The sequence below is a fragment of the Lepidochelys kempii genome, chromosome 2, assembly GCF_965140285.1.
Source record: "Lepidochelys kempii isolate rLepKem1 chromosome 2, rLepKem1.hap1, whole genome shotgun sequence".
Classification (NCBI taxonomy): Eukaryota; Metazoa; Chordata; order Testudines; family Cheloniidae; genus Lepidochelys; species Lepidochelys kempii.
Genome location: NC_136381.1, coordinates 53149031 through 53293209, shown reverse-complemented (window position 1 = coordinate 53293209; position 144179 = coordinate 53149031). Strand labels below are relative to the sequence as shown.

The following is a 144179-nucleotide window of genomic DNA, read 5'->3' as shown; positions in this document are numbered from 1 at the left end:
CTGCCCTGAAGTGATTAATAAATGTTTGAGATGATTCTCATTATTAATGCACTCGGGCATCATGGCAAAGTTTTGTCTTGAACAAAGTTACCAAGCAAACACTCGGAGGAAGTAAGCAGGAAAAGAGGTTGTCAAATAATTTAGCTGGATGACATCTTTTTACACTGAGCATAGTCCTGTAAAACATACAACCTGCTCATAACAATATAAATATATTTTAAAACCTCCATTAAAATAGTACCAAGGGATTGATTTAAAGTTAATTAACACAAGCAAAACATTTCCAAGTTAAGTCTTTCATGCCATCCTTTATCGTTGTTCCTGGGTATTGCTACATGGTATGACTGGGAACCTCAAGAATCACTCTGAGACCTCTCTAGTATCTGTGCACAGAGCAGGTGAAGGTTAAGGCTTTAGCCATAACTATGATTTTAATTACTTGCAATAGTATAAGTCAAATCCCAAGCTTCATTTCACTGTAGCTTTTAAAGATTTAATTTCCCTTTTCTTTTTAAAGCTAATACAGCATTTTTAAAAAGGGATTATGACCAGCATTTTCCTTAGGACTTGTCTACACAGTGCCTTACGCTCACCCGAAAGTGCATTTTAATGGCACATGCGGTTTTCACCCCAATGTCATTCTAGCCTAAACCCAATTCAAAATAAGGGCATTCTTAGTGTCTACCATGCCACTGGCCTGGAACACCAGATAGGTGAGTTTACCCACTTCGTTTTTTACTACTACAAAACTGGGTCCCTATCGTTAGGAGTTCATACTGTCAGAGAGACAATCAGGTAGACAGAGGTTAAGGGAACAGGGTGCAGTTAGATCAGCGTACATGGTGCCGCACCCGGTAGGGTGTAAATTCTAATTCACAGTCACTGACCCTGCTGGCATGCACTGAAAGTTCCCTAGTGCATGTTACTGTAGTGCGGTTTGAAACAGGACTACAATAATGTCCACTAGGGAACTTCTAGTGCACAGCAGCAGGGCCCACATGGGCCAGTTATTGCACAACACTCTGGTGTGCATTAGAATTTAAACAAGCCCTTAGTCTATGTTCCACCCACTTCTGTTCAGTCTCTATAATAGTGTTTGGAGCTATGAAGCAATGCAATGAGACAGTCATACTACTGGGCAGATGCCATTGGCATCTATATGGCTGCAGCAGTTCCATTAAGAGGAGAACTTGCCCATTAATGTATCTCCAGATGTATATCCTCAACAACACACACTGGAAGCAAACAATATAATGGACTCTTACATGCATTGGGTCAGTGCCTGGCAGACAGCTCCTGAGGGGCACATTTTCAAAGGAGACTATAACAAATGTTCACACATTGTGCGGGGACAGTTGCCACTGTTATATAAGGGAGCTGGGGTTGGGAAGTTTAGGGAGATCACTCTTCACGTAGCAATGATGGATTCTTGACTGCTGATCAGAACAGAGAGCTGCCTGCTGCAACTAGGAGCTCTGGGTTTTGCGGTTTAAGGCGTTTGCAAAGTTAAAATAAAACAACTTATTTAACATAAGCTCCCCTGGCATTAGCGTAAAGAACACCACACACTGAACCCACATATGCTGGCAAGTGCACAGACTAGGGACAGATTGTGACAAGCATCCCCACATTTAAGGCCTGCAGAAGACCATCCACATTTGCATTCCCCGCACTCAGAAGAGAGAAGGGCCTGTTCCTACAGTGAGCTCCAGAGGAGCAGCGCACCCCAAAAGAGGCAGAAGGGTAGGGAAGAAAGGGGCCAAAGGTCCAGCCCACTCCACCCTTCTCAGAGTGGTCTGGCTGCACTAAAGACAGTGTAGCCTGTGACATCTCCCTATTCACCAGGCTTCGTGGAGAGGGATCATCTCCCCCAGATACCATCGTATCTAAGCACCCTGTGAGTAAGAGCTGCAGAACTGAGCTGATATTATAGACAAGGCCTTGGTTTGAAAGCTAATTCTGTTCTCTGCACATTCCAGTTAACAATCATTATGGTCTCCCATCCAGATTTTAATTTGGGCCTCCTGATTTTCTTTTACATTCTCCCACTTGCTAGCAGGTCTTTTTTTACTGGATATTAGATACAAATGCTGTCTCTAATGTTTCCTACAATCTTTTAAAGCCCTGTTACCCCATTGTGACAAACACCTTGTAACAGAATGAAACAAATGGATGAGCCACTATTATATAGAGTTTGGTCAAAAAGAAAATTACCCACTTTCTTCTAATGTCTTTTCAAACCTCCTGTAATTACTGGGCCATGTGCAAACTTCATCATTTTTGCTTGTGTTAATCTGGGCCTAAAGTGAAACGTTAATTTTCATGGAAATTACACAGGAAATGGAATGCTGTCCCTGGAGCCAACAAGGAATCGTGCAAAAGAAAATAGCTTCTTATTTTGGGATAAAACAAAGAGGGAGCGAGAGGAAGAAGGACGTTGCAGACTGTCAGAACCTTATCTCCTACATAGTGCTGATCTGCATTGCCATTCTCACTTGGCCAGATTCTGATTCCTTTATTCATGTTGTGCAGCCCCTGATTCCAGGAATGGTTCTGCTGATTTCCGTGGGCCCTTAGCTTCAGTAAGTGTACCAGAATCTCAATCATTTTCTTTGCCTTTTGCTGTAGCATTATGACAATATGACCAGTGGGGAAAAAACTGTACTGACTGACACCTTAATATCTAGCTATTGAAGGAAACAAAGAAGAACATGTTTCAGAGTAGCAGCCGTGTTAGTCTGTATTCGCAAAAAGAAAAAGAGTACTTGTGGCACCTTAGAGACTAACCAATTTACTTGAGCATAAGCTTTTGTGAGCTACAGCTCACTTCATCGGATGCATGCAGTGGAAAATACAGTGAGGAGATTTATATACACACAGAACATGAAAAAATGGGTGTTATCATACACACTGTAAAGAGAGGTTTTAGTTGGGGTTCTACTTGCACTATATTGATGACATCTTCATCATCTGGACCCATGGAAAAGAAGCCATTGAGGAATTCCACCATGATTTCAACAATTTCCATCCCACCATCAACCTCAGCCTGGACCAGTCCACACAAGAGATCCACTTCCTGGACACTAAGGTGCTAATAAGCGATGGTCACATAAACACCACCCTATACCAGAAACCTACTGACCGCTATTCCTACCTACATGCCTCCAGCTTTCATCCAGACCACACCACACGATCCATTGTCTACAGCCAAGTTCTACGATACAACCGCATTTGCACCAACCCCTCAGACAGAGACAAACACCAACCAGATCTCTATCAAGCATTCTTACAACTACCGTACCCACCTGCTGAAGTGAAAATACAAATTGACAGAGCCAGAAGAGTACCCAGAAGTCACCTACTACAGGACAGGCCCAACAAAGAAAATAACAGAACGCCACTAGCTATCACCTTCAGCCCCCAAGTAAAACCTCTCCAATGCATCATCAAGGATCTACAACATATCCTGAAGGACGACCCATCACTCTCAGAAATCTTGGGAGACAGGCCAGTCCTTGCCTACAGAAAGACCCCCCAACCTGAAACAAATACTTACCAGCAACCACACACCACACAACAGAACCACTAACCCAGGAACCTATCCTTGCAACAAAGCCCGTTGCCAACTGTGTCCGCATATCTATTCAGGGGACATCATCATAGAGCCTAATCACATCAGCCACACTATCAGAGGTTCGTTCACCTGCACATCTACCAATGTGATATATGCCATCATGTGCCAGCAATGTCCCTCTGCCATGTACATTGGCCAAACTGGACAGTCTCTACGTAAAAGAATAAATGGACACAAATCAGATGTCAAGAATTATAACATTCAAAAACCAGTCGGAGAATCATAGAATCATAGAATATCAGGGTTGGAAGGGACCTCAGGAGGTCATCTAGTCCAACCCCCTGCTCAAAGCAGGACCAATCCCCAATTAAATCATCCCAGCCAGGGCTTTGTCAAGCCTGACCTTAAAAACTTCTAAGGAAGGAGATTCTACCACCTCCCTAGGTAACGCATTCCAGTGTTTCACCACCCTCCTAGTGAAAAAGTTTTTCCTAATATCCAACCTAAACCTCCCCCACTGCAACTTGAGACCATTACTCCTTGTCCTGTCCTCTTCTACCACTGAGAATAGTCTAGAACCATCCTCTCTGGAACCACCTCTCAGGTAGTTGAAAGCAGCTATCAAATCCCCCCTCATTCTTCTCTTCTGCAGACTAAACAATCCCAGTTCCCTCAGCCTCTCCTCATAAGTCATGTGTTCCAGACCCCTAATCATTTTTGTTGCCCTTCCGTTCTGTGGCGACCTAGAATCCTATTTTCAACGTCTCCAACTCAAGGAATATTTCCAACACACCTCTGAACAACATACTATTCCACAGAGACCTTCCTACCAAGACTACAAAAAGAAGGACTCTGGGTGGACTCCTCCTGAAGGTCGAAACAACAGACTGGACTTCTACATAGAGTGCTTCCACCAACGTGCACGGGCTGAAATTGTGGAAAAGCAGCATCACTTGCACCATAACCTCAGCCATGCAGAACACAGTGCCGTCCACAGCCTCAGAAACAACTCTGACATCATAATCAAAAAGGCTGACAAAGGAGGTGCTGTTGTCATCATGAATAGGTCAGAATATGAACAAGAGGCTGCTAGGCAGCTCTCCAACACCACTTGCTACAAGCCATTACGCTCTGATCCCACTGAGGGTTACCAAAAGAAACTACACCATTTGCTCAAGAAACTCCCTGAAAAAGCACAAGGTGGTGGAGTAGCATAAGTAATAAATATAAGTATAAGTAGCATAGAAATAAGAAGCGATAAAATGGATAAGACAGAGTCTGTCTGGGCAAAAATTACATTGGGGAAGAAAACTATTAGAGCCTCCCCTGGGATAGTGCTTGGGATGTGCTATAGACTGCCAGGATCTAATTTGGATATGGATAGAGTCCTTTTTAATGATTTTAATAAAGTAAATACTAATGGAAATTGTGTGATCATGGGAGACTTTAACTTCCCAGATATAGACTGGAGGATGAGTGCTAGTAATAATAATAGGGCTCAGATTTTCCTAGATGCGATAGCTGATGGATTCCTTTATCAAGTAGTTGCTGAACGGACTAGAGAGGATGCCATTTAGATTTGGTTTTGGTGAGTAGTGACGACCTCATAGAAGAAATGGTTGTAGGGGATAATTTTGGCTCAAGTGATCATGAGCTAATTCAGTTCAAACTGAACGGAAGGATTAACAAAAATAAATCTGCAACTAGGGTTTTTGATTTCAAAAGGGCTGATTTTCAAAAATTAAGGAAATTAGTTAGCGAAGTGGATTGGAGTGAAGAATTTATGGATCTAAAGGTAGAGGAGGCCTGGGATTATTTTAAAGCAAAGCTGCAGAAGCTATCGGAAGCCTGCATCCCAAGAAAAGGGAAAAAATTCATAGGCAGGAGTTGTAGACCAAGCTGGATGAGCAAGCATCTCAGAGAGGTGATTAAGAAAAAGCAGAAAGCATACAGGCAGTGGAAGAAGGGAGGGATCAGCAAGGGAAGCTACCTTATTGAGGTGAGAACATGTAGGGATAAGGTGAAAAAGGCTAAAAGTCAAGTAGAGTTGGACCTTGCAAAGGGAATTAAAACCAATAGTAAAAGGTTCTATAGCCATATAAATAAGAAGAAAACAAAGAAAGAAGAAGTGGGACCGCTAAACACTGAGGATGGAGTGGAGGTCAAGGATAATCTAGGCATGGTCCAATATCTAAACAAATACTTTGCCTCAGTCTTTAATAAGACTAAAGAGGATCTTAGGGATAATGGTAGCATGACAAATGGGAATGAGGATATGGAGGTAGATATTACCATATCTGAGGTAGAAGCGAAACTCAAACAGCTTAATGGGATTAAATCAGGGGGCCCAGATAATCTTCATCCAAGAATATTAAAGGAATTGGCACATGAAATTGCAATTTTTAATTTTTAATGAATCTGTAAACTCAGGGGTTGTACCGTATGATTGGAGAATTGCTAACATAGTTCCTATTTTTAAGAAAGGGAAAAAAAGTGATCCGGGTAACTATAGGCCTGTTAGTTTGACATCTGTAGTATGCAAGGTCTTGGAAAAAAATTTGAAGGAGAAGGTAGTTAAGGACATTGAAGTCAATGGTAAATGGGACAAAATACAACATGGTTTTACAAAAGGTAGATCGGGCCAAACCAACCTGATCTCCTTCTTTGAGAAAGTAACAGATTTTTTAGACAAAGGAAATGCAGTGGATCTAATTTACCTAGATTTCAGTAAGGCATTTGATACCGTACCACATGGGGAATTATTAGTTAAATTGGGTAAGATGGGGATCAATAGGAAAATTGAAAGGTGGATAAGGAATTGGTTAAAGGGGAGACTACAATGGCTCCTATTGAAAGCTGAGCTGTCAGGCTGGAGGGAGGTTACCAGTGGAGTTCCTCAAGGATCGGTTTTGGGACCAATCTTATTTAATCTTTTTGTTACTGACCTCAGCACAAAAAGTGTGAGTGTGCTAATAAAGTTTGCGGATGATACAAAGCTGGAAGGTATTGCCAATTTAGAGAAGGACAGAGATATCCTACAGGAGGATCTGGATGACCGTGTAAACTGGAGTAATAGTAATAGGATGAAATTTAATAGTGAGAAGTGTAAGGTCATGCATTTAGGGATTAATAACAAGAATTTTAGTTAGAAGCTGGGGACGCATCAATTAGAAGTAACACAGGAGGAGAAGGACCTTGGAGTATTGGTTGATCATAGGATGACTATGAGCTGCCAATGTGATATGGCCATGAAAAAAGCTAATGCGGTCTTGGGATGCATCAGGAGAGGTATTTCCAGTAGGATAAGGAGGTTTTAGTACCGTTATACAAGGCACTGGTGAGACCTCACCTGAAATACTGTATGCAGTTCTGGTCTCCCATGTTTAGGAAGGATGAATTCAAACTGGAACAGGTACAGAGAAGGGCTACTAGGATGATCCGAGGAATAGAAAACTTGTCTTATGAAAGGAGACTCAGGGAGCTTGGCTTGTTTAGCCTAACTAAAAGAAGGTTGAGGGGAGATATGATTGCTCTCTATAAATATATCAAAGGGATAAATACTGGAGAGGGAGAGGAATTATTTAAGCTCAGTACCAATGTGGACACAAGAACAAATGGATATAAACTGGCCACCAGGAAATTTAGACTAGAAATTAGACAAAGGTTTCTAACCATCAGAGGAGTGAAGTTTTGGAACAGCCTTCCAAGGGAAGCAGTGGGGGCAAAAGATCTATCTGGCTTTAAGATTAAACTCGATAAGTTTATGGAGGAGATGTTATGATGGGATAACATGGTTTTGGTAATTAAATATTCATGGTAAATAGGCCCAATGGCCTGTGATGGGATATTAGATGGGGTGGGATCTGAGTTACCCAGGAAAGCATTTTCTGTAGTATCTGGCTGATGAATCTTGCCCATATGCTCAGGGTTTAGCTGATCGCCATATTTGGGGTCAGGAAAGAATTTTCCTCCAGGGTAGATTGGAAGAGGCCCTGGAGGTTTTTCGCCTTCCTCTGTAGCATGGGGCACGGGTCACTTGCTGGAGGATTCTCTGCTCCTTGAAGTCTTTAAACCACGATTTGAGGACTTCAATAGTACAGACATAGGTGAGAGGTTTTTTGCAGGAGTGGTGGGTGAAATTCTGTGGCCTGCGTTGTGCAGGAGGTCAGACTAGATGATCATAATGGTCCCTTCTGACCTAAATATCTATGAATCTATGACTGCTGAATTGGAATTAATTTGCAAACTGGATACAATTAACTTAGGCTTGAATAGAGACTGGGCGTGGATGGGTCATTACACAAAGTAAAACTATTTCCCCATGTTTATTCCCCCCACCCACCCACCCACCCGCACTGTTCCTCAGACGTTCTTCTTAACTGCTGGAAATGGCCCACCTTGATTATCACTACAAAAAGTTTTCTCCCCCCCCCACCCCCGCTCTCCTGCTGGTATTAGCTCACCTTAAGTGATCACTCTCCTTACAGTGTGTACGATAACACCCATTTTTTCATGTTCTGTGTGTATATAAATCTCCTCACTGTATTTTCCACTGAATGCATCCGATGAAGGGAGCTGTAGTTCACGAAAGGTTATGCTCAAATAAATTGGTTAGTCTCTAAGGTGCCACCAGTACTCCTTTTTTTAAAGAAGAACATGGAGAATCTCAGACGCTGTTATAGGTCATCACAACTGCCTCTGCAAAAAGAAACAAGGCACTCTACAAATGGAGAGGTGAGAGCTGTGCAAGCCAAAAAGAGGGATAGGGACTAAGGGAAGTGAAGAAATAGCAAGCTTTTGCAAAAAAAAAAAACCCTGCTGATTCATGAATGAATAACATTTCTTTAAAACTAGCTGGTTTGTTAGTGAAAGTTGCTGCATGATTTCCAAGCAGCTTTAACTCATGTGACTGCTATTTCTGCAATGACTAACACCTGCACACAATGCTTCTAGCAGCATTACAAAGGTAATTCCCACAGGCACTTAGTAATACAGTTTTAGGTTTAAGGGTGACAACAGCATATGATGGGTCTGTGCTGTAAATTCTGACATGCAAATAGAACTGTGACTACTAAAGCCTAAGAGACGATGCAGTAGATTTTTTAAACAAGGGAATAGTAATTTTCTTACAATATAACATCTAGGTGTTATATTTTTCTTACTTCTCCTTCCTCCTCTCTTTCCTGCCTGTTTCCCCTCACCTCGCCCATTCCAGCTCAGCTCCCTTATGAGAGTAAATCTAGTTTTGTGGAATTTCCCCAGTTTCTTTCTTGTTTCTTTAGCTTCTCAGTCAAATGTGCTCTCCTGCAAACTCAGACATGATTGTTCCTCTTACTTTTTTTCTGTGTAAACCCAGTGACATCCAGTATAAATGATTAATTATTATACTGTTCAAGACGGAGACTTATTGTTCGCTTTGTAAATAGCCTTGCGTATTGGGGCCAGATTTTCTAAAGAGCTCAGAGCCAGATTTTTTTGTACTCTGAACTCACACTCATGATCAGATTTTCCTAAGACTCCAGCACACTGCTCATTTCAGTACCTAAAAGGAAGGTGTGTTCTTTGAAATGCTGAGCATGTTAGAAAATCTGGCCCAGATGGTCTCATATAAAGGCTCAGTGATGATACTCTGGTATTTTTATAACACCTTTCTTCCAAATGGATCCCAAAACACATTACCAACTTTACAGACTGGCTGTACATGTTCAATTATGGAATTGTGGTGACGGCTCTAGAGTTAGGGTGTTGGTCACCTTCCATTACTGTGTAACCACAGTTACACCTAACAGCTTCAAAAACCCTTAGAACTGAGGGACCTTAGAAATTTGGCTCCATCCTCATGACCCCCTGGAAAATCCATGGAGGGAACAGCCACCCTGCACCTCTTGAAGACACAGTTTGTGTGGAGGGTACGGAACCACTGAGGCCCTACAGCACAGAGAGGGTAGGGAATTCTGTCCCTCAGGTTACCTCAGTGGCATCAAAATTAAAAGGTCTGTTGTGGAGAAAGGCCAGCTGAGAACCTCAGCCCATATTTTATTAGGGATGTAATATGCCTCAGGTGGCAACTGAGCCAGTCATGAGTGACAGTCCCTATACGCCACTATCCAGTTGCTAGGGAAACTGCTATAACCAGGTACAATAGTATGTGCAGCATCTTCAGTGTGTACCCAGAGTCTGATCCCCTTTGGGGCATATGATTTCCCTCCTTCAAAAATAAATCACCACAACTCATTGATAATTTGCGCACTAATCACTTTTCCTAGGAGATGGAATCCTGGAAGAAGAGAAGGACAGCTGGCCACATGTCCATAGGATCCATAGTTCTATGTGTGTACAGCCAATCAGGCCATTGAGCTGAGATCTCTTACATATATTTGTTTTTCTTGTCTTTATTTTAAGCCATAAAACAGATGCAAACTAATCTAGTTACAATCACTGGGCAAAATATTGCCACAAGGTGTGCAATGCATAACTCTGCAAAAATGAGTAAGATCTGCGTATATTGACGAATATAAACACAAATGATTGAGAAATCTTGCCATGAAGCACAAAGTGTCTGTGTTAACATATGCAGGACTTTTACTTGTGAGTGCCTGGATATGCAAAAATATGCAGATCTAGGCCAAAAGTGGGCAGAGTTGCCAAAACAAATGAATTTAATCAGCACAGGCTGCCTTCACCAACTGATATACCACATCCATAAAGAAAATGAATAACTCTCTGCTGGCCCTGCCAGGTATATAATATTCACATCTGAACAATGCCTTGGGACTTGGCGTGACTGTATATACTAGTCCAGTGGTTCCCAAACTTGTTCCTCCACTTGTGCAGGGAAAGCCCCTGGCAGGCTGGGACGGCTTGTTTACCTGCCACGTCCGCAGGTTCGGCCGATCGCGGCTCCCAGTGGCCGCGGTTCGCCGCTCCAGGCCAATGGGAGCTGCTGGAAGCAGCGGCCAGTACGTCCCCAGGCCTGCACCTCTTCCAGCAGCTCCCATTGGCCTGGAGCAGTGAACCGCAGCCACTGGGAGCTGCGTTCGGCCGAACCTGCAGACGCGGCAGGTAAACAAACCGGCCCGGCTCACCAGAGGCTTTCCCTGCACAAGCGGCAGAACAAGTTTGGGAACCACTGTACTAGTCTATAAATATTTTTAGTAAAGAACTCTATACACACCTCCCTTATGCACTCCAACAACATGGTATGTTGGTAAAGACTACTACAAGAAGAAAATTCACCCTCGCATGTAACCAATATTGTATTATACAATCAAAACTTAAAGGGATTGCTCTAGCAATTCATCTTTTCACTAGGATGCTGATGTCCTCCTTAGAGTCAGTGCAACAGGCTAGATATCCCACATACACAGTGCATCAGAGTTCAATAAGGGACACTGTCCTTCTGTGAGATGTGTGGACGTGTGTGTATCTGAACTGGCACCTTGTAAATGCTAAATGCAGCCCTTTATATATTAGAATTTCTTGTATTATATTTTCTTTCATCACCGGGGTTGTATTTGGGTGGCTATACAGCATTCACCAGCTCAGACACAAACTAAGTTGAACCTGTCAAAAAAAGAAGCACATCTAGTAACTATGCTGAACTGTATGAAATAAATTCCTCAGAAATCATCTTCCTGCCAACCCTGCAGCGAATAAGTTACATATTATCCTGTTTTTGTGTTTCACAGAATGCACACTCCAAATGCGTAGCCTATTCTCACATCTGTTAGGGCAACTTTCCCTGGTTGCCTAGCGTAAAGCGGTCCTATTGCCAGCTCAGTCATCTAGTGGAGGATTCCCCATACCATGCAGAGCCACCATAGCAACTTCTATGGCCCCACTTCCAAATCTCTGGTGAGGGGATATGCTCAAGTCATCCCTATGTCCCAGCAATCCCCAGCTGCCAGATCCACTTCCAGGGGCTGTTAGAGCAAACATAAGCTGGAGTAGCCCTGAAGTTGCTCTAAGCTTTGCCAGAAACTGAACCAGTGCAGCATTAGCCCCAGGGTTTTTTAAACAGCCTAAGTCAACAATAGTGTTTCTGCCACATAGGCTACGTCAGAGTACATACACTGCACACACCCCAAGCCTGGGTATAACGAGCAGTGTAGACGGTGAGGCGCTATTCAGGCAAGTAGAGTAAAAACACTCCAGAACCTGTATGTATCTACCCTGCATGACTCTAGACCTGCCTGTAGTGGGGTGGCTGCCCCACTCCTGCAGAAAAGGGGTTAAAAGCAGCCCTGGAGAGGACAGCTTTACCAAGGCTTGCAGCCTGGTAAACCCCCAGGCTGCAGGCCTTGGTAAAGGCCCAGAAAGGTACTGGGGCTGCAGACGGGCAGCTTGGGAATAGGCAGAGAGAGCTCATCCTACCCCTTGCCAATGATGAGTGGCCATTATAGACTGCAGTCTGCCCCAGAGAGGGTGGTTAGATGATGACTGTCAGTAGCCACTGAGGCAAGGTGGGTTTAGAGGGTTGGGGGTTCCCGTGGGAGGGGAAACCCAGAGCGAGGGGGTACTGCTGAGGCAGAACCCCGAGGTAAAGGGCACCGGGGTCCGAGAGGGACATGGGGCCAGCAGCAGGCGAGACACCAGCCTGCGGATGGCTCTCCTTAAGCTGGAGAGCTAATTCCCAGGATGATTAGCAGGGGGTGCTGCCATGGTGAGTCATCTCCTCGCTACAATGCCCAAGCAGCGCCTTCCACTTCTACACGGATATTTGTAGCAGTGTAGTCTCCTGCAGGAGGTAGGCATCAGGGAAAGGTGCCCACCGGGGGACTTTTCACTGCCACTTGTAGCTATGCACAACAGTATGGACACAGCTGCTTTTCACTGGAGCATGTAGCGACAAGTACCCTACATGCAACCACCAGTGTGGACATGGGTAGATCTGCTCTAGGAGTATTTGGGGGATGTTCTGTGGCCTGTCTTATGCAGGAGGTCAGACTAAATTATCACAATGGTCCTTTCTGGCCTTGGAATCTATGAAACCCAAGAATAAATGCTAAAAGAATAGAGACTAGAGCCCAGAATATTAAAGTTTGTGAAAACGATAAAAAAATAACCATTTTATTTCTCTTTTCTCTGATGGCAACTGTATGCATATCACATCACTTTTTGGTTCCACAGATATGCAATATCAGCCAGTCAGTCTGAAGACATCACATGAATCTAAAATCAGATAGGTGATTTTTAGTTGCTAATTGAGTACAGGAAAAGTCAAGCTCTTAAATGTCTTTGTCAAAGGACAAATGGGAGGTGTGTGTAAAAGCAACAAGTTCAACAAATTGCAACCCTGGAGGGGTTGTGGTGATCGGCTGAAGAGTCATACAAATCTGGAGCTAGGACCGTATCACTTTACAAAGTTTCCTTTAAATTCCCCCTGGTTTTTCCAATCCTATCTGTGTATATTATACTTCGGCCACATCACCGCATCCTGGCTACTTGTTGCCATTAGGTTTTGCTGGTTTGTTTTTTCTAATGGAGATCTGCCAGTTCACTGTTGTGGCCTGAACACTGTGGGAGAGCGAAATAGCAGAGATCAGAATTCTCACAGAGTTATTTATATGTGTTGCATGTTCCAAAAACCACACTGCCTGCTATGATTTGACCTAGACTCTTTCTGTATACCTTGTACTTAGAGTACAGCATAGCTTCATGCACTGCGTTACTACTCAACCTAGAACCCTGTTAAAGTTACACTGTCAAAATGAAACTCCTCAATCCTGATTCTGTAATTGACTGTGCTTATGCATACCCTTGCACCTATACGTAGTCAACTGCAGGATCAGAGCTATATATTGGACTGTTAAAAATAACGACGTTCCTCTTTTTCATGTTCATAGTACTTCTGAAAAACTCATTCCATTGGTTGTTTTTTCCTGGTTCATTAAGAAAATCTATTTCCATTAAGTTTTTATCTCCCATATTAGGGTTTTTTAAAATAATTTTTAAATTTCTTTTACAAGATCTATGAAATTTTGAGCTTGCAACAATTTGACACTGTCCGTAATTTCCTTCTGGAGAGATTTTATGCCTCCAAAAACTAATGAAAAAGGAAAAATAATCAAGATGAATTATTTATACTCAAAGCAGAGATATTAAGAAAGCCTTCTTTTAAAAGGAAGCAAGAATAGTCGTGTGGGTTAAGGCAACAGTGTGGACATGAGAAGTCCTGGGTTCTCTTCCTGGCTTTACCACATACTTTGTGTACAATCTTAGACAAATCACAATCTCCCTGTTCCTCGTTTCTAAAATAGGAATAACAATACTTGCATACCCGTTGGTGCATAGGTGCCAAAACAGCTCAGTCTCTCTGTGTTCTCATTCCTTTTACTCACAATTTGCATTGTATTATGTGTTGCATTATCTGATGTGATACATTGTTTCTGTCTGATTTCACCAGCATCCGTGGCTCTAGAAATTCAGAAACAATAGTTACTCCTGGGGGAATTCTACCCCATTGCACATGCACAGAATTCATGTCCCCTGCAGATTTCTTTGCTCCCACACAGAAAAATTACTTTCTGGTGAGGAAGCAAAGTCTCTGAGTCTCACCCTCCCACACACACCCATACCCTCTCCTGCCGAGCACACTCCACCTGTACCTGGATCCCCTGTCCCACTTCTCCACCATCTGGACCCCCCCCACAGAAAGACCCCCCCCCTGCCAAGCACTATTCCCCCACACCCAGATTCCCCACTCTTGCTGAGTTCCAACCACCTTCTCTTGGACCCCCTACAGAGTCCCATTACCCTTGCACCCAGAACCTGTCACAACAAATTCCTGTCCATCCAGATTCCTCCCTCCGTCACTGCACCCAGATCCCCCACTGAGCTGCCTGCACTCAGATTGCCCCACACTGAGTCCTCTTAACCCCACACCTGGATCCCCCAACACTAAGCCCCACCACACTTGATCCTGATGGGCTGAGCCTGCCTGCCCACACCTGGTGCACCTGACATGGAAGGGAAGGGCCCTGGGGTGTTTCTGTAGCAAGACTGGTCCTTGTACTGTGTCAGGGTTGGGTGCAGCCTGACCACTGAATCCGTGTTCCGGTGGTGGGGGCAGGGGGAGCTGAAGAGTGATCTCTGTCTGTGCAGACAGTGGCTTGTGCTCCCCAGTGCCATGCTGGAGCCTCCACATTTATCTGACAATTTGAATTTGCAGAATTTTGCAGTATTTTAAAATATTGTGCTCAGAATTTTTTTGTGTGTGTGTGTGTAGAATGCCCTCAGGAGTAAAATAGTTATCAGCCAATAATATATACAGATATCCAAAGAGGCCATTTAAAGATCTTTAGGTTCTTCAGTTTTAAAAAATGTAGCAGGAGAAATTAAAGTTCTCTATTAACCTTGTTCTGTGCCTTATTCACAAGAATAGTGTTTCCCCTTTTGGCCTGAGTGGCTAGCCAATATTCGGGGCTTTGCCAAATTGTTTCCAGGAGGAGAAGAAATTGACTGTATGAGTCATGTATTTCTTTGGTGCAATCCTGTTTACTTACAAAGGATGAACACAAAAATCCTGTTTCCCCAAACAAACCACAGAGACCATTTCCTTGCTCAGAAATCCATTTCTGCATTTCCAGCAAGTACCCAAAAGAAGCTTCCACCCAGGACTAATATCACCACTGCTCCTCTTGCTTTCTCCTGGCTTTCTGCCTCACACACAACCACAGCCGATCAATCCCCTATCCCCTCCTTTCCAATCAACCCTGAGAAACCTCTCAGCAAACACAGTTTAGCTTCTAATCAGCTTTGCCATGCACCCAGTGCCTTCGCACCCAGTAATTTCTTGTTGTTTCTAGCTATCACTACATAAAAGGGAATTTAATCGCACCTTCCATCTATCCTGAAAGAAGCATGGTTAGCACATCCGTCAGCTTTAACAAGGTCTGTGATTGTTTACAGATCAAAATACTGCTTGTATTTTACTGATAATATTCATTAACACCTTCCAGCATAATATTATCTTCTTAAATCTGCTCTTTTGAATGCCATAATTTGCAGAAGTAACACCCTCAGGAGTCACACCAGTGTTTCAGATGGATGAGGTGTCTCAGCATTCCTCCATTGTTCACTCACTCAGCCAACATGCTTAAGAAAATAGTGATCCTATAGAAAAATAACCCTTTGCATTATATTGTTGACATGAATCAGACGAAAGACACTTTAAGCTATGATCACAAATTCTCACTCTCTACCCTGACCTGGCAATGATGTTGGCTCATAGACAATGAAACCTACAACTAGATAAAAAGCTGAAAGGCTCTATTGGTGTTGGAGGGAGTCAGGAGATAGCTGTCTTCACATACACTCCCAGCCAGTGTATAACAGATGCAGCTCACAGTTGGAGACTGAGTCATTTCAAGAAAAAATCCAGACAGTTCCAAGCAAAATGAAAATATGAGATGGACTACCCTGCGTTGTTCACAAAAGATTCATATCAGGACAATTTTTAAGTTCAAATACTAAAGAGGACAGTTAGGGAGCTAATAACAGCTAAAATAAACAGCATCCATCAGTTTAATGTTATGTTTAAAAAATCAAAAAATCATGTTTGGACAACATCAGCCAGTCACTAATTGATCCAGAGAGAAATTTACCCTAAAACAAGTATAATCAACATGTGACATCCCACCAGATGCAGAAGGACATTGTGATGCAAAGTAGCGCACCCACCCAAATCAGTAATTACAATTTGCTGGAAATGTGCTCCTGGGTGAATCACCACCAGCTGACATTCACAGGATTATATTATCAGTGCAGCTCTAATGAGAAGAATGATTTCGCAACTGGAAACCCAAAGTAAGACATAGACTCTTGCTGAGGGAATTGTTTAGCTTTGGGATATTTTCCAGTCTAATATTCCACTTACAAGTTGCTGTCACTGTTGATTCACAGCTTCATAGAGTCCAAGAACAGAAAGGATCATTGTGATCCCCTAGTCTGACCTCCTGTATAACACAAGCCATAAAACTTCCCCAAAATCATTTCTGTTTGAACTAGTGCATATCTTTTTAAAAAATCTATGCGCAGCTCTATTTCTGGGAATGACTTCATAGCACCATATGTTGGAGAGTTTCCCATTTCTGGTTCTATAATTTAATGCTCCTAAGTCCTATCTTTTTCCAGAAACTGCACTTCTGAGAAAGATGATAACAAATACGTTCTTTCCCTCTTAGATTCATAAAGATACCAATATCCACATCCCTTCCATATTCAGATATCAGTGGGTAACACCTGTTTGTAAGTGGCCTCTGCAAAATGTTTAGCAATAGTATGATATCACACGGGATCACCAAAAATCACCCATTCGCTTAGCAGGATGCACACTACCTATTTCTAACCAAAGCCAGCCATCCTTTCAACATAACAGTATTGCTTTATGGTTTGTCAAAAAAAATTCTGACCTAAACAACCATCTGGGAAAGTTCACTAGTTCCACTGAAATCACTGTATTCAGTCAGGGTCCTGGACAAAATTAACCAAATAAATATTTATTCAAATGTTATGTTAACTAAGTAAGGACAGTGCAGACCGCTGAAAAGTAGCAGAGTCTCACAGGCTAGAGGAGTGAGATTATGTGTGATCTTGTATTTGATATCTGAGTTATGGCATTAATAAATGTATAGGATATTCTTTGTATTATTATATATTTGTTTTGTCATTGTTCCGGGTGCCCCAGTCATGGACCATGACCTTATTGTGCTACAAACACCTAACAAAAAAATAGAGTATACGATTCTTGAGACAGGAGGAACTAAGTATAAGGCTAAGTAACTATGTAAATTGCTTTCTGGAATCACTGGGGCAATTTGTGAAAATGAGGCTGCATTCATTTTTATGCTGTGGCTCCACTTTGGCTCCATTTCAGCAAAACACTTAAGCATATCCTTAAACGTCCTGCGTAAAGTTAAGTACATGTTAAACGCTTTGCTGGATCAAGGCCTTTAGGGCTCCAAAGGAACCATACTGCTAGAGGCCATAGGACCTCATGATAGATCCCCATGTGACTCTTACACATTTTGGAAGGAGGAGTAGGATGTTTGGGGGAATCCCATCCTTCCAATGGAAGAGTTCAGAGAAAACTCCACAAAGGGAAATTCATGGAGTTTTCCTCTTTTTCCTGGTCTGTTCCCGTGGGTTTCTCCAGGGCTTAGTAGTGGTAATTTGTCCTGGGAATTGTGAGATAATATAATCAATTGTTTTAAATTAAAAACTAATTTCACATTATGTCAATTTTCCTTCCTCTCACCATGTTATCATGACTACTCACGAAGCTCAGGCAGGCTACCAACTCAGCAAGTCTTCGCTTCCACAAACACTTCTCCGCTGACAAGTATTCTAAGGCTTGGTCTACACTAGAAAATTAGGTCAGCTTAACTATTTCACTCAAGGGTCTGAAAAATCCACATCCCTGAACAGTGTAGTTAAGCTGACCTCAGTCCCATGTAGACAGTACGAGTTCAACAGAAGAATTCTCCGTCGACCTAGCTACTGCCTCTCGGGGAGGTGGATTACCTACGCTGATGTACGGACCCTTCCTGTTGGAGTAGGTCGTGTCTACACCGAAGCACCACAGCTGTGCAAATGCAGTGATGCAGTTGTGGAACTATAGCATTTCAAGTGCAGACAAGCCCCGTTACGTTACACCTGCGTGCTATCCAAAAAAAAAATAATAATAATCACAAAGCACTTGAAACGGACCTCGAAAGATCAGGTTGGTGGTGAATGTCAGTAGAAGGGGTCAAGGACCTGCCAGTGCCGCAATGGGAGCACTGCATACATTTTCATCCTGTTAAGTGAAGATGAGTAATGGAATGTGTAGACCTTATGTTTTCATTGGGGCTTTGTAATCTTTTCTGATTTATTAGTCTTTCTGGTGTTTTTTCTTTCTTGTCCACAGTTGTACGTCCTTCATTATTTAGTCCAGAATTATCAGCTCTTCTCCAGATTTGGGAGTTTATTTGGTTTTTTTCTTTCTTGATGCAAGATATTAATGTGATTAAAATCACTCATATGTAAAGCAATCACCGGAATTTCTTTGGAGGGATACTAACGGCATTTCTGATTCTCACCACTGTCAGGAACTTCAGCTTCTTTTTCATTTTCCTTTCAAGAGTCTTGCATAATAAAAAAACTTCGCAAATCATAAGTGCATAGAGAAACAGAGGTTATTTGGTCAAAGCTTTGTAAATTTTTGCCTGCTTGGAGAATTATGGTAGTTATTATTTTAGTATTTGCTTATATTTCAGAGAGATAAATCTCAGTGGAGCCCAATCCTGGAATCCTGAGTAGTAAGAACAGCCCTATGAAGCCTGATTCAGCATAATTGAAGCCAATTTGAGTTTTACAAATTACTCTGGTGGATGCAAGACCAGGATCTTGGACTGGAGGTTAAGTTCATTCCAAATGAACCTACAGGAATTAAGATACTTATCTAATTCTTATCCAAATTGCTGTGACCTATTTTTCCAGACAATTAGGCTATAGATCTCAGAAAACTGCCTTTCTCATGCATTTGCCATATTGCCTGCTTTCAGATGAGCTAGAAATAATGTCAGAAGTGCCTTTTTTATGTCATTTTGGTCATTTTATTTCTGGTTCTGACTGAAAGCAGAAAATGCATGTGTATGCAATTTTAAAGAGAGAGATTTGGGAACTTATTGGAAATCAGAAAAGGCTGGAGGTCAGTTTGGTTCAAGTTTTGAATGAAGGCTCAGACAATTCTGATTTTATTAGAACCAGTTCATTCCTATCTGTGCTTACATTCCAGTTTTTATTAGCTTGGTCCCCTTTCTAATCATCAGCACTGAACGTCATCCTGCACGCGGATCACCCAACAGGGTTCTTCCATTGCCCCATATCACCGCCAGTACTGAAGATGTTGCCAGCCACCTTCTGCCCTTCATTACATGGTGCAACTCCATAGTCTTCAGGTTCTCCTCTGATACCTGTGTAACCCAGTTAGCCTTCACTCTATGGTAGGTACTTATTGGGCTCTATGATTTGAGTGTTTCACAGTCTTTAATTTGTTTATCCTCCCAATACCACATGAGCTAGAGAAGTACTATTATCCCCATTTTACAGACTGGGGAACTGAGGCATGGAGAGGCTAAGTGATTGCCCAAGGCCATAAAGGAAGTCTGCAGTGGAGCAGGGAATTGAACTTGGGTATCCTAAATCCCAGGCTAGCACCCTAATCACCAACTTTCTTCTTTAAAAATGGTTACAAAATTAACCAAGGGCAGAATTTGGCCTGTAGCATCTGTATTAGCAAAATGATGTGGGAGAAGGCAAGAATCCAGTTGACCCTCAGGGTATGTCTAGACAGTAATTAAACACCCATGACTGGCTCAGGTCAGCTGACTCCGGCTCATGGGGCTCAAACTGCAGGGCTGTAAAACTGCTATGTAGACTTTCAAGCTCGGGCTGGGGCCCGAGCTTTGGGATCCTACAAAGGGGGAGGGTCCCTGACCCCAAACCTCTACACAGCAATTTTTAGCCCTGCAGCTTAGCCCCATGAGCCAAAGTCAGTTGACCTGGGCCAGCCACAGCCATGTAGTGGGTCTTTCATTTCTATGTAGATGTACCCGCAAAATCCAGGGTAATTTTACAGAATGGACTTATGGGAAAACCATCCCTTTCTTTGTAAAGTGAGCACATCTGCTGAGAGACATAAGAAACAGGGATTTAGCTGAATCACATTTTAATTTCTCCAATCTACGCCTCTATGTCCCCATCTGTGAACTGAGAATAAGAATACTTACCTGCTACACAGGTCTGTGGTGAGGCTCAATGAACGGATCTTTGTAAAGCTTTGAGATCCTCAGATTGAATCAAACTGATCCGCAGGTTTTGTGTTTCACCCTGAACTAGTTAACAGTAAGCTTATTGTGAGGTTCTTCAAAGATTCTTCAAATACTAATTTAGCTTCTAATTATCTTACGTAATCTTTCTATCACTTAATATACTCCAAATACATTAAGGTACTAATTCAGTAAACTGATGATTCAGTAAGCTGTGCATGCTTAATATAGCTTATATCTTTCTACTGAATTTTTAGTCTATTATTCAGACAATATTGGGCTAAAGTTTAATCCTCTTCCCACTGTTAATTAGCTGCTTCAATAGGGAAAAGTCATGTGACCTAGAAACGTGTGAATTTGACCCACTCTTTCAGCCCATGTCTCTAAGCCCCTAATTTTTAGTTCCACATCATCTCTTTTGAGAGATTCTATCCCATCAGTAGCTTTCTCAGCAAACTCAGTCTTGCTTTGCAGAGCCCCTTAAAGATGTACACTATCCACCCAACCCCCAAAACTTGAGCGCTCAAGCTGCAATATCCACATTGCTATTTTTAGCATGCAAGCTGGAGCCCCACTAGAGCGAGTCTGTCTACCCAGGCTAGGAGGCTCATTCCCAGCTGCACTGTGGACACATCCTTAATATACAGCAGAGTAACAGGAGTCCAATTCTCTGTTGCTCTGCACCGGTTGTAGTCATTAACACCAGTATAAAGTGTAAAGGGGGTGCAAAAACACTACTAGATCAGAACAGTGGTGTTTTCTGCTGCTTTGCACTACCGTAAATGACTATACAAGCAGGGCATTTGAGAATAAGACCTTGTCTGCACTGCAGAATTTTGCCGAAGCAAGTTAGGCTGACGATCAAAACCCGGTATAATTACATCACTTGTGCATGTTCACACAATGCTCCTTCTGTAGGCAGAGCGCGTCCACGGTTTGGTACTCTAGCATCAACAGAGAAAGCAGTGCACTGTGGGTAGCTATCCCACTGTGCTACTCGCTACCTTCTGCAGCTAGTAGTTTGGGGAAGGAAGAGTGGATCGCAGTGCATCATGGGTGCATGCTCAACATCCCATGATGCAGTTTTTTCCATCCCATCATTCCAGGGGTTTCTGACTGCATTTTCCTGCATTTTTCAATGGCCTCTGTTTACTGTGCGCCTGCCCTCTCTGTCTGAAAGGGCCAGATCCTGCACTGCTCTCTACTGTTGTGGTCACTGTTATGAACACATCATGGCTGGTCATGCATTATATCATGAGCACTCAATCTGAACAGGAATCAGAGGTGTCTGACCTGTTGTGTCATGGAAAGAAACAACACCAGATTATTTTTAGCATTCACAGAGCAGCTGCACATGGTGGACTTTTGCTTCTAGGCTCAGGAAACAAGCACTGAGTGGTGGGATCACATAGTTATGCAGGTCTGGGATAAAGAGTAGTGGCTGCAGAAATCTACCTTCCTGGAATTGTGTGCAGAGCTTGGCCCCAGCACTGCAGCACAAGGACACCAAAATGAGAGCTGCACTTTTGGTGGAGAAGTGTGTGGTGATCGCTGTGTGGAAGCTGGCAACTCCAGACTGCTACTGGTCAGTCATGAATCAGTTTGGAGTTGGGAAGTCCACTGCTGGGACTGCATTAATGCAAGGGTGCAGGGCCATTAATCGCATCCTGCTACAAAGGACTGTGACTCTTGGAAATGTGAGTGATATAGTGGATGGCTTTGCAGCAATGGGATTCCTTAACTGTGGTGGCGTGATAGATGGCATGCATATCCCAATTTTGGCCCCAGACCACCTTGTGACAGAGTACATCAATAGAAAGGGGTATGGTATTGCAAGTGCTTGTGAATCACTGTGGGCATTTCACTGACATCAACACAGGGTGGTCCGGGAAGGTGTATGATGCACGCATCTTCAGGAACACTGGCCTGTGCAGAAAGCTTCAAGCAGGGACTGTCTTTCCAGACCAGAAGATTCCAGTGGGGGATGTTGAAATGCCCATAGTGATCCTGGGAAACCCAGCGTACCCCTCACTCCCATGGCTCATGAAGACTTACACAGGAAAGCAGCAAGGAGCTCTTCAATGATAGGCTAAGCAGGTGCAGAATGATCGTAAAATATGTCTTTGGCAGATTAAAAGCATGCTGGTGCTGTCTTTATGGCAGGTTAGATCTAAATGAGGAAAATATTCCTGTGGTCATAGCATCCTGCTGTGCACTCCATAATATTTGTGAGGCTAAGGTGAAAAGTTTCCTCTGGGGTCGAGCACAGAGGCGGATCGCCTGGTGGCTGATTTTGAGCAGCCAGATACCAGGGCCATTCGAAGGGCACAACTGGGGACTATTCGAAAAAGGGATGCTTTGAGGCACCATTTTGACAATGAGCTCCAATAATGTATCTTTCTATATAGCATTCTGCCATGCTTTGTTAATTTGCCGCCTTGTCTGAATATTTTGATGATCCTGATCTGTACTCAGCAAATGATCAAATTGCCACTGTGTATTAATTCTAGCAGCAACTACCACGTGTAGGAGACAAATAAAGATTGGTTATTTTTCAGAGAGTATATTTTTATTAAATACCAAGTAACAACACACCCAAAAGGCTTGGTTGGAAAGGAGATAACAATGAAGGGCTGTGTGATAGCTCTATGTAAGTCCAGCTATCATTTTTGAAGCTGTCTGAAGGGGTGGAGTGAACAGGGTACTGAGATGGGCCAGGAAGTTGCAAGGAATGTGTGGGAGGGCATGGAAAACAGTTCCATATTGGCTGCAGGGGGGGAGCAACCACACATGAATTCAGCTGGCAGTGTAATTAGAAACTTCAACATCTCCGTTTGCTCCTCTATCACTTTTATCATCTGCTCCTGGCCATTAAAATTCACTCCTGGCTCTCTTTTCTGTCCAGACTATTTTATCATTTTATTTTAAAGTCCCTCTCCATGCCCTGCAGTCTTGTTTTTTGGCCTCTGAGGATTGTAGCACATCTCAAAACATGTTCTCCTTGCTCCTCCTTGTAGGAGGCAATCCACCAGTGTGTAAGGGGGTTCCCCTGAAGGTCACATCTGAAGAAGCACAAGAAAGAATAAACAGAAGCATGATTGTTAGTGCACACACAGCATTGAATCATTATAATAAAATGCACCTCTTTTTAAATATGAATCAGTTTCTCACTGTCCCTTGGCAAGCATACAACTTGACGAATGCCTTAAACATGGTGAGAATGGCCTGTGTGGGGGTTGGGCACAAAGGATCAAGATGTTTCTAAGGGGATCAGTGCAGGCGACTAGGGACAATATTGTAAATCCTGCCACCATTTTCCACAGGTGGGGGGTCACTGAAGCCGATATCTCACTCCTGAGGGTAAGCAAGGATGCAAGGGTGCATTTTCTGCATGTGTGCGGCTTCAGAAAGGATTTCTGTGCTGCTCTCCTATGTGCCGCTTTGGTCCCTGCACAAGTGATTGCTGATTGGCACAGGAATTCCTACAAGGGAAGGAACAAAGCAGTTTTGCGAAGGAACCTTCAGCAGAGGATTGGCGAGTCCCTCCAGGAAAGTTTCCTAGTCTTGTACATTTTTATCCCTTCATCCCCTTCTAGCATATACAAAGCAAAGGGCAGCTCTACCTCATATAACTGAGCAGCATCAACTCAAAAAGGTCACTTTCCAGAGCTCTCCTCTACTGCATCATGCCCATCAGAGACAGACTGCTTGGACTGACTAGACCCCTCTGGAGTGGAAAAGAAGTCCTGCCTTGCCACGCCACTGGATAACCCTGCTGTGTGCTCCACATCATTCTCAACTTGATCTCCTCATTAACAACTTCATCCTCGGGGTTGATTACACTGTCCACTGTCTCCAATCCTGCCAAAGTATCCACGGGGCTCTTGGCAGTGGAGGTGGGGTCACCACCACAGATGGCATCCATCCCTTCCCTTCAGTTATGCCTGACTCAGCTCCTTTATCTTCACATGGCACTGATGTGTGTCCTGTTCGTAGCCCTTATCCAACATGCCATGAGAAATCTGACCGAAGGTACCAAAGTTCCTACAGCTGTAGTGGAGCTGGGATTGCACAGACTCCTCTCCCCACAGTGCCCGCAGATCCAACAACTGTGCTCCGAGCGGGAGAGCGCTTGCTGTGTAGAGACACCATGGTCAGCTGGGAAGATGAGGTGTGAGCTGTCCATGCTGAGCAAACAGGAAGTGGAATTTCAAAAATTCCCAGGCTTTTAAAGGGGGTGGGGAGATGCCTGTGTATCTGGGTGCAGGGCAGTGGAGTTCAAACTGCTGACCACAGCAGTCCGAATGGGCATTGTGGGACACCTCCTGGAAGCCATTTACAGTGACATAACCAACCATGTTTTCTATACTGACACTTTGACAATCTAACTTTTCCGCAAAAAGCTCTATGCCTCTCATTGAGGGGGTTTTATTTTGTCAGCAAAGCCTGAGAGTTTTGTCGGCGGAAGGAGTATTGTAGCGTGTATACCTCCACTGTTTTGTCCATGAAAGCTGACTTTTGTCGACAAAACTCTGTAGTATAGACATGGCCTTAATCTCCAAAGGTGACATCCTGGCTCCATTTAAGTCAGTTGCAAAACTCCCCCTGGCTTCAACAGGATTAGGGTTACCATAATTCAGGTTCCCAAAAAAGAGGACACCACCAGGGAGCAGAGGGCTGGAGAGGGGTACAGTTGAGGGTACTGGAGGGGGTACCTACAGTGGGGGTACTCACTGGAGGTGAGGGGCAATGCCACTCCCTGACATGGTGGCAGGGCGGCCAGTGCAAGCCCAGGATGCAGCGCCAGCCCATCAGCCAGTACCTTGCTGCGGGACCCCCCTTCCCAGGGCTGTGAGCCAGGGCCTGGGGAGGGCGGAGGGATCTGGCAGCTGTGGGACCAATTAGCTGCAGATGCAGGGGAGGGACCAGTCAGGAAGTGGACCAATTGGGGCTCTTTCTGAGCTGTAATGTCTGCTCTGCAGGCCATTTCCTGTTATTTGAAAACTTCCCCCAGACAGAACATGGAGACTCAAAAAAGAGGCAATGTTTGGGAAAACCTAGACATCTGGTAACCTAAACAGGGTAGGTGTTTCACCCCAAGTGTTTAGTGCTAAGGTTTGCACTATATATCCTCTCAGAGCTGCATCCTCCATTACAAGTGATAGATCTGTGTGCGCCAAGGGAAATGGCAATCACAAAGATTAAAACAGTCTCTTGCAATCAAATTTCAAACCCATTACATTACCTAACATTGAATTCAATTACTGTGTACAAAACTGAAATTCCAAAGCATCCCACAGAAATTTTACATGAGCCATTTTAATAGAAATTTGAGCTATTAACTTTCAGAGGGGTCTAAAACTCAAGTTGTTATTGCAAAATCTGTTATCTGTCAAGAAGCACTGAGGACGGGAGAGCACAGGTGAGATGGACAATATTGGTAATTAGCAAATGGATCAGATAGCAAATGGATCACAAATTAAAAATCATGAGAAACGTTGGCCAGACTATCCTGCAAAGAGACTGCCCAGAGAGAAGGATTATCTCTAATGAGATTATTCACTTGTGAATTTATGCTGTGAAGGTTAGACCTGAAAGACAATTCTAAAAATAATATAATAAAGGTTAAATTACAGAGATGGGTCTCCTCTCTCTACTTGCTTTTCAGATATTGTAGTGATCAAGAGGGGGTTGGTAAGAATGTGTTCGTACAAAACAACTGCATCAGAATTCAAAGCACAGTAGAACCTCAGAGTTATGAATATCAGAGTTATGAACTGACCTGTCAACCACACTCCTCATTTGGAACTGGAAGTATGCAATCAGGCAGCAGCAGAGACAAATAAAAAAAGCAAATACAGTACAGCACTGTGTTAAATGTAAACCACTAAAAATAGACAAATTTTAACAAAAGATTTGACAAGATAAGGAAACTGTTTCTGTGCTTGTTTCATTTAAATTAAGATGATTAAAAGTAGCATTTTTCTTCTGCATAGTAAAATTTCAAAGCTGTATTCAGTCAATGTTCAGTTGTAAACTTTTGAAAGAACAACCATAACGTATTGTTCAGTTACAAACATTTCACAGTTATGAACAACCTCCATTCCTGAGGTGTTCAAAACTCTGAGGCTGTACTGTAAACCTCCAATTAATTCAAATTTATTATCTTTCTGTTTTCTGAAGACAATTTTTAAAGGCTTCCTACCCATCTATGGATGATTTTTTGTGGGATTCACAAAATGACATGGGGTTAGGCTGCAGTGGACAATATTACTAGTTGATCAAACATAGTGACTCTAGTACAGTATATTGATCTGATGCATGTGATCTAAATAATTACTTCCTTTATTCATTTAGGCCCCAGTTTGGCAAGTTCCTTAAGAACATGCCTAAATTTACGCATGTGAATAGTTCAGGTGCAGCAATATGCAGAAGGTGTAGCAATCATTTCAAGGTTTAATATACAGCACTTGTGAGACTTTAGTTTTATATGGCAGGAGAATGCTAGTTCCTCAGAATCAGAAGTAGGTCTTGGACAACAGGTGTCTTGAAGGACTGGCAGCCAATAGTCTAGGGTTTCTCAACCAGAGGGTTGTGACCACCAACAAGGTCATGAAAGGCAATCAGGAAAATGGGAGGGAGGTCATAAAGCAGTGAAAATGTTATAACCTAACGCGAAGAAAATTCCACTGCCTACACTCTCTTACCCTTCAAGGTCAATTGTTATAATTCATATAATTTTTACTCTTATTTTGTAGTTAATGTAAGCAGGGGGAGGTCACAAAACAGGTTGACTTTGAATAAAAAGTGACCAACCTGAAAAGGTTGAGAAATCCTGTTCTACCCAGTGTCTGGCATCAGTATAATCTGATGATCTAAGAACTACCTAGCAAGTCATTATATAGAATAATTTTTTTATAGCTTGGCATCTGTGTTCTCCCATGAACAGAGAGGCTTAGATAGTCTGAATAACATCTCACGATCAATCCACAGCAGCCAGTGTCTTTATGGTATTTTTAAATATAAAATTAAACTATTCCAAATTAAACATTGTCACTTCAATAAACACAAATCTTAGTTATAAATCAATCTAGGACCAGATTTCAGAGTACCCACACCTCTTGCTGACTTTTGTGTTTATTTACTTTTACTGTTAAGGTGGACTACCGTAAGTAGATTTGTCTATGTAAGTGGTAAATGTCCAGTTTTCAATGCTTTATTCTGTTTGTACATATATCGCCTCCTTAATCCGCACAACATTTCTGTGAGGTAAACAGGTATTATTAATGCCATTTCACCACAGTGAAACCAAGAGAGAGAAGTCAAGCAATTTACCCACGACCACACAGAGATGCGCTGGCAGAACCAGGATTAGGAAACAGGACCTCCTCTCTTCCAACCTTGTACTCATTTCTCCAACCACAGAGCAGGCCAGTGCTCTGCTGCCTTCTTCCAGCTAAATGCTAGTGACCCTCATGGGGCTAGCTACTCACTGTTTGAGACCTGGCACACTACTTTATAATGGAAACATTATTCTTAGCTGAAACTGTTCAACACACTTTTACTCTGTGTTTATTCACTGCTACCCATTTTTTACACTAATCTATAGAAAAAGACATGCAATTATTTGGCTGATTTGTCTATATTCTGAGAGCCAAATCTTGACTCCTTCTACAGGTATATAAAGCTCTAAACACAACAGAAATTCTATGGTTCTACTGGAGGGGAGAGCAGAGTTCAGAGAAGTAGTGCAGGGGAACTCCACGCTCACTGGAGCAGCACAAATGGGAATTCAAGGGGTGAAACAAAGAGGGGCTGGGTGGGGTCAATGGGTTTGCTGAGATGGGAAGTATCAGTCAAAACTCCTATGAGGGAAGGGATGAGCAGTCATCACATCTGCTACTTCTTATAGGCTGCACTACACATCTGAAGTAACTGCTGGTGTCCCCGGTCCAACAAGGGGAGATCAGGCATATTCTTCCAGACCCCATGGAGTTACCATGCTCACAGCCTGTTTATTCTTGTTCCAGGACTTATGTGGCTGGGCCATGGGCCAGGTGAGACAGGTCTGTATCTCAGTGAGGGCCATGTGGCTCTGATTCTTGGGTCTTTTGATCAGCCCAGGCATTTGAACTTTCTGAATGGTTAATCACTCCCTGTTGTTGAGGGGGTAGAGACGAGCAGTGAGGCTTAGTATGTAAGTCAGTTGACAGGTGAACTCATGAGTAGCAAACAGGAGCAGCAAACTGGGGAGTTTCAGAGAGAGTTCAGATAGGGTATGTGTGACGCTCTCTTTCTGTGTACCATTGTACACTTAATATAAAGATGGAACAGGGTTCTGTCCTACAACATATTTCTCATGTTTTCTTTCCTAATGGAAGTCAAAAGGGATTTCCTCTGTATGAAGTGCAAGCTGGTAGCTATGCTTGAAGAAAAGATTCATGGTCTGGAAGGCCAAGTGCAGACATCTCAGAGAATCAGAGAGGCTGAGGAGTTCTCAGACCACCAGATTTGGGAAGCATCACCCTCCCAGATTCAAAAAAGAAAGGAAGGAACTGGCCACCAAGGGACAAAAGAGAGTGGAAACAGAGAGGAGACCTGGCAAAACATGCTTGGAATTTCTAAAAATTATAGATGAGAATTTTCTAACTCAAAGGTGCCGCAACCAACGTGGGGGAACGCTATGTTAGACCTCATCTTGAAAGATGAAGAGAAATTGATCACACAACAATATGGTAGTGGTTGCTTAAGTGCATGTGTGATGTCATCCCCGAGGTGCAACCTGGACTGTGGGACAGCTGGTCCCTCTATCTCACCAACTTGGGGCATCCTTCTCACTCTGTGATGCTGTTGCCAAGCTACAAACTCTGATGGGTGCTGCACTTACACAGCCATCCACAGGCAGGGACACACCCAACTGAGTTACATGAATGCTTTTCCAGCCACTCATGAACCAACATAGAGAGGCTCCAGCTCCCCAGCCTTGCACCCCAGAACTGTACTGTCTTGCTATGGTCAGAAGCCTGACAAGTGTAAGGTCATTACCCACACCACCCCTCTCTCAATGTGGAGTGGACACAAACTAGCCTTTGTAAACTGAGCTGAAATTTCCCAAGCACTTCAACCAAAACACACTGTTTTAGGTAAAATATAAAACAGATTTATTATCTACAGAAAGATAGATTATAAGTGATTATAAGTAGCAAGTGTAGAGATCAAAATTGGTTACCTAAGAAACAAAAATAAATTCACAGTCTGAGTTCTATACACTAAACAGGATTTGAATCAAGCAGTGTCTCACCCTGACAGATGGTTTAGTTCCTCAATACACAGGCTGGGACTCTCCAGTTCAAGGTCTTTGTCCTCCAGATGTTTCTTTCAGGTGTTGAGTTGGGGGGCAGGGAGAGAGGCCAAATCATAATGCCACTTCCCCTTTTATAGTTTCTTCCAGCTTCCTTGAAAGGTATTTTGCTATGATTTGGGTCAAGCAGTCTCCATTGTATATGTGCTTCCTCTAAGAATTCTCCATTGTATGCTGTTCTGGGAGAGGAGATCATTTCTTTGATGGGTCTTGATGAGCCATTAATGCAGTCTGGCTACTCCATTGTTGTATCTGAAAGGCTGGTTGTGGGTGTTCCCAACCTCACGACATATTTCAGTAATACACACACATAACAAAACTTTATAACTTGGAATACAATGATAGCACATATAATCCAACAGGATATTAATGTTCAACAGATCAAGACTTTTAAAATAATACCTCACAGGGCATACTTTGTACAAAACATATCATAATTATATGATAGTGGTGAATATGGAGATTCCATGGTGCCTTGAGGTGCAGAGTGCCACAGCGTGTAATCATGACTTGCTTACATTTGTTGAGTACAAACCAGTAATACTTATAGTTGCTGCTTTAAAAGGGCCAATTTTACAAAGCTGAAAACAATTATGAAAAAAAGACAGTTGATAGCAATTAATATAAATTATAAGCTAAGAATCACAGTAAATTGATAAGGGAAAGAAAAGGACACAAGGAGAACTCAATGGTCAGCAAAGTTAAAGATGATCAGAGGAGGTTTGATAAGTATGTTAGAAACAAAATGATTTTGTTCCTATTTAAATAGGAGAGGGTTCAAAGAAGAAACTTGAGAATAATTAAAAGACGGGAAGACATGCCGCATAGTAAAAGACTCAAGGAGCTCAATGTATTTAGCTTATCAAAGATAAGGTTAAATAGTTACTTGATCATGGTCTATAAGTACCTACATGGGGACGCAAATTTAATAAGAGAGGGCTCTTCAATCTAGCAGACAAAGGTATAACAAGATTGAATGGCTGAAAGTTGAAAGTAGACAGATTCAAATTCAAAATCAGGTGCAAATTTGGGGGTAATTAGCCATTGGAATAATTTACCAGAGGTTGTGATTGATTCTCCATCACTGTACATTTTAAAATCAAGATTAGATGTTTTTCTAAAAGATATGCTCTAGTTCAAACAAGAATGAATTCAGGGATTATCCTATGACCTGTGCTTACATGGGAGATAGACTAGATGATGACAGTAGTCCCTTATGACTTTATAATCTCTGAAAGGCTGGTTAGGGTTTGTTCCTAACACACTGTGCCAAAGTTTGTGCAAGGGCTTTCAGGATATCATTGTAATCAACTACAAAAATGAGTTCAATTGGTTTAAATTTATTTTCTATTATATTACACCACAAATGAGGAAATAGATTTCCCTTTCAATAAGCTCTTTAGAATAGTTGTTATTATACTCAGGAAACCCAAATGCATTATGAAAAGACTTCTTGAATTTCTTGGAAACTGTACAAAAAATGGCACTCAGGTGTGTTTTTAAAGAGCACATGTGCAACCAGCCCATGCTCCTAAGCTAAATTGGAGTAATTGACATCTTACAAAACGGTCACATGCTTACGTTTTGATTAAAACACAATAGGCATGATTTTTCCCAAGCTAAGAATGAATGAAGCCCTGAACCAAGGAGATGCTTGGCATTTCCTGTGGCATCCTGAGTACCCACAATCCCCAATGATATTAGCGGTTGCTGAGGACACATAGCACCTAGCAGCTGGGAGAAAGTCAGCATGCTGCAGGATCAGGTCCGAAATGCAGCACTATGAAAGCAGTAAATGACAGATACTGACTGAAACTCTCTATGATTCATGTATGATTCATGGAGCTACATGTATGAATTTATGCCACCATCCACATCAAAAAGGAAGAAAAAGAGAATAGGGAAACAAAACTTCTGTGTAGGCCCTTGAAAATGTTTCAAAGCAGGTTTGAAAGTAATCTTCAAAGCCTTTTGTGAGGATTACTTTATAAAGTCAACAAAGATGAAATAATGGACACTGTGCTGTCAGATTAACAGAAAAGTCTAAGTACACCCATGAAATAATGAAAAGGTAAGACTAGAATCTGACTGAAAGAAGTCCCAATACATGCCTTCTTACACAACCGTTTAACAAAGATCACGCCGGCAACGGTAAACTTTGGATTCCCTCCTTTCCTTTGTCACCTCTCTTTCTAACACTTCTTTTGTTTTGCAGCAACAAAGTTGTTATTATTCAAGATCATCTCTATGGCACCATAAATTTACCCTGCAGTTTGTAGTCATGGATAAAGGCACATTCCTTGCCTCAAAGTGGAGCTGAGCAAATCACTGATTTTTCGGTTCCGTGGCTGAACTGAAAAAATCTGAAAGAAAATCACTTCACTTTGAACTGAGACTGAATTATTTGTCGGTGGTGTTTTTCTTGCCAAAATGAAAACCTGAAAAAATGTTGTCAGATCAAACCAAGTGTTACCCAAAAAAATGTCATTTCAAATCAACATTTCAAAAATGTTGTTTTGAAGCAAAATGTTGATATGTTTCATTTCAATACATGCTCATTTTGATAATACCAGAGGCTCATTTTTCCAGCCACAACTACTTGCTGACTTTGACTTGAATTAGTGCAGTGTTTCAGTGACCCCCAATTCTCAAAATGCATATTTTGGGAAATTTACAATTTGTCAAAAAAAAAAATCACCCAGCTCTACCTCAAAGATCTTATAGTTTAAGGACCACAAACATGAGCGAGGACATCCCTATGTGCACTGTAGAGACAATGGACCAGCTGCTTTGAAAACATAGCTGTGAATAGGATGGTGCAGGATGAGGGTGGGGTAGTCACAGTGAGAGAAGACAGAACTAAAAGACCTTGGAATGCAGGCAAAAGTCCGGGGTGAGGTATACTTACCGGAGGAGAAAAGGGAATAATTTACCAAGAGTTTAGTAATTGTCAGGGCTTCAGTGAAAGCCAAAGTTTAACCAAAAAAAGCCTTGAAAATTTCTACAAACCACCAGATAAAAAGGATCTGTTTTAAAGAGACTGTAATTGTTCAAAGGAAAAAAAATCGGCTAATGGGATTAATTCTAAACCCAGCAGTCCAAGGGTGAGTCCCAGTAGAATGCAAAAGGAAAGCAATCATGTCAGATTAAAGGCAACTTGTAGGAGAAAAATAATCTGCTGGGTCCCATCAAGCCAATTGTGGACTAATGCACATCTCTCATTTCTGTCAATAATTTAACAAATCAATCATTGTTATTATGTTATCTGTTTTAGAGGAAGGTTGAGCATACAGACAGAGGAAGAATTTGCCATTTTTCTTCCGTGTGATTACTCCTGTAGTGAGTGGAAAAGCTGTTGCCTCTAAATTTGGGTGATAATGTTGTGACTATACTGCTCACTAGACAATTTTTAGCAGTTGGATTTTATGTACCTGAACAAAATTAAAAAATCAGTTCAGCAAGCCTCAGTCTATATTTATTTATTAAGGACTCTATTCAGCAAGGTACTAAAACACATGTGTAACACTGACTGACGTAAAGGGAACAACTCACGTGCTTCAAGTTATGTACAGGTTTATGTATCTTGCTATATCAGGACCTTACTCATTGTTAATTGGAAATAACTATGGCTCCTCTGTTACTGTCTCAGGTAAAAATGCAGAAGGGAAAAAACTAGTAAAAAACCTTGTTGTGTTCCATTTCTCCCAACTCCGCACTACACATTATGGACACAGTCTGAAAAAAATCACAGAAGAGAGTAATCTATAAAAACCCCAATCCCAACTGCATGGCTCCATAGCAAGGCATGAGTATGGTCTCGCCAGTCATCCCTCCTGCCTTAAATTCCCCATCTTCTTGCCCCATTTTCAGACATCTTGAGGTGTTAGGAGTTAAGTATCAGGAATCAGGGGCCAAGGAACAGATCTCCTCAGATACCTGTCATTTGATCATGTCCTATAATGGACACTGTACTGATGGATGTGCCATTGACTACTTAACTATTATTCAGTACTTATTCTGTATTTTTTCAGTCTAAGTCATACTGGACTAGTTTGTTAATCTAAATAGCATCAATTCATCTGTTTTTTTCTGTGTATGTGTCGTTCTGTCCCCCGTCCATCTGTCCCCTCCCCGCCCCCCCACATTTTTCTTTTAAACAGAGAGGATATTGATGGATGGGAAAATAGCCACACAGCTTCTTTTCCCCTGCAGCATTTTCCACTGTTTTGTTCCTTTGCATGCCATGAAGTAGGAGGGGAAACACATAGTCCTGTATCAACATCCTTAAAACAATAGGGGATCTGGATAGGCCTAAAAGTGGATGTGTCTTAATGAGAGTGGCCTTTCCAAGGAAATGAGAGGAAGTAAAATGAGAAAAGGAGTAGGATATGAAAAAGAGGACCAGTTAAAAGAATACATACATGAAGTGTACATAATATTTTAACCTCTTTTCATATCTAAAACGAAAAATTTAGAGCACGATATTAAAAAAATAATGCTGACAGAGCGTGTTGCTTGGATGTACATTTCAAATTATTACAATGTGCTAATTCATTTAAGGGGAGATATACCTCAGTATGTCAAATAATGTATTCAAGCATAAAATAAATATATGCTCAGACTTCCTCTGACTCTTGCAGTGCAACCTGGAGTATATTACTGTGTATGACAACCCCAATAGTAAATGTGTTATATGTTTTGCAACAAAATAGTGTAATGAATTTTAGGACACTTAGGACTTCCGGGCTGTTACTATGCTGCATATCACAGCCACTTGTAACTTCCTGGAAACAGGAGGGATAGAACTCAATCTCTCCTTGCCATCCGAGCTACAAAAGAATCTGCTTTATCTCTTTACAATATAGGGGATATGATATGAAAGATAATGGAGCAAATAATTAAGCAATCAATTTGCAAACACCTAGAAGATAATAAGGTGATGAGTAACAGTCAGCATGGATTTGTCAAGAACAAATTGTGACAAACCAACCTAATAGCTTTCTTTGACAGGATAGTCTTTTGGATATTGAGGAGGTGATAGATGTGGTATAGCTTGACTTTAGTAAAGCTTTTGATACTGTCTCACATGACCATCTCATAAACAAACTAGGGAAATAAAACCTAGATGGAGCTACTATAAATTCATAACATTTTGGAAAACCATTCCCAGAGAGTAGTTATCAGTGGTTCCCAGTCAAACTGGAAGGGCATATCAAGTGGAGTCCCATAGGAATTGGTTCTGTTCAATATCTTCATCAGTGATTTAGATAATGGCATAGAGAGTACACTTACAGAGTTTGTGAACCATACCAGTCTGGGAAGGGTTACAAGTGCTTTGGATGATAGGATTAAAATTCAAAATGATCTGGACAAACTGGAAAATGATCTGAAGTAAATAGGATGAAATTAAATAAGGACAAATGCAAAGTACTCCACTTAGGAAGGAACAATCAATTGCACATACACAAAATGGGAAATGACTGCCTAGGAAAGAGTACTGTGGAAAGGGATCTGGGGGTCGTAGTGGATCACAATCTAAATATGAGTCAACAGTGTAACACTGTTGAAAAAAAAAAGCAAACATAACTCTGGGATGTATTAGCAGGAGTGCTGCAAGCAAGACACAAGAAGTAATTCTTTCCTTCTACTCCGTGCTGATACGACCTCAAGTGGAGTATTGTGTGGAGTATTGTGTCCAGTACTGGGTGCCACATTTCAGGAAAGATATGGACAAATTGGAGAAAGTCTGGAGGAGAATAGCAAAAATGATTAAAGCTCTAGAAAACATGATCTATGAGGATCTGGGTTTGTTTAGTCTGGAGATGAGAAGACTGAGGGCTGGTCTACACTACCGTGGTAAATCGATCTAACTTATGCAACTTCAGTTATGTTGAATAATGTAACTGATGTTGATGTAGTTAGATCCACTTACTGCAGTGGCTACACTGTGCTGTGTCAACAGAAGAGCATCTCCTGTTGACTTCCCTTATGCTTCTTGAGGAGGTGGAGTACACAAATCGATGGGAGAGTGCTCTCCCATCAATTTAGCATGTCTTTACCAGACCTGTTACATCGACACTTGCTGCATTGATTGCAGCAGTGCCGATCTACTGGTAAGTGTAGACATGCCCTGACTGGGGACATGATAACAGTTTTCAAGTACATAAAAGGTTGTTACAAGGAGGAAGGTGAAAAATTATTCTCTTTAACCTCTGAGGCTAGGACAAGAAGCAATGGGTTTACATTGAAGCAAGGGAGATTTAGATTGGACATTAGGAAAAACTTCCTAACTGTCAGGGTGGTTAAGCACTGGAACACATTGCCTAGAGAGGTTGGGGAATCTCTGTCATCGGAGATTTTTAAGAGCAGGTTAGACAAACACCTGTCAGGGATGGTCTATATCAGTGGTTCTCAAACCACAGCCCACAGGCTGTTTGCGGCCCAATCAGCAAACAGCTGCAGCCCATGTGACATGCTCAGGGCCATACAGGTAGCGTATATATATTGTATGGATCCAGCCCACATAACACATAGAGAGCTACATATGTAGCCCACAATGGTAAGTAGGTTGAGAACCACTGATCTAGATAATACTTAGTCCTGCCTTGAGTGCAGGGGACTGGACTAGAAGACCTTTCAAGGTCCCTTCCAATCCTACGATTCTATGATACACACTTTTTCAGTTCTGATTCCATTTAATAGGGGGCACCAGACACTCCATTACAGTAGATTAACCATGACTAATTATTAAATATTATTATTTGTGTAATCCTTCTGCCAGGCCAAGTTGATAGCAGCAAGGGCCGGGTTCAGTGCACAGGGGTTCCCTCACATCAAAGCAAATGCAAAACTGGCTCGAGCCCCCACCCAGTGACCTGGGAAAATTGTACACAACCCCTGGGTGCCTCAAAGAGGCAATACTTCCCCTCTCGCAAGCACAGAGTCTCGGTGTAGCAGAGAATCTTTAATAACAAGAGGTAAATGACATCAGCATTAAATTGGGAAAACACCACAACTAGTGTTCATTAACCAAACCATGAGCAAAGACCCACCCCAGCAAATTGGGCCACATCCTTTCCCTCGGGTTCTTGAGTCCCAGAACCCAAACGTCTCTTGAGTCCAGCAATCCAAAAATCACCCAAAGTCTGAAAAGTCCAGCCCCAGAGTTCAAAAGTTCATCTGCAGAGTGTTACTCCCCAGTCTGGCTAAAAATGTGCCTGTGTGGGGGGGGGAAAGGTAAAGGGCACCTTACATGACCTGAAGCTGATTGCCCCACAGCTCCACTCCGCTCCACCATCTCACGAACAGCTCCGCTACACTCTGCTCCACTCCGCTCCGCCAGCCTATCCACGAACAGCACCACTGCACTCTAGATCTTCCAGCTCCCCACTACTTGACACAGTGCTCCGTGATTTCAGCTCTCAGTGATTTTAGTTCTTCAGTGATTTCAGCTCATGGCAGTGGGAGTCTTAGTGCTGGTGCACTGTAAGGCCAAAGTGAATTCAGCACAGCACCTATAGCAAGACTCTTAATAGACCCAAAATTAGCTCTGACATTCCACAGTGGAGAAAGACAGAGGCGCAACTGGTGTTCCAGGCCCTCACAAAGGGGCCCACACCACCAAGTACTCATACCTGTCTCAAGCCTCTCTCAATTCACAGAGTTTTGGAACCCATGTCCCTTGCCTAGCGAGTGCTACTTAGTTGATGGTGAATCCCTCCATCATAACAAAAGGCCAAGTACAGTTCCACTGTCCTTGATTCCCATAATCAGGGTAATAACAATTTATTCTTCCTGCCCCAATAACAGAGACACTGGGGATCCCACAACAGCCAAAGTGACCATTTGGGATATGGCCTCATTCTAGGCGGGGTGGGTGTGCCTATGCAAATGAGATCAGCCCCAAAGTTCTTTTCCACAACTTGCCACACCTCACCACCAGATGTCAGGGTGGAGCTCATCCTGACTCTGCTTACATCTGCATTGTGGTAGTGCCGAGGAACAAACACAGACCAAAAAGATGGTCTCTACAGCACAGACCTTACACTATTTAATCAGAAAAACACAGTCTCTAATCCAAAGGGCTTATATGAAGGTAATAGGGGGATGAGACAAACAGAAGAGGAGAAGAGGATGAATCATAGAATATCAGGGTTAGAAGGGACCTCAGGAGGTCATCTAGCCCAACTCCCTGCGCAAAGCAGGACCAATCCCCAATTTTTGCCCCAGATCTCTAAATAGCCCCCTCAAGGATTGAACTCACAACCTGGGTTTAGCAGGCCAATGCTCAAACCACTGAGCTATCCCTCCCCTCCAATGAGGTAGCAATGAAACAAGTAAACTTTGTACAGTAAGCATCAGTTATTGCTCACCAACCCAAGGAGGATATAGAACTAATGCCCTACTGAATGATTGTTTTGCCCAAGTGAGATATCCCCTCATTGAGTTACAACAATGCCCAAGGCTACCAATATACAAATCAGTGCACACAATATTATCGTGATTTTGCATTTAAAATAGTCACATTGTTGATTTTTTTTTAATTAGGGGGCCCAGTCCCTGTACCAGTTGATGTTTTCACTATTTGCTGTTACTTCAAGGATATTTACATAATGGTTTGCTTGAGTTGTACGTATTACTGTAGCATCAGAAGTACTGTATGCCATGGTAACAGAAGCACAATTACTTTTGTAACCCTTGACAGCACTGCAAAAATCACAGGAGAAGCATCATGCCAGAATGGAGAAGAATTAAGTGAACCTCTTTGTGAATAATGTGAGCAGATTAACTGTCAATTTATAGGAGAAAGTATGGAGAATGATGGTATAAATACACAGTGTGCTTTTCTGTCTTAAATTCAGAAGCATCAGAGATTAACCATACATTGTAGCAGGTATTTGGAACATGTGAAAACACTGAGTTTGGGACACTGGCAATATGAAAATAGATATTTTTGGCATTACACAGTACACAAAGATGCTACCCTAGCAGAATTGTACTATAAAATATATCACAAAGGCAGCTTGCTGAGTTCCTCTTGAGAAATGTTAAGTGGCCTCAACTATCAATGAGTCAATGAGAGCAGAACTGACGTCAAAACACCCAATCCTGGAAGATGCTGATCACCCTCAGCTTCCATTGAAGTTACTTTAACACTCACCTCCCAGACCATCGCAGTCTCCTTGCAGTCCTAGGTTGCTCCTATTAAAGCTAAGACTTATATCAGTGACAAACTCACTGGATTCACTTTGTAGATGTTCCTATGAGCATTTTCCTTGGCCCATTCCACCTGGGTTTTCAAATCAACACAAAATCTCTAAATGAAATGCAGTGGAAATCATTGACTTTCACCCAGGTCTGCATTAAAATGAAGCAAAGCTGTGACTCAATGCAAGACCATAAATCAGCCCAGGTGGGCATCACAAAAAGTTCACAAATTCAAGCAATCCTTTCAGTGGATCTGTCCAAATTTCAAGTTAGGCATGTTCCACGTGCTTCTGGAAATTAGTGTGAACATTTCACAGCGCTAATATATATCACAGTGGTTTAACTCAAGACTAAAAATAGCATAGTCAAATTAAAATCTTTGGTCTAAAACTATAGTAGGTACTAATCACACTAATAACATGAGGCCTTGCAGCTCAGTCTAACAAAGAGGCTGATGAGGGCATTGAGAAGGCAATGCTAAGCCACCAGTGGAACTGCTGAGCATGGCAATTAATTACTCACAATTCATTAAACTGAGGAGGGAACACTGCAGCCTGGTGAATGCTGGGCTGGCATACCTCATGAGACATTGAGCAGCCAGCTAGGAGGAATGCTGTTGTCTCAGCACCCCCAAACACATTTCCAAGTCAGTGTTGGCCCTCGAGGTTCTTCAAGGTTCATCTCTGAAGCCCAGTCAAGTCAGCCACTACCTCTGCTTAGCAACAGGAATCAATTAAAATCCTAACTATGGTCACTACTCACATCATGTACAATGAGTGAATTGCATTATGTCCCGGTCACTCCCTATTTCTGCCCCCCATCAGACCCACTGTCACCTGCTCACTAATGTTCATTTCAGTGAGGAGGGAGAGGGTTGCTCACATTGCTGATTTCTCTGCACGGAGCAGAAGCCTGGCTCCGCATGTGTTCAGCACTAAGGCTACGGCTCTCTGTACTTATTTCGGTGGCCCCCTGCAGGATCGACCCCTGGCATGCGGCTCTTCACTGTCGGTGTGAATAAGGCTCTAAAACTAGCCCCACTAGCCCTGGAGTGAGGTGCTATTTGACATGAATAAGGGCAGCAGAATCAGGAATCGTATCCTACTCCCACTGAAGACAATGAATTCAGTGGGAGCAAGAGTGGGCTTCCCCATAGTAATATTAAAATCAAATTAGAGGAGAAAAAATACTAATATAAGAAAATACATTGACATGTAGCTCTACATTAGCCTCTATATAACTGAAATGTTACAACAGAGGCTATTATTCAAATATGGTTTCACCATAAAAACGATCGTTTTAAGTTGTGTCTTGGGTTGTGACATTTGATAACCATGTGATATATTTTATTACATATGTTTTTAATCAGGTGTTAATCTGCAAAACCCCAGGAATGCAATATAATACAATAAAACTTTTGACCTGAGATATTAATTAGGTGATTAAACTGTCATGCAAGATAAGTTTATCATTTGTAAACTGTTAGTCCAATCCTAACAATGTGTAATTAGAGCAAATCATAAAATAACAGACTTGCTTCACAAAAACTACCTCTAAGCTTTTGCACGAGGCCCAAGAAGCCATGGAAAATTGATTTATCACAGCTTCTACAGCCATGAATATGCTCTGCATTGCAGCAGACTTTTAGTGAGTCAAGCCAAAATTCATAATAAATAAGATCCTCTGTGAAAGACGTGTTTGCTCTGTTTATGTGAAAGGACACATAAAATGACACATAAAAGGAGGGAGAACACAAAGTTGTTTTAAAAATTTACCACCAAGTAGTAAAATGTTGCCAGGTCTAATCCAACACACACTGAAGTCAAATAGGAAGATTCCCTCTAGTTTCAGTGGTCATTGGACTGGGCCTTAAATTGGACTGGGTCAGTTAATTTTACCAAGTTTTTATAAAAGGAGTCTTTTTGGAAAATAAATGGTTATTATTAAAACACAGAATCACAGAAATGTAGAGTTGGAAGTGACCTTGAGAGATCATCTAGTCCAGCCCCCTGCACTGAGGCAGGACCAAGTATACCTAGAACTTCCCTGTCAGTTGTTTGGCTAATCTTTTCCTATAAATCTCCAATAGCAGGGATTCCACAGCCTCCCTTGGCAACCTAGTCCAGTACTTAACTATCCTTATAGTTAGAACGTTTTTCCTAATAGCTAACCAAAATCTCCCTTGCACTGGATTAAGCTGATTACTTCTTGTCCTATCTTTAGTGGACATGGAGAATAATCAATCAACATTCTCTTTAGAAGATATTTGAAGACTTATCAGGTCCTGCCTCAGTCTTCTTTTCTCAAGACTAAACATGCCCAGTTTTTTAATCTTTCCTCATGGGTCTAGTTTTCTAAACCTTTTATCATTTTTGTTGCTCTCCCCTGGACTCTTCCATTTGTGCACATCTTTCTTAAAGTGTGGCATCTCAAACTGGACACAATTTTCCAGCTGAAGCCTCACCAATAATGAGGAGAGCAGAACAATTACCTCCCCTGTTTTATGGTGTACAGAGTCGAACCTTGCACAAAAAATTAGCAACCTCTCCCCATCTCTCAGCAGATTTCACAGCAGATGCAGTAGTGAGATCTCATAGATTCATAGAGTCTAAGACCAGAAGGAACCACTAGCTCATCTGCACATCACAGGCCTTTACAGTTCACTAAGTTACCCCTGTATTGAGCCCAGTAACTTTTATTTGACTGAAGCATACGTTGTGTTTGGCTAAGCATCTCTTCCAGAAAGGTATACAGTCTTGATCCGAAGACACCAAGAGATGGAAAAATCCACCACTTCCCTTTGTTCCAATAGTCAATCACCCTCTGTTTAAAAATTGTGCCTAATTTCCCATTTTAATTTTTCTGGCTTCGGCATCCAACCATTTGTTCTTGTTAAGTCTCTCTCTGCTAGAACACTTTAGTACCTGGTATTTGCTCCCCAGGAAAGTATTTATGCACTGTAATCAAGTCACATCTCAATCTTCTTTTTGATAAGCTAAACAGATTGAGTTTCTCACGGTAGAGCATTTTTTCCAGCCCTCAGATAATGTTTGTGGTTCTTTTCTGCACCTTCTGGCATGATGCTTCTCCTGTGATTGTTGCAGTGCTGTCAAGGGTTACAAAAGTAATTGTGCTTCTGTTACCATGGCATACAGTACTTCTGATGCTATGGTAATACATACAACTCAAGCAAACCATCATCTAAATATCCTTGAAGTAATAGCAAATAGTGAAAACATCAATTGGTGCAGGGACTGGTCCCACTAATTAAAAAAAATACACCAATGTGACTATTTTAAATGCAAAATCACAATAATATTGTGTGCACTGATTTGTATATTGACAGCCTTGCGCATTGTTGTAATTCAATGAGGGGATATCTCACTTGGGCAAAACAATCATTCAGTAGGGTATTAGTTCTCTATCCTCCAGCCTGCTTCAGTTTCCCCTCTTGGACTATTCAAATAAAACTTCCATTTAGGCTTTCTCTTGGTCAAAAATACCCCTCTTTGGGGGCTGCAAATAAAACTCAAAATCCCAGAATGAAGTCCATTCCTAAATTCACACAACACAATGTTTCCTTTTCCTCCTCCCAAGCCTTCCTGCTTGGGGCCTTTGCCATCCCTTCTCTTCCTGTTCAGAGTCTCTTCCAGGCATTTCTGCCTGGGGCAACTCCCCTGGCTCAGGATCTTCCCTGCAGGAGCCTTTTCTCACTCTCTGCAGACTCTGTCACAGTTTCCTGAGCTTCCCCTGTAACCATAGCCACCTTCTGCCCTTTATAGGGAATTACCTGATTCAGCCTAGAGTCTGTAATCAAGGCAGGCAAGCCCCAGCCCTCAAAGGGTGAGCCACCCTGTTGCCATGACACCGTCTTCTGCATCCCTTGTGGTGAGTAACTTCGTATTATAGCCACAGAGCCACATTTCCCTTGTCGTTCTATGCTCACTATGTGTGACGAGATGCATGTATAGCTTTTCAAAGAACTGCAAGCTTTCTCTGATAGCACGACAATTCTGTAAGCATAGTCTGTCCATCTAGCGTAAATGATTTTATGGAACGTTATTGAAAGTTTGCTGCTCCCCGTGCCACGTGTTTCACGAATACCAAGAATGTCCATGTAAAAGGGCACTTATAGCGTTTGTGCACGATACCAAGCTAGGAAGGGTTACAAGGGCTTTGGAGGATAGGATTAGAATTCAAAATGATCTGGACAAACTGGAAAATGATCTGAAGTAAATAGGATGAAATTCAATATGGACAAATGCAAAAAGGCTGTAGCTCTAGTTTCTAGTTCACCAATTAACATTCTGGGGTTCATATAGCATTCTCCTATTCTCTGTTCCAAGGTGCCTTCTTGTTTTGGTGCCGAACAATCTGTTATTTCCTAGCCAATTTTTTACTGCAGCTGAAGTTCCCAGGTGGCTGGCATGGACATTTTTAAGCTGGATGTCATCTAATCCAGAATGGATATTATTTTAATTTTGGGGTATGACCTGTCAGTAAGATCAGCTAGCAGGAAATCCACTCACGCTTTGCAACCCAGAACACAGTCAGTGGCTGCTTTGCCTCTCTCTTAGACCTAAAGGACACACCAGTAGAATAAGTCTGGGCAGAGTTACTAGAGATCATTAATGCCTCAACCAATGAGGTTATAGAGATGAGGTCATATCCACAAAGGAAAGACTGAGTGACACCAGAGATTGAAAACCTATCAAGAAGAAAAAAAGGAAGTGATTCAAGAACATCTGAAAGCTGAGAATTGCCCTGAGCAGAAAAACAAATACAGACAACTCAACAAGGAACTAAAAAGATTGGTTACAAAGTCTAAGAAAGAAAGGCTGAAGACAGAAAGCAAAGCACGTGAACAACACTTTAAAAAAAAGTAACGTGAGAGTGCTTTTTCAGAAAGTCAGATTACTATCAAAGAATTTAACAGCAGTAACAAGTCAGCTACGCGATGCTCAAGGGAACTATATAGCAGATGAAGATCAAATGCTTAAAGGATGGGATGAATATTTTTATTGTCTGTTGAACATGAATAGTCAAGTTGACTCAGCTGTCCTTGAGAATATTAACCGAAAAGTCAACCACAAAAAGAAGAAAACCACATAAAGGAAGCAGAAATTGAAGCTGCAATGAGGTCCCTGAAAAACAAGACACCTGACCCAGATGTTATGCTGCCTGAAGTGTTAAAAATTGGTGGAAGAGGCATGGTCATGCTCCTTTGAAGACTATTTAACCTCATTTGGATAAAGGGTGAAGTCCCTGCAGACTGGCAATGCTCATTCATTGCACCACTCTTTAAGAAAGGTGCCCTGACAGATTGTGAGAACTACATAGGAATGAAGCTTATAAACATTCCTAGCAAGGTATTCTGCAAAGTGATTCTCACCTGAATGAAAAGAGTAGAGGAAATCCCTTCTGAGTCACAAGCTGGCTTTAGGCCTGGACATTCCACCATAGATCAAATATTTGTTTTTCTTTAAATCTTGGCGAGACAGAGTTCTACAAACTCTGCATCCAACTCTTTTAACAGAGAGGCTCTGTGAAAAGTTATCAAGTAGTATGGTTTAGTAACAAGTTGGTTCAAATACTGCAGAGTCTCTATAGGATAGCTTGTCACGGAGTATGAGTCAGTGCTTAGTTGACAGAGTGGTTTGAAGTGAAAACTGGAGTCAAAAAGGGGTGCATACTCAGTCCAATACTTTTTGGTTTATATTTAGAAAACATCTGGTCTGACTCCCTTAGTAATATTGACGGAGGCTGTATGATACTGGGGCAAATTATAAATCACCTTGACTTTGCAGATGATATCATAATAATAATGTCTATGAAGGAATACGATCAAGAAGCAGGAACTAATCTGTACACAACAGACAGAGAATGGGGATTAAAAATAAATGAACAAATGACCAAACTAACCAAGAGACAGGCTAAACTAGTCATTAATGATGTAGACAGCAAATAAGTAGATAGTTTCTGCTACTTGGCCTCCATCATAACATATATGATAAGCACTATGAAGATGACGTCAACAAGTGGATAGCTACTGCCAGCAGAATGTTCACATCCCTGAATAAAAATATTTGGAACCTTAAATCAGTGTCTATGACAGCTAAAACCAGATTATATACAACACTCATTGTACCCACGTTACTTTATGGGTACTGACAAAGCATCAGGAGCAAAAGCTGCACATTTTAAATGTGGCACCTGTTCTATATCCTAGGTGTCACAAGGCTAGATAGGAGAAGAAACGACAACATCCATAGAAGACTGAAAGTTCAGTGTGTGACTATAGTCAGCAAAAGGCACCTACTACAAGGGTTTGGTCATGCTGGTAGAATGGCCCCGTACCAACTGCCTAAAAATTTTCTCTATGGAAGAGTGCATGGTGAGAGAGACCATGGACAGCCAAGAAGACAGTTGTATAACACAGCATATAACAACCCCATCAGGCTGAAATGGCAGTTCCAAACAGACATGGATAGAATCTGCTCATATCTTTAGCCCAACCCAACCTTGGCACTGGAAAAAGTAGATGATGATGTGTAGTAAACACAGCATTCAACAGTAAGTTTTTAATCAATTCATAGATATTAGTCCAGTAAGGATCATCTAGTCATTATTTATCATGCCATCATTTTTTGTGTCATCTGTGCATTTTACCAACAATGATTTTATATTTTCTTCCATATAATTGGATATTAGATAGCATTGGTCCCAGAACAACTCCCTGTGGGACCCCACGAGAAACACCCCACCACTGGATGATGATACCTCATTTACAATTACTATCTGAGATCTTTCAGCTAACCAGGTTTTTTATTCATTTAATATGGACTGAACTGATGTAGTATAGTGCTAATTTTGTTTAATCAAAACGTCTTTTGGGTCTAAGTCAAATTACAGCCTTACGAAGTCTAAATACTAATATTATTACTTAGATTTCTTAGAGATGTTAAGAGTAACAAGAAGGGTTTCTTCAGGTATGTTAGTAACAAGAAGAAAGTCAAGGAAAGTGTGGGCCCCATACTGAATGAGGGAGGCAACCTAGTGACAGAGGATGTGGAAAAAGCTAATGTACTAAACGTCTTTTTTTCCTCTGTCTTCATGAACAAGGTCAGCTCCCAGACTGCTGCACTGGGCAGCACAGCATGGGGAGGAGGTGACCAGCCCTCTGTGGGAAAGAAGTGGTTCAGGACTATTTAGAAAAGCTCGGACGAGCACAAGTCCAATGGGGCCAGATGTGCTGCATCCAAGAGTGCTAAAGGAGTTGGCGGATGTGATTGCAGAGCCATTGGCCATTATCTTTGAAAACTCATGGCGATCGGGGGAGGTCCTGGATGACTGGAAAAAGGCTAATGTAGTGCCCATCTTTAAAAAAGGGAAGAAGGAGGATCTGGGGAACTACAGGCCAGTCAGCCTCACCTCAGTCCCTGGAAAAATCATGGAGCCGGTCCTCAAGGAATCAATTCTGAAGCACTTAGAGGAGAGAAAAGTGATCAGGAACAGTCAGCATGGATTCACCAAGGACAAGTCATGCCCGATTAACGTAATTGCCTTCTATGACGAGATAACTGGCTCTGTGGATGAGGGGAAAGCAGTGGACGTGTTATTCCTTGACTTTAGCAAACTTTTTGATATGGTCTCCCACAGTATTCTTGCCAGCAAGTTAAAGAAGTATGGACTGGATGAATGGACTATAAGGTGGATAGAAAGCTGACTAGATCATTGGGCTCAACGGGTAGTGATCAATGGCTCCGTGTCTAGTTGGCAGCCGGTATCAAATGGAATGCCAAGGGTCAGTCCTGGGGCCGGTTTTGTTCAATATCTTCATTAATGATCTGGAGGATGGTGTGGACTGCACCCGCAGCAAGTTTGCAGATGACACTAAACTGGGAGGAGTGCTCAATATGCTGGAGGGTAGGGATAGGATACAGAGGGACCTAGACAAATTAGAAGATTGGGCCAAAAGAAATCTGATGAGGTTCAACAAGGACAAGTGCAGAGTCCTGCACTTAGGATGGACGAATCCCATGCACCGCTACAGACTAGGGACCAAATGGCTAGGCAGCAGTTCTGCAGAACAGGACCTAGGGGTTACAGTGGATGAGAATCTGGATATGAGTCAACAGTGTGCCCTTGTTGCCAAGAAGGCTAATGGCATTTGGGGCTGTATAAGTAGAGGCATTGCCAGCAGATCGAGGAACGTGATCGTTCCCCTCTATTCAACATTAGTGAGGCCTCATCTGGAGTACTGTGTCCAGTTTTGGGCCCCACACTACAAGAAGAATGTGGAAAAATTGGAAAGAGTCCAGCGGAGGACAACAAAAATGATTAGGGGACTGGAAGACATGACTTATGAGGAGAGGCTGAGGGAACTGGGATTATCTAGTCTGCAGAAGAGAAGAATGAGGGGGGATTTGATAGTTGCTTTCAACTACCTGAAAGGGGGTTCCGAAGGGGATGGCTCTAGACTGTTCTCAGTGGTAGAAGATGACAGAACAAGGAGTAATGGTCTCAAGTTGTGGTGGGGGAGGTTTTACATTGAATATTAGGAAAAAAAATTTCACTAGGAGGGTGGTGAAACACTGGAATGCGTTACCTACGGAGATGGTGGACTCTCCTTCCTTTGAGGTTTTTAAGGTCAGGCTTGACAAAGCCCTGGCTGGGATGATTTAGTTGGGGATTGGTCCTGCTTTGAGCAGGGGGTTGGACTAGATGACCTCCTGAGGTCCCTTCCAACCCTGATAGTCTATGATTCTATGATTATGTCAGCACAGTTACTTTTGTCAACCAAATTTGTAATTTCACCAAAAAATGATAACCAGTTGGTCTAAGAAAACTTATTTTCCTTAAAACCATGCTGATTGGCACTAATTGGCATCCTTTAATTCCTAACTGATTACATCCCATGTCAGCCTTTCCATGATTTTGCCCAGGGTCTAATTCTCAAAATTCAACAAATACCATAATTCACAATGGGTCTCCCAGATATTAGTATGGATCAGGGAAGTACTCTTATATTGAAAAAATAATATTAAACCCAATCTCAGGACCCAATTCAGCAATCCTTACTCTGACAAATATATTTTACAGGTGGAAGAATTTGAATGGTCTGATAAGAATTCTGAGCAGTGACTGAAATGCAGAATAATTCACTGCTCAGAAAGCACATCTCATTACTTAGAAGTAATCATTTCAAAGTAAATACAGCACTTTTGGAGAGCACAGACTATACTACATGTTTCAATTCAGTAATATATTTTAAATAGCATTATGAAATAGTGGTAATGCATTCTAAAATGAGAATTATGTCAGATCAATGTCTGCACAGTTTCACTATGTGTGAATTAATACAACACATGCTCTGTTTTGTCTTTGTGTTTAAATACATTGTCCTTATACCAATGGAATAATAGAGTTTGCCCTGTCTACAAGGCAGTTCTGAGAGCTAAGGATTTTGTTTGTGTAGTTTATGTTGTACAGAAGGGAGAGATTATAGTGTAAAATTAAATTTACAGTGAACTCAAATATTATAGGTTTCAGAGTAGCAGCCGTGTTAGTCTGTATTCGCAAAAAGAAAAGGAGTACTTGTGGCACCTTAGAGACAAACCAATTTATTTGAGCATAAGCTTTCGTGAGCTACAGCTCACAAGTGTAAGGTGCCACAAGTCCTCCTTTTCAAATATTATAATTACCTGAATACATCAAGTATAATGAAAAGCTCTGTTGCTATAGTAATACTAACCATTTTAAGGCATTAATTGCCTCTCTCTCAAGGGTATGGAAGGTTAATTATATTTTGTTTCAGTATTACAGATAGGGAGACTGAGGCCAGGAAATTAAATGACTATTCTGAGGCCATAGTCTAACAGTCAGCATGTAGCATGCATGAATTCCTGGCTCTCACTTCTCTCATCTAAAACTCTGTATCTCTGGGATTTTCTTGTTCAATAATTAGGGCCCTACCAAATTCATGGCTATGAAAAACGCATCACGGTCCATGAAATATGGTCTTCCCATGTGAAATCTGGTCTTTTGTATACTGTTGCCCTATACGATACAGATTTCATGGGGAAGACCAGTAATTCTCAAATTGGGGGTCCTTACCCAAAAGGGAGTAGTGGGGGGGGCACAGGGTTTGTCATAAATATAAAGGGAAGGGTAAACCCCTTTGAAATCCCTCCTGGCCAGGGGAAAGCTCCTCTCACCTGTAAAGGGTTAAGAAGCTAAAGGTAACCTCGCTGGCACCTGACCAAAATGACCAATGAGGAGGCAAGATACTTTCAAAAGCTGGGAGGAGGGAGAGAAACAAAGGGTCTGGGTCTGTCTGTAGTCGTCTTGGCCGGGGACAGAACAGGAATGGAGTCTTAGAACTTTTAGTAAGTAATCTAGCTAGGTATGTGTTAGATTATGATTTCTTTAAATGGCTGAGAAAAGAATTGTGCTGAATAGAATAACTATTTCTGTCTGTGTATCTTTTTTGTAACTTAAGGTTTTGCCTAGAGGGGTTCTCTATGTTTTGAATCTAATTACCCTGTAAGATATCTACCATCCTGATTTTACAGGGGGGATTTCTTTATTTCTATTTACTTCTATTTTTTATTAAAAGTCTTCTTGTAAAACACTGAATGCTTTTTCATTGTTCTCAGATCCAAGGGTTTGGGTCTGTGGTCACCTATGCAAATTGGTGAGGCTTTTTATCCAACATTTCCCAGGAAAAGGGGGGGTGCAAGTGTTGGGAGGATTGTTCAGTGTTCTTAAGATCCAAGGGTCTGGATCTTGGTGAGGCTTTTTACCAAACCTTGTCCAGGAAGTGGGGTGCAAGGTTTTGGGAAGTATTTTGGGGGGAAGGACGCGTCCAAACAGCTCTTCCCCAGTAACCAGTATTAGTTTGGTGGTGGTAGCGGCCAGTCCAAGGATAACGGGGGTAATATTTTGTACCTTGGGGAAGTTTTGACCTAAGCTGGTAAAGATAAGCTTAGGAGGTTTTTCATGCAGGTCCCCACATCTGTACCCTAGAGTTCAGAGTGGGGGAGGAACCGTGACAGGGTTATTTTAAGGGGGCACGGTATTGCCACCCTTACTTCTGCACTGCCTTCAGAGATGGGCGGCCGGAGAGTGGTGGCCGTTGGCCAGGCGCCCAGCTCTGAAGGCAGCACCCCACTAGCAGCAGCCCAGAAGTAAGGGTGGCAATACCATACCATGCCACCCTTACTTCTGTGCTGCTGCCTTCAGAGCTTAGCAGCCAGAGAGTGGCAGCTGCTGACTGAGGGCCCAGCTCTGCAGGCAGTAGCACAGAAGTAAGGATGGCAAAAACATACCATGCTGTCCTTCTGCACTGCTGCTGTCAGCGGCTCTGCCTTCAGAGCTGGGATCCCAGCCAGCAGCTGCTGCTCTCCAGAACTAAAGGTAGCAGTACCACAACCCCCCCGACAAGAACGTTGCAACCCCTCCTCCTGCCACAACTCCTTTTTGGTCAGGACCCCTACCCCAACACCATGAAATTTCAGATTTAAATAGCTGAAATCATGAAATTTACTATTTTTAAAATCCTATGACCGTGAAATTGACCAAAATGGACTGTGAATTTGGTAGGGCCCTAACAATAACCTCCAATCCTCTAATTCAAAAACCCCTATACAAAAACCCAGGAGTGGTCAGTTCAGGCATGGAAGTCAGTTCAATCATGAACTGTAAGTTTAGTCATGGCCCTGGTCATGGTCAGTGGTAGTGGAAGAAAGGTAAAACCCTGGGGGTGAAATCCTGGTTCCACTGAAGTCCCATTGAGAGGGGAGTAGCAACCTCTGTATACAGTATTGGGGAGACTGACACTGGAATACTGTTTACAGTTCTGGTGTCCACATTTTTAAAAGGATGTTGAAAAACTGAAGAGCGTGCGGAAAAGAGCCACAAAAATTATTCAAGGGCTTCAGAAAATACGTTACAGTGAGAGATTTAGATGGCTCAATCTGCTTAGTTTATCAAAAAGAAGATTGAGAAGTGACTTGATTACAGGATATAAATATCTTTGCAGAGAGAAAATAGCAGATACTAACGGGCTCTTTAATCTAGCACAGAAAAGCATAATAAGAACCAATGGCTGGAAGCTGAAGCCAAATTCAATTTTGAAATAAAGCACAAATTTTAACAATGAGGGTGATTAACCTTTGGAACAAACTATCAAGGGAAGTGGTGGATTTTCCATGTATTGAAATTTTCCATCTATTGATATTTTCAAATCAAGATTGGATGCCTTTCTGGAAGATATGCTTTAGCCAAACCCAAGTTATTCGGCCCCATACAGGAGTCAGACTAGCTGATCGAATGGTTCCTTCAGGTCTCAAGCTCTTCGAATCTATGATCATCAGCAGGGCCAGGATTTCACCAAGGGAGAATTACAGTTGTCTGAATGAATCTCTTGTGTCAAAAACAGAATGCTGAACAGGCCTGTCAGTTCAGTCAGGCACCTAATTAATGACGCATATGAAAGCCCACAAGAACAACATCATTAAGGACTGGAACTCAATCCCTCCCAGTCTACTGACTCCAGACTGTTAGTCTACCAAGGGTATTATGGCACAAATTGACAGAAGCAAGGAATTTTACAGTTGTCTTCCTGAAACTCTTATTGTTATATTTGTAGTGTACTCCCCATATTGCATGATCCCATTTAAGATATGGTGGGCTGCAGTATCTTAATGTAACAGCACCAGTTGAGATGAGGTCACAGTCTTCATTTCCTTGCCTACATAATTTTGAGACGGCACCGAAATGTTAGTTAAATTTTATTTTATGCGTTAAGACCCATCCTGATTCTAAAGGGCCTTGGGAGTATATGACTGTGACAGAATGTTCCCTGTGTCCACAGCCTACACACTGTTGTAATAATCTTGGTACAAAGTATGCCTCATGAGGTATCAGCTGAAAACTCATAATTTCGCAGCATTATTGTCCTGGTAAAATATGTGTGGCAACACTGTATATGAAATTATAAGATTTCCCTGAATGATGTTATTAATTCATGTTCCAAACCACAGCCCTACCCAAGCAGAAGTTGGCAACCAGGTCTGTCCTAAACAAAGGAATGTGTACTCTGCTCAACTTGCATTTAACAAGTCATACAGAGTCAACAAGCCATACAGGGAGACAAAGGAAGCTCAAACAGGTGAGAAAAAAGCAGCAAGGAACATCCTTCCACATAGACTTTTTGTTTCCTGGTATCCAGCTAGAAATGTTTTTCAAAAGGGGGACTGAAACTATCAAAACCAGGGGCAAACATACCAAGACATCCCTTCTTTCTCTCCCTGCCCATCACATTTATAACACTTTTAGCAACAAAGGAATCATTGGTTGGATTCTGGGAGAATGGGTCCTGACCTAAGAAGTCTGGTCAGTAAGACTGCTACAGCATATGGTGAGAAATCTTTGTTTTGAATGTAACATAGTTAGGGCTCCATGACTTCTGCAGCGGCCAGTGTGGCTGACCCTAGGGCTGCCCAAGCAGCTGGCCCTGGGGACTGCCTGAGCAGCGTCCAGTGTGGCTGGCCCTGGGGACTGCCTGAGCAGCGTCCAGTGTGGCTGGCCCTGGGGACTGCCTGAGCAGCGTCCAGTGTGGCTGGCCCGGGGACTGCCTGAGCAAAGGCTAGTGCAGCTGGCCCCGGAGACCAGAGCAACCGCTACTCAGCAGCCCCAGTAGCTGGTGCCACTGGCCCTGCCCCCACTAGCAGTGGGCCACCCTGAGCAGCAGTTGCCTGCCGCCCCCCCCCAGCAGCAGCCCACCCTGAGCAACCGCTGCTCAATGGCCCCCAGCAGCTGGTGCCGCTGGCTATGGGCCCCCACAAGCAGTGCCCTCTCCCAGGGTGACTCCCCAGCAGCACCCCCACTAGATTTAGTCAGGGGTATTTATAGGATAAGTCATGGACAGGTCACAAGCCATGAATTTTTGTTTATTGCCTGTGACCTGCCCAGGACTTTTACTAAAAATACCCGTCACTAAATCGCAGCCTTAAACATAGTTTGTTAAGTTAGGCACCAGTTGCATTTTATCTTTACTTTTCTTGTAATCATTTCTGACTTTTATGCCTCATTACTTGTACTCACTTAAAATCTCTCTCTTTGTAGTCAATAAACTTATTTTACTGTTTTATCTAATCCAGTGTGTTTAAACTGAAATGTTTGGGAAACTCCATTTGGAGTGTCAAGTTGTGTGCATATTATTTCTATTAAAGAAATAATGGACTTTATATAAACTTGTATTTTCCAGGAAAGGGCTGGGCACTACATGTCACACATTTCTGGAGGGAAATCTGAGACTGGAAGTTTTGTTGAGGTCACTCTGCAGGACTATGAGTCAAGGTATGGCTGGATGGCTGCAGCTCACATACAGACATAGCTGTGAGTGACTTGCATGCTGGAGGCTGTTTGTGAGCAGTCTCGGCTGGAGGCTACAGCAGCATAGCATCATAAAGGCCACCCCACATTAGAAGGTTGGGGTGACACAGCTATTCAGTCTAAATTGTACCAAGGCACATAGGTGCCGACTACTTTATAAACTCCGGGGCTGGAGCACGCACAGGGAAAAATTAGTGTGTGCTCTGCACCCACTGGCAGCCAAGCTTCCCTTCCCATCCCACCTCACCTCACCTCCGCCTCCTTCCCTGAGCGCATCGCATCCCCACTTCTCCGCCTACCTCCCAGCGCTTGTCGCCACAAAACAGCTGTTTCACAGCATAACAAGCTCCGGGAGGGAGGGGGGTAAGCGCACTCAGGAGAGGAGGCGAGGAAAAGGGGGGGCCACGGCAGGGATTTGGGGAAGGGGTTGGAATAGGGGCAGGGAGGGGGTGGAGTTGGGGTGGGGACTTTGGGGAAGGAGTTGGAATGGGGGAGGGGCAGGGGCAGGGGGTGGGGCAGGGGTGGAGGCAGATCGGGGCCGGGGCAGAGGTGGGGGCAAAGGGGGGTTGGGCACCCACTGGTGCCAGCAGAAGTCGGTGCCTATGCCATGACATATCACAGTGATGTCAGTTTATCAACTGCCTTGCATAATGACAGGTTTCAGAGAAGCAGCCGTGTTAATCTGTATTCGCAAAAAGAAAAGGAGGACTTGTGGCACCTTAGAGACTAACAAATTTATTTGACCATAAGCTTTCGCGAGCTACAGCTCACTTCATCTGATGCATTCCACTGAATGCATCCGATGAAGTGAGCTGTAGCTCACGGCTACATGGCTACGGCTATGCTCAGATAAATTTGTTAGTCTCTAAGGTGCCACAAGTACTCCTTTTCAGTTTATCAACTGTATTTCCTGCTGCATCCCAAAAAGGAATCCAAACATTTTGAGAAATAGGACGCATACCATGTCTTAAATGTTGAAATATAGCATTTGGAGGTGATACTTGTATTTCTAAAATATCAGTGTGAATAATGCTATGCAAACAAAAACAACTTTTCTTATGCCAAGATTTTTAAAACTGGGTTAAAGTTAGGCACCCAAGTCCAAGTTTAGGCACCTAAATAAATGGCCTGATTTTCAAGTGTGCCTACCATCAGGTAGTTTCCATTAAAGTCAATGGAAGCACTTTAGAAAATCAAGCCAATTATTTGGGCAGGTAATATGGATTTAGGAACCTCACATTATGCACCCAGGTTTTTGGAAATCTTGGCCAAAATATTTTTCTGAAAACTTATAAGTCCAACATTTCATATTATATCAACATGATTAGAGCTGGTTGGAATATTTTTGAGAAAGTGGTTTAGTTTTGTCAAAATATGCTGTTTTGTCAAAGCCAAAACATTTCATGAAAAGCTATCGATTTTGGCAAAGTTTTCAACACAAAGGTTTCTGAGATCCAGGGAGGACTCTCCAGTCTAACAGAGAGAGAGAGAGAGAGAGAGAGAGAGAGAGAGAGATTCCAATTGTAAACCTGACTTTTGAAATCCAAAAATGCATGTTTCTACACAATTCTGTTTCATGAAAATGTCCAGAAGGTTTTGCTTTCTTATAGACATTAAGGCCAGAAGGGACCATCCTAATCATCTAGTCCAAGGGTTCTCAAACTGTGGGTCGGGACCCCAAAGTGGGTCACAACCCCATTTTAATGAGGTCACCAGGGCTGGTGTTATACTTGCTGGGGCCAAAGCCGAAGCCCAGGCCCCACCATCTGGGGCTTTGGCTTTCCCCCACACACACCCTAGGTGGAGGGGTTCGGGCTTTGGCTTTGCTCCACCCTCCCCCCCCAACCCTGCCCCTGGGCAGCAGAGCTCGGGCATGTTCAGGCTTCGGTCCCCCCTCTGGGGGTCATGTAGCAATTTTTGTTGTCAGAAGGGGTTGCAGTGCAATGAAGTTTGAGAACCGATGATCTAGTCTGACCTCCGGCACACCACAGGCCGTAGAGCTTCACCTATTTATTCCTGTAATAGGCCTATAACTTCTGGCTGAGTTACTGCAGTCCTCAAATTTTGATTTAAAGACTTCAAGTTACAGAGAATCCACTCTAGTTCGAACCAGCAAATGGCTCACAGTCCATGCTGCAAAGGTGGAAAAACCCTGGCCAATCTGACCTGGGCAACAAAACAAATTTTGAAACCTTGAGAGTTGCCATGAAAGTTGCCATGAATTGTCTTCCAGTCAGCTCTAAATATGATACAAGGCTTACCTAGTATCATAACAGGCCCCTGAGACTCAAAGACCTGGGAAGCCTTCTTTGCCTATCAAGCATACTTTTTGTAATTGCTTGTGAAATTTGCCAGACTGAGAGCTGGGGAAACTGATGTCTTGCGTTCATCCACAGAAAAGGAATGATTCAGGCAACAGAAGTGCAAACTCTTCTTCCAATATGTCTCTTCTTCAGATATGAGCTGGTTGGACTATCTATAAAGGCAATAGGATGCTTCATTCTTCATGCTCATTATGTTCTCAGTCTGGGAGATGTAGACGCCTGTTCACTAGGAACTGCTCTGAGACCCCCTCATCTACTTGTGTTCCTATGATAATGACTTTATACTTCTACTGCCCTGAGGTGGATTAGAACTGGTAATCTGTAAATTTCCAATCCATGACCCATCCAGGCATCTATTTTTGCCAGTATCACTAAAGAAGCACAAATAAATTAAATCACAAAAGTCTGTTTTCAGAAAAAAATTTAGGCTGTTACTTGCACCCAGAGAATAAAGTTACAGAATTCAGAATAAAAACGCATGCCTACCCAACCCCGCTCAGCCAATGAATTGCCAGGATCACCAAACACATCATCATTTTACAGGTTTGAATCTTACAAACTCCATGGAGTAGGTGTTTGAGGAAGGCAGCTTTTGCCCTTTTTACTTTCAGACTAAAGTCAGAGTGCTTACATGATCAGAATATAATATTATTTGACTGAATATAAAATCAGAAGTTGAACAGGAATTTTTTAGCACCAGAAAAAGATAAAAGTGAGTTACTGCTTTAATTGGCTTGTTGAATTAGCTCACATGAATAATAGCTCATGGTCTTTTCAAGTTCTGTGGTTTAATAAGACTCTCTTTTGCTTCTTTTTCTGATGATTTACTGGAGCAGGTTCACTCCTTCTGGCCATAAAGATGACACTGATATTCCAGACTTGAATTCTAGATTTCAAAAGGGATGCAGCCATGCAACAGAGAAAACTGTGCACATTAAAGACTGATCATAACACTGGTCATTCTGGCCACTTCTCCATGGTGGGAAGATTCCATTATGATTCCATTAGGCACAGGGGGATAAAAGCAGAATTTGGAGTGAGCACCCATTGTACAGCATGGAGCACAGCTCCATGAGGGAATCATACAGAGCTGCATGCAAAGAATGTTGAGAAATGGGCACAAGGCAGTCAAAAAAAGGGCAGAACAAACACACACCGCTAGGCAGGAGCCTTGTCCATTGATGCCATAGAGTTGTTACACAGACAACATGGGGCTACTGCAGGGTCAGAGCTTCACTAGCAGACATGGGATAGCTCTTTCACAGCTCCACCAACTGGGGAGATGGGATGTCTTCCCTCCCAGCCGTACGTAGATAGAACCAGCACACAGCCCACTCCTGGGCACCTAGTGCATGCAATACAGCATTCAAATTGCAATCCAAGCCTTCAGTACTTAAGGCAACTACTTTTTGCTTTTGAACAATTATTTGTCAAAATGCAATAAGCCAGTTGCTTTATTTCATCAATGCTTTGCATATACCTTTCAGGCCAATGACTCCTTGGCACAAATTGCATCCATCTGATCAAACAAATTAGAACAACTTGCTCATTTGCACAGAGATGGAATGTTTCCCCAGTAAATATAATTCAGAAATAACATAGTGCTCCAGGGTTTAAGAGAGGAGATCAATCATATTGTTACAGCTTCAACAATAAAAATGTACCTATTTCTTCCCACAGCCAGCTTCTGGAGATCTCCAAAGTCTATGACTGAAGGAGTCCAATTTGTGTGTGACCCTCTAATGTGCAAGACAGGCCTGGGTGGACTGTGAGACTGGAGTATTATATTGCCTTCAGTGGGCTCCAAGCCTTTGAGTCAGGCCTTTAGTGCATTAAATTTAGCTAGCTCTGCCTACTCTTAGTGTTATAGACCATCATGGTCATCAGCTTTCTGCCCAGGTGACCCTCATTTGGGAGTGTATTACTGAAGGAAATGGGAAAGGAGAGAGGAGAGTAAGGGACAAGAAGAATAGATAGGGAGTGCCCCGAAATGCAAAAGCTGGCACTTATGCTCTACATAGCCTCCTCCCAATTTAAATCTGTGTGAAGAGAAGGAAATCTCTATGAGGTTCCCCTCACGGAGGTTCCCCTCCATATTGTTCCGCCAGGGACTAGAGTTACCTGTCATGGAACAGGCCATTGGATCCTGCCCCAATGGCTGCTGGTCCCCATGGATCAGCATGGATCCTGGGGAATCAATGGTAAACCTGTGACCTTCACAGCTGGTATTTGCCCCACACCTCACCCCATTAGAGCAGCAATACTAGGCATTCTCCTTGGCCACAGCTATCCCAATAGTACCTCCCTTAAAGGAGAATGCCTACCATGCATGAGGCTTAGCGGGAAGGTAACATAGTCCCAAGATAGTTTGTAATATTTTTCCTTGTAAACTTGGGTGATATAAAGGTCCATCCATCCCACAACCCAACCACAGGACCCTAAAGTAGTTTAACCACCATCTTCTATGGCCACTAATCAAGCGTAAGGACTCTTTACTCTTCACCAGGTACTAGCATACCACCGGGAGGCAGAGTCTGCTCAGGGGCCAATCCCAGGACATGGAACGAGGTCCCATAGGAACTAAGAACCATCACAACCCTCATCACCCTTTTCTCCAAATGCAGCAGCCTTTGTCGCCTCTGCCTTCTCTAATATAAACACATAGCAAGGAGGCCATAAAAAAAATTAAATTAAACAAAAACCCTCTGCTAAACCAAAACACTACACAAACAGTTCTCCTCCTGGGGAGAGGATGAGAGATAGAATGAAACACATGGGACAAATGTTAGCCAAGTTGCTTAAGGCACCACTGGAAGGAACTTTATCATGATGCGAGCAGTATAAGAACCTATATAGAGCATTACGCACAAAAAATGCTTTAAAAGAACATTTTTCAGGAGTAGTGTAAAGACTCTCTCTGTGGTATGGTCATATCCTGTTAAATAGAGAGATCAGATTATTATATTAGTGTATAATGTTTCTCTAAACAAAAGCTCACTGTGGTAATGATTATGATTTTGTCTCTGATATTTGCATGGCAAGGATTTGTAAACCCATTAAAACATCCCAAATAAATAAATAGTTTTTTAAAAGAGCATTGTTCAGGTTGCAAAGTCAAGCACTCAAAAGTTAGGAATAGCCAGAATTAAGGTGAACCTGAATTCAGTCCCTTTGTGTGCATTCATTATGGTACAGTCTTTAATTACACAATCACATACTATTTTTTCCCACAGGACCCACATCTTATTCGGTGCACATGATGGACAGGGCTCACTTAATGGGCAGCTACTCAATATTTTGTCTTATCCTCATTGTTCAAAATCTGGCCCTATGCTTTATTTACTGCACACTATTCAAACCCTGATCTGAAGACAGAAGTAATAATTTCCTCCTGGGTTTATCTGTGGCAGTCATCACTATAGCATTCACGTGATTCACAAACATTAATTCATTTATTTTCATAACACCCCTGTGAAAGAGGGGGGATTATTATCTCCATTTTACACATGGGGAGCTGAAGAACAGCAAAATTAAGGTAAAAAGTCTCCACCCCTTCTGGGTGCCCAATTCAAGACACCTAGAACCTGATTTTTCAGATTACTCAGCATTAGATAGCACTCTCTATCTTAAACGTATAGCATCCCTTGACTCACTTGCAGTCGTGAGATCTCAGCCTTTCTGCAAATCAGGCTCCAGGGTGTCAAGGTGGGCGTCCAAAAAATGAGGAGCACACAGCTAATGGCCACTTCTGAAAAATTTGGTGTAACTGATTTGCCTACCATAGCACAGAAACTCTGTGGCAAAGGCAGGGATAGAATCCACCTTTCTGAGGTGGCATTCAACTGCCTTAACTAGGACACCACCCTTTTCTCTTCCTGAAATCCACTGTCTCATTCACTAAACACCTTCTACTTCTTCAACAAATGCTTCAGAGTTCCACAGACAACAACAACCTTTATGACACAACCCTAATTCTACCCCAAGATGGTCCATCTGGTGCACAGAATGAAACAGGTGCAGGTTATGCTCGTGGTAGCCATACAAAAATAGAAGATTTACTTAGACCTCTATTTTGTCCTTTTCAGAAGAGTAAAAAGGACAAAAGAGCATTCCTCCTGAGCATTTACTTAAATAAAACTAAATTCCAAAGTATCTGACTAAAGCAACAAAATTTGCCCTCAGTAAAACATTGCAATCAAATTAAGAGATTAAGGACCAATCCAATACCCAGTGAAATCAGTGAGAGTCTTTCAATGGGCTTTGAATCAGGCCTTAAATGAAGAAAATGGAAATGTCATAGGCATGCTGGGGATTAAGGGTTACTTGGATAGTATCTTTGAGGATATTCTAAACTCTTTGCTTGGCCCTGAAGAAAAAAAAATCCCAAAAATACTTTGTTCTATTTCACACTACTACCAGGTGTTAAACCTGAACAATAAGATTGCTGGTTTTCATTTAGAAACCAGAGTTCAAAATGGATGCTCTGAAATAGCATGAGTGCTTAGTGTGGAATCTAAAACAATAATTGCTCACTGTCCTGAAATGGAAAAGTTATTTTTCTTGCACAGAAATCATGTTTATGGAAACAGACCTACATAGTGAAAATGGCATATAATATATGTGTAGGATCAGCAAAGTGCAGTCAGTTTGAAAGTCTGCCTCACATACCACATGTAGAGACAAATATTTCATATATATAATTCTCATTTTATTGTTAAACCATCATTTCCATATATCCAGAAGAAATAAATAGTAACTGTATAAGACCGTTATTCAGCTTCCTGATGGAGTCACTCTTAACTGTATGGAGGCCACTATGTGCAACATTGGCAGTATAAAAGCTTAACATGACCCAGATTCCATCCTGCTTTACTAGTGGTTTAACAACAAAACCTCAACATTCCAGCCTGTGACGTTAACGCCAAGCGGGACCTTTGGGGCTGGCTTATCTAATGATTATATTTCCAAAGTCAAACTGTGATCATGGTTCACTTATCACACAGTGTTACGCATGTATTCCTATTCTTTCTCCAACCTTAGAAATGCTGACAGCATGCACCTGAGATTTTTACCTCACTATGTTTGTTACTTGGACAGTAAGGGTTGATTTATAAGGGAAGATGAAAAGAAATTATATATGGACTTAACAACTCGCCCATTTTATTTTATTTATTTATAAAATGGATTCTTCTCTTTTCCTGGTTTTTATGCTGTATTATAGGCAGGGCTGGTAAAACAACCTATTATTAAGGTTGCCTCATACTTTCTATGATAAGACCCTGTTTCAAGTTGCTTATGACTTTAGCCAACTTAGCTGCTTTGGCTGAAATATTTTATAAAAATTCAGACTGAGGAAGACACCTAGCTTGAAAAATTTCAGCCCAAATGTTTCAGCCATTTCTGAGAACAAGTCTGGGGAGAAAAACACATTGTTTTGCTCACCTTAAAAAATTCTGGCATCCTGTACTTATTTTGAAAATCTCTATCACCCCCATGCTTTGGAAGAGGAACATGAAATAGGCACGGGGTGGTCTTTGTGTCATGACTGTGAAAATCTGCCCAAATTTGGTCAAGTTATAAACCTTTGAGAAATCAAAGTTCATACTTGGTCAATACTTAGATTTTAGTATCTAAATTCCCCCAAGATTCCGTCTGCAAAGGGCATGCTCCAGCCTGGGGCTAAAGGGGTGAAGTTGGACTTTCTCTGTAATTACAGCTCCAGGCTGCTGTGGGCTGTGTCAGGGCCAGGCACCTGAACTGACAGCAGGGACTTGTCTCTTCTGTGTTCTCAGTGACCTCCCCCACTCCGCTGGGGGCAGGCAGCAAAACAAATCTAATGAGGAGCTTGAGTGAATGGGGAGTGTGACATTCTGCTCAGGACACCCAGAACTGTAAGCCATTGTGTTACCCCTCTACCTCGGCAAGTGAACGCTTTGGTGCTGCTACACTGTCACTCCCTGACACTCCAGCTTATCTGCCTTGCCAGAAAACACCTCAAGACTCTGCCAGTCTAAACCTTGCCTTGCAGGTTAACAATCAGACATCTCTCTGCAGTGTCCAGTCCCTCTCACTGGACACTCACAGATATTATTAAGTTTGCTGCCTCCAAAGAGAGAGAGCACACACCAGACTGCTTGTCTAGTTGAGGACTCACACTTATTTCAATATAACAGCACTGAGAGTAAGTTCATTAACAAAGAACAGAGATGTAAGTGATACTAAGCAAGAGAAAAAGTGACAGGTATGGTTATAAACAAAACAAAGAAACATGCTTTCTAGTGCCTAAAACTTAATATGAGCAAGTTACAATCTTTGGCTAAGCAAGTCTCTTACCTACATCAAGTTACTGTCATTTCTAGACCTCAGGGCCAGAGGATCCAACTTTCACAGTATCAGAGGGTGCTGTAACTTATGTCCCCAAGGTGACAGATAAGTCTTTATGTTACCCAAAGTCTATTGTGTCTTCCTCAAGAGCCAGGAAGACTTCCTGAGGTGCAGATTCTGATCCCCTTTGAGCAACCTTAGCTCTTTCCTCCATTGCCTGTTAGCTTGATTGTTTTGTTTTCCTTATATGTAACTGTGTTTCCATTGTCTTCTGTTTGTAATCAAGCCAGTTAGACAGGGGAATCAACATTCCTGTGTCTAGGGCAGGCTCAATGTATGCACTGCCTCCTAAACTTATTTTAAGACCGTATTTCCAGCACATGCACATATAACTCTTTGTGCATCATTTACATCATTCAATGATTTTCAGGACCAGTATGTCACCAGTTTACATATGATACCTTACAAGACGTCATTTAGATACATATTATGACAACCATGTGTTGACAGTAGTGAGTGTGTCAGGCCTATATGAGCTACAGTATAGTGGGCCAGTGTGCATTGAGAGGGTCACAAAGAGAACTGGGACTGGCTGGGCACAGAAACTGGGAACAAGGAGCTGCGTCCCAGGGAATAGCTGGACAATGAGACTAAGACTGGAAGTGAAGGAGAAAGAGGAACTTGCCAGACAAGGATACTGGGATTAGGATGAGAATCCTAAGGAGTGGAGACTGGGACTGGCTAGGTGAAGAGAATATGACTAGGACAAGGAGCCATGGATGGGGAAGAGACAGGACTGGGACAGGTTGTGGGGAGCAGGGCAGAAGGTATCAAGCATGGGGGCAATAGGCAGAGGAGTCTGTGCCCACTAGAACATACTCCTTTTCGGAGCCTGGAATGGAACTCGAGATTCCTGCATGTCGCCATTCTTCTGGTATCAGCAGATATCTGTGAAACCACTGGCAAGGTATCCCAACCCTCTCTATCACCGGTCCATATAGTGGATGACAAACTACTACTCTTATCAGTTACTCCATTACCTCAAGTGGCAGAGGTCTGTGCAGTGGACCTAAAGGTTCCAGCCCGGCAGATGCCCCAGGTATCAGTGGGTATCAGTATGATGCCACATGATGGAATTTCTGGGTTTTTTCAGTTTTATTTTTTTAAAAAGATAGGAAAATACATATAAAAACAACAACAAAAGAACATTATTAAGATTACAAAATCAAGCACTCAAAAGTCAGGAAATGCCAGAATGCAGATTGCCTGTGTGACCTTGTTTTTGGAGAGAGCAAATTGATCAGCAGAGTACCTTACAGGTCTGGCCACTTCACGTCATCTCTCTTCTAGGTCTAACTGAGTTGAGTTTGTTGAGCTAAGTGGTAATGTAGGTTTCTGTAACAGCTTTGTTTTTGTTTTATTATTTTTAACAGGAATGGGTCATTAGCCCACTCCCACCCCTACCAGGAGGACCAGTGGACTGCCTTTGGTCTGGCTCCTACACTTTGACATGTCTGTTATGCATGGTCCTAATATTTATACTCCAGTAAGCACAGCTTTCAGGGTCATGACAGCACACAAGCTTTCCCACCACATAAAGGCACAGTCCATGGGGAAGGATAAATGAATGAATTTGCTCTCTTCTAAATCCATAACTAAAATTGATATGTGGAATGTGCAGACACTACATAGGTCTGATAAAATGACCCAAGTAACAAAAGAAATGGACAGATATAAACCAGATACACTAGGCCAACATGAAGTAAGATGAGTAACAACAGGACAAATAATTTTGTCAGCTGGACACATCCTATTATACTCTGGGCTAATAAATGCCAGTGATATACATAGAAATGGTGTGGGCACAGCTAAAATTTGATAGGATGGGCACCAGTTTTGGAATGGATTATAATGGCATGATTTACATCCAAGTTCCAGAAAGTGTCCATTATTCAGTGCTATGCTCTAACAAATCAATCTCACCAAGAGGAAAAAGAAAACTATGAACAGCTAGAGAGAGTAGTAGACAAAGTCCCAAAAAGGGATGTCCTCCTATTAACTGCAGACATGAATTCTCAAGTATGAAGCAATCGCACTGGCAGGGAAATAATTATGGGGAAGCAAGGCCTCAGTAAAATGAATGAAAATGGTGAAATGTTTACTGATTTTTGTGGAATCAATGACCTAGTCATTGGAGGAACAATTTTCCCTCACCATACTATTCACCAGATAACTTGGAGGTCACCAGATCACAGAACCAAATTAATTGTGTTGCAATTTGGCACAAATGGAGAAGAACTTTAGAGAATGTAAGTAGCAGAAATGGGGCAGACGTGGGAATGGCCTATGAATTAGTGGTAACTTAAGTGAGAATAAAAATAAGAACAAAAAAGAGAGCTGAACAACAGAGATGCCCACGTTAGATTATCATCAAGCTAAAACAGATGACAACACAACAAGAGTTTAGAATTGAACAAACAGATACTAGGCACTTGAAGATGTAGAAAACGGACCAGTAGAAGGCAAACGGAAATGTGGAAAGGAAACTTGCATCAAAACCTGCAAAGTGGTGGTTCAGAAAAAAACACCACAATGAACGGTTGTTTGAGGATACACTGCAGAAAATAGAAGACGTAAAACTAACTCTGTCCAGAACAAGAACAGTGATCTGAGGAGGATTATGCCACAAAGAACAAGAAGATCAAAAAAGTGAAAGGAAAGACAAACAAGATTCTATAGACAAAATGGCAACATATGCACAGAGTTCTGCAGCACAAAATGACATGAAGACACTATACAACATCGCTAGACAGTTGTCAGAAAAAGAACAAACACAAGTCCATTACAATGAGGGTAATTGAACAGCAAAGACAACAGAACAAATAAATATATGAAGTAGTATTTAAGTCAGCTACTGAGCCAGTGGACAACGCTCCAGACATAGAGGAAAAAGAATATCTGGATGTTGAATTAGGACCTATCACTAGAGTAGAACTAGAGAGGGCAGTCAAGTTGTTAAAAAGTGGAACAGCACCAGGTCCAGACCAAATACCAATGAAGGACTTTAAGGCAGACTCAAACAACATTGTAGGCATTTTGGTAGGCCTCTTACAAAAGTTATGGGAAAAAGAAACTACTAAATGAGTGGGGAAATGGTCATATAGTGAAACTGCCAGACAAAGAAGACTAAAGAGACATGGTGCGTGAGGTAATATCTTTTATTGGACCAACTTATGTTGGTGAGATAGACAAGCAGTCAGTGAAAAAATTGGGAAGTCAATTGCTGTCCATCCCAAGTAAAATACTTATATTCTTTATCCTAGACAAACTAAAGAAAGCAGCAGATTGAAGGCTACAACAAGAACAGGCAGAGTTCAGATCGGAGAAATCACATATAGATCTAATAGTAACCCTAAGTGTCATCATAGAACTGTCAATCAAATTTTAATCACCACTGTACATGAATCTCATAGATTTCCAAAAAGCCTTTCACACAGTGACTAGACAGTCTTATTAGAGAGGTGGGTGAGATAATATATTTTATTAGACCAACTATAGTGTGTCTCTAGTATCCTGGGACCAACACAGCTAGAAGAACACTGCAAAGAACAGTCTTCTGGAAGTTGCTACACCACTGTGGAATCCCCCAGAAATGTATGAATATTATTCAAAGCATCTATGAAAATATAACATGCCAAGTAATACATAACAGTGAACTGACTAAGCCATTCAAAGAACCTACTGGCATCAGACAAGGATGTCTTAAGTCACCCATAAATTCCTACTAGTAATGGATTGGGCAATGAGAAAGACCACACAACAGCCATATACAATGGACTTCCACACAAAAGCTAGATGATCTCAACTTTTCAGACAACATGAACCAGCTGTCCCATACCCATAGAGATATGCAAGATAAAACAAATGATCTCCAGAACTAGGTACAGTTAGCTGGGTTGAAAATCAACACTGAAAAAACTAAAACCATGAGAATCAACACACAATGAGAAACATCAATAACACTTTCTGGAATTGGCATAGAAAAGCTCCAACACTTCCTATATCTTGGCAGCATCGTAACCAAAACAAGTGAAACAGTCAAAGACAGTGAGTCAGAACGCTGAAAGTCAGACATGTCTTTGCAACCCTACAGCCAATTTGGAGAAACAGAAACCTTGTTCTCCAAACTAAACTTTGAATATGTAACACCATTGTAAAGTTAGTCTTACTATACGGTACTGAAACTTGGAGATTTATAAATACTTTATTATCCAAACTCCATTTTATTTTTTAATAAACAGCTGCTTTAAAGAAATCCTCAGCATCAGGTGGCCAGAAAATTACCAATAAAAAGCTTTGGTGGAGGATGAAATAAAAACACATAGGACAGGAAATTTTGGAATATAAATGGAGATGGCTAGGACACACATGCAGGAAAGAATTGAATGATATAACAAGCCAGGTGTTGGACTGGAATCCCTGAGAGTCAGGGGGAGACCCCTTTAGAAAGCAATAGTTTATGTGAAGAACTAATCCCATGAGAAAAGAAAGAAATCATGGCTGTGTTACAAAGCTAAAAAAAGTGGGGGGGGGGTTGTTTAACAAACCTGGTCTAACTCAAGAGCTCCCCTGAAAGTGGAAGCTATTTTGAATGGGCCTGTTCCTAAAACATGTCCAACCTCTCACAGGTTTCATAGCAAATTTTTGCGTGGTTTCAGTGACATTATCATTTCTATCGGCAGCCTATGTCAGAAAACAAAACCAGAAAAAGAGTTTTGGTCAGATGCCTGTCAAAAGGGTGATGACAGAGTGAAGCAAAATTTCAAACTCTCATAATTATTTTATGTGCTAACGAAAATCCTTTTTACATTTTGTATCAAATTATTTAGTACCCTGTATCTATGCAAACTAAAACGTTAATTGTCCTTCAATTGAACATAATGGGTAAAGGAAAATTGAAATCAGTAATGGAATGTGTGTAACCTTTTAACCCTGCTTTTTACTCTGACTTTACTAATATAGTCCAAGTGTCCAGGGAAAAGACCCCTCCAACTAATGAAAAATATCTATACATGTATGTTATAAACAAAACTAGGTGATTGACAAGGGATACTTATTACTGCAGATGGGTTCTGTAAAGGATGAAATAATAACCCATTGAAAGATATTTTAACTCATTAAGAACTGTCAGTTGCCACAGATGTTAGTAATAAAGACCAGATTAGAGATTCCTTTTTGCTTATCAATCAAGTAAACTGAGGACTACAAAAGAAATTCTATTATTAATTAGGAAAACAGAACACTTGGTAAAATTGATCGTGGAAAAGTATTTTTCCCTCCAAAAAGGAGTTTCTTCAAGAAAAGATATATGGGAATTGGAAAAGGTACAGAAATGGGCAACAAAAATTATTAGGGTCTGGAACAGCTTCCATATGAGGAGAGATTAATAAGACTGGGACTTTTCAGCTTGGAAAAGAGACAACTAAGGGGGGATATGCTAGAGGTCTCTGAAATCATGACTTGTGTGGAAAAAGTAAATAAGGAAGTGTTATTTACTCCTTCTCATAACACAAGAACTAGGGGTCACCAAATGAAATTAATAGGCAGCAGGTTGAAAACAAACAAAAGGGAGTATTTCTTCACAAAAAGCACAGTCAACTTGTGGAACTCTTTGCCAGAAGTTGTTGTGAAGGCCAAGACTATAACAGAGTTCAAAAAGAACTAGATAAGTTCATGAAGGGTAGGTCCATCAATGGCTATTAGCCAGAATGGGCAGGGATGCAAAACCATGCTCTGAAGTGTCCTTAGTCTCTGTTTGCCAGAAGCTGGGAATGGGCAACGGGATGGATCACTTCATGATTACCTGTTCTATTTATTCCCTCTGAAGAAGTTGTCATTGGCCACGGTCAGAAGACAGGATACTGGGCTAGATGGACCATTGGTCTGACCCAGTATGGTCATTCTTATGTTCTTATATTCTTTGTCTCATGCCCTATAAAAGGACAGGAAAGTTTGTAAATTATTTTGGGGTGTGCAGGCTTCCAGCATCCTGCCAGTTACAGAGAAGAGATACAGATCCCAGCTCTTTACCTTACACAAAGGGTGATAATGTAACTATTCTTTCTGTACTCTGTATAGTGCTATATTACTCTCTGATTGACAATCTTTGATTAAATAATTCTATTCAAGTTTGTTATTTGACAATCTCAAATCATTATTAAATTCAAACAAGTTACAACACTGAGACAAATCGAAATTGAAAAGCACATCAAGTCAGGAAGGAATTTCTCTACTTTGATCAACAATGAGTCACCCTGTACTGAGAAGGAAAAAAGGAAAAAGCCAGCAGACTCGGAATTGACTTTGTTTTTAATCCAGAAGTTGGGAGGCAGTCTTGAGACAGGAGGTTACCATGAATGCTGGATCCCTCCTATCACGAAGGGGTGTGCTGTGATACTGATTAAGGCAATAGGTATCTCTTATTAGAAAAGGGATTTCATCTAATATGAAAGTGTAATGGTTGTGCTTTATGGGGGTTTTTTGTGTAACTTGTATGTGTTTGCTTTCCTTACTATTTCGTCTTTGAATCTCTGTTTTTTTCTCTATTAAATACACTTTTTTGTTTATTTTTATCCCACAGAGATCTGTAGTGTGCAAACTATGTGGAGTGTATATGCCAAAATAAGCTGCTTTTACATCTCTGGGGATGATGAACTGGAAGGGTCCGAGCGTCTGTTAATCAAGAACTCAAGGAGGCTGTATTTGGGGAGACTCAGAATGGCCAGGTCTGTTGGTGTTACCCTGCAAGGTGTAACTAAGCTGATGAGAACCAGGGTGAGATCCTATGCTTGCAGGCGGGTTACTGGTGTTGGGGAATTGAACCACAACTGCACAGCATTAAGGTCTCCAATGTAACAGGGCAGGTGGTGACAGAACCCTTTACTGGTCTGGGTGGACCCCAAAACATTACACAGACAAAGGAGAACATGGAAACACACAACTGAAGCAGAACTGAAAGCCATTAAAATGATATGGGAAGAAGCTAAGACTACAGCAAGAGACCAACAAAGATGGTAGGCAGTAATGAAGGCTCTATGTTCTGTATGGAATAGAGTCATAAATCAAGTAAAGTGCTATCTTGTGTGTACACATTATGATACAGTTTTTAAATACATGATCACACACTGTTTTTTCCACAGGACCCCTGCCTCATTCAGTGCTCTGGGGAGGAATCAGGGTTGTGTACTGAAGGAAACTGTTGTCTATAGGACCTCTGCCTCATTTGCTGCAGAAATTGGAAGAGTGAATAAGGTGATTGCAGGAAGAGAAAGGACAGTTTCATGATTAAAGCAGTTGAATGCTGACCTGGAGAATTGGATTCTATTCCCCCCACCACCACCACCACCACCGAGATCCTATGTGATGCTGGGCAAGTCACTTAAACCATACTTTTCAGACATAATCACTACTTGTATGTTTTTAATTTTCTAGATGCCTCACTTGAGGTGCTGGGGTCCGATCTGTAGAAGTGCTGAGTACTCATAGCTGCAAATGAAGTCAATGAGAGTTGCGCTTTGAACATATAAAGTGCTATATAATGTTAAGTATTCTGAAAAATCAGGACCTAGACATCTCAAATTGTGTGTCCAAAATTAGTGGATACTTTTGACCTTAATCTTTCTGTGCCTTAGTTAAATTAGGGATAACACTCCTCCCACTTACCTCACAGAGGTGTTGTGAAAATAAATTCAGTATGAAGTAAGTGATGAGTGCCAAAGAAAAGCCCATGAGAAAATTATTAATTCTGTCCTCAGAATAGGTTTGAATGGTCTGCAGCAAATAAAGCATGGGGCCACACATGGGGAGAAAACACAGACATCATAGATGGAATTGGTCCATGGTTTTATGTAGCATCAATAAGTAATCCATATATTGCAGCCATAGAGCAATGTGGTGATGACGACAGCATGGTAAACATCAATTTCTGTTTGCAGTTTGACACCCTGCTTGTTCCAGAGACAACACTGAAGGTTTCCAAAGGCATCGCTGGCTGCACCAATGTGCTTCATATTGTCATTGTCAAACACTGCATCTTGAGAAATGACACTGCCTAGGTAGCAAAACTTGTCAACAATCTTGAGTGGTTTATTATTAATGGACACAACTGGAGTAGTTGCACTACTTCCTGTCTTCTTTAGTCTGATCATTAAGCCAAAATGTTTTGCTGTACACTCAAAGCAGTCAGTGAATGTCCCTGAGGTTATGGGCCAATAAAGCACAATCATCAGCAAACAGTAATTCGCTAATAACTGTCTTCATAACTCTTGTCATCACATGCTGATGATGCAGCCTCAAGACATCTTCATCCATACAATACTGCATATAAATGCTACAGTCAATGTCTCTGAATGCATCGATTAGAACAGCTGCAACACGATGCTAAATAGTGCTGGAGCAAGAACACAGCCTTGTTGGTGAGAGAAAAGGGAACTGAGAAGCAGCCTTGGTCAAGGACACAAACCTGTGATAATTAATTAATAATAATGTTCTGATATCAGGTAGATATAAAAACCATGAAGAGAGAATTATTGGTTGGGGTTGTCAAAGGGCTTGGAAGTGGCCAAAGGTAAATTTAAAATGTTTTAAATGAGGCCTAACAGATTTTCTACTAATGATGCCTATTAGGCTGTATAAACGTCTTCCAAAAGTAAGTAGTGGGAGTCCCAGATCTGGAGTTATTTAAACTAGGTGAGGAAACTCTGAAGAATATACCACAGGGAATCACCAAGCACTGGCAGGACAATGGACAGGATGCCCTAATATAAATCTCTTCCATTTCTTAGCACTTCTCTAGCACCAATATTCTTTAAAGTGCTGTGTAAACATCTACCCACTCAACACCACCCAGAGGCACAATTACTATTAGGGGAAACTGAAGAAAGAGGTTCAAAGACTTGGCCAAGGTCACAGAAGAACCATGCCTTCAGCCCATGCCTCTCCAGCCATTTGGAGGTAATTAAGAATGACAGTGTGCATTAGGAAATCAAGATGCAGGCATGGTTTCCAACAACACACTCATATGAGCTTCAGAAATCCACATCCTTTGGCCCACATCTGAGAGAAACTTCCCCTGACAGAGAAGGATGAGCTTGGCTTTGCTAGGAAAATCCCATTTTCCTCTAAAATGCATGTTGAACTCACCATAAAAGGCCTTTGGATCCGAAATGATATATGGAGTGTCCGATCACTACTCCCCAGCGATAATTGTCCTGTCAAGTGCTAGAGGTGACATTGATTGTCATGTAATTTCTTGGGCCAGTTTCTGGGCAAAGAAATCTCTCTAAGGCCCAGTGCCCATCCCCCTGTCCTCTGGGGAGAGCCAGCTTTTCTTCACATGCCTGAGAGCACAATAAGGGGACCTGCTATTCTGCAACATGCATTGGCTCAGAAATAGAAAGGGGGAGAAAAAGCTTTCCCGATTTGGCTCAGGTCTCCTCATCTATCCCTGCCAGGGGTGAGGGGCGGGAGGCAGGGGAGCGGCAGGGGCTGGCTCTGAGCTCTCTCGCTCTGTCTCCCCTGATGGTGGCCGGAGAAGAAAAGACACCAGCAGCCCCACCCTCGGACAGGCGCCGGAGTGTCCGTGATTCCGCCCCTTCGGGCAGCCCGCATAGCAAACCATCGGCTGCACGACTCAGCGCCTCCTTTGCAAATCACACTGGGGGGCTCGCTCTCTTCCGGGAGTGGCGCGGGGGGAAGCTTTGGGGTGCGGATGGCCCAGGGGCAGCAGACAGGGTTCCCCCGGGTGTGTCAATTGCAGCCTGGAATCACTGCGCTGGGGTGGGAGGGGGCTGTCTGGAAGGGAAAGCAGCTTCCAAGCGGCACGGTAACAAGCCAGCTGCAATCGGAAGATCGCTGCTGTCCTTGGCAGGGGGACTGCAAGAAAAAGCCTCCGCCCGAAGCCCAGACACTGGCAGCTCCTCTGAGGAGCCATTAACCTTCCTCTTTCCCCTTACAAACGACAACTCCCCTCCCCCCTGCTCTGCTTGGTGACCCGGCTGCTCTGCTTAAAAACAAAACCAAAAACCCTCTTCTGGGAATGGGAAAGGGCAAGGCTATTGCAAAACGGAAGCGGAGCTTGTTTTCGGATTCGGTGCAGAGAGCCCAGGGGTTGCTGGGTGCAGGGGATTCGGTGCAGAGAGCCAGGGACAGTTCATTAGAGTCAGGGTGCATCAGGGCAATGCAGCCCCCAGCCCTTCCACCCCAGCTGAGCGTTGGAGACAACCCTCCCGGGCTCCCTGCTGCAGCCAGAGAGCTGAGAGCGGCTGGATGCCCTGGCTGGGGGGCGGGAGTAGGTTGCAGGCTTATCCCAGCACGCGTGTGACCTAGGGGGTGCCTAGCTATTGCTTATTAATTATAATTATATTTATTATTAATTAATTATTAATTATTATTATTATTATTATAAAATGACAGTAGGAAGAAGCAAATCCAGATTTATCCAGGCCCTGTATTCAGCATCCGCTGCTCTGGGACTGTCCCCGCTGTGGTGACACCGGCCCTTTCAGGGCAGGAGCAACTAACCAGTGTGGGGATCTGCAGAGCGCCCTGCCTTTCCTCCCTCCCCGTTTGATACAGCGGGCCTGAACTGCGCTGTCCTAGCTGTGTCTGTAATATTGGGCGGGGGGGGGGGGGGGCGGGGGGAGAGGTTGCGAGGGGCTATTCCACAGTCCTTTCGAGGCCAAGGGAAGTTTCAGCACCCAGGAGAGTTCCAGCCGCCTTCCTGGGAAAGGGGTTTCTATAGGAAACAGCTCGTTGATGACCCAGATGAAGGCCTCGAAGAATACAAAATAAGCCCCTGCAGACTGGAACTAGACACGGCTGCATTAGTACTGCGCGGGGGACCTGCCCTGTGGGAAGCTAAAGCGGGAGTGTCTGGCTTTCTGGCTAGGTCCCTCCATGAGTTTCCACAGCTCAAGACAGCGCCCTTCCCCTAACTCCAGCCTCCCAGCCCCTCCGTAGGAGCAGCAACCCCAGGCAGACCCATCCCAGCTTCTCCTCATCCCAGCAGCACCCCCAATTTCACTCACTACCCGCCCCCCACCAATCCTCCCCACCTCCCAAGACCGCCACCCTGCCTTCTAAATTCCTCAACCCACCTCATAAGGGAAAAGATGGCCCTCTGACCCAAATCTTTGCACTCACAAAGGATGGTTGGCCCTGGGAGCCTGGGGACCGTTTTCCTACCATGTGTGTGGCTGAGTGGTCTTGGGTCGGGCACGCTGGGAAATAAGCTCTTCACCACATCCCAGCAAGCCACCTCATCTTCCCACCATCAGTAGGCTAATAGACTAAAACTGTCTTGACAGCTCACCTCAAACAGCCCTGACGCTGCAATAGGTCCACACTGAGGAGTTTATGTACAACCCACACCCTTCAGCCTGTATTTCTCCGCCTGTGGGAGGTTTCCTCTCCCGCAGCCTACTTCCAGGCTTCTTGCTTTCATTAACAAAAACCAACCACCCTGCAGATCGAAACTGACAAACGCGAGGACAAGGGGGAAAGTGGCCACAGCGTCACCTCACCCTATGAGCCCCGCTTTCAGAGGGGATGCTGCATTTCTTAGCATAATCAGCCGCACTGGATAATGACACGGGACTATTGTCCAGCACAAGGAACACCACTAAACTGTGGCAAATGTGATAGTGAACGGGACATCTGGAGGAAGGAGAAGAATACTGTTGGCCCAAGCACGTTCTGGAACCCCATCATCGCAATGGAGAGAGAGAGAGACCTTGGAATGGCCCCATGGGCCTTCCTCCCCAAAATTCGTTACCCCGACTAGACATTTTCCAGATGCCTACATCTATGTGTGCCAGTGATGTAATACTTACCACTGTTATTTTCTGATGCTGGGTAGAGCTGAGGATACATAAATACAGTAAAGGATGATGGGACAACCTATCCGTCACGTAATCCCATACCATACTTTGTTCATTGCCTATACCTGGACAGTGACTTTCTCCCAACTAGAACATATATTAGGGTTACACCATATTTCCATCCATAGCTTCAGGTCACTGCCCAGATTTCTCTTAAATTGTTTCCAGACACTTCACTGGCTTTCCCCTGAATACAATGAAGGAAAACGTTTTCCCCTTCGATTCTTTCTTTTTCTCCCTCTCCCTTGCCCACAAAACAGGTTTTTCTTCATCATGTTCCAAAACTGATAAATACCTTATAAATTCTCAAATCCCAGGAAATCCCCTTTCAGGTGATGTTTTTGAGCATTCACTCATATTCCACACTCTTCTCCCAGGCAGGTCAGGTTACCCACATTTCCATTGTTGTTTTGATGGTACGTCAAAGAGGTGGCTAGTGCGATAATGAAATAATAATAATTTTCACATTGAGACAGCTTTGCATTTTCTACAGCACTTTGCAAACAGTAATTAGTATCCCTGCCATCCTGTAGGTTTTACCACTGAATGCGTAATTGATGGATGAGCCTGGGAAACATAAAATAAATATTGAAAAGCAAGAACTTGCAGGACAAGCATTTGTGTGTGTTGCAACAGCCAATATACAGTAATGCAATGTACAGAGGTAAAATCATGTAAACTACTATGTTATTGCTGAAACGGCTCAGAGAACCTTTGAATTATTTCTCCCTTTGTCATATCAGTGTTCAATTGTGTTAAAAATGCATGTGTGCCTATTTTCCAGGTAGCAACAGGAGAGCTTTCAACCCCAATAGGCTTTTCATGTAAGACATAAAACATTTGACATGGACTGTACTATTAAAACTAAAAAAAAGGGGGGGAGAGGCATTCAAGGACTGATTTCCATTTCAAACTCCATTCTAGCACTTTGTACTCCAGCACCGTTGGTGGATCAATATTTAATGCTTGGAGATTCTAGCTGCGCAGGAATCATGTCAGGGGACCTCTAGAGCCAATCTGCTTGGGTAGAGGAGTGATAATTATTCATGGGCTCCTGCCTCTTGCTCCTTCTCTTGCACAGCCCCACGCTGCTGACTCAGTGCCTTATTCAGTCTTCTCTCTCCCTCTCCACTGCTGTAGCTGGACCCCTTTGCCTTCACAGCCTCTGAGAATCTGCACATCCATCCCACCATGGCTAAAACAGCAATGGGTAAGAAATCGTATCTCTTTTTCTTCAGCCAATGCAACAGCCGCTATATCCTAGGACCACCGGCTGTCCTGGGCGCTCCCTTAAGAGGCCTTAATGTTTAGAAAAAGCCAAGACAATGTTAACTCTTTTTGTTTAGTTTTTTAAGATCAAAAAGCAGGGAGGAGGGTTGGGAGCCCGGGGTTCTTTGGAAGTCTTAGCCTGAGATCTGATGGCAGATTGCTCTGGGGTGATTAAGGCAAATAAGTTGAACACTCATTTCCAGGAGATACATTTGGTTTTAAAGGGAGTTTTTGTGAGTGGCACCAAAAAAAGTGCCCTTACCTATTCTGAAATGTAGTATGTGTGTGTGTTTTTATAACGCCCCTTATCGCCAGGTCTCAAGATATCGCTCGCTCTTCATTTCAGCTATTTCTTAGCGATGATCTGTTAAAAGCAAAACACTTGCACGATGAAACTGACCAGTTTCGTGGCTGAAAATGAAAGACACCTTCATCTCCCCAGCGACGGGATTTAGAGGGAGCCTTTTCTCTTTTGCTAATTCGATGCATAACCCGATCGCCTTGCAAAGAACAGGGTCCGCCCTTTGTTTTAAGGGGGGGGGGTGACATTGGGTTTCTTTGTGTAACGCTCTGCGCCGCTCCTCCCGGAGTTCCTGAGGAGAGGGCACCTGCAGAGCCCAGCCCCACAGACTCCAGCTGCCCAGCACAATGCAGGCAGACAGACCCCACCCATACGGCTGCTGCAGCTGTCTCCTCCCGAGCACGCCCAGGGAGCCCTCGCCCAGCCGACAGTCACCTCCCCGGTCCCCGTAGACATTGCGAAGTGGGGCGGAGGGAGGGATATCAACGCAAAGGCTGAGTGCACAAACCCAAACTGCTTTGGAAAGAGCCCACCTCGTTCCTGCTCCAAAGCCTGGGATCTTGTACCCCTGCAGTCTGACTGCACACACAAAAAGTAGGTCATTGGATAATAAAGGGTATCCTCCTACCGGGATTTTTTTTTCTAGGTAACGCAGCAGCTTCTCTCCCCACCCCCGTCCTGTTTTGTCGGGAGTGCCACGCTTATTTATTTATTTACTTACTTTGTCCCACTAGAGCCAAGGCAAACTGTATGTGTGGACTCGGCAGCCCCGCCCCATCCATCCCCCTCATTCTGGGTGCGGGTGTAGTTAGCGGAATCTCTGGTTCCGTTTGATACCTGAGAAGCAAGAAGGCGAGATGTCCAATGATCGCAGGGGCTCGGAGCCACTATTGCGGTTTTGTTTAACCTTTTGGGGAATCGCCACTCTCTAGGGCTAAAATTCAGAGGCACACGCAGGACATCCTCCCCCGACTCCTTTTGTTTCACTGACTGCGGTTAACTGCTTTGTGGTGCGAATGGGTGGAAACCGAGGTCGCAGTGGAGGGAGTGGAAAGGAGCGAAATGCATTAGCCACCAGACCAGTCTTTTAAAGGATCTCCCTATCATCAAATTCCTTTCTGCTTCCTTTGGAAAGGGGGAAAATGTGGGTGATGCCTTAGAAATCAAAGTGTTTCAAAATATTTCCCTATCAAACTCCCCCCACGCTCACAACAGCCACCCAGAATAAGGAAAGCAAGGTTTAAACGCCGTTATCTGGTTCTCAGAAAGAAGCTAAACCCACGTCCTCACTACTGAATCTCTGTGGCAATAATAATCCTGTTTCATTCTTGATCATTTGTCCAAAGTTAACATGAATCCTCCAGACACTTGCTCTGCCTGTAAAAACAACACTGGGATTCTCTTTCTTTGATCTGAGAAATAATCCCTGTGGGTGGAAACCATTCTAACCTGGCATTGTCACCTGTAGGGAAAAGGCATGAGACAGCTGTATATGCAAACAGACGGAGACACAAGCTGTGGGAGTCTGGCCAGCTCTGCAGTGCTGAGCAAGCCATCCCCTCCCCATTGCAGCAAACTGGTAATCAGTATTGATAATTTGTAGTCAGTTGGAGACTAATCACTGCAGAAAGCCCCTGTTAGGAATTCTGTCGCCATAGAAGAAAGGGCTCTTCAGTCTTTGATTAATGGTCTTGGCCTTCTTCAAATATAAAGGTTTCTGCAGCAGGTTGAAATCATTAGATTCACCCAGAGACTGACTGACTAAATCTCCCCAGCTTGCCTATTAATTAGGTCCTGATTAGCAAGCCTCTTATTTGCTCTCCTAAAGATATACAGCTACATATTTTTAAAAACTTCTTTAAAATATTAATTGCATTGCAATCTTTGAAGAGTTGGTTTTTTAACTATTTGATTAAGGATTAAACAGCTTCTGTCTATAAACTCCCAGACGAGTAATGGCTCTATTGTCCACTTCTCTAGTATTACTTTTAAGAGATTTGACTTTAGAAGGTATTTCAAGTGCTAAAATATAACAGGACCTTTTTGTCTATTCCAAGGGTTTGCTTCTATAGAAATGTAATGAAAAAGGAATGTGTTTTCTTCCGAAAATAAGCTTTAGTTCTACCTGGGAAAAAGAGGGTTATTTCCAATCTTGCAAATCTCCCATTGCTGGTTAAATAAGCCACATTGGTTCTGGACCAGCGCATGCTGCTTTTACCCACTTGTCCATTGAGGGGAATCACAGTGGTTTAATTCATTTCCTACTGTACACTGTATTATTACAAAGCACTAAATAAAGGCTAGATCATGTCAGCACTGGAGTCAATAGCAAAACTCTCATCAGCTTATGTTGTGCAGGATCAGGCTCCCCATACTGTTTATGGCCTCAGTCCAGCAAAGTACTTAATCACATGCCTAATTTTAAGCATGTGAATAGTCCTATTGACTTCAATGGAATTAAACATGCTCAGATAGACACGTGCTTAATATTCTGCAACATTCAAGTAACACAGGGCCTCACTCTGAACTCCTTAGTCAAGCAAAATTTCCTTTAGACTTCAACAGGAATTTTGTCAGAATGAAAAATCTAGGTCTCAAGATGCTTTTATTAATGGCCAATTAGGTTTCAGTTGTTGTTTTTGTTCTATATGTGTGTGTGCATTAATCACTAGATTTCATATAACCTGACTGCGCAGGGATTGCCATTTCTTTTAATTTTACCCTAAATCTTCTGAGCTTCTGTGCAGTATGTGCCTCAGGTGGCACATGACCAGGATTCATCACCGGATTTGGTCCGCTGGTTGGATCACTGTCTTCCCTGGCTTGAGCTGGGTACTGATGGGGAGTGCAACATGAACGCTGATCCATGCCCCCCCTTTACTCTATATGATACATAACTTTTGACCTTTTGTTCCAAATAAAATCTGAATACATATGATGTGTTTATTCATATACCCACAATTCATTATATATATCTGAATGACCAGGGTGGAGGAGACACCAGAGAAATAATGGGCTTTCCATATCCCACAGTTCTTCTGGCATCCTGGTAATGGGAGGTTGAAGCTCAGGTGGCGTGTAATGTCATTAGAACTCAGAAATGGCTTTGAATAGCCTAATCTAGTTTCCCTATATTATGTCTTGTACATTTAAAGGCTATTTTAACATGAAAACATGTTCAGACAAAACTCTTACACAAAACTATCCTTCTATCCCAGTCCTCCTATCTGCTTAATTTTGATAAGATTCTGTCTCATAGAACTACACTGACAAATTGTAAATAATATTTTAAAGTATTGTTCAGTTTAATTTCAAAATTGTAATGAACAGTGGAAGGGTGACAGGAAGGGTAGGCAGGATAGTGAAGCTCAACCAATCATACTTTAGCTCATTTGCATATTTCAGTCCTATTGATTAAAATGCAATAAAAGTGGTTCCGAGTTTTTCCTCTATTAAAAAAACCCCTAATTTCTTAGCTATTGACTCAGAATTGGATAGACATCCTGAAGAATATATAATAGCTGTTAAATATGTGTTCCCCAAAGACCAGCATATAGCATTATTATTATATCCAGTGAATAAATATAGATGTGAAGCTATTAATCTGTGTATTGTTATTTAATGTAACTGTTTACATCATATTGGATAACATTTTAATAACTAAGGGTTTGATCCTACAAAGTGCTGAGCACTGTGGCCCTCAGCCAGCAAAGCACTTAAGTGGGTGCTTAACTCTAAGCATGAGTAATCCTATTGATGTTAATGGGACTATTTATGTGTATAAAGTTAGATATGGGGTTAAGTACCATGCTGAACTAGAGCCAAAAATATGTTCCTATCCATTATTATTCAGCTTCAGATTGTACAAACCTACTAAACCTTCATGTTCTTCTTCCTTCTTATAAAAGTGAATCTAACTTTTTACTAACCTTTAAAGTCAGAAAATTAAAATTAATGTTCAAAGTAGCAGATCAAGTCAATGGGAAATTACCTTTAAATAGTAAGAAAAATAAAAGAACCTAGGGTCCAGTGAAGTTAAGAGTTTTGCCTGAATTGAGCAGGAGCAGATCCTATGATTCTAAACTTTTGTTGAAGCATTTATTGTCCAGCATTAGAAACACTTTCAAGTTCTATTATTATCAGAATCAAATTAGTGATTTTTGGTCACCAATAGCACAGGCTGAGATTTTAAAAATCCCATTTTGTATGGAAACTTGGATTCAGGATATTCCATAGGATATTTTAAACAAAAGACTTCCCATCAGTTTGGGAAAAAAAAGAAAAAAGATTAGTTTGGATGCTTGTGTACGCTTCCAACTGTCATATGTAAGTGGTGTATTTAAGTGATAAAAGATATGTATTATAGCATGTTAATTAATAATTGTATTTTAAATATGTATGCCAGAAGAAAATAATTAATGACACATTATAGCAGACGATGGTAGCTAGTGAAGGCCACAGTTGAGTCTTTACTTACACCTGGTCTATCCTAAGTTTTGGTCACCAAAAATCTGCTGCCAAACACTAGTCATTAGAGAAATTAAGACTTCATATTGTTTATATTCACTTCCCGTTTTTAAAAAATAGGTGAGTCTTACTTTTCATGAAAATTCAGTTGACAATTTGAACAAAAACAGCTCATATAGTCAAGAAATTACTGAGTTTCATACTACTTGACAGCACTTCTTCACCTGCCACCTGATGCTTCTGGGCATGAGTGTGACCTCATATATTACATCATTTTATGCATGACATCACATTATTTTCTGAGAAAATAAACACAAAATGCAAAAGAGTAAAAACTTTTAAGATGTCCATCCATCCCCCAGCTTTCATACCAAAGGCTTTTCATTCATCTATATATAATTCACTTATCAATTTTGGCAATTAACATCTTTTTCACCAGCAACTAATTTAGGATTTCATTTTTTGCTCATTTCTTTGTGTTTGCAGTTTAATGCTACATTTCACTAGATTTTGTTTTACACAGATATTCTTTATTATTAAATAATGACTGCATCAATAGCTATAGTGCAAAGCGGCTAGAATATAATTATTTTCCTATAGTAATCAGCCTCTAGGTGGCTTAAAATTGTCACCCAGAAATAGAGTCATCCAAATTTAGTCAACACACTAGAAAATATTTTTCTTAAGTGACCTGCCAAAGACCAAACAGCACGTTAGTGATAGATCCACACTTAGAACCCAGGAGAACTGAGATCTGACCATTAGGCAATTGCCGTCTGGAATCAAAAAGCCCAGACAGGATTATCTTTTCACAGAGGTACCCCGGAAGTCCCCTTGAATGATGAGTATTTTGCCTTCTGACCTACATTTCTTCAGTATTTTGAATGCTGACATTCTCAGAAGCTCTGCCTCCAAAAGAAATGCTTCCTGGAAGAGCAAACATCACATCATCAATCAGTGTTACAGGCTGCTTCTGTGATATCTATCTTCATAAAAACTAAAGCCAACTGCTCATACAAATAATACTATAAAGAAAAACTGTTCTATTGCTATTATCTGACGTTATATATGAATATATATATATATATGTAAAAGATTGACTGAGGAGCGCTCTCAACCATTAGCGATTATCTTCAAAAACTCATGAAAGGCGGGAGAGATTCCAAAGGACTGGAAGAGGGCAATTATAGTGCCAATCTACAAAAAGGGGAATAAGGACAACTCTAAGAATTATAGGCCAGTCATCTTAACTTCAGTACCCAGAAAAATAGAGGAGCAAATAATCAAGCAATCAATTTGCAGACACCTAGAAGAATGATAAGGTGATAAGTAACAGTCAACATGGATTTGTCAAGAATAAATCATGTCAAACCAACTTAATAGCTTTCTTTGAGAGGGTAACAAGCCTGGTGGACACCGGGGAAGCGGTAGATGTGGTATGTCTTGACTTTAGTAAGGCTTTTGATACGGTCTCTCATGACCTCATAAACAAACTAGGGAAATACAACCTAGATAGAACTACTATAAAGTGGGTGCATAACTGGTTGGAAAACGATTCCAAAAGAGTAATCATCAGTAGTTCACAGTCAAGCATATCAAGCGGAGTGCTGCATGGATTGGTCCTGAGTCTGGTTCTGTTCAATATCTTCATGAATTATTTAGATAATGCATAAAGTTTGCAGATGATACCAAAGTGGGAGAGGTTTCAAGTGCTTTGGAGGATAGGATTAAAATTCAAAATTACCTGGACAAACTGGAGACATGGTCTGAAGTAAACAGGATGAAATTCAATGTCAACAAAAGTAAAGTACTCCACTTAGGAAGGAACAATGAATTGCACACATACAATATGGGAAATGACTGCCTAGGAAGAAGTACTGCGGAAAGGGATCGGGGCTATATAGTGGATCACAAGTTAAATATGAGTCAACAGTGTAACACTGTTGCAAAAAGAGCAAACATCATTCTGTGATGGATTAGCAGGAGTGTTATAAGCAAGACACTGTGATGATAAGGTCTCAGCTGCAGTATTGTGTCCAGCTCTGGGTGCCACATTTCAGGAAGGATATGGACAAATTGAAGAAAATCCAGAGAACAACAACAAAAATGAGGAAAGATTGATAATGTTGGGTTTATTTAGTCTGTAGAAGAGAAGACTAAGGGGGGACATGATAACAGTTTTCAAGTACATAAAATGTTGTTACAAGGAGGAGGGTGAAAAATTATTCTCGTTAATCTCTGAAAATAGGACAAGAAGCAGTTGGCTTAAATTGCAGCTAGGGAGGTTTAGGTTGGACATTAGGAAAAACTTCCTGTCAGGGTAGTTAAGCCCTGGAACACATTGCCTAGGGAGTTTTGGAATCTCCATCATTGAAGGTTTTAAAAATCAGGTTAGATAAACACCTGCCAGGGATGGTCTAGTTATTACTTAGTCCTGCCCTGAGTGCAGGGGAGAAGACTAGATGACCTCTTGAGTTCCCTTCCAGTCCTACACTGCTATTATTCTAGTATAAAGAAAATGTATTCTACTACTTTATCAATTAAATGGATGGCTGAGGATTCAGCCTCGGGGATGTAGACTCTCCAGACCAGACCCTGCATCCATGGGAGTCAGTTGAAGCTCTACTACTGAACTCAACATGAGCAGGATTGAGTCTTTCCCTCAGGTGCATGGAGCCACTGAAACCAGGTAGTTGCTTTCACATGATCCGCTGCATTTCATACACACGTATCTGAGGGTACGCCTGAGCCCTAAGGCTCTGTATTCCTTTGATACTGTCTAAACTGTTGTTCTTTCTTCGATTTATAAACAACGCTAATCCAAGAGCAAGTATCCCTCTCTCGATAGACAGGAGCCAACATTTTCATATTTACGTGTATACAGTCATCCTCAAATCCATATTTAAGAACCTACAAAATAGTGGCCTGATTTTAAGAGATACTGAGCACCCACAACTCACCCTGGAGTTAATGGAGTTATAATTACTCAGCATCTTTGAATTTCAGGACAATTTTATTTAGATGCCTGCATATGGATCTAGGAGCCTAACTGTAGGAACACATCTTAGAAAATGGTGATCTGTTGAAACAGAATATACTTCAAAATGTTGTGTGTCTGAGCAGTACCCAGCATGCGTATCTGCTTTGTGATTATGTCATTCTTTGTTACATCTGTGTGCTTTCCCTTTCCTGTCTGCAATCTGGTAATAATATTAGTTAATGAGTGAAAGTAAATTTAAGCTACCCTGACAGGCCTGTGCAATTAAACTGGTACATAGCATTAACATCAAGTATTAGGCTTTATTGAACAATTTTTTTCATTGTTAGAGTATCACTCTAATCTCTGGCATGTATATATACAAAATAAATAATTATTCAAATGTGAAGAATCTGTAATTACAATAAACTTATTTTGTAGAGAAAGGATGGTCTTGTGGTTAAGCCACATAACCGTGAGTCACAGGACCTGGGTTTTGTTCTCAGTTCTGCCACAGACATCTTGTTTAATTTGTGAAGTTGCTTAATTGCTTTGTGCCTCCATTTCCTCATCAAAAAGATGGGGATAATGCTATTCATTTACCTCTGAGATGTGATGTGAAATTCAATTTCTTAAGGCATGGAAGTGCTCTGAGATCCTCTGATGTTATACAATTTTAAAAAACAAAACAAAAACAACCCCAGTGATCAGATCAAGAAATCTGGCAACTTCTTTCCTGAAGCTATATTAGTGTTATATTGCCTAAAGGGGTCTTTAAAATCCTTAGGATAGCTTGTGGTTAAAAAATTATACATCTCTCTCTCTCTCTTTTATGTACATACTAAAAGACTCGTTCATGTTAAGATATAAATTTAGTACTTCTATATACATTCCCAGCGGTGACCCCATGGCTATCGCTTTCCATCTCAACCCAATTTTCCACCCTTTCTAAATTTCTTTAAAAAATAAAATGTCCTTTTGGCCTAAGATTTCTCCATGTACATTTATTCTATTCCTCTTGCTATGTACACTGGGCCCATTCCTGCAGTTCTTATACTGACAAAACTCCCATAAGTATCTAATGTTATTACTGGGAGTTATTACTTACATTTAAATTACAGAAACACCTACAGACCTCAGCCAGGTCAGAGCTCCAGTAAATGACACTCTGCCCGTTAAGGACTCGGCATTGCACTACCCAACATGCATGCATGAAAGAGTGAAATCTGTGTATCCCCCTAGGAAATATTTAAAATTAAAATGTAATACATGAATCAGACCCTATTACAGGAGTGGCCAAACTGTGGCTCATAAGCCACATGTGGCTCTTTTACCATAAAGTGCTGCTCGCAATCCCCCTTCTCTGCCCTCCTCCCCCTTCTCCACCTACCAGACTGGGAGCGAGGAGCTCAGGACCTCTGCCTTGCAGTGGGGTGGTGGGGTAGGAGCTTCTGTCCAGTGGAGAGGGGGGTCTAGGGGCTTCAGCACTGCGGGACGCACCTGCTGGGGCTGAGGGCTTCAGCCACAGTGGGGCTGAAACCCCGAGCTCTTGTTCCTGCCCTGGCTCTCAAACTTCTGAAGATTGAGAGATGCGGCTTGGAGGCCCAGTAAGTTTGGCCACCCCTTCCCTATTAATTCTCAAAGAGATTTTGTGGCAGTGACGTTTACAACCCATTTTAATTAGGCCTCATTAAAGATCACAAGTAGCTATTTTGTGTGTATTTGTTTTCCTCAAACCTTTGATATGAATCATAGAATATCAGAGTTGGAAGGGACCTCAGGAGGTCATCTAGTCCAACCCCCTGCTCAGAGCAGGACCAATCCCCAAATAAATCAAGTTGGGCCATTTCCAGCACAAATCCAGGGGGGGTGAGAAAACCTGGATTTGTGCTGGAAATGGCCCAACTTGATTATCATACACATTGTAAGGAGAGTGATCACTTTAAATAAGCTATTACCAGCAGGAGAGTGGGGTGGGAGGAGGTATTTTTTCATGCTTTATGTGTATAAAAAGATCTTCTACACTTTCCACAGTATGCATCCAACGAAGTGAGCTGTAGCTCACGAAAGCTTATGCTCAAATAAATTCGATAGTCTCTAAGGTGCCACAAGTACTCCTTTTCTTACTGGAAAAACAGTTTCTCTCTAGGAACTCACATTGGAATAAGACACTATGCAGAAGTCTGCACGTGACACTCCAAAGATTACATTGAAAAGATGTAACACAAAAGATTGCATTTCTAATTGAACAGATACCTTTCCTGATACCTTTAGATAATTTTTTGCTGTCAAGATTGCCGTCTGACAGTTTGCAGTATCATAGTCTGGTGGGGGGTTTTTAAATAAAAATAAGTAGGTAATTACAGCCCACACTCACTGTGGTTTATAAAGTGATTCGTCAGCATTTATTGAAGACTTACATGTTTCCAAGGAGAATGACTTTTTGCCAGGAAAGCAAGATGCTACATTTAAAAAATTAATGCATGCAATATTAACAATTCATTCTTGAAAACCATTAATCGTAAGATATTCATTTTAAATCTGAATGTAATTAGGGATGCAAGTTACTCCCTAATGAAGTGGAATTCAGTTTATTCACTATTAAAATGTCAGGAAGGCCAGGAGCTTATCTGGTGAACTTTAATGTGCACTGCAGTGAACTCCTAGCATAAATGACTTTGCCCTCTAGTAGCAGGAGGCCTGAATGGTAAATATACTAGTGAGAGTCAAATGCACTGAAGATGCTGTGAGTGCTGTACAAATGTATGACCTATACATCTTGTCAATGGTGCACTGGAATTTTAAACCACAAAGCTCTGGGCCTCTCCTACACAAAGAATATACTGCCAAGATGTGAGTGATGTTTGAACAACAACCTAAAAAAATGCCCAGCCACTGAACACAAGACACTGCACAGAACAGTTAAAGTAAGTCTGCAAGAAAATGTTTTAATATAATAATACATTAAAAAACAACAACAACAAAAATCAAACCTACATTCAATGTTGTTTTCAAATGTCATTACCCAGGGGTTTTTTTAAAAAAAGAACACTGAAAAAACAGCTCCATTCAGGTGCTAGAAAGAAGTGTGCTTTCATGGTCACAGATGTTTCTGTCCTTGTACCCCTAAGCGTGACCCCCTTCTTTTCATCCTCTTCAATTTATCCCTGTTCTGGTCCTGTCTCCGAAACCCCCAATATCTCCTGGTTCCTCATCCCAGTCTCCCTGCCCAACCAGTCCCAGACTTTTCCTCAAAGCTCCCCATCAGAATCCCAATCCCTCTCTTACCTTAGCTCCCAATCACAGTCTATATCCCAGATTTCCCATCTTAGTATCCTCGTCCCAATCTGCTTGCCCAACCAATGTGTCTCAACCATACCCCTTGTCCCATCTCAGTCTTTCCACACCCCCAGCTGGCTCCCACTGCCCTCTGCCCTCATTTTCCCCAACAGTTCCTAGTCATTCCCCCTATTACTAGCTCCCAGTCCCCATCTCCCCTCTTTGCCCCCCTCCCCAGGATGCTCCTTGTCCAAATCTACTCTATCTGCTGCCACTTACGTGCAGCTATTGTTCCCTTTGCATTTCAGGAAGGCTGCTTCCACCTCCTTCATGCTGGCTGGGTGCCAGCAAGGGGAGAACTGAGAACACAAGATAGCCTCTCTGCACTCAGTTCCTGAGCCTGGCACTACTGTGTCCTCCAGAAGCTGGGAGGAGCTGTGCAGGAAAAGTCCTGCTTGGTCCCTGCAGCCCTGGGATGGAGAATGTAGCCAAATGCTAACACATTTCTACTCAGCATGTGTGGAGATTGAGATGAGATTTTTCAAAGGTTTATAACTTAGCCAAATTTGTGAAGCAAAAGGCACATTTCTGACATAACAGCCACCTCCCTGCCAACTGTCAAGCCCTGGTACCAAAGCATGGTGGTGTTATACCGTCTCAGCTAAATGGTTGCAAGAATTTTAAAATGGGCAAAACAACATATGTTTCCCTAGTCTTACTCTCAGAAATGGCTGAACTGTTTTTGCTGAAACTTTCCCAGAAAGTTCAGCCTGAGGCAGACACCTGGCATAGAATATTACAGCCCAAATGGTTGAAGTTTGGCAATGTTATAAGCAATGAAAAACAGCCTTATAAATGAAAACCGTTGGGCAACCTGCAAAACTCCATATTTTCTGATGTGGTGGCCGAGAAAAATAAATAGTGTTAGACTTTGAAAAATATAAACTAATAGTTTTAGTACTATTAGTTTGTACTGGATACATGTTTTAATATCTGAAATGTATTAAGAAATAAATACTTTGGCCAGATCTTCAGATGGTGTAAATTGACTTAAATGATTATACCAGCAGAGGTTTAGCCACATTAATCATTAGATACTAAAATAATCATTGGGCCAGAGAAAAGGAAAGAGAGCAAGGGAATGACCCTGTACTCTAGTGGTTAGGGCACTCACCTAGCAAGTGAGTGAGCCAGAGTCCAGTCCCCCAGTTCCAATCACTTTCATTATTTATCCACACGGGAACAGCTTCACAAGGAAAGACAGAGGGACCACAACATGAGAACACACTATAACTCAGTAGCTGGAGCACTCACCTGAGAGTGTTCAAATCCTTTCTCCCTCTCTGGCAGAGAGGGGGAATTTGAATCTGGGTCTCCCATGTCTCAGGTGAGTGCTCTAAACTCTATACAGAGGGACCCATTACTACCACCTCCTCCTCAGCTTTGTGGACCACCGCGTTCCTGTGATTTCTTAGGTTCCTAAAATGTAGACATTCTGACATTCAGCCTTCCAACGCCTCTGTCCCTTTGTGGATCCCACCCTCAGTAACTCCACCCCTGTGCCAGTGTGGAGCCCCATTCAAGTCAACTGAGCCCAAGGGCCTGGGTGCAGGGATCCATCCATGCAGAGTCATCTTCATATGGGTACCTTTACATACATGGGTAGTCTCATTGAACTTGACAGAAGAACTCATAGCATAAGTGTTTCCAGGATCAGAGCCTTAGGGATGATCACTAATTTTCAATAATCAGAAATCCATTTCTCAATGCCGTCTTTAAGATTAGGAATTGATCTATAGATATGACATATAGTCTGTGAAGGAAGGCAGAAAGATACCATGAAAGCCATGGTTAAGAATTCCCACCAAATTTAAAAAGTACAGTATGCATGAATTGTAATAGCTCATACATTTATGCATTGATTTGAGATCTGCAGAAAATCATTGCAGTGCTATTATGTAAATCTGACCAAAGCTACTTGTAATGTGGGAAGCTTCTTCCAGACAGTTGCCCTTATTCTAGTTTTATTACAGTAATGTTACAATTGAAGGTCTCTCTCCAGCACTCACTTGTCTTCTAGTCAATTAAATAAATTTGTTTGCTCCACCAGCTAATCAGGACTCAAGCAAAATTGTCATAGGGCAAAATCAATCTTTTTCCCCTAAAATTTTTCATTTTTCATATTTTCTGGTTAAAGAATTCAATAATGTTTCTAATGTTTCTGGTTCTTATTACCGATACAGTCTAGCAATATACTATTGATTTAGTTTCTTAACAGTGGCAATCAAAATACTTTCATGTATTTATAAAGAACTGGGAGAATGCACTAGTTGAAACATAAATCAAGTAATTATTATTAATAAAGCATTATTTTGGTTTTAAATCCTACAGAAGGAAGTGGGAGCCATAGAATGACATTAACATTAGAAATAGGTCATAAATGTCACATTATTAGCATTGCCTCCTACTATGCTTTCCAGTACATTGATTAAATATTGGGTGAAATCCAGGACTCAAAGTCAATGGTAGTTTTGCAATTGATGTCAGTGGGGCCAGGATTTCATCCATTAATAACTTGATTGCCAATTAAATATAATAACTCAGTTTTAGGAGTTAGAAAAATTCAGACCTGCTTTAATAGGAATGAGGATGAATTTGTGATAGTAGAATAGTGCAGGACATGGGCCACATCAGGTAGGTGGACTTGTTATTTGTGGTCCACACCCTGATGGAAGCTTCTTTCCTGACACTCTTAATCTCATCATATACTTTAACTGAATTGCATTACAACAGCTTACATACACTGCAATCCTCCCCAGAGTAACAGATGCAAAGGATTTAACCCTTTTCATCAGTATCACTCACTTCCAGGAAAATCCTTAAAACAATCACCACCATTTCTCTGCCAGATTCCATTTGATACTGAAGGATTCCAGTGACTCCATTTGCTCCAGATCTAGTTTCCTTCTCAAATAGCATAATAAAGGTGTGACACACAGGAGTGCTAGTAGGAGACAAGCCTTTATTTTCTGGCCCAGTCACCTGACGTGGGTCAAGGTTACTGAAATTTAGACCAATCACATGGCAGGGGTAAGCACCTACTCATGACAGTGACTATGGTTACTCCCAGTATTTTGAAATTGCCAGCTTTACTAAACAAAGAAAAATAAGTTCAACATGCAAATAAAATCACTCAGATTTTCATTTGGATTTGTTTTCAAGTTTGGTCTATGTAGACGTTTCCAAATATACTAAGCTCTGGTTCACACATTTGCTCTAAAATCTGCACACCCTGCTTCCAGTATTATCTCATGTTTTTGTTCAATAGCAGGATCCATTCAGCTACACCAGCTGAGGAATAGGCCCTGTGTTTTATTTGTGACTCTTCCCAAACAGATGCTCCCAGCTGACCTGAAGGCATCTGATCCACTAGAGTGTTCACACACTTCCGGTTTACTTCCACTAAGTATGTTACTGGGCTAATAGTTACAAAGACTGTTACAATTATTCTCTTTACTACCCTTGTAAATATTTTCCTCTATCTCCTCCTCCTCTCCACTCTTCAAGCAGTATAGCTGGCTTCATTAGCAAGGGCACTCAGATGTTTGGACATCTCTAGGCAATCTTGAAAGTGTGCCCGCCTGACTATATTCCAAGGATGCCTTACAGTGAATAGAGAAGATGCATGTTCTTAAATGCTCGGAAAATGCCTCCTCACTGTGAACACAACTAACATTGAAGTTCCAGGTGGATGCTCCGTTTTCAATCTGACAAAAAAACCAAAAGTTAAGATTTTGATGGCTTTGCTGTCTGGTTATTCTCATGCTTTCCTTAGAAGGACCTGTGTTTCCCTGAGAACAAAATCTGCTCTGTAGATATGTGGTGGGACTTGACTATATGTACATCTTTGCATACTTTGTGCTGTGCTTTCAAAGTTATTCAAAACAGCAAGAGTTTTGCACCAAAAGTAGTTTCCCCTATTGTTAAATATAAGCATGTGCTTAAGGGTTTTCCTTAGTTAAGATGCTTTCCTGAATCAGGGCCTCAACTTGTCTACCCCCAAAAGTTGTACTGCTTTAACTATACCTTACTGTTAAAGCAGTGTCACCCCACCCCACCCAGTGGGGATGCAGAAACATCAGTATAAAAGTATTTATACCACTCGAGCTATTCCTGTACAGGAAGGAGAATAAACTATGCTTGTAATAACGCCCCTTTATACCAGTATAACTGCATCCATATGAGAGGTTGTAATAATAGTAATAAAAATCACACCCCTCACCAACATAGTTCTCTCAGTACAAAAATGTAGGGTAGACCAGGTGTAAGTAAAGACTCAACTGTGGCCTTCGCTAGCTGCCATAGTCTGCTATAATGTGTCATTAATTATTTTCTTCTGGCATACACATTTAAAATACAATTATTAATTAACACGCTATAATACATATCTTTTATCACTTAAATACACCACTTACATATGACAGTTGGAAGCGTACACAAGCATCCAAACTAATCTTTTTTCTTTTTTTTCCCAAACTGATGGGAAGTCTTTTGTTTAAAATATCCTATGGAATATCCTGAATCCAAGTTTCCATACAAAATGGGATTTTTAAAATCCCAGCCTGTGCTATCTATTGCATTCTGATATTTAGTCAGCAGTGGGGGAAAACACAATAGTAATTGTGGAGTACAAAAGAGGAAACTGTTACACATATTTGGCTTTTGGATTAAGTATGTTTCATGCAGAATGCTGAAAATTATACTAATCAAAATTATGTCAGATAACAGAAATCATTTTCTGAAAATAACAAGATCCTGCGTGGTAACTGTGCTTTTTTAAGACACTCTAAAATAGGAGTTTCTTTAGATGACATATCTAGGTTAACCTGAGGCATTGCTTTCACAGCTCTTACAGCAATATATTATCTCTAAAATGGATTCTCAAGGTAGTTATAATGTGAGAGTAACAGCAATAGGTTTAGCCCTCATTTTAATGGTTCAGCAAGCACTGAACATCTCTAATTATGCAAAAATAAAAATCAAGAGCCTGCCTGTATTGCAATTTATAATGTCATTAATTCTACATATTAATAGAAATTTCTATTTAGCTGATTTCACTCAGGGCTAAATTTGTCTAAAACAGACAGAGAAATACACCATGTAATTTAATTTAGGAGCTCATTTTCCGTGCCTGATGTTATGATGAAGTTGAACTCTTGCAATGGTGCCTTCAAAGCACAATTTAAAAAGTACTAAAAAAGCAGTCTAAGATATTTTAAAATATATTCTTAAGAGTGGAATATGATGTCTATTAATAAGAAATTTGGATACACCTATTCATCCTACGACATCCATTCTCATTATCAAACTCATTTTCTATACCTGTGTTCCAGTTGCAGATCAACTAAAAGCAACTATTTGGATCTGGTTTCTGACCCAGATCCTCAGCTGCTGTAAAATGCCCTGGGTTCATCAATGGAGTTATGACACTTTGATTGAACTATGCCAGTTTACACCAGTTAAGGAGGTGGCCCTACAGTTTGAGAATAGCAATTGAGCAAGAACAGTATTATTATTACTTAGTAGCATTATTTATTTGTATTGCAATAGCACCTAGGAGCCCTGCTCATGGACCAGGAGCTCATTGAGCTAGCCACTGTCCAAACACAGAACAAAAAGCTGGTCATATTTCACAATATTTCGGTAATACAGCTAATTTCATGCCCTCTTGAGAAAGGCCACAGAGTGATTTCAGTGATTTGATAGTAATGTCAATGCAAGTTTTGCTGGGAATGTAAACAGAGATATCAAGTCAAACTAAAAATAAAGATGCTGTGATGCCAAGATGAAATCAAACAACAGTGTGAGTCTTCGGAACCCAGATTACAATGGCAAGACAACCAGTGTATCAGGATTACATCACTACAGTCTAGTCAAGGTGTTGCTCCGTCAACATGAAATAAAATGACATCCGTTTGTCAATAGTCCACACAAGATCAAGTGATGAATCATCAGAGAAAGTCTGTCCAGACCACATTAAGATATCAGGGTGATCCCAAATGGAAGACAATATCATTATCAAAAATAAAATTACCATAATGCTACCCTTCCAAAACACATGATGCTGAGGTTGAGATGTAAAACTTGAGAAGCAAAGAAATTCTGAGTTAAGTCTTACACAATGTCCAGTGCCATCAGCATAGCCCTGTTGTGCTAAGACATTGCATACAATCATCCAGGCCTCAGGACAAGGATTTATCCCACAGCGAAAGTATTGTTTTAATCAAAAATGGGTTCATTAGATAGGCAATAACAATTATACTTTAGTTAGCTTTAATCTGCAGGAGCATTGTGTTGAACAGTATTTGGCCAACCAGAATGCATAACACCCCACTATGTTAGAAGCGAGGCAGTGCGGTTGTTGAACTGGGAGTCAGGAGACCTGTGACCCGGGCAAGTCACTTCACCTCTCTGCCCCTCTGTTTCCCCTCCCAGCCTTTGTCTGTGTCTTCTGCTTAGACTGTAAACATTTTAGCACAGGGATTCCATGGGCGTAGGGAGTCCATGGACCTGACTCTTTACTGCCTTACCCTTAGCTTTGTCATTAACACTGGAGCAAAGTGATTGCAAAATGCTAGCCCCTCAGAATTCTCCACTCAGTTCACCAGTGGCAGCAGTTTACACCTCTTGTGACTTCATTTTGCACAGATGTAAGTCACGGCACAAGAGGCAAGACAATGGAGAAGCAGATGAAGCTTAGGTGGTTTCATAGACACTATACGGCCATGGCTGGGGACAAGATAGAAACCTCAGGATGAGAGTTTGCTTGTGCAGCTATGGCAGTCCTGAAGATTCCACACTACGTAGGCACCTTGGGCAGGAATTTGAGATTTTTGACACAGGGTAATACATAGTATAGTGCCTAGATACAACGGGATTGAGGTAAGTGGACTGTGGCAACTTGTAGAGAATCCATTTGCTTTCACATCTGAACCTTATAATTACTTTAAGATACTTTATATACTGTGTAGAGATTAAGATTCTGGTTGCATGCTGATTATCTTCAAAGCCACATTAGTAACTATATTCTGACACTGGAAATGCTGGAGTGAACTGTTTGGCTTTAAGCAAATTTTTAGTAAGCCGTCTGTACATATTGCATTAGACTACTGATAGTTTCAAAAAGCTTTTAAAGCCAGAGCTAATTATTTCTTGATTTGTCTTTTATTTACCAAGTCACATTGAGGGTACATCACACATGGGGAACTAGTCTACCAAATACTGCAGTGTCAGTGTTATTTGGTAATTCACATATTACCTTATGCTTTTTGGAGACCAATAGTCTGGCTGCTGTGTGCGATTTGTATAAGATGCTGAGTCTCATTTTTGTTGGGACTTCAACCAGCTCCTATTTATGTACCCACAACTTTGCATGCACACTGTTGCAGTACTAACACCTGTCACAGAGGTGGCAGATTCTAACCCATGTGTGCAGGGGAAAGAATTTGAGTGCGCAAAAACTATTTGAACAAACAATATGAAAGATACACCTTAAAAACAATGACGTTTTGGGAGGGCTGCAAATCCATCTATTCAAAAACCCAACCCATCTATGAAGACCTGATCCTGCAATCCTCATTTGTGAAACTCCCATTAGCTTCCATGAGGGTTTTGCCTGAGCAACAGAGTAATCAGGTCCATGTTGATATATGTTTCTAACTCAAGCACTTGCAGGTTTGCATAACAATATAAAAATAAAGTTATGTGGCAGAACGGATGCAAAGACTGCCACAGAAACAGGGCTCTGTTTCTTCTCAGAGTGCCATAATATAATAAAAGCCCCATTTAGCTAAAACCTCAGGCAGCTAAAGCAATCTCAGAATGAGTGTCATTGCATTAGAACTACACTGAGTAGAGCTTTTAAACTGTGGGCTCCATTTTTATTTTCTAAAGCATAAAAGAAGAAAAGTATCTGGCTTTCTTACATAAAATCAGGGGCTGGCCTGAGGGAGACTGTAGCAGTTGAGAATGTGAATGGAAGCTACTCTGCTAATTTCCGAGCATCTCTGCAATTCTCATTCAACGGGGTGTGACCCAAAAGAGGGTGGCAATGGGATACTCAGTGCTTTGTGCCCCTCAGCTGAGAGCTATAAAATCTCTGGGTCTCTAAGACCTTATTATATTATGGCACTATGAGAAGAAACAGAGCCCTGTTACTGTGGGGGTTGACAGTAGAGGAAGGAAGCTCACTCTTTCCTCCTGCTGCAGCCTCTGCCCACGCTCCACCTCTTCCTGCCCAGCACCGGACTGAAAAGTTTCTCCTCCATCCCCTCCCCATGCACGGTATTCAGCATCAACCCTCAGAGCAGAGTGTTTTACAGGTGGCCAGAAACCCCAAGAGCATCTACCTCACCCCAGCAGCACATGCCCCCAAATCCTTTTTACATCTGTCACTCACATCCCATGACCCAAATCCCACAGTCCTTTGCCACATAAGGGAGTGAGTGATATGGTGGGTTGTAGGGTAATATTTTGTGGCTATTTTCTGGGCTGTGAACCCAAAAAGGCTGTGAACCACTGATGCAGAACTAAAACACACAACTGCCTTGCACCATGTTTGTCCATTAAAGATGGTCTAAGAGAGTGGGGGTGACCTCCTGAGAAGTGAGATGAGTATCCTAAAAATGAACATCCCCCTTGGTCTTCTGCAGGGCGGCATTAGTAACATTCACTTTCCTAGAGGCACCAGTGACAGGCAACTATAAACCATCATTAAAGGGGAATGCTGGGAGCACAGGTAGTTGGAAAGGAAATAGAACCACCATAGGAACACTGAATCTTTGAATTCACTCCCCAGTTTAAAAGGCACCTCTGGCTCTTTCTTTACATAGTCCATTGCAATGGCTCAATCAGACTTTCCTGTGTGAGGGGAATCTGTGGGAGGAAAGCTCCAAGAGGATCCTCTTGCAGAGATAACCACTTAAAGTACTGCTGGGGAGGGAGGCAGAGTTTGCTCCCTCCAAAGAAAAAGCTTTGGAGCCTATCCCAAATATCTGGCAGATTTCCTGGGATCTGAATGGATGCTAGGGATGCACAAGAAACCGCAATGCCTATGCACCAGCTTTGACACCCGTTAAGAGTCCCCTCAGTCCTACTGGAGTTGAGCTACCAGAGGCTTCTCTGGCCAGGGTGGCCCATCAGATACCTGGAAGGGCTAAGCAGAAGAGAGAATACAGGTTGTGGCTTATATTATCTTAATTGCTGAGGTTTTGCAGAGCTGGTGAGGGAGAAGATGCATCTCCCCCAACCCCATCCTGCCCCCTCCTGTACTGTCATATCCATATCTCCCCCAGCGAGGCCCTTATATCACACTGAGGCCCCCATGAAGTTCAGGGTGGAGACAATGTTGTGGAGACAATAGAGTCCCTCTTCCACACAGGCGAGAGATTTGTACATGGAGTGTCCCCTTTCCATGCACAGAGCTAGGGGCCCACAGTTAGTAACATCCCAACTCCCAGTGGCTTTTTATAACTGCTTTGATCTAAAGCCTGGACAGCATATGCATTTCTGTTCTCAAATGCACTGTGAACCACTATATGATTTTTTTTTCTTCTGGGACAAGAAAACAGCATTAAAATATCATTTTGACAATATGGTTGCATTAGCTCAACAAAATAACCCCATTAACTTGTGTCACAAGTGACCATAACGATCAGGATTCTACAAATTGGTTTTTCATAGCTTCACCAAGCAGAATTATGGAAACAAAAATAATATAAAGTGGTAAGTTAACAACTTCCAGAGCATTAACCTCGTGGCATCAGAAAATAAAATGAACAGGAATATTTGAATCCTACTATGCACCTTAAATACAAATCATACCATTGCCATATAAAGTAATTAATTTGGTGAGAATACCCACTGAAGTGATCACTGATTAATTTGAACATTATGGGTAAATGTTCAGTTAAGTCTGTCACCACCCTTTGTATCTACATGCTCAAAATTAATTATGCACATATTTGTGCCTACATACTGCAGATGCAAAAAAACTAGACATTTGTGTGCACCCTTTAAATAGTCTAACATCTGTTTGTACAGGGCTCCAAATGGGTTTTGTGGGTCCATATGCTATGCTGCTGCACACTGGTGGCATACTGCAAAGCTATCCAATTCAGGGGAAAAACTGGGCTTGCATTTAAAGGGCATAGTTATGTGCAGGTGCCATTTTGCACATGAACAGGTGAAGGCCGAGGGCTAAAACCTGGTCCTTAACATTAACTGTTTCCAGTGCTTTGGGGAAGTATTCCACGATGCTCATTGATTGCGCTACCATTCTGGGTTAACTTATGAAGAACATTTGACATTAATGCTTGATTCCATTAAAATTAGGGTTTTGTTTTGTTTTTATAAAAAAATCTTTGGAGCTAGAAAACATCACAAATACTTCTGCTCAAGCCTACATAACTTTGTTGATATAGCCTCCAAAATGAGCTGCAAAATTGCAAACAAACAAAAAACTTTAATTGCCATGAGAAGAGATTAGATTTGTACCATTTACTTTTTTCACACTGGGCTGGACGTCTGCTATGCAATTCCGCATTCTTATTAGAATTATTGTCCAAAAAAGACAATCAGAATTGTAATGCTTCATATATTTTCTAAACAGAATGAGCAGTTTTTCTGGATTGCCTTTTCTTCATTTTCCCTCTTTAGGTTTATTCTTCAGTAACGCCAAAGGTGGTTGTCGTCATCATTTTGTCCTGCAATAATCAGGCCATGAAGTTTGCAAATAAATTCAGCAATTCATACAGGGTCCTTTGTAAAGGCTTGATCCCTGGTGTCCAATCCAAAAACCTTCCCTTATTTCACAATAGCTTCCCTGGGTAGACAAGTCCTTAATTACACTTGGTTCATATTTCTGTGGTTTTCTTTTCAACTGTAACAGCTAGAAGCTTACTCATTTTTTTAAATGAAAGCTAAGATTCTGGAGAACAAGGTAGTGGTTTCAGAGAGGTGCTTGTATGACGTCTGGTGAATACCAGTTGCTTCCAAGCCCTGGTCATTGGATATTGGAATTCTGGTGTCTAATGTCCAAGTCAAACAAAGCTGGTAGAAAATGAATTTGTTTGAATTATGGCTGATTTTCCCACACACAGGATTCACAGAGAGTCCAATATAAAAATCAGTGAGCCAAATCTTTAAGTGAGAGAGAGCTGAGTCTGTGTACAGTCTGTGTGAAAACTGAGCAGGGATTTCAGGAGTTGGTCAAATAGTTTTGGGTTTTTTGTTTCAAGACTACAGGTAGCACAATATTGCACTCAAAAGCATGGGTGGGTGGTAAAACCTGCTCCCAACACATCTTTCAGATTGGATATATCTTGGTCCCACCTCTACTGATTTTCATTCCTGCAGTGTGCCCCATATGCCATCTCACAATACCAAATGTTATTTTCCGAGATGCTTGTGATATGAATCAGAAGATTAATCTTTTTACCATTTATTTCAGCTAATATTTCCCTTGATAGGGCATCAATATCCTCAACTGTTGTCATTCCAACCTGAGTTTCTGATCTTTCAATTTTGGCAGGTCATCAGTTACCTTGCCGACGTATACACCAATGTGTGATGGATTCCTTAAAAACTTCATCTTATTGCCTTGCTTTCTGATCCTCTGAGCCTGCTTATAAATTGCACCATTGATAGCATTCTGGTTTCTTCAAAAACAACTGAGGATCACTGCCTGAGAGTCAACAAAACGTATACTATTAATGGTGCTTCTCCCATGATCTACAAAAATTCATTCAGAAAACAAGGAGAGATTCTCCCCTGCACTGAGCTACTTTGCACTATGCCACACTGCATGGCAGCTGTAAAGCCAGCAGAGTTGGCCACAGTGTGGCTCCTATGCCATCTCTCCCACCAGCCACAACAGGGAACATTCCTAGGGGCAAAAGGGGAGATAGCCAGTGCTTTCCTGCATACTGCTGATCTCTGTGTACCATACCAGAACCTTCAGGTCACTGGCAGTGAGCATAATTTAGAGCAGTCTTTAGGCTGATCTAATTTACAATGGAGAAACCAGTCCAGTACACAGATAGCCCAGGAGTGGGGTAGTGCAAGAGTGGCTTAAAGTGATCTTTGTGCTCACAACACTCCATCCTGAGTTGTGCTATGCATTCAGTCACAGCCAAGGGTAAGATTGCATAGAGCAGTGTTACTCAAAGTGGTGGTCCGCGGACCGGTGGTGGTCCGCGAGCCATTGGCTGCTGGTCTGAGCGTACATTGGGAAAAAATATTGCCAGTCCCCCACATCAGATAGCTTGAGAAGCACTGGCCTAGAGGGAAAGGTGATGGCATTCTTCCACGCTCCACCTACAAAATAAGCTCTGTGATGTGAGTCACCAAAACTGGATGCTGGTAACTATAGATGGCTCAGATATAATAGTGTGTGCTCCCCCTCACTGGGACTTCAATAAGCCTGTGACTTTCCTAAACTCTCTAGACTTCTTCGTGACTGGGGGGAAAATTAGTAGGATTCCCCAAATGCCATCCACTTGTGGCATCCAAGTGAGCTGTCACTCACAATACACCATGCAGCTCTGTGAGCCTCCCTCGAATTTCTTGCACAAGGAATGAAATAGTTAACTGTTGACATTTCAATTACATGGCTGGGCAGCTGAGTTAATGAATGGGGCAAGTCACACTCCTCAGTCAGAGCTATTGTTCCAGGCTCGCTCCAGACTCAAGCACACTTCTCTGTATCAGGGCTTCTCTACACTGGGAAATAACCTGTAACTGCTAAGTGTGGAATGATTATTAAATTAATAAGTATGATTTATAATACTTATGTGTGTAATTATTATTAATTAATTTTAATTATTGTAGAAAAGCTATTCTACACCAGCTCTTCATGTAAACACTAAGAGTGCCTTTGCGTGGTTTAGTTTAATCCATTTTGGATTAAGCGCAGAATAAGTGTCCTCATGGAGAACTAGTGCAGAAATAGCCATTCCACTTTAAATCCACACCCTACCTTATTCCACAATTGCTTCCCTGTGTAGACAAGTCCTTAGTTACACTTGGTTCATATTTATGGGGTTTTTCTTTTCAAGTATAACAAGAGTAGAAGCTTACTCTTTTTTTAAATGAAAAAAGTTTGTAAAGTTTTTTAAAAAGCTGAGATTCTGGAGAACAAAGTAGTGGTTTCATAGAGGTATTGTATGGCATTCAGTGAGTACTGCTTGTTTTCGAGCCCTGGGCATTGGATATTAGAATTTTGGTGTCTAATACTCAAGTTAAACAAAGCTGGTAGAAAATGAATTCATTCTCATTCTGACTGAGTTTCCCCACACACAGAACTCACAGAGAGTCCAGCATAAAAGTCAATGAGCCAAACCCTGAATGTGGAGTGAGCTTAGTCTGAATAAAGTCTGAGTAAAACATGAGTAGGGATTTCAGGAGTTGGACAAATTGATTTTGTTTTGTTTTGCTTTAATAGTTACAAGACTACAGAGAGTACATATTACTTCAGCCCTGTGTCAATACTTGTCACCAGAGTGAACACACTACAAACAGCACCCATTCTCATTCGAGGACAATACATTGGATGCAATCTATGGGCTTCAATTCATTGTCCAGCCCTGTCTCCACTGCTGCGTCCCCACAAGTATTTGTTCATCTAGGTCCCAATCCTGCAAATGTTTATGCATATGATAACTTTATTTCCAATAGTTGAAATCAATGGGGCTACTGATGACAGCAAACAAGTGTTTGCATGATCAGAGCCCTCAATTTAATTCATCCCTAAAAACTCACTTCTGCAGCATCATCTACAAAAACAAAAAAGTACATTTACACATAAAAAACCAAAGCCAAAATCTTTCAGCCACCAAGGCTGATGCAGAAAGCCCACATAGCTGTATTTCTGTTACCTGTTGTGACCCCAGGACCTCAATGCCAACTGGCAAGGGGGTGCAGAGGGGTTACAGTAATCTCCTGAGTCTTTGGTGAACTAGGATATACACACCAGAGAGTCAGGTGATGTCTCAAATAAAATCTGGTGTGTCACCTGTCATCAATATCATTGCCCAGTGCATGTACAGGTGTTGTGTAAGGATTCATGTATATATACTGCAAATATGTTCTCAAAGTTTGTATCTGGGGGGGCTGGTCATCAGCAAAGATGAAAAACAGGTTTTCTGTCTGACAAGAGATGTCTATCCATCTAGCTGTTTAATTGAGCATTGTCTCGTTCACAATGGGTCTTCTATCACGAGTCTGAACTGAATGCAAATAAAGGCTTGTAAGACCTTCAAAACGAAAGTAACTGGAAAAGAAAATAGTGGGAGGGGAGAACCTGATCTTGAGGTGCCCCTTTTTGGCTGTTTGGAGGGCAGAGCAGGCACCCCTCACCTAGGAAGTAAAAGGATAGCGGATTTGCTTCATGATCATGGGATCTCAGCTAGGCTTGGTTGAAAATGCTGGCGAGAACTTTGGATGAGATAGGCTTCTTTAGACAGCAGGTTAACCTGTTAGCTAAGTTTAGTCTCTAGAAAGCATGCTATGATTAGTTGTATATGTAATCATTTGTTTCTAATTTTCTTACTCATTATAACCTGCATCTCTATTCTTTGATAATACACATTCTTTTTTTTTCCACTATAAGTCTATCTAAGTGCTGTGGTGCTAAGCAAAGTCCTGGTCCTGAGTTGACTCTTACAAGCTGGTGTGTACTGTTCCCTTGGGAACAGCAAGCCTGGTAATTCAGTGGGCAAGGGGCTGAACACTACAGGGATAGCTCAAAGTATTCAGGGGTTGGTGTGGGCCTGTTGCTAGCTGTACAGACAGAGCAAGGCCTGCAGGGTCAGGAAGATAGTACCTATGTTGCCAGAGGGTGGTGGTTTCAGGGAGCTGATCCACAGCAGGCACAGACAAGACTGCTTCACGCTAAGGGGAAGGTAGTAGTGAGATGTCACACCACCTTGGGTACCATCACACCCATATCCTTCTTCTTCCCTTTTCATTCCTGGTGGATGTTATGGTCTCATTTCTCTGTCAAGTCCATTATTCACACAGGGAGATCTGCAGCACAGAAACCAGTCTCTTGTGCTCTCTTTCCAGCACCAAGCACGCTTTCAGATGCTATAAAACGATGAATAATGATGCTAAGGAAATAGTCCCTTAAAAATCACTGGGGATTTTTATAAATGATATTGTGAGTTGCCTATAATATTGCCTAAAAGAATGAGAAAACACAAAATGTGAGCCAAATACAGATATTAACCTTTCCACGTGCTTCTGCTATATTTAAATCCATCAGAAATCAATCACAATTATGATCATATAATCCCTGTTTCATTTGACAATAAGGATGCAGCACATTTCTGTGGATTACAAAAAGAATTACCAGCTAAAAGATGACTGAGTTTGGCATTCAAAGGAATAATACAACCCTCACCCTGACAGTATTTCTGTTACAAAGCAAAAGGGCCCAGCACATCAAAGTCAGTATAAACAAAGTTAACCTTCAGAATGTAACAGTGTTTTTGTCAGTGAAGTCCCCGAGAAATCAATATAAATGTGGTTATAGTATACCACAGTGATATGAACCTTGTGTATCTTGCATTTCATGCTTCATCTAATCTGATCTCTTACCTTTCTGCCTAGCAGTCTTTTCCAAAGCAGACAATAAAATTGGATTCAGGTTCAATAACTAGAATTCATCCCGGAAGGCTGACGATTTGACAACAAGCTGGAGAGCAGAGATGCGGGGAAGGAAGTGGACTGTGTTAGGAGTTGTGCTTTGTGACAACTAAGAAATAGCACAGTGGTAGTGCATTAGTCTTTGTCCTTTGGAGACGTACAGTACCACGGGGCACTGATTAACTGACTGGGTGTGAAGGAAGAACTTGGCCAAGGTCCCTGATGGGTTATTATTTATGGACCAGATTCAGCAAAGGGATAATGAACAGATATATTTTCATTTGTCAAATGTCAATGAATAAATAGCATTTATATTCCTTATTAATCTGCTTTCAAATGTAAACAAATAGCCCAAATGATTAATAGGAAACTTTCTGTGGTCTATGTTGTGACATAACAATCTGCCCTGACTATAGGGCAATGAGCATGCAATGAATTGTGACTTTGTCCTAAGTTGTTCCCTGGTTTCTCTGCTTTCTCCAGACAGGCAGTAATCTGTTGCTGGTTTATACCAGTAGCCAATTATTTATTCCTCCATGTCAGTTCACGGCACTGGCTGGTGTGCTGTGGGGAGGAGGGTGGCAGAGTCATTCCTCCCCTCTTCACAAATCCCACCATCACCACCTGCACAGAACAGAAGGCCCCCATGGAGGCCCACACTGTGCTCTGAAATGCAAGGGACTTTTCAACCTTCTTCACACAACCATGCAGGTCAAGAATTCTGTATTAATAGAAAGTCAGCATATATGCATGTAACAGCCCACTTTGAGAAAACAGACAGTGTACACTATATTATATTCAGAACATTTCAAAAGCTGATAAATGGATGCCATTTAATCACTAAGTCTAGGATTTTTGAAGGAGTCTATGGGAGTTAGGTTTCAGAGTAGCAGCCCTGTTAGTCTGTATTCTCAAAAAGAAAAGGAGTACTTGTGGCACCTTAGAGACTAACAGATTTATTTGAGCATAAGCTTTCATGATGCATCCGATGAAGTGAGCTGTAGCTCACGAAAGCTTATGCTCAAGTAAATTTGTTAGTCTCTAAGGTGCCACAAGTACTCCTTTTCTTTTTATGGGAGTTAGGCACACCATTCCCACTGAGTTTCCAGGGGATTTAGTCAACTAAGTCCCTTAGGTTCCTTTGAAATTCCCAGCATATTTTTTATTTTCATATTTATCCCTCTAATTAACGTAACCCAATGGTCCAAAGAAACTGCACTCCATTAGATACATGTCTGTAGTGACCAGGACAGTCATGCCTAAGAGTTAGAATCAGGAACCAGAAGCAGAGTCGGGTGCCAAGCCAGTCCGCATCAGGGCTAGGAGCAGGGACCTGGAGAGAAGCAGGAAAGCAGGAACTGGGAACAGACTGGGTCTGAGATAAGGAGGAAAGGAACAGGCTGGGAGGCAGGGTTCTGCAGTGAGGCAGGGTCCATAGTAGCCCTCCAGGGATTCACCTAGTTGTTCAATTTCCTGAGCCTCTTTCTGGCTTAAGTAGGGTGTCCCAGCCAATTGATGGGAGCGGGGGAGGGGAGAAGCTGGACATCTCCACTAATCAGGAACTTCATGGGCAAGGCCCTTTGTTAGCTAGTGCTTCACTAGCCCCCTTCTCAAAGAATTTGACTGTGCTGCTGGGTAGCAACAGTCTGTGCATAGCCTGGAAACCCACAGGCCTAGGTTCAAGGCTTCTGAGCCCTCACGCTGCCTTAGTAAAGTACACTAAAAAATGCTATTTTCAACATTTATTTTGAATTGTACCATTATCCAAGTGATTTCCCAGCCCTTCAATATTGCTTCATTAGCAAATATCTTTTAACAGCAAAATTGACTATCCTATTCATTTTAACCTATTTTCAGCATTGCCAATGACAAACATTCAAAGGCCCCCATAAATCATGAAATTAGCTTAAAAATGAGATTTTTTAAAAAAAATATATAATAATTTTCTGGTTTCTCTGCCTTGAGTGTACACTTGGGTTCATGTTGACAAGCTTTTCTCCACAATCCTGAGGGATAGAAATTACTTTTGTTTAAAATGAAAGCTGAGTGAGAGTCTCATGTAATCCCATGACTCCTGGTCTTGGGGACTGAAGAAAAAACTCCAAATATCATGAAACTCCCAAGTAAATCAGAAGAGCTGGAAACACTGCTATTTTTTTTTCTAATACGTTGACTGATTTCTGAAGCATCTGTTTCTTGGCAGAGTGTCCAGAAAGCTCAAAAATATTGAAAGTAAAATTAAATTATACCTCAGCTTAGAGATACTAGACATTTTCCTAAACAAACTAGACAAAAGGGAATAATCCAAAGAGGAAGAGCTGGTGGGAAAGAGATATAGCAGAATGGGCGGAGATATAGCAACCTAAATAGAAGCAGCTTGGGGGCAGCAACGGAGTGATTCTTCACTGAGGGAATTCCATAGATAGGATTCCTGATCCAAGGTAATTTTGCTGATGGTCCAGTTTGAGCTACAGCCTTGGAATTCAAGAACAGTCTGTTTCATGTCAGTTGCCTGACATGCCTGAGAGGGAAACAGAGTGAGATGAGTATACAAGTAACTCAGACTCAAACGGTGGTTAAAGCAAACTGAAACCAGATGGGAAGTTCTCACTGCACCAGTCCAGAAGAAGGGGGATCAGTCCAGGAAGTTGTTTACCTGAGCCAGGGAGAGGAGGGGGCGCTTCCAGTATTGCCAGCCCCAAGTGCTCAGAATTATGAGTCAAGCCCCCAAAATCATGAAATTGACTTTAAATGATTTTTTTAAATAATAATAATAAATTTGGCAATAAATTTTAGTTGTTTTCTGAGCCTTCAGGCTGCACACACAGGTCACAGTTTTCTCTACAACCATGAGAACGAGAAACTTACTTTTTAAAAAGAAAATTGAAAGCTGGGATTCTAATATATTCACATGATTCCAGGAGCCAGGGCATTAAGAAATACACTATCACAAGACTCCCAGTCAAATTGTAAGAGTTGGCAAGGCTGAGCTCCCCTCTGCTTTTAGCCAATGGGTAGCACCAGTGCACCCCTGCTTTCCCCCTTGTCCCCCGCACCGACTTTAATACTAGATCTAGACAATTAAAGGCCTTATATGCTGTAATTGAAACTATAAGTCTGGGAAGGTTCTATTTCCCTCATTAGTCAATATCATATTTTTTTACTAGTCATTTCCTTATCAAAGATCATTGCAATCTCAAGATTATCATCATTTACTACAGAAGTAGTTAACACAGTTATGTGCACAATATGCAACTGAATGAGGATCCGCACAATTAGCAAAGCCAGTTGTAAAACTGATCCTGGAAAATACACCTTGTTATAATCATGATTTTCTTTACAAGTTTTAAACGAATCAGCAAAAAGAGCCATCACTTTTGTGTATCTATATTTCAGTTAACACATTATTTTAAATGATAAAATGAGATGGCTGAAAATCTTAACCAAATGTTGATAGCTAATCACGGTCATTATGACACACAGAGGAAGATAACTGGCATTCATATATGGATACAGCGTGTGAATGAGTGGATGTCACTTGCAGTATCATATTCTTCTGGGATCGGAATTTAGAATGTGGTTGTAGGAACGGAGGGTTCATTCACAGACATGAAAGCAAACAGGAAAAGCATCTTACTGGGAGAGCGATTATATGAAATTAGCGGTCACCACCCAGAGGTTGCCCACGCAGCAATTTTTTAGCTGTAGGTAAAGAAAACGCTAAACAGAACGGTCCCTCTTAATTATGACAGCTCATAAAAAAAATGCATAGAAAAGCTGAAAGTACAATACTATTAAGATAGTATTAACACTTTTTCAGTGCTTCTCCCCCTCCCCCACCTCTTTTCCACAAAGGGCATTTTGCATCGTGACACATTACATCAATTTATGTTGTTATCTAGCCTATGAAACATAAAACAGATGAGACATTCAGCACAGAACAGCTTAGTGATCCAGTTGTCTAGGCCTGGTTCAAAGTCAAAGAAAAAAAGTCCTGTGGACTTTAAATTATGCCCATCTTCCTTCCCATCTCCTTCAATTTCAAAATTCAGAACAAATAAAGTTAAATTTAAAAAATCCCTCCCCCAACTTTTGAGTTTGCACCTGCCCCATTGCTAAAATATGCTCATTGGTTTTACTCTAATTCTTATAAATTGTCATGATCGGTATCATCTACCACTTAGAGCATTGTGCAGGGTTTTCCACCAAACTGAATCACTACTGTTAGTGAACTTCTTCTTTCCCCTTCACTAAATTAAAGGATGGTTCTTAAATTCTATACCTGGTGTGGACTGCCAGAGTAGTTTAAAAAAAAAAAACAAAAACAAGCCACAGGGTTTTGGCAAATACATGTTAAATAGGTTCCTGATTTGAATTTAATGGAGAGGGATCAAAAAGGGTTTGCTACATGACATTTCACCTGAAAAATAAAGTGAGTTATTGTCCCTTACACAGTCATAAACATTGTGTCTCCAAATATATGGTTTTACCAAAATGCTCTTTGAATTAAAAAAAACTGTTTTTCCATGAAGGATGGCTCAATGGCAAGGCAGCTAACCTAAGACTTCGGAGACTCAGGTACAATGCTCTGCTTTGCCACAAACATCCCATGTGACTTGAGCAAGTCACTTAGGTTACATCTATACTATGAGCTAGGGGTGTGATTCCCCTGCTCGCATACACGTAGTCACCCTAGCTCTCATCAAGCTAGCGTGAGTGGTGGCAATGGAGCCATGGCTGAGCTGTGCCAAATACAGATCCACTGGTTTCTGTTGGGTCTGTGTTCTGTCCAGCTTATCTGTGCTTTCGTTGCTTCTACCCAGGCTACTGTGTCTACTGCTATTTATACTTCCGCTAGCCGAATGACAGCTTGTGCAAGTAGGTATACACAAGCGGGGGACTTACATCCTTAGCTCATAGAGTAGACATAGCTGGAGGGCCTGTACACACTCACACTTACTTCAGTATAACTTGCTCAGGGGTGTGAAAAAGCCACCCACTGAGCAGCATAAGTTACACCTCTCTAAGCACCAGTATGTCGTGGGAGAAGCTCTCCCTCTGTCATAGCTACTGCCACTTGGGGAGGCGGAGTAATGATGCCGACGGGAGAGCTCTCTCCCATGGGTATGAAGTGTCTACACTAGCAGCGCTATAGTGACACAGCTACATCGGTACAGCTGCGCCGCTGTAGCGATTCTAGTGTAGACTAGCCCTTAGTCTCTCTGTCCCTCAGTCCCCTCTCTGTATAATAGCACTTCCCTACCTCACAGGGTTGTTGTTGTGAGGGTGGATACATTGAAGAGGTTGTGAGGAGCTCAGATACTACAGTAATGCTGGCCATCAAAGTACCTAAAACAGAACAACCTTTCCTGTAATATGCTATATTACCTGTATGTTCAGCTGATGGTGCTGTAATGGCCTCTTGGATCTGGCAGGATTATTCAGCCAATTTACAACTCTGACTGAAGGTCTTTTTAGGGCAAAGAGTGACTAAATCAATACAAAACAGAGCATGGTACTTATATAGCTGGCAAATCATCTGAATTCTGTCACTGCCCAGGATGAAAAAGGAGAACCGCCCCCAAGGTGCTTTAAGTGCAGCTACAGTACTAACAGGAATGAGATCAGAGCACAATGTTCTTATCTTTCAAGCCATGTTCTGTAGATGACAAGCTGGAAAGACGAAGACTTTTTCTGATTGTTTTAAATGTTTTTAGAAAATGCAAATATCAAATACCTGGCAAAGTTGAAAAACAAGAGTCAGGATTGCTAGGAGACCTAATTCATACACACATATACAATGATATTTTGTAGCCCTGATCCAGCAAACCACTTCAGAGTGCTTAACTTTAAGCATGTGAATTGTCACTGAGACAAGTGATTTCACTGTAAATGTCATTTGGACATAAAAAATTCCTTTTCAGATGTGAATGTCATAATGATGGAATGTTCTCAACGACTGCCATAATTCCAAAGATTCCTACCAGGGCAAGATAGTTACTTTAACAGCAGCAGTGCAAAAAATGTTTCTGGGGTCCTTTTTTGTGCCTTTGAAAATCTTAATACTGTTTGGTTTAAATCCTGATTGGGATCCAGTCAGTGTTGTTCTTGTTTTTACAGTGTTTTGTACGTAACTGAATTCTTTCACCATCTATAAACAGAACCACAAAGACTTGCCAACCTCAGCAGGCAGGCACTTAGATCTCTATGTGCAACTTTGTGCTGGGGTATTTGGTGATCAGTATTGGTTAATATGAGGCATACAGTAGGTCATGTGTGCTCTGGGCGGATTGATTGGTGTCCCATGATCAAGATCTGTAAGTTGCCCCTAAGCAGTAGTCTACTGAATGCTGATTTAAGACCTTGCCCTGAAAACTGCTGAACTTGTGCATCCCTAATTGCCATTGCCTTTCATGAGAGCTGAGGGCCCTCAGCCCCTTGCAGTAAATGCTCAAACTCCTTGAGTACAAAATGTCAGAAAGAGCAAGCAACATGCATATGAAGGACTGAATGGAAGTTTTATAGTTCTATTGATTTATATTAATTATTTTAAACTTAATATGTCAAATCCATCACTGGTGTAGCTTTATTGATTGGTGCAGTGACATCCAGATTGAATTTGTGCTTATGTCAATTATAACAACATCAGTAATAATTATATTTTAGGGCATGTTTTCATACTCCAGAGGCTAACTTGTACCTGCCTCTGTGTGTGCAATTAGATAATTTCTCATTCTAAGAGGCACTTCTCTGTGCAGATGTGGGTTTTGAAGAGACACGTGCATGCATGCACTTTTTGAAGGTACATGTGTGCAGGCACTTTTTGTATACTGTAAGAGTGGATGGGAGGCAAATTTTCAAACCCTGGATGCTCAGCATTTGCCTCCCATCCATTCTTACAGGATACATTTGTACAGTATGGACCAGTGGCTATAGCACTGGACTACTATTCAAAAGACGTGGATTCTATTCCTGGCTTTGCTACTGGCCTGCTGGGTAACCTTGAGCAAGCCACTTCACCCTCTCTGTGTCTCTACTTCCTCATTCATAAATTGTGGATAATGATATTTACCTGCTTCCTAAAGTGTTTTGAGACGTATGGATGAAAGGCACTATATAACAATATATAATATATATTATTATTATTAGCCCAAGTGGGCTCCAATCCCTGACTGGGGTCTGTAAGCCCTACTGTAATACAAAATTATAAATAATGGTAATTACTGTCAGGTAGCAGCCATGTTAGTCTGTATTCGCAAAAAGAAAAGGAGTACTTGTGGCACCTTAGAGGCTAACAAATTTATTTGAGCATAAGCTTTCGTGAGCTACAGCTCACTTCATTGGATGCATTCAGTGTATTTGGTATATAGATTGGTTTACAATGGAACTGGATGTGGAAGCTAACTAATCAATTCAATAGGACAGCAGGTTAAAACCTTTTAGGTTTTGCGTATTAAGGGTATTATTTCTAAAGAGTTTTGCCGAGAATCTTGTTACGAATTTATCCATATTTCTGGGTTTTTTTTAATAATTATTTGGATGACATTTGCATTTGTATCAGACAACGCCTTTAGTATCTGCCAGTGGCAATCCATGAACCAGAACTTCAGAGATCTTGATGAGAGTTGCATTTGGAGGAACTGTAAAGTTTGTGTGAGTGTCACTTGCCTCTGGCTGCAGAGAGAGAGAGAGAGACTGGATTATGGCACGATTCCAATATTAAAATACATTGCTGATCAGCCATCCTCAGCTAATATAAGTCAGAGACACCCAGAGGGCATTGGCTCTGAAGTTAAGACAATGTTGTAGGAGACATGGGGGTCAGAAGCAGTCTGTGCAGTCCAGGGTGTCAGACATTCGCATACTATTAAAGATTCCCATATTCAGAAGCAATGGTCAAAGGCAAACATTTCGGAGAAATCTTTCAGGCTGGGATTCAGATGTTCTATCAGACATATAGCTAACTATTGTAATTATGATCTAAATTAAAAACTCACGGTACGAAATTTGGGAAACTGATGTAAATTAACACTCTCTTATTTCAGCCTATAAGGAAAAGATGAAGGAGCTGTCCATGCTGTCTCTGATCTGCTCTTGTTTTTACCCTGAACCTCGCAACATGAATATCTATACATATGATGGTGAGTAACCTTCACTGGAAACCATCCTGCTTGTTAAATAATTTGGTAGTGCTGGGATATGACTCATTTCACTTTCACAGTTTCTAATATTTAGTCAATACTTTGCTGATTTAGCAATTCACTTGCTATTTCTGGCTGTTAGTTCTTACCAATTGCCTATTGCTCACTGGGGTGATTGTTTGGCCCTAACAACAACATATTAAAATCTCATTTTAAAAAGCCCATGGCTGGCTATTTTATAATTAGCTATACTGTACTTAGTACCCCAAGAAATGCTACTCATCCAGGAATTGCAGATATTCACAGCTGATGTAATTCTCAGGAAAATCAAGAAAATATGCTTGCATTTTCATGAAGCAACTACCAAACATGGCAAGGGCTAGTGAAAGACAATTTTTCACACCAGCTTTACACATTTATTTGTCCACATAAAGCTTTCTTTACTACCCTATAAATCCCCACATACACATATACACATGCTTTTATAGCCTTCCAAAATGACATGCATATTTATCTTTATAGGATGAATTTGTACTTACACTGTTACTAACAAATGGGAATGTACCTCTCACGAGAGCTGTTTTCAACACATGCTTGACTGTTTTCCTTACATTGCCAAAGTATGCTATTTCTCTCCTCCGATGGTGGGTTTAGCATTTTTAATTTTATTTACTAGATATGGAAGTGAAACAAATCAACAAACGTGCCTCTGGCCAGGCCTTTGAGCTGATCTTAAAGCCACCATCTCCTGTCTCAGAAGCACCACGGACTTTAGCCTCTCCAAAGAAGAAAGAACTGTCACGTGAGGAGATCCAGAAAAAGCTGGAAGCTGCTGAGGAAAGGAGAAAGGTATCTTTGCTTTTTAGAAGAAATTAGTAGCTGTGCCTTGCCCTATGCAATTGCAACAAAGTTTCCTATAGTTTCTGATGAAAAATCATCTTGCAGTGAGGAGCCATTGTGGGCATTATAATAATAATACTGGCATTATTTCCACTGACATTTATGGCTGACAGTACACTCATTGTAAGATGATTTTTCATCAGAAATGTGAAAAAATTAAAAATGTTGAATGAAACAAACTGTTTTTTTTCTTTCTACCTTTTAGCCAGTCCCCGCTGCCCCCCAAATTCAACCAGCTCTAATGGGCAGGAAGTATGTGTTATTTAATGAAGGTATCTCTGGACAGGAAGTCTTATGGAGCTTTAAATTCACAATCTTTGCTCCATGTTTATAGTGCTAGAACTATGTAGGACCCTATATGGAATAAAGCTGTTCCCCTTTATGACTTTATTCAGCATTTCAGACTTCCATGTGTGTTCATGGTGTACATTGTACAAAGATGTCAGACCTTCTAGCAATAAAAAAAGACAAATGCAGGGTACTTAGAGCAAGCAGACAGAACTATACCTCCCCTCTCCAGCTTCCACTCTGATTGATGGGCCAAAGAAGTCTTCCCTTGTCAAACATTTTCAAGGACAGATTTAGCTATTCTATAAATTTAAGATTAGGTCAGACTATATTTACTATGTATATTTTAAGTCTTATTAAAACAGGATAAAAGGCCAGATTCTCAGCTCTGGTCAATGTGCATAAGTCAGGGGATGGGTACAAAGTGATTTAAAGCTCATCTTTGCTTGCCTGTAGCACTTAGGGCTGCTCTGTGGAGGACTAACAAGACCTGTGCTATGTTAGAGCATTCTCAGGGCTGCTCTAAATTATGCCAAGCTGCAATGACCACAGGAGGCTGAAAATACAGTGGAAGACTGGAGATAGTACTGGCCACTCCCCCTTTCCTCCTGCCAGGCTGTCTTTTCCCTGCCACACAGAAGGAGAGTGGAGTAAGAGCTTCTAACCTCTATGCCACCAAATGATCTATGTTATCTTGGGGTGATTTTGCCTGGGCCCGTTAAGCTGGCATTAGACTCACATTTCACTGGTGAGTTGATGCAAAGTGACTACACCTCACAGAGAATCTGAGGTGTTGTTTTTCCTCATGGGGGAGGGATAGCTCAGTGGTTTGAGCATTGGCCTGCTAAACCCAGGGTTATGAGTTCAATCCTTTAGGGGGCCATTTAGGGATCTGGGGCAAAAATTGGGGATTGGACTAGATGACCTCCTGAGGTCCCTTCCAACCCTGATATTCTATGATTCTAAGGTGCCTGAAAGTAAAACAAGCTCAGCTGTCTGAGCCTTTAGTCTGCCTCTTTTCAGAGTAACAGCCGTGTTAGTCTGTATTCGCAAAAAGAAAAGGAGTACTTGTGGCACCTTAGAGACTAACCAATTTATTTGAGCATAAGCTTTCATGAGCTACAGCTCACTTCAGATGTATGCGTCTGATAGCTTATGCTCACAAAAGCTTATGCTCAAATAAATTGGCTAGTCTCTAAGGTGCCACAAGTACTCCTTTTCTAATCTGCCTCTTGAATCTTGTCATTTGTTATAAATTAAGAGCACAGTTTGTAGAATTTTGTCAAAAGGTGGAAGAAAATAAGCAAAGAAATTAATGAGCTCATGCTGCAGCCTGTAACCACATGCAGCAGCTTCCAGACTGTTTCTTTTCAGAAGAATGAAATAAAAAAACCCTCTCCCCCCTTCCCCTTCTCCACTCAGTTACTGACTAGTCTAAATCAGGAGTAACTCCCCATCCAAGTGAATGGAGTGGGAGGAGAATTAGACCCATTAAACTCAATGGGACTAGGCTGATTTACACCACCTGAGGATCTGAGCCTTATGTCAATCCATTTAGAACACTGCTGACATAAAGAGACAGAAATGGGGATGAAATGGCAGCAGTTAAACTTGATAATTTGTGCATATTTCACTGTGAAATCTAAACCTTCGTGGCCAATTTATTTTACTGATCAGAGTGTGTATTTCTTCCAATATAAAACCTAATAATTTAATTAGACTGGAAATTGGCTTAAGAGTTGCCAACATTGATGTCTTCTTTTCCCCTACCAATATGTTCATTTTGAATGATGATCTCCACATATCCTTTCTAGCTGGGTTATTGTAACCTATGAGATCCACAGGATCCGCATCATCCTTTTCTACCCACACGCTACAGTTGTCAGGCATAATCATTCTAGATCATATCTTTTGGATACAGTTTTAAATAAAATCAAGTATAACTAATTGATTGCCTTTGACAAAAGTCATTAATTGATTTCACACCATTTTGGAGTTAGAGTGGACTGTGTTAATTTGATTAGTGTTCATTAATAAATTGTCAAATTCATATGAAAAATGCATACATTTCAATGACTCCTTATATGTGCTCTAGGTTCCCTAGTTTTTTGATTATCACTCTTTTTATCACTGTATACTCATCCCTTTATCATTTTCCTTCTTTTCTTCTCCCCCTTTTCCTCCCCTCCTGTGGGCCCTACCAGAATACAAATTATAATTAACATGTATTGCTGTTTGAGGAATTTTTAAAAAATACTGCTTCTCAAAGTGATATGCACTTTAAATAGCAATGGAGTTCTCCATTCCATGTACAGACTCCTCCATACTGCATCCCATTATTTTAACGGTGTGAGGGGGTGCTGTGTTTTCCTCCCCAAGTAGGTAATCAGAAAGATCTCACCATCCTTTCCAATTAAAAAATGAGAGCTCATTATCTCTGTGAGAAGCAGAAGTTTATTTCTTAACAGTATGGAACGCTCAACCAAATCTCTAACATGATGCAACAATTTATACCCATTGGCCTTGGAATATTTAGCTATCACACCAGATTTCTACGCTTGAAAAGCCCTAGGTTGAATTATAAATTGTGATCACCATTAATCAGCATGAAAATTAGACACTAAAGGGATTTCTACTAGTTTTAGGATTAGAGTAGAGAACTCCTATTTAATTAAATCCTCTTAATGGCTTTGTATTTGGATGGAAATTAATTGCACTAGTCCCTAATGCATAACACCACAGCGGATGCAGAATAATGGTAATATTTTCTAGCATTCATGCTGTCAATTATATAGTAAAGCCAATGTGTCTTTTTAATACCATTATTATTAATGTTGAAGGATAAGCTCCCACCCAGGCATCACAGCCTGGGCAGTGTCTAAACCCTGTTGTATCGAGTGGCCGGTTTTCCTAGATTTGCCTCTCTATCTGCTAACACCATTGCAGTACTCACCATCTGGCTGTGGGAGTGGAACACATTACCTCCTTTGAGGCCATCTTTCATGCTGCTTCATTCATTGGCAAAAGGCATTTGATCCTCCTCTTCTCTGGCAGTATCACTAGAGACAAAGGCACCTGTTTTCCACTCCACTGCATGCCACAAAGTCGAGCAAAGCCTTATTAGACATGCTGCCAAGGACACAAACCTCAAAGGAGGCGGCAAATAGAAGCTGGAGACTACTACTTTCCTTCTGTGCTAGGCCAACAGAAGCCCCTTCGCCTCTCACATGAGGTGATTGGCCAGTTGAAGTGGGAAATGAAGCCAGGTAGCAGCCCACTGTGCAGCATGTTTCCCTGCCAAAGCTGGAGATTTTATTGTGAATTTCCCCTTGGGAATTATTTTGTTCTCCTTGTAGCAGCCTTAACTTTCAAACCATGGCTTCCACTCTCTTAGGAAGAGGTGCAGAGGTTAGTTTCACCCAACTGAGTAAGGCTTATTAGCACTAGGGCCACGCAGTCAGCAACACTGTGATGGGGGAATGAGACTGGGAAGCACTGTGGAGGAAACGCCAAACAGTGAGGAGGTGGGGGATATGACAGAGACAAGGATTCTGCATGGATTCTTGCATTATTCCTCGTGTCTAAGAGGTCATGCCCTTGCCCTTGCCCTTCCACACAGCCACTCACCCCACACCCTGAGGAGCTAATGAAATCTCTTTAATTTTTTGCAGCTTTGAAGTTATATACATGTTGCGCTGGTTTGGCCCCTTCCAAATGCTTTTGCATGCAACAGCATGGGAGGTCAATTCCAGAAGCTACCTTTTGCAAACAGTAACTCAAAGACAAACAGTGATACTAAACAAAATTCAATGGCGGGAAGCTGACTCTAAACAAACTGAGACTAGAAAAAAAGGGCATTTTTTTTTAACAATGAGGGTAATTAATAGTTGGAATAACTTACCTAGGGGGTTGGTGGATTCTGTTACTTCAAGTCTTCAAAGGTAGGATGTGGTTGGAATTATTCTTAATTTATTAATACAGGATATTGCCAGACACTAATTCAACCACAAATTCCTTTATTCAATCCAAAAATCAAATGATATTTATACAATTGCTCTAAACATGCCTAAAAAGTCTAAATAATAAGCTTCTTATTACACCCACACAGTAACAAACATTCATAAGCATTTGATCAGAGTACTCACGAAAGGGCTAGACAGAGGAGTGCTTAAACTCATGTTGGCTGGCTCCAACTGGCCAGGCAGGTATTAGTATTGAACCTTTAAAAGTTCATCTTTTAAAACTCTTTAACAAACAAATGATGTCACTTCTAATTGCTAACTGTAGCTTAGAACCAGTTTTGGGCAGTGTGATACTGGGCCCCTTTCTCCAATATAAACACTGGTATGTCAGAGTTTACTACCAGTTCACCACAGAACTTTTAACCAAATTGTCACCATCTTCTATAATTTAGAGGCTTTTTTCAAGGACTTTTCCTCCTATCTTATCAGCATCCTTTTAGGTCCATTTTTTCCAGTCAAGCCACATTCCAAGCTTTGCATTCGCCCCAAAACTTGTCTGGTTAGATGTCACATTCCTTCCACCTTTTTAAGTTATTTTTTTTCAAGGCCATATTACATATTTTTCCTTTATTTTCAAAGCCTTTCTATGGCTGATAAACCCCCTTTATTTTACTTAAACTACAAAACACATATGTTCCTTCACTCTGACAGATGTCTTTCTAAAATATATGCTATAGCTCAACCACAGGCTATAGTAGCAGTTCTCAAACTGTAGGCTGCAATCCCAAATGGGGTTGCATCATCAGCAGATGGAGTTGCAGTGATCTCTACTATGGGAGGACGCCAGCTTGCTCCACACAATGTGACCTCACATGTATGACATGTGCAAGGACACAATGTATGGAGGATGTGATTTTGCTCTACAAAATGGCATCCTCCATACAGCGCGCCCTCACATGCATGAGGTCATACTGTGTAGAGGAAGCCATTTTGTAGAGCAAACTGGCATCCTCCATGCAGAATGACCTTACATGTATGATGCGTGCGAGGTCACATTGTCATGCCATTTTGTTCTTCCATGTTGTTTGGGGCCCTGACAGGAAATACTTCATTAAAATGGGGTTGCGCCGGCAAAAAAGTTTGGGAACCCCTGAGTTATGGTCTTGATAAAGCAATCACTGGTGAAATTCAGTAGCCTGTGTTATATAGGAGGTCAAACTAGATGATCATTATGGTCCCTTTTGGCTTTAAAATCTAGGAATGTATGAATCAAGACGCAGGAGTCCCAAGGTTATTCCTGAGCTCAGATTTCCAGCTATCAGTTTATTATGACTGGCACAACATGAAGTCTGACAGCATGACTATTAATTATTAAAATTATTCCTATGGGGAAAAAATAATTTGTGAATAAACAAATGCAGAAGGGGGCCTCTCTATTGAGTGTGTGTGAAAGGGGGTTTTGCTTTTTTTCCAGTTAAACAATTCTGATGCCAAGAGCTTGGAAAATAACGGAAAATTAAAGATTTGCACTACATCCACAAAGAGAAATGATAAAATACCAAGACAGCTTAGCTAATTGATTGCGTGTGCAACATTGGGGCCTGAAATACTCCCTTTCCCAGAGATCTCCAAGGCGTAAGAGGCTACATTTGTTTTCCACTTACAAACTTTTAGAAAGGTCAGTAGGAAGAGAAATGGGAAAGCGAACAGCGGGCACATAGACGGTCTCAGCATTTGCCACTTCTCTCCCCCATCTAGCTAGTTTTCCTTTCCGTTTTGCTTCCTTTTGTTTAAAAATCTTTACTGTCCTTTTGGCTGCTCTGCATGGCAGCTGTGTTTGTTTGGAGACAGAATACAAAATGAAGGGCAGTTCTTTTACAGAATGAGCCCTGCAGTGTAATGAGTAATATAGCTCCCACTTATGGTGCGTCTATATAAGTTACAGCACATTCTAGTGTACTGTTCTCCCATCTGCTGTTAATAAAGTCCATTGACAATAACTCTGTGTATGCCTCACACAGCAGTTTCTCCCCAAGAAAGCATAAGGAATAAAGGTGTTAGAGGTCTGCCTATTGGAAGAGGTACGTTATTTACAGGGTGGAGCTTGGGCACTAGATATAAAGTTCTGACAGAGGGTCAGACATCTGAGTTAGCTCTGGAAGAATCATAGAATCATAGAATATCAGGGTTGGAAGGGACCCCAGAAGGTCATCTAGTCCAACCCCCTGCTCGAAGCAGGACCAATTCCCAGTTAAATCATCCCAGCCAGGGCTTTGTCAAGCCTGACCTTAAAAACCTCTAAGGAAGGAGATTCTACCACCTCCCTAGGTAACGCATTCCAGTGTTTCACCACCCTCTTAGTGAAAAAGTTTTTCCTAATATCCAATCTAAACCTCCCCCACTGAAACTTGAGACCATTACTCCTCGTTCTGTCATCTGCTACCATTGAGAACAGTCTAGAGCCATCCTCTTTGGAACCCCCTTTCAGGTAGTTGAAAGCAGCTATCAAATCCCCCCTCATTCTTCTCTTCTGCAGGCTAAACAATCCCAGCTCCCTCAGCCTTTCCTCATAAGTCATGTGTTCTAGACCCCTAATCATTTTTGTTGCCCTTCGCTGGACTCTCTCCAATTTATCCACATCCTTCTTGTAGTGTGGGGCCCAAAACTGGACACAGGACTCCAGATGAGGCCTCACCAATGTCGAATAGAGGGGAATGATCACGTCCCTCGATCTGCTCGCTATGCCCCTACTTATACATCCCAAAATGCCATTGGCCTTCTTGGCAACAAGGGCACACTGCTGACTCATATCCAGCTTCTCGTCCACTGTTACACCTAGGTCCTTTTCCGCAGAACTGCTGCCTAGCCATTCGGTCCCTAGTCTGTAGCGGTGCATTGGATTCTTCCATCCTAAGTGCAGGACCCTGCACTTATCCTTATTGAACCTCATCAGATTTCTTTTGGCCCAATCCTCCAATTTGTCTAGGTCCTTCTGTATCCTATCCCTCCCCTCCAGCGTATCTACCACTCCTCCCAGTTTAGTATCATCCGCAAATTTGCTGAGAGTGCAATCCACACCATCCTCCAGATCATTTATGAAGATATTGAACAAAACCGGCCCCAGGACCAACCCTTGGGGCACTCCACTTGATACTGGCTGCCAACTAGACATGGAGCCATTGATCACTACCCGTTGAGCCCGACAATCTAGCCAGCTTTCTACCCACCTTATAGTGCATAAGAGAGGAGAGCTGGTTAAAGCCATTTTTCATTTTTGTTATATTTCATGTATCATTATTTCATTGTAGTCTTACTCACACTATGATCCCAAGCCCAATAGAAATATCAGGCCCTAGTGTTGTACCAATAAAATAAAAACCAGCAGGATCTTATTAAAGGGAAAAAGGCAAAATACCACATTTATTGTGAATACAGAAAGAATCATAGTAAGCAGTTAGTTATAGTTATAACATTCCATTCAATCTCATATTTAGTCACACATTCATTCATACAAACACACACACACACAGGTTCTGCAAGGTTGTTATCATAGTTACCAGCCTTAGAGTTGCTCATGCCAAGCCACTGGCCAGGTGGCCTGGACATGAGGAGGGAGCAGGGCCTTGTCAGATGCTCATCTGATGCTCCTGGAAGTTGGTTTGCAGAATCAGACCCCAAAGTTCTCACTTTTTAGAGTCTATTTTTATAGGAATTTCTTCCTATGCCAGTCTATGGGAATTGCTTCATCATGCTGTTGCTGAATCAATCAGCAGATAGCACATTCCTGACGGCTCCAAGATGTTATCTTGTTCTTTGGTTCTCCCATTCTTGAGGCTGTTGGGTGGATTCCAGTCTGCCCTCCGGGTGGGGTCCTCTGGTTATTTCCACTTGACGCCTTCTTCAGCCGATGGACACTGGATTCTTAGGCTGGCACCTCCCTGATCATTCAGTTATTATCCACACCAAGCATCCATCCACATACATCCTCTATCTCTATTTTAATCACAATTGTTAATACAACAAAAGGGTGGGGAGTCTCTGGGTGCTGTTTCTGTTGTTAGAGTATTGCTTTGGGTCTCTCTCTCTGTGAATTGCTTTGAGAACAGACTCTGTCTTAGAATGTACTAACACAATTAGCAGCTTGCAAGTTTCACACATAGAGGGAGAGAAACAGTACCAAAAACCAAGAGACCTCAAGAGACCTCTTAATTAGTAATACCCTGGAATTTAAACTCTGGGGAATCAAACTCATTTGTGATTTTTAATACAGAACTTCTTTAATATGATCCAACACTAGAACCATATTTTGCATGAAAATTCTCCCAAACACAGTGTGGTATACTCACAAATAGGATGTTGTTCTTTAGTACCCTCCCCTTCACCGCCAAACACTGACACCTTGGCTTGTAAAAGGAGTCGAACAGCAAGAAGGAAAACCGGAGTCTTAAAATTGGACTTCTGTTGAAATAGTTGTGGAAATGGCTTTATTTTTTTCAAAATAGCAATACGTTTAACATGGGCCCTTTATTCGGAATAGGGCTACATGGCCATGTGAAATCAGAAGCAGCCTATAAGTCCATTGTATCTATGCTATTTTGAGGACAGTGCTGTCCTATATACTCCTAAACGTTGCATGCCATGGGAAGACAAACACATTGTTCTGCATACACATAAAAATCCAAACTGAGGCGAAAGAGCACCTTAACTGAGAAATCCTGTCCTCACATCTCAAAGGGAAATCAGCTAATGCCAAGCACAACTGTATTATATAGCATTTGAATGTATCAAACTCCATGGCTCCTTATGACATTTCTTTTCATATTATAATTGCCCCACCCAAAGGGCTTAGGCAATGCCATTCTGCTAAGAAAAGAGTTGTCACCGACTGCAGTAACTACTCTAGGCCTTCACTCTGCAATGGGATGCCTGTGGATGACCCCTTATGCACTATGAAGTCCCATTGACTGCTATAAGGGTTATATTGGTATTTAAGCTTTAAAAAAACCGAATATTTAATTACAGACAAAAATATGTGTACATTAAGGGTGAGTACACCCAATTCCTATACATTTCTAGTGAAAACTGAACATCTAAATCCCTTAGCTTTGAAAAATTCAGCCTCAAAATATATTGAATTCCCTCCAAGCGTGATATTTCTCTTTTGACTCAAAATTAATGCTAAGAGCTATTTACAATTTACTTAGGGTACCAGGGAATATCCTTAATTTTCTTCAGTAATGTGGTATTAGAGGAAGAAGTAGGTTACATCAACATATCATGGCAAAATATTTTCCCTTAAAGCACATTAAATGAAAAAGTAGCTATATGGATCCAGTTAAGTCCAAAATTATTCCCTACAGTGTTCTAAAATAGGGGAAATCAAAAATGAAATGTAAGGGACTCAGATGTAGTAAAGCTCCTGGTTAGCTGTATATTATCTGTGCCAGTCTAGAAAACAATTAACTCAAATACCACACAATCAAATAGTCAGTTACAGAGAAGCCAGTAGAAAACTCAAAAAAATGTAGTTGCACTTTCAAAACTCATGTATACCAGCAAGTCTATTCTCATCCCCATACACCTCATTAATGTTAATGGCAGTTCTATGCATTTTGTCTAGTCCCTAAGATGCTTCATGGAAGGCACACGGTTGTCAGACTGCTAACCCACATTTTCCATTAATATACCAAACATCAAGTTTGCTTTAAAAAAAATTTTCAGACCAGATTCAGACACTTTATTATACCAATTGTAATCAGATCCAGCCAATCAGTGGGCTAGATGGATGGCATTTAATTATCAGTATAAATCAAAACTGGAGTAATTAGAAACAGACTTATTCAGAAAGATGCATTAAATACTGAAAATAGAATACTATGGCTCAAGGACTTAGTAAATGAGCTATGGAGCTTTTGATATCTAGATGGTTGGTTCAATCAATGATTAAATGTTTTGTTAACATCAGACAATTGGTTCATGGCCTCCATGAAATGTGCTGGTGGCCTCAAAACAGTTCCCAAAAAACAGCTGTCTCCATTGTAAAAACTACCTGCTGTCAGTGCTAACTGTTCTGCCCCACCACTGTCTTTTGCTAGAGAGGAAAGGATTGAATGGGCCTGGAGACTGTCCCATGCTCTCAGTGCTAGAAATGATCACTCCAGGATTAGGCTGAGGTGTGCTGGTGGGTTGGAGAACTATGCATTGCCATTACCAATGCTGTGTGACTGTTTTTGAACAGAGAACTCTTCTGGGTGGTAAATCCAGCTCCTTTCACAAATCTTCATTCACTAGTACAAATCTAGAGGGGAAAATAGCAGGACTTTTATTATTATTGTTTAAAATAGCTAAAGAAGAAACAAGCCTCATTCTGAGTCCGTCAGATACAGATGTTCACAATTTACAGAGCCAGATTTTCAATGCATGGCCTCGCTTTGTGACTGTGCAGCGTTGGGAACACAACCATATGCACGTATTCACTTAATGTATGTGAGCTAATTATAGACCTCACATGCACAAAGCCCAAAAGCATGCATAAACTCTGTGCAAATGTCTTTCACACATATCAATTATATGCAAGAACTGTTCATAAAGCTGCATGAGAGCAAATGATAGTCTCAACAAGACACCTCTGAAAATTTCTCCACATTGCAAAACCATGACACAGTTTAGCACTGTTGGCTTAACAGGGGATACAGACTAGAAAACAGATGACAGAAAGGGTGTGCACTAGTGAGATGGGCACTAGACAAGGCCTCAGAAAACCAAAGATGAAAAGTGGGCCACTTAAGTCATTGGGAATTTTTCCTTTGACTTCAACAGAGGAAGGATTTTATCCATGGATTCCACCCCTAGCTCTTCCACTGATCTATTGCGTGACCAAGTCACTTCACTACACTGCATTTGTTTCCCCTCCCACTTTTTGTCCATTTTGTCTATATAGATTATAATTTCTTCAGGACAGAGTCTGTCTCTCAAGTGTGTTTGTACAGTGCCTAGCACAGTGGGGTTTCTATCGCAGCTGGGGCATCTAGACACTATTGCAATACACATCGTAATCCATACTGTGTCCCATGTGAGGAATGAGATGTATTGGCAACAATCTATGAAGAAGCCAGTGCTGTGCAAGCCAGCATGGTGTCTAGTTCTACCCCATTCCCTCACTTTGATGTGCAACAGCAAGAAAACAACTAAATTAATTTCCCCTGAAAATGTCATTCCTTGATCTCAATGTTGTTTTTCTATAAATGCTTGGTCTTTACTTTGGCATTTACACTGCAGGAGGAGACCTTTATCCTGTCTTAACATTCTATTCTATTAACATTATCTTTTCAATATACAATACTCTGAGATACACCAAAGTTAATGCAATTCCCACTGAATGTGTTAATAAAAAAAAAAATCCAGCAACTGGATTAATTCTGCAGCATCAAAGTGAAACTTTCATAATTGGAACTTTCCCCCATATGTCCTTAAAACTAATACAGTCATGGTGTGCATTCAAGTGCAAATTTCAACTTTGAAAGGAATTGTTCTCCTAGTTCACTTCCTGCTATTTGAGTAATCCTTTCTTTTTTTCTCTACAGAGCTGATTTAATATACTTTTGGATGTGCTTGTCACAGGAAAGTAAAATCTGGGAAAATAGAAAATCCTTGTATATACACACAGCTGAACCCAATTTTCAACTTGAATGTCTTAAAAAGAGACACCTCCATAGTCTGCATTTGCAAGCTCTACAGGCACTTTGACATTTAAAATGGGCATTTAGTTGACTATATGTCTATGTAAGCGTCCAAATGTGGGATTTGGAGCTCCTATTAAATAACCCCTTAAAACTGGGGTCAGAGTTGCTTTTTATAACATCCACTAAAAAAAAAAAAGGTCATAAACAAGTTTGCTGCATTGGCCTCTTTTTCAGTATACTTGAATATCAGCATGAGCTGAAGGATCTGTGTCTAGAGAGCCTTACAACATTTGTAAGCAGACATTGTGAGGCAAAATAATGTTGCAAGTCAAAAAAGCTAACAGAATGTTAGCAACCATTAGGCAAGGGATAGCTAAGAGGACAGAAAATATCATAGTGCCACTATACAAATCTATGGTGTGCTCACACCTTGAATACTGAGTGAAGTTCTGGTCTCACCATCTCAAAAAAGTTAGGTCAGGACTGGAAAAAGTACAGAAAAGGGCAACACAAGTGATGTGGGGTTTGGAACAGCTTCCAGATGAGGAGAGATTAACAAGATTGGGCTGTTCATCTTGGAAAAGAGACGACTGAGGGGCGCTATGATCAAGGTCTATAAAATCAAGAATAGGGTGGAGACAGTAAATAAGGAAGTGTTATTTACCTCTTCACATAGCACAAGAACTAGGGGGTCACCCAATAAAATTAATAGGCACCAGTTGTAAAACAAACATAAGGAAGTACTTTCTCAACACGCAGTCCACCTGTGGAATGCATTGCCTGGGGATGTTGTGAAGGCCAAAAGTATAACTGGGTTCAGAAGAGAATTACACAAGTTCATGGAGGATAAGTCCATTAATGGCTAGTAGCCAAGATGATCAGGGATGCATCCCCATGCTCTGGGTGTCCCTAAACCTCTGACTGCCAGAAACTGGGACAGGATGACCAGGGGGCTAACTTAATTATTGCCCTGTTCACTCTCTCTGAAACATCTGGCACCAGCCACTGTTGGAAGACAGGATACTGGGCTAGATGGACCATTAGTCTGACCCAGCATGGTCATCTGATGATATTTATAAGTATGCGAGAAAGTTGTTTGTGCTCTAATGTGGAATGTTACGTCTATGAATTAATAACCAGATCACTGCCAAAAAGTGTGCACAGTAGCACATACAGGAAGAGACAAATTATGTAAACTATAGACTTTCTCCTTCTGTTGGAATTATATGTATGTTACTTTCGGAGCCACTGAATTCTAACAGAAATAACGAAGGAGCTAGTTTGCTAATCACAGTCATATTAGTCGTAATCACTCTTTAGCTCAGTGGTGGACAACCTGCAGCACACAGTCCATCAGGGTAATCTGCTGGCAGGCCGCAAGACAGTTTGTTTACATTGACCGTCCACAGGCATAGTCGCGCACAGCTCCCAGTGGCTGCGGCCATTCCAGCCAATGGGAGCTGCAGGAAGCAGCTGTCAGCATGTCCCTGCCCACCACTGCCTTAGCTACTTCAACGTCTGCTGCAGACTTTGATCAGACATGGAGGAAATGTTCTTTTGCCATATGTTTTTGAGGCAGATACCATTTCACCTCTACAGTGCGAAAAACAATTTGGCTTCCCTCCAAGTCTTGCTTTATTAGGCTATGATGGTGATCTGACCATTGAAGGCCAGATTCACAGCTGCTGTAAAACTGAAGTCAATGGAAAAATTTACATTAGCTGAGGCTCTACCCCTGGTACTTTTCCATTTATTTTGCACCAGCCACTTCATGTAGCTAGACTAGTGTTCATCTCACAATGGAAATCGTCCATTCAAATTCCTGTCCCATTCCAGGTTGCTAAATCCTGGGGTATTTATGGAAGAGTTTATAAACATACCCAGGCCATTTATATTGAGAGATCAGAACTCTTCATAATGTACAATATATGGCAAATACCCAGACTAACAAGTTATCAATATAAGGCCCTGTATATACTGTATCTCCTGGGACAGTCTTAACATTGCAACCTCATTGACTTGCATCAGAAGATCAGTGGTTTCATTTTGTTTTAAGTGAACTTCAGTGTCCTAAACGTAATTCTAAACTAACAGCAAAGCTCATGTTTCTAGCAATTGTGCTCATAAGTAAGGATAATAGAATTCAGGGTGCAGATTGCATGCATTTAAGATCCTCTGTAGATTTCATGGTCTTTGCAGAATTTAAGCTTTTGATTAAAAAAATTATTGTTTTAGGCCTTTTGTTTGGAAAAATAACCTTCTTCCTGTTTACAGAAACAAAATGGAGCCAGATCAGATCTGAACTTCCTCCAGTCATCTTAAGGCAATGTTAACTTTAAAGCCTATATGTGACCATTTCAACATATACTTCTAAAGATAGCTTGAGGAAAACAAAAAAATTCATAGCTCTTGTTTCTGAAGCCCAATTATAAAAGAGTACAACTTTTTAGACTGAAATCCCATATAATTTTGAAATAAAATGCTCATGCATAAATGACTGCATCTCTTACCACTGAAATATTTAAGGCAGGTACAGTGTCACATGGTAGCCTTATTAATCCAGAATTCTCAAATACTCTCCTTCAGATGTTTCCTTATTTGAATTCCTCACATATGTTCAGTATCTTCATACCTCAGTTATTGAAATGGGCCTTGCTTATAATGGATGTGGGAGGAAACAGTTTTCCAGAATGTCCCTCAGATATATTGCCACTATTAATAAGTGTATTTATTTCTTACTCTACATATATTTTATTAACTTAGTTTTACCAAGCATTTCGAGAAAAAACAAAACAGCAGATCTCACAAAAATCCAGACTCAGTGCACTTGCCCTTTCTAATCAAAGACTTGCTTATTAGTGTTTTTTATTTACTCAGAATGCCTTATCCACTGTCTTCTGACATTCCCTAGACTATTGCCTCAGCAGGATGTGTCTTTTTCCCAGTCCCAGGAGGCCCAGGTGCTGAAACATCTGGCAGAAAAGAGAGAACATGAGCGAGAAGTCCTTCAGAAGGCTTTGGAGGAGAACAATAACTTCAGCAAAATGGCAGAGGAAAAGCTGATACTGAAAATGGAACAGATCAAAGAAAACCGTGAAGCTAATTTAGCCGCTCTTATTGAACGTCTTCAAGAAAAGGTAATCAAGTCATGACTCCACACCACAGCCTGCAGCAAGAATTAGGGTCAAAATTTTCAAAAGTGACTGGTGATTTTGTGTGACTCCATTTTTAGATCCCTTAACTTGAGGCACCTTAAAGGGGGCCGATCTTCAGAGGATGAGTGTTCAGGGCTTTCTGAAAACCATGTGCCATTAAGATGACAAGCCGAGCACTCAAAATCACTAATTGCTTTTGAAAAATCTGGGCCTCCTTCTCAGACTATACCAGCTAGTTCTCTACTATCCCCAATTCTGATATGCTTTCGGGCCTGTTTATCTGTTCCCTTTTCTGGCTGAGACCTGCACCTTTACCATTATGGGCAAAGAGTCTGTGTTTTTGAAATCAAAGGCCCCAGGTTCAAAAAGAGAAAAAATGCCAAAGAAAGTTTGTTTGGGTTTAATTTCTGGCTTCTAAGCGGGATTTATGAACAATGTGGAATAAATCATTTGTCTCATATTTAACCACATACATCCATAATGGACTGTGTTGCAATCGCTCTCCTAATTGAGGGAGATCAGATCTATTTTTTGGACCCCTTCAATAGACATCCCCAGGGGCTGAGCATACTTACCATTTCTAATGCAACCCTCCCAGCCTGGAGAGCAAAAGCAAAAGAGGAAAAGGAACCAGATGTGATAAAGTCCTTTTAACTTGTTCTGCAGAGAACGTTAACTTTTCTCTGTTGGGATGCAATACGAGCTGCTATTTTGAAGCATCTAATATGTCAGCAGACTAGTGTATATACCTCTCAATTGTCCCTTATGAAGAGGGATGTCCATTGTAGATCTACGCTTTTCTCCATCTTACACTCATCTTACGGCCATCTCACCTTGTTAACTGTCGATAATTGGAGTCAGAGATGTCACATCAGGAAGCAGAGCTGGACAAGAAAGCGAGGGCAGCATCCTGTGTTATATCCTAAAGACAGATGTAACAGGCTGTTTCAACCAAGCCTCTGGGAGCCCCAGGATTGTGCCTAACCTCCCTGACAGTGTTTTAAATAAGTTAGACTACAAAAACAATCAAGCTACCTCACATTATTTTCATTTACTTCCTATTACTTATAGGAGGAGGATGAAAAAAAAAACAAAGAAAGAAAGAAAAATGGGGGCGGGAGGAGATAAGAGAGAATGTTCTTTTTCTTGGCTGGGTCCCAAAAATGAAGCCGAGCACAGGGCCCCACTAACTCTAAATCCGCCACTGGCTCAAGCTCATCTTTGAAATACTCAGATTGCCCCTTCTCGGGGATCTCACCAATTTCAATGTAAGAGCTATCCCATGCCTATGTCAGCTGTAAAGCCTCTTGTCCTTCAGATAGTGTTCTTTGTGGTCTCCTTCACAGTGATGAGGCATGTCTGAATCCCCAGCTCTTCTAAAGAGGGTGGGACATTAACTCACTAACAGTTAGTATCAGTTGCGAGTGGGGACTCTCAATTCCCATGTCCCTGCTGAACCCTGAGGAGTTTCATACCTGGATACTGCCCCGGCATAATGGTGGTCTCGGAAAGTTATAGAAACTAAAGCACAGACTGCAGAGGAGGTGGCTGGGTGTCTGTCCCCTGCAGCAGCATCTCGTTTGGTACAAAGACTTATTCTAGGCATATAGAAGATACGTTATTGTCCCCAGCCATAGGACAAAGAACCATTCTCTGCAAGAAACTCTCCTGTTGAAATGTTTTGGCTAATGTGCAGTCTGATTCATCCAGATGACTGCTTCAGTCTGTCAGCAGCTCCTTTGGATGAGACCACAATGAGTTGTGACCTTTGAGACTATAGTTAGGTCTCTCCTTGCCTTTTGACTGTGAAAGTTGCAAGCTAGTTATGGAGTATATTTATGACTGGTGTCTTGTTTTAGACAAGGATGTCCAGGGTTCTCAGAAGCTCACTAATGCAGATCTGATTCATGTCCATTTAGGGTTGTTCTGATTCTTTTCCAGTGTTGCTGTGCTACCCTTACTGACAGGCATTGTCACCATGCGACATTCTGCCTGCATCCTGCCCAGATGCCTTTGTGGAGGGATTCTTAAGTCCTTTTCCTCACACTGCATCTGCATAGAATTTAGCCCTAAATTAGAATTGTTCCCTTTTTACTCCAAGTCTTCCACAAGTTCAGTGTCTGGATAGTTGTCATAAATATAAAGGGAAGGGTAAACCCCTTGGAAATCCCTCCTGGCCAGGGGAAAGCTCCTCTCACCTGTAAAGGGTTAAGAAGCTAAAGGTAACCTCGCTGGCACCTGACCAAAATGACCAATGAGGAGACAAGATACTTTCAAAAGCTGGGAGGAGGGAGAGAAACTAAGGGTCTGTGTCTGTCTGTATGCTGGTTTCTGCCAGGGATAGACCAGGAATGGAGCCTTAGAACTTTTAGTAAGTAATCTAGCTAGGTATGTGTTAGATTATGATTTCTTTAAATGGCTGAGAAAAGAATTGTGCTGAATAGAATAACTATTTCTGTCTGTGTATCTTTTTTGTAACTTAAGGTTTTGCCTAGAGGGGTTCTCTATGTTTTTGAATCTAATTACCCTGTAAGATATCTACCATCCTGATTTTACAGGGGGGATTTCTTTATTTCTATTTACTTCTATTTTTTATTAAAAGTCTTCTTGTAAAACACTGAATGCTTTTTCATTGTTCTCAGATCCAAGGGTTTGGGTCTGTGGTCACCTATGCAAATTGGTGAGGCTTTTTATCCAACATTTCCCAGGAAAGGGGGGGTGCAAGTGTTGGGAGGATTGCTCATTGTTCTTAAGATCCAAGGGTCTGGGTCTGTAGTCACCTAGGCAAATTGGTGAGGCTTTTTACCAAACCTTGCCCAGGAAGTGGGGTGCAAGGTTTTGGGAAGTATTTTGGGGGGAAGGACGCGTCCAAACAGCTCTTCCCCAGTAACCAGTATTAGTTTGGTGGTGGTAGCGGCCGGTCCAAGGACAACGGGTGTAATATTTTGTACCTTGGGGAAGTTTTGATCTAAGCTGGTAAAGATAAGCTTAGGAGGTTTTTCATGCAGGTCCCCACATCTGTACCCTAGAGTTCAGAGTGGGGGAGGAACCTTGACAATAGTACCTTGTCAGGCTGTTGATCCTGGTGTTTACTTTGCCAGTGACAGCAACCTCAATTGCTTGCTTGTCCACTTCTCCCTCAATCACCTCCGTGCTTCCTCACATGCCATCCCTGTGCATTGGAACATCTCCACATAAGTATAAATAAAACTGTCAACTTATCCTTAAAAGCTACCTCTGAAATGATGCCTATAAATTTCTCCTGCTGGCACCAGTTAGGGTAAATGATGATCTGCGATTTCTGCTTTTCTGTTCAACTCTGCTCATTTCATTACTCATTCCCACACCCTTCCCCATCATATATGTCTAGTTTTCCTCCTGTTGTGTCCTGTCATCTAGATTGTGAGCTCTCTGGCTACTTTGATGGAGCCATGATCCTTAACTGCAGCTCCTACGAACTACTGTAATACAAACAGTAATAATAACCACCTCTCACACACGAAGATATGGTAACCTGCTAGCAAGAAGGTAATTACCTAGAGCCAATTCACCTCAGCAGAGATTAAATTTAGGGTGAAATTCCCTCCTGTGCAGAGGGCATGCCACAGGGGCTATGTCACTCTTAAATCCTACTTAAGACCTCAAAATAGGACTTAAGTCAAATTTAGGTAGTGAATAGGCCTTGTGCTGGCCTGGTGAATTTCATCCTTTGTGAGCAGCACCCTCAAAAGATTGTTTTTCTACTGAGGCTATCTATGCACAGGTGACCTGTACACAGAGAGAAAGGGGTTTCTTTTAAGAATCTTCCTGGGCAGGTTCTACAAAGAAGAGGTTTGACCTTTCCTTTCTTGATGTTTTCCAGGAGAGGCATGCTGCAGAGGTCCGTAGAAACAAGGAGCTCCAGGTGGAACTGTCTGGCTGAAAAAGGCAACGGTGGATGAGACACCTCCCCACCATTAGTAAACTCCCCTGCCTATATTATTACGGATCATGCGATATCAGTATGGGAAATGTATGACATGGTTTAAAAAAAAAATCAAGAACTCAATAAAAAACAAAACAAAAACAAAAATAAAAACAATATGGTCTCTCTGCAGAATGATTTGCTTGATGTTTAAAAAAAAACTTGGATCTTATTTTGTAAATACTTACATTTTTGTTAAAAAATACAAGTATTGCATTATGCAAGTTATTTCATAATCTTACATGTCCTGTAACAGGCTTTTGATGTTGTCTATTTCCACTCAGTTGAATTTGCTAGGTCTGTTCATTTGAAGCAGCCCATGTCTAATTCCATTCTCTGCCATTTTAATTCTAACCATCCAATGAGGTCAATAGTAGGTCTATGGTGCTAGAGACCAGTCATCGCCTAATAACCCAGAAGGCTTTGTAATCAATAAGCTCTGTTAAAACAATAACTAGATCACAGGTATTGTGACTCCACATGAAGCTGTCCAGATAGAAAGCTCTTAAAACATTGTGTGTTCATAATTTATTTACACCTATCCTTGGTAGCATCAGAATGAACCAGAGATTAAACTGTTATTTGCAATGTTTATTTTGTCTGCCTTCATCAGATCAGAGGCAACAAATATTGCTTTTTTAATAAGAGTTATTGATAAGAAGGCAAGTGACATCCATCTGAGCCAAAGTTTAGAAGCTGAGTATCATAAACAGCTAGCTATGAAAAATCCTAAATGGTACACAATAGCCATAAAAAATCCTAATTGTCTCACAAGCTTAATTCACCAGTTGAAGATTTATTGATGGAGCAATTAATCAACATCAAGTGGCTTTATCTGTAGATGCCATGATCTAGGATATTCATTTGAAGCTACTATGTTACATGTGTAAAAATACAAGAGGCTTCTGAATATTTCTACCTGGAACCCATGAGCTGGCTGTTGTATTTTTTTTTTTTTAACACTGCTGATTTCCACTCAACATGACCTGTGCTCTTCAGTGTTAGTCAACCTGACCTACTTTAAAGACATCTAGAAAAAAAGAGGGCTGATGCGGCAGGAATCATTAGACAGGGTGCTTGTGCCAAGTACGATATCACCAAACCTAACATATCCCCTAAAAGAGCTGCCGTTTTGAAGTGGTCCCTACCCCCTGGAGGTTGCTGCCTGCATATTCTACTCTTCATTAGTGCTATTTTCCTGTATGTCATTGTGAGCAAGCTGTGATTAATAAAGAATTGGGGTTCTGTGAACTGAAAAAGGGCTTGTCTGTTCTCTTGCTCCATCACTTCTCTTACACATGCCACTGTGAAGTTAAAGTCCACTGACTTCATACCATATTATTACCTGTCTACGAGGCGGAGATATAATGCAATACTGAAGGGTGACTTTACAGAGCACAGAATGTAATAAAAAAAAAAAGAAACCACCAGTAAAAAGTCAAGTGGGGTTGCAGGCTTACCAATACGGTCATGTCCCACAACAAGCACATATCATGGCCCCAACCCTGCTATCTGTTAACACATTGATATTAGAGCCCAAGGAAACTCACTTCCAGGCTTAAATGAACAAGGCAAAATAGGTAGAGATGGTGGTGAGCAGCAGGGTTTGGCTGTAGCACTGGATCTGGACTCACACCATGTAGAGTCACAGGTTTGGTCAATCAAGAATAATTATTTTCAAATAGTTTCTGATTTAAATCCAGGAAAGCAAAGCTACTGAGAGAGGTTCCTGAAGAAAGATGGGCCAAGACAAATATTTATGCTAAATTCCCTGAATCTGGGGAGTTCCAAGCCCCAAAATCTGAACCAGCCCAGGGTTTGGTTTTGCAAAACCAGAATCCACCCAACAAACTCAGTCCGTGCAGCGCTTTTGGCTCATTTCTCAGACAATCAGCAAATGCCCACGCAGCCACAAGGACTGAGCAACATAACAGATTTGATGACACATGCATCACATAACAATAGGAGGGATTAAGCCCTTCACAAAAAAATTGTTTTTGTTGTTTAAATTCTTCTGTTTTTATGGCAGCAATAATAAAAGAGGAAATGGAAAACACTAGGAACTGGTTCAAATAGCAAACTTTGGATCTGGATTTCATACTCCCCAAAGTTGGCAGGTATTTCGATTTGGCATTTTGGTTGCACCCATTATATATATTCATAGATTCCAAGGCCAGAAGGGACCACTGTGATCATCCAGTCTGATCTCCTGCATAGCACAGGCCATTGAACTTCCCCACATAATTCGTAGAACAGATCTTTTAGAAAACCATCCAGGAGCTTACCTACGTTCACATCGACAGGTTTGGTGTGAGCATTTCTCAAGCAAAGATAATATACTGGCACCTGAGGATCCTTCAGAACCAAATTACTGCCATGTCAATTGGCTAGTAAATTTTGGCACCATTCCTATTACGCCATCACTGTATACTTTCTAGCTGATCCCCATTTATACATTTGGTGTAATGGATCTATAAAATGGGGTTGCAGATTAAAGATTTTCCTGAAAAGTAAAAACACTCAGAACACCCATTTTTAAAGCCTTTCTATCCCAGCCATCTTAAATATTTGAGCTTTTTGAAATTCTGTGGGATCTGTGGGTGTGCAGCACCTTCAACAATTAGGCTACTTCCTTAGGTGACTAACCATAGATTTGGGTGCCTAACGATATCTGCAGACTGATGTGAGCATTTTTAGCCCAAGTACTGAAACTGAACTAACTGAAATTGCTGGGAGAGCCTTAAACAGTGCAGTGCATGCTGGGGACACTGGAACACCAGAGCAAATGCCTGGCCATCTCAATGAGAGTTACAATGGACACAAATCAGATGTCAAGAATTATAACATTCATAAACCAGTCGGAGAACACTTCAGTCTCTCTGGTCACGCAATCGCAGACATGAAGGTCGCTATCTTAAAACAAAAATCTTCAAATCCAGACTCCAGCGAGAAACTGCTGAATTGGAATTCATTTGCAAATTGGATACTATTAATTTAGGCTTAAATAGTGACTGGGAGTGGCTAAGTCATTATGCAAGGTAGCCTATTTCCTCTTGTTTTTTCCTACCCCCCCCCAGATGTTCTGGTTTAACTTGGATTTAAACTTGGAGAGTGGTCAGTTTGGATGAGCTATTACCAGCAGGAGAGTGAGTTTGTGTGTGTATGGGGGTGGGGGGGATGTGAGAAAACCTGGATTTGTGCTGGAAATGACCCACCTTAATTATGCACATTGTAGGGAGAATGGTCACTTTGGATGAGCTATTACCAGCAGAATAGTGAGTTTGTGTGTGTGGTTTTTGGGAGGGGGGTGAGGGGGTGAGAGAACCTGGATTTGTGCAGGAAATGGCCCAACTTTATTATCATGCACATTGTGTAAAGAGTTGTCACTTTGGATGGGCTATCACCAGCAGGAGAGTGAATTTGTGTGGGGGGGTGGAGGGTGAGAAAACCTGGATTTGTGCTGGAAATGGCCCACCTGATGATCACTTTAGATAAGCTATTACCAGCAGGACAGTGGGGTGGGAGGAGGTATTTTTTCATATTCTCTGTGTATAAATAAAGTCTGCTGCAGTTTCCACGGCATGCATCCGATGAAGTGAGCTGTAGCTCACGAAAGCTCATGCTCAAATAAATTGGTGAGTCAAGAAAGATAGAATCCTGAAAATCTTATACGTTTGCCCTACCACCTCAGAAATATTGGTGCAGTGGCGCCATGCAGTGGTTAATTTTTATTTTGTCAGCCTCCACTCGGGAGAATCTCTACAGCATGTAGTGCAAGCTCTTCTGTCAAAGGTTTTTCACGGAATCAGCATTATGCTTTCACTATTACACGTGTAAGAGATTTGATAGCTTTGGAGTCCCGTCACTTTAGCTCATGACTGTTTCACTGCACTGCGGTGTGAGTGACACAAAATCATATCCAAGTGCAGAACTGGAAGCAGTCCGTTTATTCGTAGATTCGTAGTTTCCAAGGCCAGAAGGGCCCATTTGTGATCTGATGTCCTCCATAACACAGGCCACAGAACTTCCCCCAAAATAATTCCTAGTGCATAGATATTAGAAAAACATCCAGATCTTTATTTAAAAATGGTCAGTGATGGAATATCCACCATGACATTTGGTACATTGTTCCAATGGTTAATTACTGTCACTGTTAGAAATGTATGCCTTATTTCCCTTCCAGATTTATCTAGCTTCACATTCCAGCCATTGGATTATGTTATATCTTTTTTCTGCTAAAGTGAAGAGCCCATTATTAAATATTTGTTCCCCATGGGGGTACTTATAGAGTGTAATCAAATCACCCCTTAACTTTCTCTTTGTTAAGCTAAGTAGATAGAGCTCCTTGAGTCTATCATTATAAGATGTTTTCTAATCCTTTAATAATTCTCAAGGCTCTTTATTGAACCCTCTCCAATTTATCAACATCCTTCATGAACTGTGGACACCAGAACCGGACACATTGTACCAGCTCACTTCAGTGCCAAATATAGAGCTAGAATAACCTCTCTACTACTCCTCAAGATTCTTGTTTATGCATCCAAGCATCGCATTAGCCTTTTGGCCACAGAGTCACACAGGGAGCTCATGTTCAGCTGATTATCCACCATGATGCCCAATTCTTTTTTAGAGTCTTTGCTGCCCAGGATAGATTTCCCCCATCCCTTAAGTCCGGCCTATATTCTTTGTTCCTAGGCATATGCATTTACATTTGGTATATGAAAATGCATCTTATTTGCTTGATCCTATCTTATCAAGCGATCCAGATAACTCTGTATCGGTAACCTGTTGTCTTCATTATTTACCACTCCCCCAATGTTTGGGTCACCTGCACATTTTATCAGTGATTATTTTATACATGATAACAAAGTATTCTAACTACAGAGCAGCAAGGGGGCAGAATTATTTGCTATGCTGCCCAGAATCCTCATTAACTAAAAGAACAACTAGCCTAATGTGACTTTAGACAAGCCTAGCATTGTCAGAGTCCTGGGAGGCAAGTGATCATACACAGCAAGCAGCTCAGAAGAAAAACCAAGGAACAGATAGGAGCAACTGCAGAAAGATAGGGAACAGAGAGCTACGCCAGCATGGATGCTCAGTAACAGATCATGTGGGCTAGACAAACAAAGAAATAACTCTTGCACTTAAAACATAGGCCTAGCATTGCAGCAGATGAAAGAGACGGTTTAGCCTTGAATTCATCCTTCTACAAAGGTGCGTAGCCACAGAAGGCTTAGAATGGGGGATAACCAGAACACATTACAAGTAGACATAAAAATCCAGCCCACAGCACCTGTAAAGGTAAAAACTACATCTAGTATCAGAACTCCCCTCACCATTGTATGGCACTGAAAATAAGAAAAATAATCGAAAATTGGTTTCTATGTCCATGACAATAGTTCTTTGCGCACACATAGTTCACTGGAGACAGAAGGCAACCTGAAAGCAGCCTCAAAGCCAAGATACAGAACAAGAGAGTGGGAGGTGTCTGTTAACTAAGGAAAGAGCCATGCCACAGCTTTTCAGACAGGAACCTACTTCATGGTATTATGGAAACACGGAGGCCTATTTCAAAAAGGCATTCAGAATTCATATTATATTAACATTTACTTTAGGAATATAACCCCTAAATTATTTTTAAAAAATCATTTTTAACATGATGGTTGTACAAATTTGATATATGTGTTCTAGTTGCTTTCACACAAGCTTTTAAAAAACACGGTAAAATCATGCATGACCAGCAGGGGGCAATACATTATTATTATTAAACATGTGACTAAGATCACTTTACATCTCAAATGTGGCACTCTGTGCACTACACTAAGGCCCTGGTACATAGGTGCTGGAACTACGGGTCTTGGGGGTGCTAGTGGACCCCCGGCTTGAAGTGGTTTCCTCACATACAGGGTTTATAGTTTGGTTCAATGGCGCTCAGCACCCCCACTATACAAATTGTTCCAGCCCCCCTGCCTGCTATGGAGTATTGTGAAGTATGACATCCTGTTACTTGTCCAGAGATCTGGATTTTAGTTTGACTCATAAAACGTGTTATCCTTTGAGTGGGGAAACCCCACTGCTTTGGCTGGATTCCTTTATAGAAAAGTCCTACACAACCTGAGGACGAACCCAGTGGAGTCCAGTGGAGATTTCATATGGTTCTGTATAAGTTATTTTAAAAACCTACAGAACATAAGAAAGATCTTCTGCTGTTCACTTTTTAAACCATCCTAAAGAAATTCTATGGCATGGATAGAATTATCTATAAAATTCTACAGGATAGTTCAGAAAGATTGATATTTTCTCTCAGTTTTTAAAAGGACCTCTCCAGAAGTGTTGAAAGAAAGAAAGAAACCCTGCAGTAATAGACTGGACATTATCTCCTCAGCATCTCTATGGCCTAACACTATTCCATTTCCTAATTATACAGATTCTACCCCTATTGCTAGTTTGCAGTTATTACTTGTATTCAGTCCCTCCCTATCTGGGGGAGGGGGACTAGAGTTTAAAAAAATAATGAGCTTGCTGTTGAATATCACTTTTACACTATATGATTATTTGAAGCAGGGACCCTGGATAACTCACAATCTGTTCTGTTCAACCCAGCAAGGGGATAGATCTCTGATGGCTTCGGCTTCGTAAAGTCCCTGTCTTTTCCCCCTTGATAGTCAAAGCCAGGTTGAAAGTCTCTCCTATAGCAAAGACTCTCTGGCTCCTTTCTTCCTTGACTGGAAAATAGCTCAGTAAACAGAGTCTTCCCCTCTTGCGAAGGGAAATTCTATGTGCCTGGATGAAGCTTACTGGTCTGTGCTTCTCCCACCCTTTCTACAGCCAGACTGTTTCCCTCCTTCTCTCAGGAAGGCTACCTGTTCTCTTTCTCGCTCCCTGTGCACAAGGAATTCTGATCCCCTCTCTCTAGGGAGACCTGGGATAGGCCCCCATCAGCTGCCACTCCTCTGGGGCTGACTCCCAGAACCTCTTAATTGGCTCTTGCCTTCTCCTTCTTCCTCCTCACAATTTCAAAGTTCCATGTGCTCTTTTGACAAAGGATGATGGAAGGCCAGACATCAAGGAGCCCACGGGACTAATTGTATTCAATATTTTTCACTAATGAACTTGGCAAAAAAGTAGGAATGTGCTAATGAAATTTGCTGATGATACAAAGTTGGGAGATATTGTCAGTACAGAGGAGGACTGGAATATTATACAGGGAGATAGATCTAGATGACTTTGAAGACTGGAGTGACAGAAGTAGGATGAGATTCAACATTACAAAGTGCAAGGTCATGCATTTAGGGTCTAACAATAAGAATTTCTGCTACAAGCTCAAGGCTTATCAGCTGGGCAGTAACAGAAGCGGAGACACCCCTGGGTGTATGAGTCAATCACAGGATGACTATGAGCCACCAATGTGATGCAGCTGTGAAAAACACAAATGTGATCCTAGGATGTATTAGGAAAGGCATTTTCAGTAGAGATAGGGGAGTATTAATGCCATTTTACTATACACTAGTAAGACCTCATCTGGAATACCATGTACAATTCTGGCCACTCCTGCTCAAGAAAGCTGAATTCCAACTGGAACAGGTGTAGAGAAATGCTACTACGCTGACCAGGGGAGTGGAGGGCCTATCTTATGACAGAAGTCTGGAAGTTCCTAAAGCTAATGCTTCAGGGTTTCAGTCAGCCACCAGCAGGGGGTCAGGAAGGGATTTCCCCCCAATGTATTCTAGGAGGGGTTTCTTATCTCCTTCCTCTGAAGCATCCGGGATAGCCCTGCTGGAGATGGGACACTGGACAGGCGGGCCAGGGATCTGAAGTGGCACTGAGCATTGTCTCTCTCGGATGCTTGAGCTAGCTTGTTCTCACTCATATGCTCAAGGGCTAACTTATGTCCATATGTGGAGTCTGACAGGAATTTTTCTCTAGGTCAGATTGGCAGTCATCTTGGGGGTATTTCCCCTTCCTCTGCACCGTGTGGATGCAGGTCAGACCCAGATAATCCTGCAAAGTATCTCATTTAATCATTTCCCTCCCATTGCAGGGGCCTCAAGTACTGGTGCACCTCAGTCCCTCCTCTTCTCTGCCTGAGGCACATAATAGTCTAGTCTCCTGCAGACTGTAATACTTTAGTCTCTTTTCAGTTGTTGGGTTTAGTGTGTGAGCGCTGGTTGGTGCTGGTGGCCTGTGATATATCAGAGGTCACACCAGATGATCTAGTGCAGTGATTTTCAAACTGCAGGTCACAACCCAGTACTGAAAGGAAAGGCACTGGGTTGCGGCATCTCTGGTCAGCACCACCAACCAGGCTATTAAAAGTCCCATCAGCAGTGCTGCCCGGCTCAGGCAAGCTAGTCCCTATCTGTTCTGACAGAATGCTGTACTTGGGAAGTGGCCAGCAGAGGGTCTGGCTCCTAGGCGGGGGTGGGCCACCGGGCTCTGCACACTGCCCCCACCCCAAGCATTGGCTCCGCACTCCCATTGGCCGGATCATGGCCAATGGGAGCTGTGAGGCGGTGCCTGTGGGCGAGATCCGCACGGAGCCGCTTACGTGCCTCCACCTAGGAGCCAGACCTGCTGCTGGCTGCTTCCAGGGTGCAGTGCTGTCTGCAGTGCCAGGACAGGCAGGAAGCCTGCCTCTGCACCCCTGGGGCACCGCTGACCGGGAGCCCCCCCAAGGTAAGCCCATTCCCCAATCCCTGCCCCAGCCCTGAGCCCCCACCAAACCCAGAGCCCCCTCTTGCGCCCCAAACCCCTCATCCCCAGCCCCACCTCAGAGCCTGCACCCTCAGCCCAGAGCCATGACCGCCCCCACACACCTTAACCCCCTGCCCCAGCCCAGAGCTCCATCCCATACCCTGAACCCCTCATTCCCAGCCCCACCCTGCAGCCCTCACCCCCACATCCCAACCCTCTGCCCCAGCCAGAGCTCCCTCCCACATCCCAAACCTCTCATCCCCAGCTCCGTTGGGTCGTGGGCATCAATAATTTTCTTCAACTGGGTCGCCAGAAAAAACATTTGAAAACCACTGATCTAGTGGTCCCTTCTGGCCTTGAGCTCTATGATTCTTTGGCTGTCCGTTTGCAGCCTCTGATTCCAGTCCCATCATGCCTGGCTGTCAAAGGGTCTCTAGCTGCCATCTTTTTCTTGTCAGAGACTTTGGGTGAGAGAGGAACCCAGTGAATTAGATAAGCATAACATTAAAAAGATGGTTTTCCAGTGTAATCAACAAATCAGGTGTAGACAGTCCCCTTTCTTCATTCTGCCACATTCTCTACTGTTCTCCAACATACATGGTGACTATATAAAAGCAAGAGGCCACCTCAGTGTTTCAGTTTGCCAGAGAGTATTGTGCGTGCTTTTTAATCCTGCAATCCCACACCACTCTTACTGAGCAGTGATTGACAGAAGTACCAACATAAGGGGTATATTTTCAAAGGGCTTAAAATATGGCTGATTTTTAAAAAGGAGGAAGCTACACTTCCTCTAACAAGCAGATCAAGTACTGCTGGTTGCAGTACCGAGTTGTCTCCGCCATTGCCTGCAACAGGAATCAAATGCCAGTTGCCTGATACCAGTAGCATTTCTGAGACACCTCATCAACTATGACTTAAGTCTTTCCTTGTGTATAACTCTGGAAAATAAGGGTGTTATTTCTGCTTATCTGGTTTGATGGCTTTCATTGGTTTCCTTATTCTGAAGCTAGTGAGGGTGTACTCGTTTCTACTGTTGTACAGCTTTTGGCACACTCTACTTTTGACTAAATACATAGATGAAGCTTTCACAGTCTGGATTCTCTAATTGGAAAAAGGCTTGAGACAAATTTAGGAGGCGCCAAGCTTCTTCATGTCACCACAAAGCAACTTATATTCTTCAAAAGACCACAAAGAACGGTGGTAACATGCTAAGTTTTCAGTACTCTCAGAAGAAAACAGGAAGATCCTAATGAAAATACTAAGTAATATATGTTATCTTCCCCAACAAGAATTTGCACTGTGAGGCCATTATACTAAACAAGCTGAAAATATGCCCTTAAAGTGGAAAGGTTGACTGCAACTTTATTCAGTTGCTTTGTTTGTAGGAAGAATATGATCAAAGTGGCTGAAACAGAGTCAAGACAAATTCACAAGTCCAGTTGTTCAAAATGAAATAATAGAAATCATGGCTCTTAAAATTGTGAGGGATATTTCTGAGAAAGGTTCTGGAAAGTGGTATACTACGAAAGCAGATGAAACAGACTTCAACACAGAACAAGTGGTTTTACGCCTGCAATCTGTGGGTGATTACATGAATGATTTTGGAGAGTCCATTGATTGTACAATGGACCCCATACAATCAGCAGAGATAATCGTATCAGTAATTAAAGATATATTACTACATAAAAAAATCTGAGAATCAATAACTCTTGTGGACAGTGCTATGATGGTGCCCCTACTATGGCAGGCTTAGTATCAAGTGCAGAAACAAAACTGCAACAGGAGGAACCATGGGCTATGTATACTCATTGTTATGAGCATGCTGTGAATTGGACATGCCAGGACGCTATTAAAAATAATACTATCCTAAGAGATACTCTTGAAGCTGTTTACAAAAATCAAAAAAATTTAAAACATCACCAAACGAGATGCTATATTTCAGGACATTAAATATGAACGGTTAAGTGCCTCACCAGACATCCTGTCTGTGTCCAGTAAGATGGACTTTCTGTGAAAAAGCATTGGCTTCAATTTCTGAGAACTACTTTGCACTGTGTGCAACTTGCAAAGAATGTAAAGAAAGATCCTGAAATGAGAGCTCCAATTGGCGGCATAGCAGCTCAAATGGAAATGTTTAATTTCCTCTTTGGGATTGAATTTAGTCGGAAAAGTCCTAAACAATCCTAGACAATCTGTCCAAAACTCTGTAATGGTCAGACATTTCAGCAATAGAAGGCCACTCTCTTATGAAAATGATACCTAATTCATTTCAGTCCTAATTCATTTCAGTCCATCCGATCAGATGAAAGTTAAAACCTAGTCTGGGAGAAAATGCATCAGGAAAGTTGAACGGAAACAGAATGAATAAGCGTCCAAGAAAGAGGAAAGTTGTCAAGAAAATGCAAATACGAATAGGTGAACTCAGCTAGCCAAATTCAGCAAAGGAATTTTATAAGTGTATCTACTTTTAAATATTTGATTTTAGTGTCCAGTACTCGTTTAAGATTGGAACAGGCAGGCTACAAAATTATTCAAAAGCTTGAAACTCTCATAACTCCAAATGTAACAGAAACACAAGTTCAAGACATGCTTCAAGTGTATGGCTCCAATTTAAACCATGATCGACTGATTTCTCAGCTTCATCCCTTGCAAGCCAACTGCCAGCTTATAGAAAGATCTTACTTCACTCACCCAAAGCTCACGTCAGCTGTTTTCCAAAGTAGTGAAGCTGATAAAATTGATTGTGGTGGTAACCACTGCTGTGAGCGTAGTTTCAGTGTTCTACATCAGATTCAAACATGGCTTTGATCCACAACAAGACAATCACGACTCAACTGTTGTTTGATTTTACATGTTCACAAGGACCAAACTGATGACTTACAGCTTGCAGATGTTGCTGAAGAATTCAAGAAACCCAGGGTGAAGATCACTGTTTGGAAGTCTTACAGATTTGAAAACTGTTCTTTTTACTCGTGTTTTAAAAAGTAATGCTGTCTTGTGCAGTTTTGTTTCATGACTAAATTTGTCCACTTTTAATAAAGTGGGATAAACTGTTTCAAACTCAGTGTTTCCTACACTCATGCTATCCCTAAAATTTTGGGGAGAAGCTACAACCCTCTCCAAACTTTAGTTGTTTATGCCCATGTGTCACGGTTCCTCCCCCACTCTGAACTCTAGGGTACAGATGTGGGGACCTGCATGAAAAACCTCCTAAGCTTATCTTTACCAGCTTAGGTCAAAACTTCCCCAAGGTACAAAATATTACACCTTGGACTGGCCGCTACCACCACCAAACTAATACTGGTTACTGGGGAAGAGCTGTTTGGACGCGTCCTTCCCCCCAAAATACTTCCCAAAACCTTGCACCCCACTTCCTGGACAAGGTTTTGTAAAAAGCCTCACCAATTTGCCTAGGTGACTACAGACCCAGACCCTTGGATCTTAAGAACAATGAACAATCCTCCCAACACTTGCACCCCCCCTTTCCTGGGAAATGTTGGATAAAAAGCCTCACCAATTTGCATAGGTGACCACAGACCCAAACCCTTGGATCTGAGAACAATGAAAAAGCATTCAGTGTTTTACAAGAAGACTTTTAATAAAAAATAGAAGTAAATAGAAATAAAGAAATCCCCCCTGTAAAATCAGGATGGTAGATATCTTACAGGGTAATTAGATTCAAAAACATAGAGAACCCCTCTAGGCAAAACCTTAAGTTACAAAAAAGATACACAGACAGAAATAGTTATTCTATTCAGCACAATTCTTTTCTCAGCCATTTAAAGAAATCATAATCTAACACATACCTAGCTAGATTACTTACTAAAAGTTCTAAGACTCCATTCCTGTTCTGTCCCTGGCCAAGACGACTACAGACAGACACAGACCCTTTGTTTCTCTCCCTCCTCCCAGCTTTTGAAAGTATCTTGGCTCCTCATTGGTCATTTTGGTCAGGTGCCAGCGAGGTTACCTTTAGCTTCTTAACCCTTTACAGGTGAGAGGAGCTTTCCCCTGGCCAGGAGGGATTTCAAAGGGGTTTACCCTTCCCTTTATATTTATGACACCATGCCTGTTCACAGAGTGAATATCCTGGTCAGAGAGAAAGACCGAAATCAAACCTAGGCCTCCAGCAACTTACACGTTTCACTTTTATAACACCTCCTACCCAAGGCTCTCAGTGCACTTTACAAACATGAATCAAGTTCATTTCTCAGCCTATCTGTGAGGCAAGGGTTAATAGTCTCATGTTACAAATGAGGAACCCTGAGGCCCAGAGAGGTTAAGTGACATGACCAAAATCACACAGGAAGCCTGTGGCAGAGCTCTGAGTAGGATGCAGCCCTCCTGACCTCCCTGCCGTGCTTCACCCACAAGACTATCCTTCCTGGCTGGGGGCCTTTCACAGTATTGCAGACTGAAACACTGGGCCACCCGTTCAGAACATACCCCATTGCCGTAGTTACGATTGAACAGAGCACCATCTTTTAGACTGTGAGACCCATTCTGCAGACCCCTGGCTCTCACAGGAGTAAGAAAGACTACCTCTGTGTGTGCTGGTGGCACGGGCCCCTTATTTTGTAGGGCAGCAATAAAGTGTATTAATTTACATAGTCTTGAAGTGTTGCTGATCAGCCTTTCGAAAGGATTTCCTTTATAACAAACCAGTTAAGATCACCTGGGAGGAGCGGGTCTTAGGGGCCAAAACACAGAGATAATAAAGAAAGGAAAAGGTTGGCAGTTTCCAGAGCGTGTATTTTTACCCCTGTATTTTGTCTGTAGAGTCAGGCAATATGGTAATGCTTTAGAGCACTGGTAGGACTAGTTCATGACAGAAGCAGTTCTTCCTTTGGGAATTCCACTAGGGGATAAAGCAACATAAATAACAAGGTAACACTTCATTTTAAGTATTTGGATGGCATTATTTCATGTGATACCCCTTGGAACAGCACTGTACTTACCCTGTGAAAACTTGTTTAAGTCACACACAAGAAATTGTACAGAAGCCAGTTCTTGTTGTTAAATTGATTTAAGTGTTTTATGTGCCACTTTTTGAAAAATAAACTGCAATACACACAGACCAGATGAAGAGCTGTAGAATTACTTAGGATTTGAGGATGGGGGGGGGGCACAGTTTCATCTAGAGCTGCACAAGTCTTAATTACATAGCACCTGGTTTTCCAGCTCAGATCATGTAATGGGTCATTAAAGTGGTAGAGGGATCACTATGAAATGGCCCGGGCATTCTGCACACAAATGGCATTTTCTGACTGGTTTTCGGCAGTCGTTGAAAGGGGGTGATTTATACTGTCTTAGCACTTTTGTTTTGATCATTCACCCTTCCCCCTCCCCAAGGAAATCTGATTATTTTCAATTTTGAAATATTACAGTGATTTAGAATATTGTAAAGGCATACAATTACCATGGCATAGGAATCAAGAGATAAACACAGGCC

The 144179-nt window shown here is 41.7% G+C and overlaps 1 protein-coding gene and 1 long non-coding RNA gene across 2 annotated transcripts; one reads left to right on the top strand and one right to left on the bottom strand.

Moving 5' to 3' along the window:
* Window positions 1-22947: 22947 nt before the first annotated feature.
* On the bottom strand, window positions 22948-73330 carry LOC140906585 (uncharacterized). The gene is made up of 3 exons (XR_012157159.1): window positions 73246-73330; window positions 26168-26193; window positions 22948-23447 (listed from the first exon to the last, which is right to left on the bottom strand). It is a non-coding gene; the product is annotated as an uncharacterized LOC140906585 (long non-coding RNA).
* Window positions 73331-74937: 1607 nt separating this feature from the next.
* STMN2 (stathmin 2) lies at window positions 74938-131289 on the top strand. The gene is given in 6 exon segments (XM_073330755.1): window positions 74938-75150; window positions 109984-110079; window positions 110756-110928; window positions 125857-126048; window positions 129929-129962; window positions 129965-131289. Coding segments are annotated over 6 exon segments (576 nt in total). The 5' UTR covers window positions 74938-75131; the 3' UTR covers window positions 130027-131289.
* The last annotated feature ends 12890 nt before the right edge of the window (window positions 131290-144179 follow it).